Below are 144,179 nucleotides of genomic sequence, written 5' to 3'. Positions count from 1 at the left end.
GATAAATTTTTCATCGGCAACGTCTCTTAGCCCTGCTGACAATCTCACCAGCGCAGTGTACTCTCTGATTTTGTTTTGCCATTCTGATTTAGATGGAATATCCTCTCCCTTCCAGCCTTTTGCGATTAGAATTCTGGCAGCAACTGTAACATACATAAAGAGTCTCCTGGAGTTTTGGGGGGATTTCATTACCCATAATTCCTAGCAGGAAAGCTTCAGGGGTTTTTTTAGGGAAGGAGCATTTGAACATTTTCTTAAGCTCGTTATAAATCATTCCCCAATGCATTTCTGCAGCTTTCCGGCACCTGTTCCAAGACTTTGAGACGGGGCAGGGTGCAAACCAACATTTGCAAAGTGTCCTCATTGCTGCAAACCTGCCTGCAAACATGAATTTGTTGTTGTTTAGTCGTTTAGTCGTGTCCAACTCTTCGTGACCCCCTGGACCAGAGCACGCCAGGCACTCCTGTCTTCCGCTGCCTCCCGCATTTTGGTCAAACTCATGCTGGTAGCTTCGAGAACACTGTCCAACCATCTCGTCCTCTGCCGTCCCCTTCTCCTTGTGCCCTCCATCTTTCCCAACATTAGGGTCTTTTCCAGGGAGTCTTCTCTTCTCATGAGGTGGCCAAAGTATTGGAGCCTCAGCTTCAGGATCTGTCCTTCCAGTGAGCACTTTGTTGTTGTTTAGTCATCTCCAACTCTTTGTGACCCCCTGGACCAGAGCACGCCAGGCACTCCTGTCTTCCACTTCCTCCCACAGTTTGGTCAAACTTATGTTAGTAGCTTCGAGAACATGGTCCAACCATCTCGTCCTCTGTCGTCCCCTTCTCCTTGTGCCCTCCATCTTTCCCAACATCAGGGTCTTTTCCAGGGAGTCTTCTCTTCTCATGAGATGGCCAGAGTATTGGAGCCTCAGCTTCAGGATCTGTCCTTCCAGTGAGCACGCAGGGCTGATTTCCTTCAGAATGGAGAGGTTTGATCTTCTTGCAGTCCATGGGACTCTCAAGAGTCTCCTCCAACACCAGAATTCAAAAGCATCAATTCTTCGGCGATCAGCCTTCTTTATGGTCCAGCTCTCACTTCCATACATACTACCCCTTCATGGATCACTGCCTTGCCATGGCGAAGGGGCTTGAATAACTCAGAGAAGCTACGAACTATGCCGTGCAGGGCCACCCAAGATGAACAGGTCATAGTGGAGAGTTTTGACCAAACATGATCCACCTGGAGGAGGAACCGGCAAGCCACTCCAGTATCCCTGCCAAGAAAACTCCATGGACAAAGGCAACAGGCAAACGTGAATATACCTGTCTTATTTTTAAAGTAGGCTTCCTGGACCTGCTGTTAACTCTGCTCCACTAGCCGGGTTGCACACCTCGGCAGGTGTGAAATGCAGGAATTCATTTCGCTCCGGGCCTCTGATCCTCTTCTTTGCTCTCATCCATGCATGAAACCACTCAAATTAACACCCTTCGCTTGGCTGAGCCGTGCGGCTTTGCTGATAACGCTGCCCCGCTTTCGTGGCTGTGCGCCTCACCTTGGCTTCTCACCAAGGCATGCACAGCTGGAAGGCAAAAGGATGTTTGGCACACACTCGATTAGCAGCAATGCGCCCTCCTCCCCACATCAAGGCCCCCGAATGACCTTCACTCTCAGGACGCTGAGCTCGCCTTGCCAGCAAACGCAGCTGCAGCCGTTTAGTGTGAGCTGTCGATCAGGCCCAGATTTACATCACAGAATCGTCGAATCGTCAAGTTGGAAGGGAGCCAAGGGGTCATCTAGCCAAACCTCCGGCAATGCAGGAATCACAGGCTCAGTCCACTGAGTTTTTCCCTTTGATAAACAGCCTGGGGTTCCCCAAAACAACTCATGCCAGACAAATCTCATTTTTGTAATGATGGCGTTTCAAGCTTGGTGGATCAGGGGGAGGCTGTGGACGTACCGTATCTTCATTTCAGTAAGGCTTTTGACAAAGTCCACCGTGATATTCTTGTGAACAAGCAGGCAAAATGTGGGTGATTTGTAGCTGTAGCTGGTTGACCGACCGAACCCAAAGAGCACTCATTCAGGGAAGTTTTTAATGTGTGACATTTTAGTGTATTTTTGGTCTCTGTGGAAGCTGCCCAGAGTGGCTGGGGAAACCCAGCCAGATGGGCGGGGTACAAATAATAAATTATTATTATTATTATTATCATTGATGGTTCTTCATCATCCTGTCTTATGGGCAGTGCTGCGTACCGTACTTTTCCGTGTACAGTCATACCTCGGGTTACAGACGCTTGAGGTTGCGTTTTTTTGGGTTACGGACCCGCTGAAACCCGGAAGTACTGGAACGGGTTACTTCTGGGTTTCAGGGGTCGTGCATGCGCAGAAGCGCTAAATTGCGCTTTGTGCATGCGCAGAAGCACCAAATCACAACCCACGAGTGCACAGACGTGCCGCTGCGGGTTGCGATTGCTGTGGGTTGCGAACGTGCATCCCGTACGGATCACATTCGCAACCTGCGCGTCCACTGTATAAGACTAGGTTTTCCCCCTTTAAAATCATGCTAAAATGTGGGGGTCATCTTATACATGCATAGGGTGGACGTTTGATTAGTTGCTGCCGCGGCTGCCAGCAGCCATTGTGCGTGTTATTGGTTGCTGCGTCAATGGGTGGTGTTGATTGGCCGAGGCTGCGGCAATTGGGCGGGCGATTGGCGAGGGGACAGACGAGAGGCGGAATTCGCAATACATGCAGGTGAACGATTTTTGGCATTCCCACCTAATAAAAGCTCAACAACCCTTCGTAACCCCCCTCCCCCCAAAAAAGCTCAACAACTTTTTACCATCTCCCCCCATTTTCTGAAATTTCAGTCCCCCAAAATAGGGGGCATTTTATACATGGGGGCATCTTATAGACGGAAAAGTATGGTATATCTTGCTCTAAAACAACCCCCGAAAAGAATTTGGCACACAAGCTCCCTAAGCTCTCGAGCCAGGAAAAGCTGAATTAGGTCAGCCTCTTTAATAAAATCATGCAAACTGAACAAGTCTGCAGAACTAATGCTGTAACTTTTTTTTCGGGTGCCATGGTTTTCCGCCTCTTGCTTTTGGTGCGTGGAGGGGAGGACACTGGAAATCTGCAAATAGATTTCCCGTTCTCTGTAAAACTTCTTTTCGAAGGAGCTGAGGGACCAGATGGGGATGGAATCAAGGGCCTGTTTGGCTGTAGCACCAGCCTTGTGGAATATCCTCTCCAAAGAGAGATTCTGTAAACTCCACCTACTGGATATCTCAAGCATCTCATAAAAACCTCGGCTGTTTACCCAGGCCTTTGAGGGGATTATTCTGTCCAGTCGCTGCTTTGTGGCTTTAAAACGGCACTTTTTAAAACAGCATGTTCGGTGGCTTCTTCTGTTTCTTATGTTGGATTTTATTGTGTTGCATTTTGAATTCTATGCACCACAGAGTTTGGGAATCGCTGCTGCAGTGTGTGTGCGATAATGCAGTTTAGTTACAGGATAAAATCGAAACCGTTCTTTACGGACAGTCTCTACAGTACATAGCCGTGGAATGAACCAGTTATCTCCCTGGAACATCAAGCACATGGTCTGTCCTGCGTTTAAGGCCGTGTAAAATAAGCAGCTCTGTCCCTGAAGGAAAAACTCTCACAAAATTATGCAGGTTTTGACACCACCACACTATGACTCCTGTCTCCACCCACTCTCTCTCTCTTACATACAAATTAAAAAATTATTTTTATTATTTTTTATTATTTACTACAGTTATTTTATTTATTATTATTATTATTATTATTATTATTATTATTATTATTACCTGCCTTTTTCCCTAACAGGGAAAGATAAAAACAAAAACAGGTAAAAACAGGTAAAAAAACCCCACAATAATTAAAAAGCAATTAAATTAAAATACACACACCTGTACACACACACACCATACAAATAATCACAATCAAAACAGTGCAGCACCCATCACCAGCCCTGTCATTAAAAGCAGTCCATTCGCAACTGTCTCAGAAAAAAACAGGGCATCCCATTTTCCCACACGTGATCACGGAGGCCATTTTGGGTGTTGCGATCCCACTCTGAAGAAAAGCACATTTTTCAGGGCGAGATCGTGGAGCGGGTCACGTGACTCGCTTGGGAGCGCGTCACGGAAAACACGTGTCCCAGTTTTTGGTGTGGAAATGTTGGAGGACGTGTGCAAGACGGTCTTCACCTGCTAGTAGAAGGACAACAAGGACGGAACCAGTCTGGCTTCTCCAGGGAGAGAGTTCCAAAGTTACCTGGGAGGAGCCAACACCGAGAAGGCCCTGCCTTGCATACCTAACCAGCATGCCTTTGAGGGTGGTGGGACTGAGAGAAGGGCCTCCCCATGAGATCTCAAAACCTGGGCCGGTTCGTATGAGTGAATACGGTCTCTCCCCTCCCTATACAACTACACATGCCTTGATAAGCAAGAAGCGTGGCCAAAACTGTTAACCTTTTTAAAGTTAATCTTCCTGGGACAGTTGTGCAACGCGAGGTCTCCCAGCGAAAAGGACGTGAGCTGCTTTCAGCAGTTCCCAGAAACTGCCCCTCCTTCCCATATTGGTGGAAAAATTGCAAGATGACAAATGCGTTTGGCCTTTCCCTGCAGGGCGAAAGCAGACTTTGGTCCTTCGGTTTGTATCAGCCGAGGTTCCGAGAAATGTGAAGGCTCCATGTTCTCAGGTATGTTGAAAATCCTGTTAGACCTGCAGCTGAAGGAGTGGGCAGAATTAACTGACCCTTGTGGGAGCTACGTGCCCAACAGGTCATCCTTATCCATTTCTGGACATCGTCAGGTTTCGTTTGTTTTGGCAACTTTCTCCTTCGTTATTTCAACACCAGTATGGGCAACACTGCACGGTCAGAGGATTTGTCGACCTAGACCAGTCTAGTCCTTCAAAAGGGGGAATGAGGTCTACCTCACCCTTGGCCAGCTTATTTCCTCCTGCTCTGGAGGGCAGGACTCGAACCCATGGCTTCAAGTTACAAGAAAGGAGATTCTGCCTAAACATCAGAAAGAACTTTCTGACAGTAAGAGCTGTTTGACTGTGGAACAGACGCCCACAAGAAGTTGTGGACCTTTCCTTCCTTGGAGGTTTTTGAGCAGATGCTTTAGTTGAGATTCCTGCATTGCAGGGGGTTGGACTAGATGACCCTCGGGGTCCCTTCCAACTCTACAATCCTATGAATTCACCTTAAGTGCTTGATCGTTCCTTCATAGCCACAATAGTGTGTGCCCCAAACCTGACCCTCACATCAAATTTCAGGTGTGGAGCAGGTGGGCTTCAGGATTTGAACCTGGGATCGTCAGCGTGTAAAACACGAGCGCTGCTTGAAGGTGCAGTCTGCAACCGCTGGAGGTCACTAGGTAAGCTGAGCTAACAGACAACCTCCACATACCCATGCCACCCCGATCTCTGAGCTGCCCCCCTCCTGCCCCCAAGAGAGGCGCTTTCCAAAGGCACCATTTGCCTAGGGAGCTTATAGCCAGGGCTGCTGCAACCAACAGCTGTTTACGATTACGATATCTTTATTGTCAATGTCCCATGCAGAACAATGAAATTGAAAAACTACATAAAAACTACATAAAACATTCTAAAACCCCTAAAAACTCTGAAACCCCATTTTAAAATACACTATACTATAGAGACCCCTTATGCTGCGTTTAGAACCAGAATTGCATTTGCGTAGAAACTGTTTCTCAGGCGGCTAGTCCTGGCCTTTATAACCCTGTACCTTCTTCCAGAAGGCAGAAGCTGAAAGAGATCATTTCCGGGGTGCGCACTATCCTACGCTATCTCTGCCGCTTTCTTATGGCACCTGGAAGCATAGATTTGATCCAAGGTGGGAAGAGTGAACCCAATTATTCTCCCCGCAGTCTTTACAACCCTGGACAGCGTTGTTTTTTCCCTGGCTGTGCAGCTCCCAAACCACACACACAGACCATGTTAGTACACTCTCCACAGTGCAATGGTAAAATGCCATCAACAGGTCCTTTGAGAGATTGTTTTTCCGGAGGAGTCTCAGAAAATATAACCTCTGCTGTGTTTGGGAGACAGAGACATGAGAGGACATCAAGGAGGGCAGGAAAGAGCAAAGGACAGAGGCTAGAATTTCCTATGGCACCCCTGAACACCATTCAAGGCACCCCAGGGTTGAAAACCACTGGGCTAGACCAACTCTGTGTTAAAAAGATGCCTGAAAACGTGACACAAAGGCTGGAAACATCAGTGCTTCCTTGTGGAAATCAGTTGCAGATGACCACAGCAGTGACCAGAGGAGGAACGGCCACTGGGAGAAAGCGTAGGGAGAAGAAATGGCTTGGTGCATCTGCGGCAGCAAAAGCAGACGCCTTCCTCTGCCCCAGCTGCAACAAAACATGTCTCTCCTGTGTCGGTCTCTGCAGCCACAGCAGGCACTGCAACTCTCCAACGGTTTGACTTCACCAGTAACCGCACACTCCACTGTCGCCCGAGGCAGACGGACGCCAACCAACTAGTGATGATATAAGGACGACGAAAGCAACCAAAACACACTGTTGTTGTTTAGTCGTGTCCGACTCTTTGTGACCCCATGGACCAGAGCACGCCAGGCACTCCTGTCTTCCACTGCCTCCCGCAGTTTGGTCAAACTCATGCTGGTAGCTTCAAGAACACTGTCCAACCATCTCGTCCTCTATTGTCCCCTTCTCCTTGCGCCCTCCATCTTTCCCAACATCAGGGTCTTTTCCAGGGAGTCTTCTCTTCTCATGAGGTGGCCAAAGTCTTGGAGCCTCAGCTTCAGGACCTGTCCTTCCAGTGAGCACTCAGGGCTGATTTCCTTCAGAATGGATAGGTTGGATCTTCTTGCAGTCCATGGGACTCTCAAGAGTCTCCTCCAGCCCCAAAACACACATATGGCCAGAAATAAGGATTTTCTGGTGGGAATGTGGCATGTAGCTCCCACAAGGGCCAGTTGATTCTGCCCACTCCTTCTGCTGCAGGTCAAACGGGATTTCCAACATACCTGAGAACGTGGAGCCTACACAATTCTCAGAACCTCGGCTGACCAAAACAACAACAACAAAAAACAACGCTTGCTTTCGCCCTGCGGGGAAGAGCTAAGGACATTTGTCATTGTGCAAGCTTTTCAAAGCTATGGGAGGTGCGGGGAGGGGGGAGAGATTTCCTAGGAACGACTAAAAGCAGTTCATGTCCTTTCGTTGAGAGACCTCGCGCTGCACAACTGACCCTGGAAGATTAATTAAAGAGGTTAAGAGAGAAAGGCGCTTGCCACTGTTATCAATGCCAGTGTTATCAATGCTGGAGCGGAAAACGCGCTACTTTAACGATACGTTCAGAACTATCGCTGGAACCAGCTTTCCTTTATCAAAGTGCTGGTATGAGCTCGAAAAATTCAGCGATCCCGTCGAAGATACTGCACGAAGAGGGCTTCTGCTAATGGTCTTTCTGCCGCGAAACCTCGTGATTCTGTTCATCTTTATCCCCCCCCCCCTTTTTTGCATTTTAAGAACAGTCTGTGGTGGCTAATCTACTCCAGAGGCCTGTTCTCACAGCGGCCTCTGTTTCTCATCTTTCTCAATACCAGTCACGGGGGAACCTCAGCAGGAGTGCGCTGCCTTCCCAGTCTCAACACATGCCCAGAGGCACTCTGCTCCTGCGTGCCAGTTTCTGAAAGCAAAACATCCATAGCCCCAGAAATGCCACAAATTATCCTAGCCCTTACAGTGCAGTGAGTAGCCCAGAGACTCGGAAAACCGGGTTCAAAAATCACCTTGCCGTTGGTCACTGTCTCTTGGCGTGATCTACCTCACAGAGTCGTGAGGGAGTTAAAGCGCCACACGTTCCTAAGCTTCTTCAACATGTTGCGAAAAAGACAGGGGACCACGTTGTCCTAAGAAATTTGGCTTCATTTTGCCCTCCTGCCTTCCCAGATATCCTTAATATTTCAGAACTGTCGTCATTTTTAATCTTGCCCCACCTCCAATAATAATCGTCTTTTCTTTGGCCTAAACAGTGGTTCTCAACCTGTGGGTCCCCAGATGTTGTTGGACTACAACTCCCATCATCCCTGAGCTCTGGCCTTGCTAGCTAGGGGTGATGGGAGTTGTAGTTCAACAACATCTGGGGACCCACAGGTTGAAAAAGGCCCTAACACGTAGCGCTTTTTATCTCCTCGTTTATTTTTCTCTTCTTGGCCAGCAGCTCCCCACATCAACACTGGGGAACAGGTTTCTGTACTACAACTCCCATCGGTCAGTTCTGCCAGCTGTGGATGATGGGAGATGTAGTCCAGAATACCAGGAGGCAGTCCTTGGCCTCTCTTTTGCTATGGCTCTCTCTCTGAACCCTTTCCAAGACTCTGGCAACGTCCACAGTGGCACGGGGAGCCCCAACGGCGGGGGGAAACTCCGAAACGAAAACCATCCTTGAGAGAAGAAAAAGGGTTTCTTCACAGCCATGGGAAACGCTCTGACGCACCAGTCAACAATGAGGCAAAAGTGACTCCATCTGCTCCAGCTTCCACTTCCCTCCGTGCTCCCTCTCCCACCCTTGACCAAAGCAGACAATTATTGCCTTGTCCTTCTTGAGATTCAAGTGCTTTGTTCGTCTGGGTGAATTTTGCAGCTGAGGCAACAGGAGGGGGAGGAGGAAGGAAAGAGCGTCTCTCCTGAGAAATGCACGTTTATGCAGTTTGCCGGAAAGCACATCAATTCAGAAATCAAATTAACGCACTAAGCTCATTTAGAGACACCCAATTGGTGCCAAAATGACCCATCCTAGGAAAACGTAATGTGAGCAATTGTTTTGTACTGTTTCGCTATTAGGCCTAAGAGACTGCCTGGAGAAGCAATCTTTTCCCGCTTGGTACCCTGGAGATATTAAGGGACGCGGGTGGCGCTGTGGGTTAAACCACAGAGCCTAGGACTTGCCGATCAGAAGGTCGGCGGTTCAAATCCCCGTGATGGGGTGAGCTCCTGTTGCTCGGTTCCAGCTCCTGCCAACCTAGCAGTTCGAAAGCATGCTAAAAGTGCAAGTAGATAAATAGATACTGCTCCGGCGGGAAGGTAAACGGCATTTCCGTGCGCTGCTCTGGTTCGCCAGAAGCGGCTTAGTCATGCTGGCCACATGACCAGGAAGCTGTACGCTGGCTCCCTCGGCCAATAAAGCGAGATGAGCGCCACAACCCCAGAGTCGGCCACGACTGGACCTAATGGTCAAGGGTCCCTTTACCTTTACCCTGCAGATATTAGGGACTACAATTCCCATCAGCCACAGCCAGCATGGGCAATGGTCAGGGATGAAGGAAGCTGTATTCCAAAATACCTAGCCAGGTTAAGGGAAGCTGCCCTATGGTCAGGATCCATCATCATATCCATGTGGTGGAGAGGCAAGATGGCTGAAGAACCCTATAGCACACAGCAAAATGCCAGAAGACATTCATATGTGTTGTCAGTAATACGTCCAACCAGCCGTCCATGCTAGGTCAGTGCTGCCACCCCATACTGCAGGTGGCAAGACTGAGGTCAAAAGAACGACGGCTTGTCTAAAGCTACTGTAGGGGTCTGAACTAGGAAGTTTTTAATGTTTGATGTTTTATCATGTTTTTAATATTCTGTTGGGAGCTGCCCAGAGTGGCTGGAGAAACCCAGCCAGATGGGTGGGGTATAAATAATATATTTATATTTATACAATGGTAGCTCCGGTTGTGGGATCCATTCCGGAGCTCCGGACAGATCCCGAGGAATTTGCAACTGGAGGTGCCTGTTCTGCGCATGCACGTGTGGCGAAACCCGAAAAAATATTTCCGGGTTTGCTGCGTTCGCATCCTGAAGTTTATATAACCAGAGGGTTCCGTAACGTGAGGTACTATATTTATATTATTATTATATCATTATTTATATTAAGCAGTATAGAAATGGAATTATGTAATAATAATAATAATAATAATAATAATAATAATAATAATAATAAATAAAATTAAAAAATTCCATTGGGGGCTGCCACCCTCTAGACATTGTGGTGACCGCAGCCTAGTTTTAAGGAGCCATTTGGCGATTAGATTATACACTTGAGTTTCTAACACTGACTGCAGAGCCCACTGTACCTTTCTGACAAATTATCTGCCATGTTGGCCTTTATGGCTTTGCACCAGCTTTGAAGGCGGCAGCTTGGAAGTCCCCACCGTCATCACCTAATGTTGCTGCGATGCCAGGGGACCAACATGCCAAACCTCTCCCACAAGGAGTAAGGGAGGTAAGGATCAGGCCCACTAAGCAGGAGCGCCCAGAGTATTACCGTATCTCTTGCACACAGACTTTCTTTTTTATATATATGTATAATTTTTATTATTTTCAACATACCAATTATTATACATTCCACAGAACTTCACATCTTATACAGTCTTTTTGGACTTCCATCAGCCCCTCTGATGATCCACCATTTTTATCATTTCTTCTGCATTTCTTAAATTCCTATTGCCTTTAATTATCTTAACTCACAATCCACCTCTTTAACCATTTTTGCAATAATTCAAATAATTTACCTCACAAAACTTCTTGCAAACCTACAAACGTAATCTGGTCATCACAATTACTTTTCAAATAGTCTGTAAATTTACACCAGTCTTCTGTGAATCTCTGGTCCCGCAGGTTTCGAATTCTTCCGGTTAGTTTATCCAATTCTGCATAGTCCATCAATTTCATCCTCCATTCTTCTTTTGTGGGTAATTTTTCCATTTTCTCACATGTCCACCACATGTGGTAGAAATCTCCATCCTTCACTTTACACTCATTCTGTACATTTTTGCTAGCTTGACAGGTGTTAAATACCAGCGGTACATCATTTTCAAAGTAGTACACGCCATAAATTTTAAGCCTTCATCCCACAATTTCACCCAAGCATCATATTCAATGTTATACCCATTTCCTTTTAAAAGCATCCCCGCAAAGCTTCGCCTTACCTTTGGCCGTTTCCATTGCACACCTTGAATTCGCGACTTGTAGAAGAGGGAGTCATCGTTGGCCGGGAACAAGGGGTCCTCAAAGAGGATTTTCCTCCTTTGGCAGTCTTTCTTCAAGGCAGCATAGCGCTGGTTCTCATATGGCTTTACGGACGAGAACATTGTTCCCGGCAGCCTCTGCAGGACAGAAGGAAGAGGGGTACCACGTGAGAGACGGGCAGGGCCAGATTTAGGTTTGATGAGGCCCTAAGCTATTGCTATTGAAGGGACGCGGGTGGTGCTGTGGGTTAAACCACAGAGCCTAGGGCTTGCCAATCAGAAGGTTGGCGGTTCGAATCCCCGCGACGGGGTGAGCTCCCGTTGCTCGGTCCCTGCTCCTGCCAACCTAGCAGTTTGAAAGCACGTCAAAGTGCAAGTAGATAAATAGGTACCACTCCGGTGGGAAGGTAAACGGCGTTTCTCTGCGCTGCTCTGGTTCGCCAGAAGCGGCTTAGTCACGCTGGCCACGTGACCCGGAAGTGTCTCCGGACAGCGCTGGCCCCCGGCCTCTTAAGTGAGATGGGCGCACAACCCTAGAGTCGGACACGACTGGCCCGTTAGGGGAAGGAGTACCTTTACCTTTACTATATTAATAGTGAAATTATTATTAAGCTCTAACTTAAAGTGACTGGGGGCCCATGACTTACATCATAGGAACCTACACAACGAAAAGCACTGTTGCTGGATGTAGGTTTCATTTTATTTGTATTTTGGAAATGTACACCCAGTTGTTGTTTTTCCCTTTAAATTTTTTGGGGGGCCTCCAAGAGAAGGCATGCCTTCCTCTTAGCACGTTTCGCCCTTGCATCCTGAGTTCGAGTGTCTTCAAAGCCCATGACACCTTTGGGAAAGGCTGTTCTCCAACTGGAGCGCTCGGAGGCCAGTGTTTCCCAGTTGTCAGTGTTTATACAGTGGTACCTCGGGTTAAGAACTTAATTCATTCTGGAGGTCCGTTCTTAACCTGAAACTGTTCTTAACCTGAAGCACCACTTTAGCTAATGGGGCCTCCTCCTGCTGCCGCGCCACCGGAGCACGATTTCTGTTCTCATCCTGAAGCAAAGTTCTTAACCCAAGGTACTATTTCTGGGTTAGCAGAGTCTGTAACCTGAAGCGTCTGTAACCCGAGGTACCACTGTACAGTCATACCTTGCATTTTCAGGTTACGCTCCGCGGCAACCCAGAAGTAACGGAACGTGTTACTTCCGGGTTTCACCGCTCACTCATGCACAGACGCTCAAAATGACGTCACGCGCATGCGCAGACACAGCGAATCGTGACCCACGCAGTTGTGGGTTGCATTCTACTCAGGATGCGAACGGGCCTCCGGAACGGATCCTGTCCGCATCCAGAGGTACCACCGTACTACATTTTTTAAGATTTGCCTTGAGACAGTCTTTAAACCTCTGCCAACAAACTGAGTTCTTGATCCTCAAACTGGGGGCCATGGGTATCCCTCCAAAACCCGACATTGCCCGATTCACTCCAAACCAGTGCCAAACATGTAAATGAATTTTCCCGGAGGCACAGCAATATTGACTCTGCCTCTGTGTAAGTGCAGAGGGTTGTTTCATCCCATTTCCCCCACTGACAGGCACTGCAAACGGTTTCTTAGACACCCCGATGACTCACTAACACTAAAGCAGGGATGGAGAAAGCCTGCGTTCCTCTCTGAATAATATTTGGAGGGCCACATGCCTCTGGTGAGTGAGACCAGAGTCAAAATCGGGAGGAGGCTTGTTTTTACACAGATACAAGAGCCTTCGGTGCAAAGAGGCAAAAATGCCAGATGTTGGCAAGTCCCGCTGAAAGAGCAAAATGCCCCTCTGTGCCCCACAGATGTAGATATTCTGCTCTGCAAGGATGACACTAAGATTTAGCAGCGCTTCTTGAACAAGCTGCTCTCCCCCCCCCCCTTTTAATTAAAAAGGCCTCCTGGATCCGAGCCAAGGACTTCCTGATTAATTACTTTCTCTCAAGAGCAGCTGGAATTTGCAGACACAGAAATGGCTTTACCCAGCCCAGAGGAAATCGGAAGACCTGTGATTTCTCCATCAGTAGGACCAAAAGTCCAGGCTCTGTTTGACCTCCTGTTGCTGCTGCTGCTGCTGCTGCTGCTTTTTGCATGCACAATGCAAAGACATCACTTCCAGTTCAAATGCTTGGACTGACCCTGAAATTTTGCTGCCCGAGGCAATGGGGAAGATGGTCCCCTCCCCTCATTCTAATAACAATAACAATAACAATAATAATAATAATAATAATAATAATAATAATTTATTTATGCCCCACCCATCTGGTTGGGTTTCCCCAGGCACTCTGAGAGGCTCCCAACATAATAAGAATAAGAATAAAGCGATAAAACATCAAACATTAAAAACTTCCCTAAACAGAGCTGCCTTCAGGTGTCTTCTAAAAGTCAGATACAGTGGTGCCTCAGGTTAAGAACTTAATTCGTTCTGGAGGTCTGTTCTTAACCTGAAGCACCACTTTAGCTAATGGGGCCTCCTGCTGCCACTGCGCCGCCACTGCACGATTTCTGTTCTCATCCTGAAGCAAAGTTCTTAACCCGAGGTAATATTTCTGGGTTGGTGGAGTCTGTAACCTGAAGCGTATGTAACCTGAAGCGTATGTAACCTGAAGCGTATGTAACCCAAGGTACCACTGTAGTTGCTTATTTCCTTGACATCTGATGGGAGGGTGTTCCACAGGGCGGGCGCCACCACCGAGAAGGCCCTCTGCCTGGTTCCCTGTAACCTCACTTTTCACAGCGAGACCACCAGAAGGCCCTCAGAGCTGGATTTCAGTGTCTGGGCTGAACGATGGGGATGGAGACGTTCCTTCAGGTCTACTGGGCCGAGGCCGTTTAGGGCTTTCAAGGTCAGCACCAACACTTTGAATTGTGCTCGGAAACGTACTGGGAGCCAATGAAGGTCTTTCAGGACCAGTGTTATGTGGTCTCGGCGGCCACTCCCAGTCACCAGTCTAGCTGCCACATTCTGGATTAGTTGTAGTTTCCGGGTCACCTTCAAAGGTAAACCCACGTAGAGCATGTTGAAGTAGTCCAAGCGGGAGATAACTAAAGCATGCACCACTCTGGAGAGACACTCTGCGGGCAGGTAGGGTCTCGGCCTGCAGACCAGATGGAGTTGGTAGACAGCCGCCCTGGACACAGAAGGTGACCAATCTGATCTTGTTCCCAAACTGGTGATGGGGAAGCATCCTTCCCCTTGCGAGGGGCAGAAAAATGGCTTTGGGAGCACAGAGGGTGTCACGGACCGGTTTGGACACAGAGGGATGGTGGGAGGCACCAGCTGGGGAGCCCCCAAGGGAGAAAGGCCCAGGGCCTGGGGAGTGGTGGTGGGACCACGCTGAGTGGTCAGAGGGAGAAGATTGAGAGGAGGAGGTGCCGGAAGGAACAGGGTTTAGTGAGCGGGGTAAGTCTGTGGCAGAGAGAAGTCTAGAAGCAGAGACAGAAGCAGAGGCTGAAGAGGAGGAGGACCAAGAGGCAGAGATAAGTCAGGCCGGTGAAGACGCCAGGAAGTCTCCCCCTCCTGCTGCAACAAGCTCCCTTCACCCTTGGTCTCCCGGGACCAGGAGAGGTATGAAGAGGGGGGAGAAGAGGTTGGCTGCAAGCAGGCGCAGTCTCAAAAGGACCTGGGGGAGGAGGAGACTTAGGGAGCTGTGGGAAGTTTGGGACCTTCAGCCTCTGCAGCTGTCTCATAGGGACAAGATCTACCAGGAAAAGGTGATGTGCTCACTAGGCCTAGCACTCCTGAGCAGATCCTGTAGCTGTTAATAAAGAACCAGCTTCACTTTGCGTGATTTATTGCTAGCTCATCCTCACAGAGGGCAAAACCATGGGGTACCCACATCTAGGGATATAAGAAGGCATCATTTTCCATTTCATCCCACAGTAATCTCAAGCAGCACTGTTTCTGTTCTGCTGCAGTCCATCTTCCACCCAAAACAATATTATTCCTCTTGCGCAAGGTTTCCACTGATGGATTCTGCCCAAACATACAGCTTTCCAAACTATATAGTTAATATTGTCCCCCCCCCCCACCATGGTGCATTTTCTGCTTTTCTTTCTTGTTAATGTTAATTTGGCCAACAAATTTGGACTGTGCAATCTGCCCAGCACCTTAAAAATCACACAGACTGGAATGACATTGACAGTCCACCTGCAATTTGCAAGGCTCTGGTGCAAGAATAAAAAATTGTGCCCTGTTTTGAAGCACAAAGCATAGCTGTCAGCCGTCCCTTATTTGGCGGGAAAGTCCCTTATCCCAGCGCTGTGTCCTGCTGTTGTCCCTTATTGATGATGTCCCTTAAATTTCCCGGGTTTCAAAGGAAGCAGCTCCTCTCCCTCCCTCCCTGCCGGCCAGGGAGGAGGGAGGCTCCAACTGTGTTGCTTGGCTGCGTTGCTCACCCAATAAGGAATCTAAGAACGATTGGGGGGTGGAGCTTGCATGCCTTGTGCCAATCAAATCGGCTGCATTGCCTGGGGACTCGCCTTTGCTCAGCGCTTCCCAGCGGAGAGGTGACGGTGGTTTTCCTTGCTGCATCCCCTTTGCCGGGTTGCTGCACTGTGGGAACCACCGCTTGAGGCTTCGTTTGGCTGCTGGCTGGGCTTTCTGCCTTTGGCTTGGAGGGGCTCAGAAGTTGAACAAAGCTGTGCTTGGAAAATCCCTTATTTTGGCTGCTGATCCCTTATTTTCGAGGCTGCTGGTCCCTTATTTTCAAATCTGTAAGTTGACAGCTATGGTACAAAGTGGTAACAAGCAGTCAAGATGCAGGCATGAGCTTAGATGGAGAAAAGTAAGAATTGATACCTGAAGAGGTTTGGGGGTTGACTCAGGACAAGAAAGCGAGGGGTTTTGCAAGGAATCTCGTATTAATTTGAAGCAAACCAGCCTACTGTCTTCTGTGAATATCCTGCCTTAAGAATTAGATGTCCTCTAAATATAAAAGAATTGGTTATATGGAGGACTATGAAAGTTATTCATTTTTCTATTCATTTCCATAGAAATAAGCTGCAGTTTTCATCAGCCTTCCATTTGCAGACATGAAAAGTCCTCATTGTATGTCTTTCTGCTTCACAAAGCAGGGGTGGGAGGGGGGCATGAATTGCAAATTCGAGAGACCGTGCAAGCCCCAGCCAGCTAATCCAAAAAGGTTCATAACAGGCCCAAGAGAACAGCATAAATGTTTGCGCCAAAGCCTCGGATAAAACCGCTGGCTGCTGCTGAAGCCCAGTGCAACAGTTTAAGTGAATGCAGATTGTTACAACTGGAAAGTTTGAAACCTTGGCCGGATATTTTATTCAGGCTCCCGGTCATGTGAATACTGCAACTGCCAGAGCAGAATCCCCAATTTGCAAAAATAAAAGAGTATACATTTTTGCACTTGCACTCATCACAGCAGTACAAGCTCACGGCGGAAGAAAAATAAATGAACACATTCCCCAAAGAGGAACCTCGATGGCCACACTGCCTGCCTACCACAGAATATTGAGCAAGAAGGAGTCTTGATCCAATCAAGCAATGAGGCCTCCAGCGTCTTCTCCATTTCTCAAGGTTTCAGGGCTTGGGAAACTTTTGCTTCTATGAAAGGCCATTGACCTACAATGGTGGCCGCAGAAAACGGCAGCTGGAATTTGCAGGTGAATAAGCCCAAGCACTGGGACGCGGGTGGCGCTGTGGGTTAAACCACAGAGCCTAGGACTTGCCGATCAGAAGGTCGGCGGTTCGAATCCCTGCAACGGGGTGAGCTCCCGTTGCTCGGTCCCTGCTCCTGCCAACCTAGCAGTTCGAAGTTCAAGTAGATCAATAGGTACCATTCCAGTGGGAAGGTAAACGGCGTTTCCGTGTGCTGCTCTGGTTCGCCAGAAGTGGCTTGGTCATGCTGGCCACATGACCCGGAAGCTGTACGCCGGCTCCCTCGGCCAGTAAAGCGAGATGAGCGCCGCAACCCCAGAGTATGTTCAGGTCACGAGGACATTAGGGGAGCTGGCTGTACTGGATCCGGCCAATGGCCTCCCCAGCCCAGCACCCTGTTCTCACACTGGTCCTCCAGATCCCTGTGCAAAACCCCAAAAGCAGGAGCTGAACAAAGCAGCCGTCTCCCCAACCACAATTCCCAGGCAACTGGTATTCAGAGGCAGACTTTGTCCAACAGTGAAGGGTAGAGAATAGCCATATGCCCAACTCGCAGGCTTAACATATAGAATAAGAGAACAAGAACACCGTATGGTTAAAGAAGATTGGAAACCGTTTATTGAGTACATGGGAAATAATTGTGTACGGCTGAAAACGCTGGCAGCATTAAGGTAAATTCAACAGTGTGAACAAGTTTTGATGGATGCAGTGATGGAATACTGAATGGTATGGTTTTTGTAAAATATGCAGGGATTTGTGATATGTAAAATGAACCATGGAAATACAGTGGTACCTCGCGTTACAGACGCTTCAGGTTACAGATGCTTCAGGTTACAGACTCCGCTAACCCAGAAATAGTACTGTTAAATAGTGGGTAGACATAGCATACTCAGAGATGCTGGAGCTGCTCATTAATGATCACTCATGTCGAAGCAATGATTCTTCAACATCAACTTCGTTGGACTGGTCATGTTGTGCGGATGCCTGATGATCGTCTTCCAAAGCAACTACATCGGGTTATAGATGCTTCAGGTTACAGACTCTGCTAACCCAGAAATAGTACCTCAGGTTAAGAACTTTGCTTCAGGATGAGAACAGAAATCGCGTGGTGGCGGCGCGGCAGCAGCGGAAGGCCCCACTAGCTAAAGTGGTACCTCAGGTTAAGAACAGTTTCAGGTTAAGAACGGACCTCCGGAACGAATTAGGTTCTTAAGCAGAGGTACCACTGTAGAAGAAGGGACATCACTGATATCTTAAGGATGTAAAAAGCAGAAAATTTTACAAAAATTATGTAGAAAAAAAGAGAGAATATCCATCCATCATGGCTAGAATATGACTCTAGACTGGATCCAAATTGAGCATATAAACATGAAAAAAGATTATTGGTATTAGTATTAGTATTTGCTGGCTGAATTTAGCTCGTAGCTAACAAGCCCCACATCTAGCCCTTTCTCTCCACAGTAGGCTTGTATTTCTTTACGCCATAAGAAAGTGTTGGGAGGGAGATTTCAATCATTTATTTGTTCATTCGCTCAGCCCCGGCTGCAAATATTGCCGTTCCGATCTACAGAAAAGCAGAGACTGCCTGGAGGCTCCCCATTCCCTCCTCCTAGTCAAACACAGGTCAACAAAGATGGAAACCTACAGTGTACACAAGAGGGACAGGTTCTCTGTGTGCCCTCTTCCCTCCCACGCTGTAAAACACAGGACCGCACTGAGTCACTGCATTCTTCCACTTGTTCATGGGAAATGCTATCTTTTTTAAGAGCACACCCCGAACTCAGGGTGTTTCCAGATCAATAAGAACAGCACTGAACAAACTCACAGCGCCCTGTTTCCAAACAGAGCAAAGCACACATATACACACAGAAGCTAATAGCCAAAGCCTCTCGGTTGCTAAAAACATGTCGTAATTCGTAGTGATGGGAGAAAGATAAACTTCATCAGATAAGTCTCAGGAAAGACTGATGGAAAGCTGAAAAATTCTCCCCCAACTTCTAAAGTAGCGCTTTAGGTTAGTTTGGTTTTTGAGCAGAGTTTGGGAAACAATGGCTAACTTCCACCAACAGACTCGCTAGATTAAGGTTACCAGATTTTGTTCAATGAATCCGGGGACACTATACCAGGTGGACGGGGTATAAATGATAAATTATTATTATTATTATTATTTTCAACTTCAATGGATTTTGTATGGGGACTAATTTGGAAATCCGGGGACTGTCTGGTAACCTAAGGCTAGATGCAAAACAGAGGTTTGTTGCAATATTTTGAGGCACTCACAATTGCAGTTCCCACACATGCCGGAGCAAATTGGTGTGCCCAGAGAAAAAAACCGAGAAGTTTCAGCCCGGCAGAAACTCCCAAAAAATAAACTTGACACACAGAGGATAGATAAAGTGGAAAGAGCAACGTTTTTCAGCGCGGGTGTCGCTGAGGGTTAAACCACAGAGCCTAGGACTTGCCGATCAGAAGGTCGGCGGTTCGAATCCCCGCAACGGGGTGAGCTCCCGTTGCTCGGTCCCTGCTCCTGCCAACCTAGCAGTTCGAAAGCACGTCAAAGTGCAAGTAGATAAATAGGTACCACTGCGGCGGGAAGGTAAACAGCGTTTCCATGCGCTGCTCTGCTTCACCAGAAGCAGCTTAGTCATGCTGGCCACATGACTTGGAAGCTGTACGCCGGCTCCCTCGGCCAGTAAAGCGAGATGAGCGCCGCAACCCCAGAGTCGGTCACGACTGGACCTAATGGTCAGGGGTCCCTTTACCTTGTAACAGAAGAACTCGTGGACATCCAAGCAAGCTAAAGGTTGGAAGATTTCAAAGAAGGCTGATTGCTGAAGAATTGATGCTTTTGAATTATGGTGCTGGAGGAGACTCTTGAGAGTCCCATGGACTGCAAGATCAAACCGATCCATTCTGAAGGAAATCAGCCCTGAGTGCTCACTGGAAGGACAGATCCTGAAGCTGAGGCTCCAAGACTTTGGTCACCTCATGAGAAGAGATGACTCCCTGGAAAAGACCCTGATGTTGGGAAAGATGGAGGGCACAAGGAGAAGGGGACGACGGAGGACGAGATGGTTGGACAGTGTTCTCAAAGCTACCAGCATGAGTTTGACCAAACTGCGGGAGGCAGTGGAAGACAGGAGTGCCTGGCGTGCTCTGGTCCATGGAGTCACAAAGAGTCGGACACGACTAAACGACTAAACAACAACAACAACAACAAAAGCAAGTACTTCTTTCTGCAGTGTGTATTTAAACTACGGAACTTGCTTCCATGAGAGACAGCGGTGGCTTGATGGCGATGCTCTGCCTCCATGGTCAGTCATGCTTTTGGGTACCAGTTTCTAGAAGCCACAGGGGGACAGAATGCTCTTGTGCTCAGGTCATGCTTTCCAGACTTCCCAGAGGAATCATCAGTCCCTCTGAGGAGAGGATGCTGAACTAGATGGGCCATTGGCCTGATCCAGCAGCCTCTTCTTGCATGTCGAGACCCCGAAGCCACCCCCTCGTTGAGAATTAACACACACAAGGAAACGGGTATTAGGTTAATGGTTTGGGGCAAATTTGGCCACAACTTTATTGATTACAGAATGCGAGCGGTATTGGCTTAGGCACTGAATGGACCCGACTATATCTGACTCCTGCCCGATGCGCAGGAAGTCCGGTAAGGGTAAACCACCGGAAGGGGGAGCCCTGTCGGTGCAGACCAACTCGAGCTCCCCCTGGTGTTCCCGTCAGGGTCGTGTCATGGCCCTAGCCCCCCCCGACCCGGGCTTCGGACAAGATCAGCACTCCTGGATTCCTTTAACGGAATATCCTTAAGCTTGGAGGGACAGGTGATAGCCACACCTCCCCTCCCCCATCACAAGGTCAAACAATGCCTAACCGCAACCCTAACAAAGTTGTGATGATTGCTATGAGGTAGGCGAAAACCACATGGCCACGCCAATTTGCCAAGTGGAAAAATTCCTACCAGGCCAACCGAGGTCCATAGCAAGGCCAGTGCCTAAAACCTGCAAATTAGGGAGGGAGGCCGGGTGATTGAGGAAGCGAGCCAAAGAAGAAGCCCTCCGGCTCGCGCCTCTGATTAAATGGTCCCAGCCACGCCCCCCCCCCGGCCAGCGGATTGGCTGGCCGGGCTCTGATTTGGCCAGGATCCCCCGGGCAACAGGGGACTAAGTCCCCCGCCCCCGGAGGGGAGTGGGTGGCCATGCGGTCCACCGCAACTCCTTCCCACTGGGAAGTGGAGCAGATTCACCGTATTTTTCGCTCTATAAGACGCACCTAGTTTTTAGAGGAGGAAGAAAAGAAAAAAAATATTCTGAATCAAATGTTGTTGAGGAGACTTTGTGCGGCTATTGCTGAAGGCAGAACAGCAAGAGGGATTGCTGCGCAGCAATCCCTCTTGCTGTTCTGGCTTCAGCGATAGCTGTGCAGCCTGCATTCGCTCCATAAGACGCACACACATTTCCCCTTACATTTTAGGAGGGGAAAGTGCGTCTTATAGAGTGAAAAATATGGTATGTTCTGAATTAGACCTCATGCTCAAGATCTGAGCCCTGGAGCTAGGAGAGGAGACTGAGACACGATCGCCATCTTCAAATACCTCCAGGGTTGCCATATGGAAAATGGAGCAAGCTTGTTTTCTCCTGCTCTAGAGTCTATGACTTGAACCGACGGGTTCAAGTTATAAGGAAGGAGATCTTGACTCAACTTTCTGACAGCGAGAGGAAAAGACTCCCTCAGCAAGTGGTGGACTCTCCTTCCTTGGAGGTTTCCAAGCAGAGGTTGGATGGCCATCTGTCCTGGATGCTTGACCTGAGATTCCAGCATTGCAGGGGGTTGGACTAGATGACCCTCGGGGTCCCTTGCAACTCTAAGATTCTAGGATCAAGACAGAAAACTTTCACAATGTAAAGTGGGAAGGGCTGGCTGGAGCTGGTGGAAATCGTAGTCCAAAACACCTTGAGGACACCAGATTGGCAAGGGCTGGCACGGATTTTCCCTCACCCAGCAAGAACGAAACTTGAAAAGGAGCAAGTACAGTTGTACCTTGGTTCTCGAATGCCTTAGTACTCGCATGTTTTGGCTCCCAAATGCCGCAAACCCAGAAGTAAGTTTCCCCGTTTGCAAACATTTTTCAGAAGCCGAACATCCGACGCGGCTTCCGCTTGACTGGAGGAAGTTCCTACAGCCAATCGGAAGCTGCACCTTGGTTTTCGAACCGTTTCGGGAGACGAATGGACTCCCAGAACGGATTAAGTTTGAGAACCAAGTGTTACGTAAATTACAGGAGGGGGCACATCTTTAAAGTTGTTAAATGTTACAAATATTATGCATAAATGTATCCTTTCGACTTGATAGCTCAGGGAAGTTACCTAGCTTTAACAATCATCCTTTGCCAGTTTCCTCCATGTATACACACCACCTACCCCAGGAAGTGCCCAGAGGTGACAACTGCTGAGCTGATTGTTGGCAGAGGAAAGTCTAATCCCACCCCCCAGACTTGCCAAGGGGTCCAGACATGCAAAGGAAGTTCTATTGTACTTTGGGTGGTGCGACTTCAGAGGTGTTTGCCTATGCTAATCTGATACCTGGGTCTTGCCCTGCCTGTCTGCTTATGCTAATCTTGTACCAAGGACTTGTCTGGACATGTTTGCCAAGGTTAAACTGGTGTAACCCCTGTCTACCCCTCCCCTTTTGTGACACGTCAGTGATGTATCAATGATGCTGTACGAACTGTATTCTGGGATATGGTGGGAAACTTTTAAAAGTCCTTGTCACCCCATCCTCGGGGTTCAAAATTCCTCTTTGAACCTGTTGCACATTAAACTTTGGTCTACAGCTATTTGCTCTGGTTGGTGGCTGGACTCCTTCCTTTGTTCTGCAGGGATCCGCGGGTTCTGCCCGATGAGCTGGGTGACTGAGCAGCCTCACACCTAGATTTTTCCATAACACAAGGTACCACTGTACAAAATCAGCAACCCCATGGACTCCCCAGCCTATATCAGAGCCCTAAAATAGCATGAAAAAACACACGTTTTCAAGAAGGGAGAGGATTTCGTGCCCCATCCAAACTGGATCATTGCGTTTGGGCCAGTGATACAGGAAAGCTAGGCTGATTCTCAATATCCTCACCCTCATCTGACTTTTCCCTCTTTTAAACAATGGCTGTCTAGACCGCGGGCTTTAAAATTGGCACCTATTCCACAGGACAGAAGTGCCGTGTTCATATTTTCTGCATAACTGGTTGAAATTGCCCACTGAACCTCTCCATGCCACCCCCAGCCACTGAATCGCTGTGCTGGGAACAAGCTCGCCTGGGGATTTAAGCCTGTTACATTTCTGTGTTCAGCCATAAAAAAACATAGCAAACCATCATTTACTGGTCCGGTGAAAGTATCACTAGCCAGCTCAGGAGCGAAGCTAAGCCTGCCACACCCAAGAGGTGATGTTTTCAGAGAGTGGCAACGTGAGAAACTTGTTTGGCAAAGGTGTCGGGCATCCCAGAGGTGTTTGCTCCTCTGAATAGTTCAATAATGTATTGACATTGGACAATTCTTTTTTTTTTTTTTTAAACATGTTCACTTTAAAGGAACTTTCTGCCATAGAGGTCAGTCACTTTGGTTGCAGCAGAACAAACCACAACCTGGGAACACTGGGGTAACTCTTGTAAATACAAGGGTACACTTTCATGAACCTCATGATTATCTAGACTTCCTGATGAGCTATATTCAGTATTAGAAATTCAACTTCATTGGACTAGGTCATGGTCGTTCGGATGTCTGATTATTGTCTTCCAAAGCAACTACTCTATCATCTTCCAAAGCAACTACAGTGGAACCTCGGGTTAAGTACTTAATTCGTTCCAGAGGTCCGTTCTTAACCTGAAACTGTTCTTAACCTGAAGCACCACTTTAGCTAATGGGGCCGCCTGCTGCTGCTGCTGCGCGCAATTTCTGTTCTCATCCTGAAGCAAAGTTCTTAACCCGAGGTACTATTTCTGGGTTAGCGGAGTCTGTAACCTGAAGCGTATGTAACCTGAAGCGTCTGTAACCCGAGGTACCACTGTACTCAAAGAAACTTAAAAATAGAAAGTGTGATCCTGGTGGTCAACAAAAGAGATTTAAAGACTCTCTCAAAGCAAATCTAAAAAAATGTAGTATGAACACTGACAACTGGGAAACACTGGCCTGCGAGTGCTCCAGTTGGAGAACAGCCTTTACCAAAGGTGTCATGGGCTTTGAAGACACTCGAGCTCAGGACAAAAGGGAGAAATGTGCCAAGAGGAAGGCAAGCTTGGCAAATCCACACCGGGATCAACTCCCGCCCAGAAACCTGTGTCCCCACTGTGGAAGGACATGTGGGTCCAGAATTGGCCTCCACAGTCACTTATGGACTCATTGTTAAAACCGTGTATATGGAAGACAGTCTTACTCAGCTACAAGGGATCACCAAAGAAGAAGACAAGCTAAACAGCTCCTTAAGCCAGGGTTACAGTCGCCAAAACAGTATGCCTAGTTGCCATTTTGGGGCCAGATAAGCTCAAAAGTTGCCTTTTTCAATATGAATTTGGTTCCTGAAATTCGTTCTGACTATGCAGTTAAAAAACAAGGATAGAATGCTACAGGGTGTGTTTTTAGTGCGTGAAAACAGTCCTGATCCAAGGATCTCCAGGCATGCACCTCCAATGGTGGAGACATCAGGCGCCATACTAGTGCCCGGGCGTCTTCACTTGGTCGCAAGTTGCTGATAGGTAAAGGTAAAGGGACCCCTGACCACTAAGTCCAACCGACTCTGGCCGACTCTGGGGTTGCTTTCAAACTGCTAGGTTGGCAGGAGCAGGGACCGAGCAACAGGAGCTCACCCCATCGCGGGGATTCGAACCGCCGACCTTCTGATCAGCAAGTCCTAGGCTCTGTGGTTTAACCCTCAGCGACACCCGCGTCCCAAGTGGCCGATAGCCAGGTGCAAAACGTGCCTTGCAAATTTCAAATGCTGGCTATACCTGTTGGTGCATACTACTTTTCCATAATTTTTTTTTTTTTTAGATATATAGTGAAGAGTTGTTGTTGCTTAAATGAATGTGATTTTTAAAACATCAGTTAATTATATTAAGTGGCCATCTACAACACACACACAGGTTCATGTTTGTCCATACTGCGGGGTTATTTTAGAGTACACACACAGGATCTCTTCAAACTGACTCAAGAAGCCTTCTCTCTAGTTAAGGCTTCCTTCCTGCATAAAAGATTGAACTACTGGGGACGGGTGGGGGAGAATATCTGTCTTGAAGTCAAGCGTTTTAAAAAACAGCACTATGGGTCACATACTGTATTTTATTATTGTGGAAGGAGATGAATATTTATGACTCTGGCAACCGCAAAGCACAGACATTTATTTCCAACCTTGCAAGAGCACAGTAACTGCCAGCCCTCGCTTCTAGAAAGTTCTTGCCACTTGGATTAGGAGCTAAAGCAGGGGTAGGCAACCTAAGGCCCGGGGGCCAAGTGCGGCCCAATCGCCTTCTCACTCCAGCCCGCGGACGGTCCGGAAATCAGCGTGTTTTTCCATGAGTAGAATGTGTCCTTTTATTTAAAATGCATCTCTGGGTGATTTGTGGGGCCTGCCTGGTGTTTTGACATGAGTAGAATGTGTACTTTTATTTAAATTATTTCTCTGGGTAATTTGTGGGGCATAGGAATTTGTTCTTTTCCCCAAGAAAATATAGTCCGGCCCCCCACAAGGTCTGAGGGACGGTGGACCGGCCCACAGCTGAAAAAGGTTGCTGAACCCTGATCTAAAGCTACTCTGCTTTGTGCAAGGGGTCCCAGGAGGTCACTGGTTTGGCACGCATGGGTGCCAGTGTTTCCACCAACCGCACATAGTGCCCATGAAATGTCTCAGGAAGTTATCACCTCAAGAATCACAGGATTGTGGAGTTGGAAGGGATCCCTACAGCCATCTAGTCTGTTGTTGTTGTTTAGTCTTGTCCGACTCTTCGTGACCCCCTGGACCAGAGCACGCCAGGCACTCCTGTCTTCCACTGCCTCCCGCAGTTTGGTCAAACTCATGCTGGTAGCTTCGAGAACACTGTCCAACCATCTCGTCCTCTGTCGTCCCCTTCTCCTTGTGCCCTCCATCTTTCCCAACATCAGGGTCTTTTCCAGGGAGTCTTCTCTTCTCATGAGGTGGCCAAAGTTTTGGAGCCCAGCTTCATGATCTGTCCTTCCAGTGAGCACTCAGGGCTGATTTCCTTCAGAATGGATAGGTTGGATCTTCTTGCAGTCCATGGGACTCTCAAGAGTCTCCTCCAGCACCGTAATTCATAAGCATCCATTCTTCGGCGACCAGCCTTCTTTATGGTCCAGCTCTCACTTCCATACATCACTACTAGGAAAACCATAGCTTTAACTATACAGACCTTTGTTGACAAGGTGATGTCTCTGCTTTTTAAGATGCTGTCTCGGTTTGTCATTGCTTTTCTCCCAAGATCCAGGCATCTTTTAATTTCGTGACTGCTGTCACCATCTGCAGTGATCATGGAGCCCAAGAAAGTAAAATCTCTCATGCATCTAGTCTAGCCCCCTGCGATGAAGGCATCCCAACTAGACCATGAATGACAGGTGGCAATGTGACCTCTGCGTTTAAAAACCTCCAAGGATGGGACAGTTTGCGATCAGAGATTCTTAGAAGTAAATATATGAACTATCTGAAAAGTAATTGTGATGAACAGATTACGCTAGTAGGTCTGCAAGAAGTTTTGTAAGGTGCATTATTTGAAATACTGCAAGAAAGACTATGAAGAGAATTATTAGTTAAGGATAATTAAATGTAATATAGAAATTAAGAAATGCAGAATAAGTGATAAAGAACGGAAAATCATCAGAGGTATTGACGGAAGTCTAAAATATTGTATAAGATGGGAAGATATGTTGTATGACTGTTGGAACTGATATGTTAAAAAATCAATAAAAATATATATTTTTTTAAAAAAGGAAGGGACTGTTTGCATTTGCTGCTTGCATTGCCTTGGCTTCTCCTACATTCAACACAATCCCGTTCCATCGGATGCCAGAATCAGACACCCACCGTCTCTTCCAGTCTGAACAGAGGTAAAATAAGAATAATAACAAAAACAATTCAGAAAGCTTGAACGTTAGAGGCAGAATAGTTTTTCTAATAACCACTTCCGGCATAGCAGAGCTGCTAAGCGCATAGTAATCCATGAAATTGCCAGCTTTTCTACCTTGGCACAGGCAGGAAACGACTTTAGCAGTGAGGTTGCCCACTTTTGGGGGCCAAGAAGCACATCCGCAAAGGGGCGAAACTGTCGTGGACACCCCACACAGAGAGCCCGCGATGCATTGGCTACAAACAAATGCTTCTTTTGCACGCAAATTCAGCAAAGGAGGAGAGGACTCAGAGGCCACCGCCCTAAAAAGTGCTCCCCGCCACCATGTCACCAAGATAACTATACGGCATGCCAATGTTTTGTGAATTAAAATCAGAAGCTGAAAGACTTCTGGGAGAAGATTTATAATGAACTGAAAAAAAATGTTGAAATGTACATTTATTAAGAAACCAGAGGCCTTTCTTCTTGGAATAATAGGTTTGGAATTGCCCAAGAAAGATGTTAAATTATTTTTGTATGCCACAACGGCAGCCCGAATATTACTTGCCAAAAATTGGAAAACGCAAGAACTACCAACAGTGGAAGATTGGCAGATGAAGATGATGGACTTTTCGGAGCTAGCTGACCTGACTGGAAGAATCCGCGACCAGAAAGAAGAGGAGTTTCAAGAGGACTGGAGGAAATTCAAGGACTATTTGAATAAATACTGTAATAGAAAAAAATAGAAATAACTTGAAAGAAACCAGTAGGCCTAGGATTAAACTAAGTTATAATTAAATAAATGGGATTTAGAATGTTAAGAAAAGTGAATAAGGTGGACTATAATTGGAAATTGTTTTAGTTTAATAATGATATTGGAAAGCTGTTACTTTTAATTACAAGGAAACTCAGAAGGGAGGGATTTGAGGAAGTCAACCAAGATGTTTCAAAGGTTGGATTTGTGAAGAATTAAGTTTGTTGTTATTGTTTCTTGTTCCCTCCCCCCCCCCCCATTTTCTTTTTCTTTTTCTGTTTTCGTGTATCATTTTGCTTTGTGGTTTGTGTTATCATTGTGGAAAATCTAATAAAAAGTTATTTTTAAAAAAATAAATCAGGAGGTGCACTCAAGGGAAGATGGGAGGAAGCGTGCGCAGAACAGCAACTCATACAGAGATCCAGCTCCGAGAGGCGGAATTCCACAGTCACTCCCAACACAGAGTGAGACATCAGCACAATTGCCTGAACTCATAAGCGACTAAGTGGAAGCAGGATTGCAAGAGATCTCCCAGGAGCCTATAATTAAATTCCCGTCTCACGACACCCTAGCGGCTCTGTCTAAGTGACATATGTGCAGCAGGGTACAGGAATAAGTCTCATCTCTATTCTCAGACCCCCATAACTATGCACACAAGACACACACACATACCAGAGATGGGAACCTCAGGTTTGGGTGATTACGATGCTGTCTACTGGCCCCAAGCCAAGAGTCGCATCAATTGCTTTGCCCAGTTTCGCCTTCTGACTTGTGCCCTCCCCACTCGAAAATTCCGTACTAGCAGTGTTAGAAATTAGCCAGGCGCCAGGCGCGTTTTGCTACTGGCACGGGTTCAGTGCCGGATTTACGTATAAGCTAAACAAGCTATAGCTTAGGGCCCCACTCTCTTGGGGGCCCCCAAAAAAATTAAAGGAAAAAACCCACTGGATGTACATTTCCATAATGTAAGATAAAAAACAAATAAAATAAAACCTACATCCAGCAACAGTGTTTTGTGTTGCGTAGGCTCCTAGGATGTAAGTCATGGGCCCCGCCTGCTAGCCTGCTCCCTAAAATATCACTGGTTTGCTCTTTTCTATATATAGGGTGCCTCCATTCTGCATGGACTGGTTGCACAGCAACATGTGCAAATGGCTTGAGATACCTATTAAATTGAGATACCGTAAATTACCATACAGTGGTGCCTCGGGTTACATACGCTTCAGGTTACACACTCCACTAAGCCAGAAATACTGCTTCAGGATAAGAACAGAAATCGTGCTCCGGCGGCGCGGCAGCAGCAGGAGGCCCCATTAGCTAAAGTGGTTCTTCAGGTTAAGAACAGTTTCAGGTTAAGTACGGACCTCCAGAATGAATTAAGTACTTAACCCGAGGTACCACTGTATAGCATATATTCAATGCAAAAAAACAGTGACAATTTGTTGTTGACAAAGGACAGCTGGACATATTAAGGGCCCCATTACCTTCAGTAGCTTAGGGCCTCATCAAAGCTAAATCTGGCCCTGCACGGGTTCAATTGCGATGATGTGGAGATTTCTGAGCACCAGGTTGGTTATAAACCCCAGTTTATAAACCTCTACCTTAATCCATATACAGTCATACCTCGGGTTGAAGTAGCTTCGGGTTGAGCATTTTCGGGTTGCGCTCCGTGGCGAACCGGAAGTAACAGAGCGTGTTACTTCCGGGTTTCGCCGCTCACGCATGCACCGACGCTCAAAATGACGTCACGCGCATGTGCAGAAGCGGCGAATCGTGACCCGCGCATGCGCAGACACGGGTTGCGTTCGCTTCAGGATGAGAACAGGGCTCCGGAACGGATCCTGTTCACATCCAGAGGTACCACTGTAGTTAACAACATTTCCATTTCCACTGTGTGTATCTTTCCTTCTTGCACACTGGGACAAGGGAGCTGTTGTAAGAGCAAGCTGCAGTCAAGCAATGCAGTTGGGACCATGGAATCGTAGGATTGTAGAATCTAGTAAAGGCATCCCCAAACTCAGCCCTCCAGCTGTTTGGGGACTACAATTCCCATCATGCCTGACCCCTGGTCCTGTTAGCTAGGGATGATGGGAGTTGTAGTCCTAAAACAGCTGGAGTGTTGAGTTTGATCTAGTCCAAGCCCTGACAAATAGACATTCCGTTAGGGCGGTTGCAACCTAGATTTCAGGTGCTTTTTGGTACCTAGCTTATATATCTGAGTTTCTAACACTGTCTACAAGGGGGTGCAGCCTTGGGAGCAGGGGATTGGTTCCCCACTCTGCTCTAGGGGTTATACAATGAGGTCTCCGCTCCTCACTTCCTGTCTGATCCCTTTAACCAGGGGTCTGCAACCTTTGAGACAAAAAGAGCCACTTGGACCCGTTTCTGAAGGAAAAAAAAATGGGAGCCGCAAAAATTGTCATTATAAAAATAACTTTTTTGTCACTTTTTTATTATTTCTTTGTTTGGCCCCTCAGAATTACTCCTCCTCATAGAAATAAACGTTAAATTAACAAGTTACCTTTTTGTGTGTGTGTGTGTTCTTCACTCCCCTTCAAAACAGTGACCAGCGTACATGCCCCCTTTCAATGCAGTGACCAGCGTACATGCCCCTTACAATGTAGCAGGTGGGCGGGAAGGTGACGTCGGGACGGTGCGTGACTAACGCACGCACCGCCCCCATGCGACGTCACAGCCAGTACAGCGCCCGCCACAGTGGGGAGTGTCGGGGTGCACAATGCACCTCCTCCCCTCGCTAGTATCCGCCCCGGAGCCGCGGCAAAGGTGTAAAAGAGCCATATGCGGCTCCGGAGCCGCGGGTTGCAGACCCCTGCCTTTAACCAAAGATGCCACTGGAGACTGGAGTCTCTCTGTTATCGAAACAATTTGGGCTGAATAATATTTTGCCCACCGCAGACTTTCTCCCTTTTTGGTTTCCACACTGGGTCCTTTCCTTCCGGAAAAAAAAAAACCAGACGAGGAAACCTTTTATGAACTGAAAGTTGTTACCCTCTGACTGCTGACCATGAAGGCTCCTTGCAATTACTCTGCGGTGATCAGGGTGGATAAAAATCAATGGTTAAAAAAATAATGATCAGATTTTTATTTATTTAAATCGGATTTTTTAAAAATTAAATCGGATTTTAAAAATTAAATGCTTTTGGAGGGAAAATCTTTCTAAAGATAGTTTTCTATTTAAGTTACATTATAGTCCAAAGGCTATTCATCAGGAAATAAGGATTTGTTTTAAGTTTTTCATGTGTGCTAAAACTCAGTCTAAGTTTTGTGGGTTTTTTAAATTGTTTAACCACATCAGTTAACAAACATGGATACATATGCTATAATGTTATTGTTTCAGTTAAATAAATTGTTTAAATTGCTATTAAGGAAATGATTGTTTTTCTCCTTCCAGCAGAAAAGTTGTCCAAATATAAACAGTTAACTTCTTAAACCTCACAACAATTTCATAATTAACTGTCCCTATGTATTTCTAACAGTATAACCAAATCAGTAATTTTTGATACAACTGTAAAAGCTACTCTGAAAATTTATGATTCCAAAAATGAAACCTTCATCTGGCTGTAAATATTCAGATTATACCAGCAAGAATGAGTCTTTCTGTAAAAAGAAATCATTTAAATCAAGTCTTACTGATTTAAATCGATTTTATTTAAATCAAATCCACCCTGGCGGCGAGGAATGCACTCTGCCAATGCTCAGAGGCACTTTCATCTTTTCTAACTTCATGTCCTCCAGCAATAAAATTGCATGTCAGGGCTGACCCACAGACACACCCATCAGCCAACATATTGAATATACCTCAACTGGGGTGGGGCATCAGATCAGAAGCGAAGTGAAACCCATTTAATTTGCAATGGATTTTGCGCATGTTTCCTCCGTGGATGCATCATCAAGCAATGACTTGCATGTGCCAACAGGGCCAGAGACCCCGTCTTAAAAGCATCCCGTCTGCATTTAATGGGAAGATTGGAGAATGCCAAGCTAGCAGAATAGAAAGCGTGGCTCAGGGATGCATACACACCTTATATTTAAAGCACATGACACTCCCCGCCCCCGGCCCAAGAATCTTGGGAGCTGTAGTTGGCACCCACACAGCGCTACAGTTCCCAGCACCCTCAAGGAACGACTGTTCCCAGCATTTTCTGGGGGGAAGCCATGAAAGGCAAATGTGTTTCAAAACTGCTTTAAATGTATACAGAGTGCACACAACCCAGGAATGCAGATTGCCTGCTTGCCTCGGAAAGAAAAAAAAATTCTGGATCGTCTCAAGTCATGTGAAAGGACAGGAAGTGGTTTGGTGGTTTTTCAGAGGAAAACCCCCGAGGAAAGCTTTGAGATGGGCAAAAAGAGAACGAAAGCAGAGAGTTGATAATGCTTGGAACAGAGAAACTGCAAAACCCCTGTTAAGTAGGATAAGGTAAAGGTAAAGGAACCCCTGACCATTAGGTCCAGTTGTGGCTGACTCTGGGGTTGCGGCGCTCATCTCGCTTTACTGGCCGAGGGAGCCGGCGTACAGCTTCCGGGTCATGTGGCCAGCATGACTAAGCCGCTTCTGGCGAACCAGAGCAGTGCACGGAAACGCCGTTTACCTTCCCGCTGGAGCGGTACCTATTTATCTACTTGCACTTGATGTGCTTTCAAACTGCTAGGTTGGCAGGAGCAGGGACCGAGCAACGGGAGCTCACCCCGTGGTGGGGATTCGAACCGCCGACCTTCTGATCGGCAAGCCCTAGGCTCTGTGGTTTAACCCACAGTGCCACCCGCGTAGGATGCCATATATGGGGATGCTTAATTTCTTGAGAGTCACACCCTTTGCTCAGGAGGAGATTCTTCCACAAGCCAGACATCATCTAGTCTAAAATCACCAGTTAGGGGTGGAGGGGGAGAGAATAACTCTATATATGCCTTTTATTATTTAGGAGAGAACCCTGCTTTTGTTTTTTTAACTCCCAGGGCTCTCTTTTGAGACACAATCCCTCTATCACAAGGACTAGAAACTCGACTTCCAGGACCTGCACAGAGTACAGTAGGAAACCCTGGGATAGATATAAGAGACCGTATTTTTCGCTCTGTAAGACGCACCAGACCATAAGACGCATCTAGTTTTTGGAGGAGGAAAACAAGGCAAAAAAATATTCTGAATCTCAGAAGCCAGAACAACAAGAGGGATCGCTGCACAGCGAAAGCAGCGATCCCTTTTGCTGTTCTGGCTTCTGGGATAGCTGCGCAGCCTGCATTCGCTCCATAAGACGGACACACATTTCCCCTTACTTTTTAGGAGGGAAAAAGTGAGTCTTATAGAGCAAAAAATACGGTATATGTTCAAAAATACAGTAAAGGTTCTCTATCTATGCTGGCATTTGATTGACGTTGGAGAGAAATCGAATTGAGAAACAAGATGAAGGGTGCTATTTGATAGACGAATGTAGTAGATAAAATGCAAAGAAATATATAACAATAAGAGTACATTCATCTGTAAAAAAAAGGATTCTACAACGTGATTGACAGGAAGTCTGCAGTGTTGGTATATATATGATCTGGGAATAGTTTTGTGTTTTTCTTTATAGATATATAAATTTTGTATATAAACTTTGTATACATGTTGGAAGTTATGCTATAAATAAGATATGCGATGTAATAAGAGAATGTATACAGATGCAAAATAAGATGGTTAATAAACTGTTTTTTTTTAAAAAAGGAAACACTGGTCTGTGGATTAAACGCATGGGAGGTATTTATTAAATAGGGAGGGCTGTGACTTAATGCTGCAGCCATTGATTCAATCTTTTCTGTTGCCTTGCAGTTATTTTACTATCAAAACACACTCTTTAGAGACACATATGCCCTGTAGCTTCTAACAAAAGTAGGCTCATAATCGCCTAAGACAACAATTCGGTTCACATATCCATATGCTGCTTCCTGCCCCCCCCAACAAAAAAAACACCCCAATTTTATTTTGCATGCAGATGCAAGGGGGTTGCACTAGATGACCACTGGTGTCCCTTCCAACTCTACAATTCTAAGACAAGCAAACAAGCTAGACCTTTTCTGACTTTCTTTTTCCTTTCTCCTCCTGTGAGGAGGCTGCACCCTAATGTTGTGTTTTAATCTTGTTTTTAAATTGTATTTTAATCAACTTGTTTTGATTATTGGTTGTTAGCCGCCCTGAGCCCGGTCTTGGCTGGGGAGAGCGGGGTATAAATAAAATTTATTTGTATTTTTATTATTTTACTATTACTATTATTATTATTATTATTATTATTATTATTATTAGCAGAAACAGCTTCCAGGATAGGGGTTTATCATTTAGGATACGTCTTCATCCGGAAAAGCACCATGTTAGCTACTCTGTATAAAAGGTGATTTTAAAAAATGCTTTTGAACGAAAGGAACGTGATGTTGATTGGGGGACAGAGGACAGTGGCAGGTGGGCTCAATCTGAACACCTGGAGACAATTGTTACATAACGCGCCTTCTCCAGACGATACAGGACTTTCTCTGCCCAGGAGGAAGCAAAATCGACCCCCTGGAAACTCACTGCAATTCAGGGAAGCAAAGAGCGTGTCGAAGACCTCAGAGTTTTGAGGGACCGGGAGGGAAAACGAAGGAGGTTCCCAAAATCGCAGGTGTGTGTGTGGTTTTTGCGCGTGCACAAACCAACAGCAGCGCAAAGAGATCTCAGGATCCCAGTTGCAAGCCTTCTGCTCTTCCTCCTGCAAGGAGAGCTTGCTCGAGAGTAAAGCCCCACTGGACCCAGCAGAACTTCCTTCCAGGTAGATGGATTCCTCTTACCGATCGCTTTCCTCTCAATCAATCATCAATCAATCAATCACAAAGCAAGCATGCACCGATATCCTAGTCACAAGACTTTCAAGAAAAAAGGGAAGGATGTTTTGGTTTTTGTGGGCAAAGAAGTCTCTCCATCCTCTCCCCTCATCAGCCCAACATCTGCATCCTCCCCGCTTTCCAAAGAACAGAAAACGAACGGCGAATGCGTCTCCGCAAACCCCGCGCTTTTCCCATTCGTTTTGTCTGCGTGTGCGCGCATGCACACATGCAAGATGCGTGCAGATGCAGGAGATTTTCTGCGGGTCCAGAGGGGGAAGAGAGAGCAGCTTTCTCTCCCTCCCTTGAGTCCCATGGCATTGACACGGGGGAGTGGGGAGCTTCTGCAAAGCTCACACACACCGCAAGCACAAGAGGGAAACCGGATTCACTCCGGATCCACCCTGCCCTGCCCGCTTTGCCTTACCTTCCTCCCAGGAAAGGCAGCTCCTGCAGAATCTGGTCTCTTTTCTCCTGAGCTCCCCTCTCTCCAGGACTTTGCTTGCCCGGGGCGGGGCTTCGGGAGGCAATGGGCGGGGCATGGGGAGGGGGAGGGGCTGCAGTCGGCGCATGCGCCTGGCGCGCGGCAGCGGCGGTGCGTGGGAGTGTTTCCATTCACAGAATTCGTTCATTCACTCCTTTGCTCGGGGGAAAGTAACTCCGTGGGGTTTTGAACTTAGGCACGTGCAAGATCGGGTCGCCCAGGGACACTTAAGGGTACGCTCCTTCCACGAGCTGCTTTTACTCGCGAGTAAGCCCTGCTTAGATCCCGAGCATGTCATGTAGCAATATTTCCACCTTCCACAGAATGGATTGCATTGAATTCTTCCGCGGAGTTTATGAATTGCGTGAAGAACTTTCGTTTGCCTTTCCCGATTGAATGCCCTGGCTCCCAACAGTGGAATCGTAGAATTGTAGAGTTGAAAGGGACCTCGAGGGTCATTTAGTCCAACCCCCTGCAGTGCAGGAATACAGGAATAATAGTTAAAGCCATGGAGTTTTCTTGGCAGGGATACTGGAGTGGCTTGCCGGCTCCTGCTCCAGGTGGATCAGGTTTGGTCAAAACTCTCCACTACGACCTGTCCATCTTGGGTGGCCCTGCACGGCATAGCTCATAGCTTCTCTGAGTTATTCAAGCCCCTTCGCCACAACAAGGCAGTGATCCATGAAGCTACCAGCATGAGTTTGACCAAACTGCGGGAGGAAGTGGAAGACAGGAGTGCCTGGCGTGCTCTGGGGGTCCAGGGGGTCACGAAGAGTCGGACACAACTAAACGACTAAACAACAACAACAAGTTAAAACCAGGCATAGGCAAACTTAGCCATCCAAATGTTTTTGGTACTACAACTCCCATCATCCCTGATCACTGGTCCTGTTAGCTAGGGATGATGGGAGTTGTGGTCCCAAAACATCTGGAGGGCCGAGTTTGCCCTATGCCTTGTTAAAGCTATAGTTTTCCCAGTAGTGATGTATGGAAGTGAGAGCTGGACCATAAAGAAGGCTGATCGCCGAAGAATGGATGCTTTTGAATTATGGTGCTGGAGGAGACTCTTGAGAGTCCCATGGACTGCAAGAAGATCAAACTTCTCCATTCTGAAGGAAATCAGCCCTGAGTGCTCACTGGAAGGACATATCCTGAAGCTGAGGCTCCAATCCTTTGGCCACCTCATGAGAAGAGAAGACTCCCTGGAAAAGATCCTGATGTTGGGAAAGATGGAGGGCACAAGGAGAAGGGGACGACGAGGATGAGATGGTTGGACAGTGTTCTCGAAGCTACCAGCGTGAGTCTGACCAAACTGCGGGAGGCAGTGAAAGACAGGAGTGCCTGGCGTGCTCTGGTCCAGGGGGTCACGAAGAGTCGGACACGACTAAACGACAATGTTCAGCAAGAGTCAGAGTCAGGCCTCCATCCCTTCACTGTGCATTGCCGCAGAGGTTTCTCCACCCATACCAGTTACTTTAAAAAGAAAAGAAAAAAAAGCAAAACCAGCAACACTGTACCATGGAATTTGTTGCATTCATCTATTAGAAATATGCCCTGTGTAAACACACAAACCCCTTTTGCAATGACGACATCCTTTATTATTGTACAGCTCGATGTTATCTTTGTACGGCTTGACCAGAGAATGCTGTTATGTTGCTGCTACATGCAATAAAAGAAGTTTAAAAATAGATGGAAGAAGATGACGCAACAGTTTCGGCTGAGATACATCCTGCAACTCTTACGGTCCGGTCAGTGATTGTGGAACAGGATAAGACCACAGAAGTCAGATCATGAGCACTGCGTGTTCGATGCATTTTCTACCTTTCTTGTTTTAATTTTTATTAACATATAAAACACATACATATACATTTACATAATACACATACGTAACACACTACCTTATTTTCATAACATAAAACTTACCTACATCACTCTATATAATACCTACCTATACTGTACATATCAACATACCTACACACCTACCCCACACAGACATTTTTTGTGCATTTTCATTTACGTGCCTGGGCCTGAGGTTGCAGTCATAGCGTGCTGGGGTTGCAAAGGGATCCTGGAGGTCCTCTAGCCTGACCCCCATCCTCAATGCCAAATCTTCAATGCAGGATGCAATTACGGCATCCCTGGTGCCAATACAAATTGCCCCCTCCCTGGTCAGCTGACAAGTAATTTGGTGAATGGGGATCAGCTGATCTCTTTAGCTGATCCACACAGATCAGACATGGTGTGTGTTTCTTCACATGTAAGCGTGCGCATAGGCTGAGGGTGAATGTGGCCCTCTCAAGCTTTTAAAAAAAGGGTTAAGAAACCCTGATTTAGGCATATCATTGAACGGACCCTGAATAAATTGTATTCTTTCACCTGCTTGACACTACACCAGCATAATGCCACGATTTGCTGTTTCTTGAAACCTGAGCAATTGGTATGGGTTTGGAGAACATTAAATGTTTCAGGATTTAAGAGTGTAATTTTGGCCGTGACCCACAAACCACTTAAGCCAGAGTATCTCTGCTTCGCCAACTTTGGCAGTGAGAAACTAGCTGAGGTTGAACTTCAGTCTACGTATATCTCTGCTGCGGTTTGCAAATTGATATTTTCAAACGCTGCGGGAACACCTGATTCAAGACAGCCTGAAAAATAGGTTGCTATAAAGAAGGAGAATGACAGATTTCAAAAGAACTCGTCAGGATGATTGAGGAACCTAGAAAGCTGCCTTCTGCAGAGTCAGACTGTTGATCCATCAGTACTGTCTGCACAAACTGGCAGCCGCTCTTCAGGATGAGTCCCACTATGAGAACAGGGTCCTGGACTAGATGGCCTATTGGCCTGATCCTGCTGTACTCGTCTCATGTTCTTCTCCCCCAGGCAGTCTCGGGTTAATAGTATGAGTGTGTGTCTTCAGTTTGTAGTACACCAGGAAGTAAGTTTGTATTTTTTCCAGTTGCATTCAACCAGATGAGCATTAGCTTACGATCACTTCCTGAAGCAAACGACCAGGTTTAAATATAGATCTATAGCAGAAGTCAGCAAACTTTTTCAGCAGGGGGCCGGTCCTCTGTCCCTCAGACCTTGTGGGGGGCCGGACTATATTTTGAAAAAAATACCGTATTTTTTGCTCTATAAGACTCACTTTTTCCCTCCTAAAAAGTAAGGGGAAATGTGTGTGCGTCTTATGGAGCAAATGCAGGCTGCGCAGCTATCCCAGAAGCCAGAACAGCAAGAGGGATTGCTACTTTCACTGCGCAGCGATCCCTCTTGCTGTTCTGGCTTCTGAAATTCAGAATATTTTTTTTCTTGTTTTCCTCCTCCAAAAACTAGGTGCGTCTTGTGGTCTGGTGCGTCTTATAGAGCGAAAAATATGGTATATGAATCAATTCCTATGCTCCACAAATAACCCAGAGATGTATTTTAAATAAAAGGACACATTCTACTCATGTAAAAACACACTGATTCCCGGACTGTCCACGGGCCGGATTTAGAAGGCAATTGGGCCGGATCCGGCCCCCGGGCCTTAGTTTGCCTACCTGTGATCTATAGCTTTTTGGAGAGCTTCTTCCCCTCTGCTTGTAACTACAGCCCAACACATACACAACAGAACACAACACAACAACAGGTCAAAGAATAATAGAATTGTAGAGTTGGAAGGGACCCTAGGGTCATCTAGTCCAACCCCAGAATCCATGACAGATGGCCATCCAAGCTCTGCTTTAAAACTTCCCAGGGAGGAAAGTCCACCACTTCCCAAGGGAGTCCGTTCCACTGTCGAACAGCTCTTACTGTTGGAAAGTTCTTCCTGGTGTTAAGCCGGAATCTCCTTCCTTGTAACTCGAAGCCATGGGTTCGAGTCCCGCCTCCGGAGCAGGAGAAAACAAGCTCGTTCCCTCTTCCGTGTGACAGCCCTTGACATATCTGAAGATAGCTATCCCATCTCCTCCCAGTCTCCCCCTTTCCAGGCTCAACACACTCAGCTCCCTCAACTGTTATTTATTATAATTATTTATTAAATTTATATACCGCCCTAGACCAGTTGGTCTCAAGGCGGTTCACGAGCCCAAACCACAATATGAAAACACAAAATACATAATCAAAATATAAACAGAACCAGATGAATAACACCCCCCAACACATAAAAACAGTTTAAAACAATTTTAAAAAACACAATTAAAAAGCACTTTAAAAGAATGTGGACAGTACTTTCTGCTGGGCAGCAGCAGCCCTTTTGGAATCTGTCCGGCCCAACCCTGGTTCCTTGTAAAGCTTTGTTTTCAGATCATCTTGGTTGCCCTCCTCTGCACATGTCCCAGCTTGTCCATATCCTAATTATTTTGTGGCGCCCAGAACTGGACGATACGATAATCTTTATTGTCATTGTCCCATACAGAACAACAAAATTGAAAATCTACATCAGACATTCAGAAACCAACAAGCCTGCTATCCCAGCTATCCCAGCCTGGTTAGCCCCCTAAAAACTTTGATACCCCATAATTAAATACAATATACTCCCATAGAGACTACTTTACACTGCGTTTAAAACCAAAATCGCATTTGAATAGAAACTGTTTCTCAGGCGGCTAGTCCTAGTCTTTATAACCCGGGACCTTCTTCCAGAAGGCAGAAGCTGAAAGAGTTCATTTCCAGGGTGCGCGCTATCCTGCGCTATCTCTGCAGCTTTCTTATGGAACCGGGAAGCATAGATTTGATCCAAGGTAGGGAGAGTGCAGGGACGCGGGTGAGCTCCTGTTGCTCGGTCCCTGCTCCTGCCAACTTAGCAGTTCAAAAGCACGTCAAAGTGCAAGTAGATAAATAGGTACCACTCCAGCAGGAAGGTAAACGGCCTTTCTGTGCACTGTTCTGGTTCGCCAGAAGCGGCTTAGTCATGCTGGCCACATGACCCGGAAGCTGTATGCCGGCTCCCTCGGCCAATAAAGCGAGATGTGCGCCGCAACCCCAGAGTCGGCCACGACTGGACCTAATGGTCAGGGGTCCTTTACCTTTTTACTGAGAGTGCACCCAATTATTCTCTCCACAGTCTTTACAACCCTGGACACCATGGTTTTTTTCCCTGACACAGGACACAGGACCCTGACACAGGACTCCAGGTGGGATCACCCTCTGGCAAGCTGGCCTCTCTCCCGGTGTTTCTAGATTAAAACTCCCATCAGTGGAGCTGGCTGGGACTGATGGGTTTTAAAGGTCAGCACTGACACTTTGAAACGTACTGGGAGACAAAGTGGGTTTATGTGTGTAATAAAAAATTTAAGGTCTTATAGATATAATAAATGTTCATAAATGTACCAACCAAGCACTTGCATAGATATGTGGATCACATGTCTGGAGCAGCACAGGAAGACCGACCTGAAACCATTTTGACTCCCAAACTGACCAAATGTTTTCTCTGCAAGGAGGGAGGGGGTGAGGGAACCTTCCCATTGTCTCAGGAATTGGGTAATCACCATCTCAAAGGAATGGCCAGACTACCAGGAAAGGCAATCAGATAAGGCATTATCAGATAACCTGGCAGGCAGGAAAAACAACAACATTCGAATTTCTGCTGTAGACCGCCTTTTCTGTGATGTAGGTATGATGTTTGTGGGGGGTGGTCTTGGGTTACGCCCTTCTGTGATGTATGTATGACGTATGGAGGGGTGGTCTTGAGCTCCAGGGCAGGGAATTAAAAATGTCTATATAAGGACGGGCACACCTTTGTTCGGTGTCCTCCTCCTTTCTCCTGCGTGTGAGGGGAGCACCCTGTTGCAACAGCTTTAATATAGATCAGGCTTACTAGCTGCTTTGCTTCTCAATATTCTCTGGTTGGCCTTTGTTATTTTCTCCTACTGATAGGGAACCCACTTAAGGACTCTATACGGGCTCTTGGATACCCCATAAGGGAAGAAGGGAAGATTTTGTTTACAACGTGTGTGTGTGTATGTGTTATGTACTGAGTTGAATAGGATCCAAACTGTAGCAGTCTGATTGGTCCTAGAACAATAGGATTCAGAATGCAGCAGTCTGATTGGTCCTAGAACAATGCAGCAGTATGATTGGTTGGCAGGAACCACCCAATCCTGCTCCAGATAGAAGTGAATCCACAACCTGATTGGCTTACAGTAGAATTCCAGAATTAGCCAATCATGTGCAGCCCATTGTGTAAATAATGTATATAAAGCAGATACTGTGAGGGGACATTTATTCATTCCTCCTCACCACTATGAGCTGAATAAAGAGCATGAAATCACTTTGCGACTCTGAGTATATTTCACTGGCGACGAAGGTGGGATCCCGCTGAGCTGACTGCCACACACAGCACCGCAGCACCGCCAACTGCCGCACCGCTGCCTCGCACCGTGTATCCAGGCTTCAGCTCCGGGGCACAAGGAACTCAGAATGGCAGCCAACAGCAGCTTCTCGCCATTCAACCCAGCATCTGGAGACTGGGAAGCGTACGCCTCCCGTTTCACCTTCCTCCTAGAAGCCAAAGGGGTCACCGACGAAGAAGACGCCAAGAAGAGGGCGATATTCTTCAGCGTCTGCGGAGAGGAGACGTTTGAAATCGCCCGGGCTCTCCTTGCGCCTGAAGACGTCGCTACTGTTCCATACAAAACAATAATGGAACAGCTGAAGGGGCACTTTTCGCCGCAGCCCTCAGTGGTGGCTCGTCGAAATGCCTTCTACGCAAAGCGGCAAGCCCCTGGGGAAACCATAACTGGGTTTGTGACCTCTCTCCGCCAAGCCGCCCGGTTCTGCAACTTCTCAGAGCTGGAGAACATGCTTCGTGACCGCCTCGTCGGTGGCCTGAAGGATGAGAAGCTGCAACGGCGCCTCTACGCTAAGAAGGACCTAACGTTCCAGGTCGCTCTGGAGGAGGCCCTGGCAACAGAAGCTGCCGAGAGGTCGACCCAAGAGGCACGGCCGAGCCTGCCATCCCAACCGAGGGTCCACCATGAAGACCTCACCGACGACTCAGGATCCGACAGGGAGGAGGTGCACCGAGTACAGCAGCGCACTCAAGCAGCGCACAGACCACAGCTGCCTCGACGAGAAGGAGGGAACTGCGCAAGCTGCGGGGAGAGTCACGAGAGGAGGACCTGCCGTTTCCGCAACGCAGAGTGCAGGCAGTGCAGAAAATCGGGACACATCGCCCGGGTGTGTCGGGCTCGGCCCACCCGACACCAGGCATCAGATGACCAATCCAAGAGCCCCAGGTCCCGGGGCCCAACGCACCAAGGCAACTCGACGGAGCTCACGGACTTCCAGGTATACCAGTTGCCCCACCCCAACGTAGAGAAAATTTATGTAGAGGTACAGATAGAGGGGGCCCCATGCCGCATGGAGCTTGACACGGGTTCAACTCTATCCATAATCTCGGCAAGGACCTTAAGGAAACTGTGTCCCACTGGGGGTCCCAAACTCAGGCCGGCCCCATTCACCCTCCGGGACTTCCAGAAACGTAAGGTCCCCACAATGGGGGTGGGGACCTTCAGGGTGCAATACCGAGGGCGGACGCGGCAACTGGACTTGCTTGTGGTCAAGGGCCCCTACATTAGCTTACTGGGATTGGCATGGTTTGGACCACTGGGGCTAGCTGTCACCGGGGTGAACCACACTAGCTTACAAGTGGACGTGGACGCCATATGCAAGGAATTTCCAGGGGTTTTCGATGGGAAATTGGGACAGTATACGGGCCCCCCCATTGCGCTACAGCTTGACCCCGCAGTACGACCGGTCAGGCTCAAGGCCCGCCGGGTCCCGTTCGCCTTGAAACCCCGTATAGACGAGGAATTGGACCGACTCGTAGAGCAAGGAGTGCTGGAGCCGGTGCCTAATGCTCCCTGGGAAACCCCAATCGTCACACCCGTCAAGCCTAATGGTTCGGTCCGCATCTGCGCAGACTACAAATGTACCATAAACAAGGCCCTCACGGCCCACGCATACCCAGTGCCAGTGGTCAGCCATGTCCTTGCCACCCTGGCTGGGTCGAAAATTTTTGGCAAGCTGGACTTGGCCCAAGCATATCAACAGCTGCCAGTAGATGAGGCCACAGCAGAGGCACAGACGATTGTGACGCACAGAGGAGCGTTCAGGGTAAAGCGGCTGCAATTCGGTGTCAGCGTGGCACCAGGCATATTCCAGAATATAATGGACTCTCTCCTTAAAGGGATTCCTGGCGTCACCCCCTTCTTCGATGATGTGTTGATTGCCGGCCCCACACCAGAGGAGTTTGAGGACCGCCTCCGCACCGTTCTGCACCGTTTCCAGACGGCGGGTCTCAAGGTGAAGCGGGAAAAATGTCTACTAGGAGTGCCTCAGGTGGACTTTCTGGGATTTATGGTGGACGCAGAAGGGGTCCACCCGACTGGGGACAAGGTACGGGCCATTTGTGATGCCCCAGCGCCCAAGAGCAAGACTGAACTTCAGGCCTTCTTGGGACTATTGAACTTTTACCATTCCTTCCTTCCCCACAAGGCGGCGGTAGCGGAGCCCCTACACAGACTCCTGGACAAGCGGGCCCCTTGGGTGTGGGGCCAGCGCCAGGAGGCCGCATTCCAGGCAGTCAAGGACTTGCTTGTCTCAAACTCGGTCTTGGCACACTTCGACGAGAGGCTGCCGGTGGTGCTAGCATGCGACGCCTCACCCTATGGCATTGGAGCTGTCCTGGGGCACCAACTCCCGGATGGAAGAGAGGTACCGGTGGCGTACTTTTCCCAGACACTCAACACAACCGAGCGGAACTACTCGCAAATCGACAAGGAGGGTCTGGCAATCGTAAAGGGAGTAAAAAAATTCCATGATTTCTTGTACGGGCGGCCCTTCACCGTGGTGACTGACCACAAGCCGTTGCTTGGCTTGTTTGCCCCCGAAAAGCAGACCCCCCAAGTGCTGTCTCCTCGCGTCCTCAGGTGGTCAATTTTCCTTGCCAGCTACCAGTATGCACTGATTCACCGACCTGGGAAGGCGATGGGCCATGCGGACGCCCTCAGCAGGCTACCACTACCGGAAACAGGCCCTGACCCAGCACCTGCACAAGAGGTTATGAGCCTGGAGCTGCTTCCCGACCGCCCCATTCAGGCACAAGAAGTTGCACACCATTCCAAGAAAGATAGGGTCATCTCCCGGGTCCTGGACTGGGTGTGGAGGGGATGGCCCAGCAGCAGCCCCGGGCCAGAATTCGCCGGCTACACAACCCGCAAACATGAACTGTCGGCCCACAAGGGGTGCCTGTTATGGGGAAGCAGAGTCGTTGTTCCCCAGCCCCTCTGCAAAAGGGTCCTCACAGCCCTACACGAGACACATCCAGGGGTAGTAAGAATGAAGGCCCTTGCCAGGAGTTATGTGTGGTGGCCGGGGATCGATGGAGAGATAGAGGCCTGGGTCAAACACTGCCAGGCCTGCCAAGAATCCCGCCCAGATCCCCCAAGGGCCCCAGTCCAGTCCTGGGAGTCCGCCCGAGCACCATGGTCACGCCTGCATGTGGATTTCGCTGGCCCCTTTCAGGGGAAAACATTCTTCATAGTGGTGGACTCCTACACCAAATGGCTGGAAGTCGCATTGGTACCGTCCACTTCCACGTCCGCAGCCATCCGGGTACTACGCAGGCTGTTTGCAACCCACGGGCTCCCTGACACTCTCGTCTCAGACAACGGGACTGCATTTACGTCAGGAGAATTCCAAACCTTCACAGCGCAGAACGCCATCCGCCACATCCGTTCGGCGCCGTTCCACCCTGCCACCAATGGCCAAGCAGAACGCATGGTGCGGACCACCAAGGACACCCTTCGCCGCATGACGCAAGGGGACTGGGAGTACCGCCTTGCCACATTCCTTCTAGCACAGCACAGCACCCCCAGCTCAACGACTGGCCGGAGCCCCGCTGAACTACTAATGGGTCGGCGCCTTGCAATCAGATTGGACCGCCTTCACCCCGATAGAGCTCAGGATGAGGTAGTGGTGGGGGAAGGCAGGAACCCCCGGACCTTCGAGGCCCAGGACCCAGTGTACGCAAAGAATTTTGGGGCAGGCCCAGCATGGGTACCCGCCACAATCACCAGGGTCACTGGCCCCGTGTCGTACGAGGTGCTAACGGATGGGGGGCAATGCTGGCGCCGCCACTGCGACCAGATACGGCGACGATTCCCGGGAGAAAACCAGGAGGAGGACAGGTCAGAGGAGTCCCAAGGGAACAGCGGGGCAGTGAGGCCCATAGAGCAGGAGGGGCCAGCAGGAGAGGCAGAATCAGTAAATACAGAGAGGACCCGTGAGGCCGAAAGGACACCGGAACCAGAACCACGACTGAGCGAGCCGGTTGCACCAGACCAAACAGCCGCATCACAGCCAGCATCCTTGGAACACGAGCCAGAACCCGGAGCCCGGACCAGGGAACACCCCAGGCCACAACGCACACGTAGGCCGCCGGCATACCTTGAGGACTATGAATGCGACCTCCCGGGCAGGACTGGAACTTAGAGGGGAGGGGTGTTATGTACTGAGTTGAATAGGATCCAAACTGTAGCAGTCTGATTGGTCCTAGAACAATAGGATCCAAAAGGCAGCAGTCTGATTGGTCCTAGAACAATAGGATTCAGAATGCAGCAGTCTGATTGGTCCTAGAACAATGCAGCAGTATGATTGGTTGGCAGGAACCACCCAATCCTGCTCCAGATAGAAGTGAATCCACAACCTGATTGGCTTACAGTAGAATTCCAGAATTAGCCAATCATGTGCAGCCCATTGTGTAAATAATGTATATAAAGCAGATACTGTGAGGGGACATTTATTCATTCCTCCTCACCACTATGAGCTGAATAAAGAGCATGAAATCACTTTGCGACTCTGAGTATATTTCAGTATGTGTGCATTTTGATTCATAACTGGGAGTTGAACTTTTGCTATGCCTGTGTGGTCCATTATCTGTCTGGAGTGCCATGCAGATGTCCTTGGGCTGAGATTGTGGCTTCTAACACAAGACACAACAAGACACACAACACACAGAGGGAAATTAAGGCAGGAGCCGCTGTGTGTTTGTGGGCTCGCAGCAATCTGTTATGTACTGAGTTGAATAGGATCCAAAAGGCGGCAGTCTGATTGGTCCTAGAACAATAGGATTCAGAATGCAGAGGTCTGATTGGTCTGCAGAAGCCACCCAATCCAGCTCCAGGGGGAAGTGAATCTGCAACCTGATTGGCCTACAGGTGAATCCTGGAATTAGCCAATCACGTGGGGCCCATTGTGTAAATAATGTATATAAAGCAGACATTTTGGGGGAACTGGCATTCCTCACTACTATGAGCTGAATAAAGAGCATGAAATCCACACTCGACTCCGAATATATTTCACATTCCTCCAGCAAGGGCAAAACACTTTCCCTACCCTCTCCGCTATAATAGTAGGGAATCTGATAATAATACTTTCCTTCTTTGTCTGAGTAAGGTTCACCTAAAAGGGGAGATCCCAGCCAAGGGGGAAAGGGAGGGGAAGCAGGAAGTAAAGGTTAATATTCAACCTGTTTCGGGCCTCAAAGGGAGTTTCGAACTGGTTGGGTATTAAACTTTCTCCTACCCCTTTGTTAAAGGCTGACAATTGACCAGAAAAAAAGAGACAACCTGATCTCTACATTTAAGAACACCTTGATCTGGAGAAGTCAACAAGGGAAGTATTTGCAGGGAAAGGAAAGAAGCACTGCTGCCTGATTAAAATGAGGAAACAAAGCTGCTGTTAAAGGCAGAGGAGCAGGATCTGGTAAATAAGTTGGCAACCTTGTGAATAACTCTTTGGAAGCGCTGGATAGCAGGGGCTTGTGCTACCATTTCAACCCCAGCCATGCCCATGTCTAGTCAGGTGTGTTATTATTGCAGTCAGTAAAAGAAGGAAGTTCTAGACAAGTAATTTTGAGCAAAACAACGGTCAGGAGACCATGATCTTTATTGTTGCGCAACAGGTCCCCACAGGAGCAAGAAACCAGAGCATGGGGCGACATCCTCTTTTAAAACTTCCTGCAGTCACCCAAAATACAGTTTGTGCAGCATCTTCGATACATCATCTTTACATCAATGACATGTCACAAAAGGGGAGGGATAGACAGGGTTTAACAAGATCAGCATAGGCAAACATGTCCAGACATATCCTTGGTACAAGATTAGCATAGGCAAAACATGTCCAGACACCTCTCAAGTACCCAACATCAAAGGAAAGTAGAGATCCCTTTGCACATCTGTAAAGGTAAAGGGACCCCTGACCATTAGATCCAGTCGTGGCCGACTCTGGGGTTGTGAGTCGAGGACCCTCAACCCGCACAGGATTAAAATAAGACACACAGACACATTATTTTAAGTTAATGGGCAAAATTAGGCCACAACTTTTATTGGTTACAGCATGTGAGTAGTATTGACTTAGGCATTGGGCACCTCATGAGAAGAGAAGACTCCCTGGAAAAGACCCTGATGTTGGGCACAAGGAGAAGGGGACGACAGAGGACGAGATGGTTGGACAGTGTTCTCGAAGCTACCAGCATGAGTTTGACCAAACTGCGGGAGGCAGTGGAAGACAGGAGTGCCTGGCATGCTCTGGTCCAGGGGGTCACGAAGAGTCGGACATGACTAAACAACTAAACAACAACAAATCCCATATGAAGTTCTAGTGTTATGTGAGAGGAAGGAAAAGCTTTTCTCTGTGGACTTCCTGCCATGCATAATTTTATAAACACCTATCTTGTTGCTTCTTACTCACCTTTTCCCTACCCTAAAAAATCCCAAATGTTGAAACCTTCCTTCATAAGTGAGCTGCTTGAACTTTTTGGTGAACCTTTTCTGAACTTTTCCCTATCCAAATCTCTGCAGTGATAGAAGGGAGAAACCAGATCCAAGAGGGGTTTCTTGGCAGATGAAAATGATGGATTTTTCGGAGGGGGCCGATCTGACCGGAAGAGTCCAGAAGGAGGAGGAGTGTCAGGAAGAATGGACAAAATTTAAAGACTAGTTAGTTATATATGTTAAGTTAAATTAACTGGAGAAGCTTGCAAAAAAACGGATAGGCTTAGGACTGAAATAGGTAATATGATGAATTAATATGTTTAATGCGGAATTTGAAAGAAAGAAAGATGTTAAGTGATTAAGTTAATTTTATAAGAATATTTTTTTATATGCCTGTTGTCTTTGTCCATGGAGTTTTCTTGGCAGGGATACTGGAGGGGCTTGCCGGTTCCTGCTCCAGGTTCCTCACTGCAGATGGTGACAGCAGCCACAAAATTAAAAGACGCCTGCTTCTTGGGAGAAAAGCAATGACAAACCTAGACAGCATCTTAAAAAGCAGAGACATCACCTTGCCGACAAAGGTCCATATAGTACAAGCTATGGTTTTCCCAGTAGGGATGTATGGAAGTGAGAGCTGGACCATAAAGAAGGCTGATCGCCGAAGAATTGATGCTTTTTAATTCTGGTGCTGGAGGAGACTCTTGAGAGTCCCATGGACTGCAAGAAGATCAAACCTCTCCATTCTGAAGGGAATCAGCCCTGAGTGCTCACTGGAAGGACAGATCCTGAAGCTGAGGCTCCAATACTTTGGCCACCTTATGAGAAGAGAAGACTCCCTGGAAAAGACCCTGATGTTGGGAAAGATGGAGGGCACAAGGAGAAGGGGACGACAGAGGACGAGATGGTTGGACAGTGTTCTCGAAGCTACCAGCATGAGTTTGACCAACTGCGGGAGGCAGTAGAAGACAGGAGTGCCTGGCGTGCTCTGGTCCATGGGGTCACGAAGAGGCGGACACGACTAAACAACAACATAAGAATATTGGTTTTGGAAAACCGTTAGAATGATACCCACTGAAATTCAACCAGGGGGATATGAGGAAGTCACTTAACAATGTTACTAAGTTTGGGTTAATTACGGTTGAGATTTACAGTATGTTTGTTTGTTTGTTTCAATTTTTTTTGGAAAATCAATAAAAAAAATTGGAAAAAAGAAGGATTTCTCCCTCCCTCCCTCCTGCAACCCTTAAAGGAACAGACACTACCTGGCCCCATGCCCACCCCTGGGGGACCCAGCCTTGGCAGCAAGCCTTCCTCACATTTCAGCTCTCCACAAGAAATGACCAGCTTCTTCCAGTATTTAAAGCATGCAATTCTCAGCAAACAGTCCATTGTGAGCCAGAAGGTAGCTCAGAAACTTGGCTTCTGGTTGCTGTTTTGGCACAACAGCTTTGCAGGCTGGATTGCTCACTGGGCAACTTTTTTTTGGTAATTCTCCGAAGGCCAGAAGCTGTGGGCATCACAGCAGCTGATTCCGGGCAGCAAAACTTAACAAGCTGGGTTATCGATGTAAAGTCACTAGGTATACTGGAAAATCTCACCTCTGCGCTACCACAAGCAGATAAGCATCAGACTGTGGCAAAACAAAACGAGTTCCGTTTGATAGCTCAGTCGGTAGAGCATGGGAAACTCAGGGTCACGGGTTTGAGCCCCATGTAATAATAATAATAATTATTATTATTATTATTATTATTATTATTATTATTTATACCCCACCCATCTGGCTGGGTTTCCCCAGCTACTCTAGGTGGCTCCCAACAGAATATTAAAAACACAATAAAACATCAAACATAAAAACTTCCCTCAACAGGGCTGCCTTCAGACGTCTTCTAAAAGCCAGATATTTGTTTATTTCCTTGACATCAGATGGGAGGGCGTTCCACAGGGCAGGTGCCACTACCGAGAAGGTCCTCTGTCTGGTTCCCTGTAACCTCACTTCTCGCAATGAGGGAACCGCCAGAAGGCCCTTGGAACTGGACCTCAGTGTCTGGGCTGAACAATGGGGTAGAGACGCTCCTTCAGGTATACTGGGCCTAATGCCGGTCTTTCAGGACCGGTGTTATATGGTCTTGGTGGCTGCTGCCAGTCACTAGTCTAGATGCAAATCCCTCCAAGATAATAGAATCATAGAATCGTAGAGTTGGAAGGGACCCTGTGGATCATCTGTTTCAATCGCTTTCGATGCAAGAATGTACAGCCGTCCCGTCTGGGGATCGAACCTGCAACCTTGGCATTATCAGCACCACATTCTAGTGTGGATGTGTTGTAAACAAAATCTGCCCTTTTTCCCTTGTGGGGTATCCAAGAGCCCATATAGAGTCCTTACATAGGTTCCCTATTGGTAGGAGAAAATAGCAGAGGCCAACCAGAGAATATTGAGAAGCAAAGCAGCTAGTAAGCCTGATCTTTATTGATCTGTTGCAACAGGGTGCTCCCCTCACCCACAGGAAAGGAGGAGGAACCCAGAACAATGGCGCGCAAGGCCTTATATAGACTTTTGAAATTGCCACTCTGTAGATCAAGACCACCCCCAGAAACATCATACCTACATCACAGAAAGGGCGGTCTACAGCAGAAATCTGAGTGATTTGTTTACCTTCTGTCTGCCAGGTTACCTGTTTAATGGTCACTTGACTGGATTGCCTGGGGAGCCTGGCCAGTCTTTTGTAATGATAAATACTTAGTTCCTGAGCCAGGTCACAGCCTCACACCCATGCATATCTTACATGTGCCCTTAAGACAGGATTTGTGAAGGAAAAGACAATGGGGAGGCTTTTCCATTTTGACCTTGCAGAGAAAACATTTGCTCAGTTTAGGAATCAAAATGGTTCCAGGTTGGTCTTCCTGTTCTGATCTATGTACGTGCGGTTATGAACATTACCATATATCTAAGACCACAAAATTCCTATCACAGACGATTGTATTAAGTTGCTACCTGTTCTACCCAGCCTCAGCATGCACAGTTGGACCGCACAGCAGACAGAAATTCAACAGGTAAAGCAGCGACAGGCCCTGCCTCTGAACAGCACCCCACGTGGTGATGCTAGGCTGTTTGGTGGCGCAGGGAGAAGGTTACCGATCGGGAGGCGATGCAAGCCTAGCAGCTTGCAGGCGAAAACCCCACTTCGATTGCAAATGCGACGCAGCTGCCTTCTGCTTTGCAAAGCAGAAAAGGCAATTAATTCAACCCTTCCTGCCTCGTCAGCTGCCCCAGCGCCAACTGTGGGGACATTAAGATCAAATTAGCCGAGCGCTGTCAGGTCTGAAGCATCCTTGTGGAGAAGGGGGGTGTCACAGACGTGGGGGGAGGAAGGGGAGGGGAGTGGTAAAGCTGACTCAGCACTTGGGGCCCTTTCAGCTGAGTCGGCATCACCAGATGTAAATAAGGAGGACCCTCATTCGACTTTTCTTAGGAAGATCTGGCAGGTCGAGCTTCTCATTGTTATTTGGTTTGGGGTGGTGGTTGTTGTTTTTTTTTTTTTTTTTGGCCTAACAATATATGAGGGACGCGGGTGGCAGTGTGGGTTAAACCACAGAGTCTAGGACTTGCCGATCAGAAGGTCGGCGGTTCGAATCCCCGCGCTGGGGTGAGCTCCTGTTGCTCGGTCCCTGCTCCTGCCAACCTAGCAGTTTGAAAGCACGTCAAAGTGCAAGTAGATAAATAGGTACCTGGCAGGAAGGTAAATGGCGTTTCCGTGAGCTGCTCTGGTTCGCCAGAAGTGGCTTAGTCATGCTGGCCACATGACCCGGAAGCTGTATGCCCGCTCCCTCGGCCAATAAAGCGAGATGAGCGCCGCAACCCCAGAGTCATCCACGACTGGACCTAATGGTCAGGGGTCCCTTTACCTTTAACAATATATGAATACAAAATAGCATATGCAAAAGGAGAAAAGAAGAAAGGCTGTTATAGGCAGTTTCCTGGGAATAATCTCTCCTTTGCACTTGATGGTGGCTTACTGCTGACGGCATAGGTTCAAGGTGTAAAACACGATGAGAAATAAAACCAACCTTGCAAAGAAGATTTCCTTTGATTCCATCAAAGGAAAGAAGTATCCACTCTGCTGGATTAATTTCATTGTTTCCAAATTCTTGGGTGCAGATGACCTTTCCCCTCAAAGTCTTAAGAACCCTCTTCTTGGTTCAGTTGTTGTTTAGTCGTTAAGTCGTGTCTGACTCTTTGTGACCCCATGGACCAGAGTACGCCAGGCACTCCTGTCTTCCGCTGCCTCCCGCAGTTTAGTCAAACTCATGCTGGTAGCTTCGAGAACACTGTCCAACCATCTCGTCCTCTGTCGTCCCCTTCTCCTTGTGCCCTCCATCTTTCCCAACATCAGGGTCTTTTCCAGGGAGTCTTCTCTTCTCATGAGGTGGCCAAAGTACTGGAGCCTCAGCTTCAGGATCTGTCCTTCCAGTGAGCACTCAGGGCTGATTTCCTTAGGAATGGATCGGTTTGATCTTCTTGCAGTCCATGGGACTCTCAAGAGTCTCCTCCAGCACCAGAATTGAAAAGCATCAATTCTTCGGCGATCAGCCTTCTTTGTGGTCCAGCTCTCACTTCCATACATCACTACTGGGGAAACCATAGCTTTAATTATACGGGCCTTTGTTGGCAAGGTGATGTCTCTGCTTTTCTCGGTTCAGTATTCTCCTTCAAATGCACACAAATCAAATAGCTTAGTTCATTGTTCTTATAATCTTACAGGGTTACAAAGGGGGGCAGGAACGCTGTATCCAAGTAACTGCTGAAGATCTGGTGCCCCCTACTGGCCACTGGAAAATATGAGCTGGTGGCCTGTATACCGTATGCTATTATCTGTCTACTTCGAGAGGCAATCGAGTGTGCCTATGGGGGTGAAGTCAAACCACCGCATTAGCAGCACTGAAGTGAGTTCTCTGGGGCGCAAGCCTGGGCAGTGTATATAGACGTCCTGGGCTGTCCAGACGACAAGACCCCCTTCTCGGCCTCGCTGATGTGGTCCAAAGGAAAGCAGAGCAAGACGTTTGGCACCAGCTTGGCTCTCACTTCCCTCTACAGCATGTGCAGAAACCACCGTCTTGATGATGATAATGATGCTGATGATAATAATAATAATAATAATAATAATAATAATAATAATAATATTTGTACCCTGCTGATCTGGCTGGGTAATAATAATAATAATAATAATAATATTTGTACCCTGCTGATCTGGCTGGGTTTCCCCAGCCACTCTGGCTGGCTTCCAACAAAGATTAAAAATACATTAAAATGTCACACATTAAAAACTTCCCTGAACAGGGCTGCCTTCAGATGTCTTCTAAATGTCAAGTAGTTGTTTATCTCTTTGACATCTGATGGGAGGGCGTTCCACAGGGCAGGTGCCACTACCGAAAAGGCCCTCTGCCTGGTTCCCTGTAGCTTTGCTTCTCGCAGTGAGGGAACCGCCAGAAGGCCTTCGGCACTGGACCTCACTGTCTGGGCAGAAGAGTGTGTCCAAAATCTTGACTGTTGGACACACTCTTGGTCTCGTCCGCTCCATCCATCAGAGCCTGTCTTTGAATGCAGGGATAGTCCTTAACTCACTGAGGGTTTGAGACCCATCGGCTACCCTCACCTGGTTTAGCTGGCCAGTCGAAGCCATTCCTGGGACGTGGCTGCTTCTATGAGCCGCAGGTGAGAGCTGAGTGCAGGGTGGGCACAAAAGCTGGACAATCTATCCCAGAAGAAAGATGACGTGTCCCCCAGCAGAGGTACTACCCCTCCCCTAACAGTACCCACCACCACCACATGCAAGCTACCATGTGCATGGTATTATTATTGTTTATCAGCAGGTGGCAGCATTGACCTAACAGTTAAGTGACTTGAAATCCCAACTCTCCAGCTTAACATTTTTAAAGCACATGCTCCTTGTCTTCTTATTCTTCGGCGATCCCTCGTAGCCAAGTAAGATTGTCTTCCATGAACACGGTCTTAACAGTGAGTCCGTAAGTGACTGTGGAGGCCATTTCTGGATCCACACATCTTTCCACAGTGAGGACACAGGTTTCTAGGCAGGAGTTGATCACGGTGAGGGTTTGCCAGACGTGCCTTCCTCTTAGCTCATTTCTCCATTTCGTCCTGAGTTCGAGTGTCTTCAAAACCCACAATGCCTTTGGTAAAGGCTGTTCTCCAACTGGAACACTCGCAGGCCAGTGTTTCCCAGCTGTCGGTGTTTATACTACATTTTTAAAGATTTGCCTTGAGAGAGTCTCTAAACCTCTTTTGTTGATCACCAGGATTACGCTTTCTGCTTTTAAGTTCATAATAGAATAGTTGTCCAGGGTTGTAAAGACTGGAGAGAATAATTGGGTGCACTCTTCCCACCTTAGATCAAATCTATGCTTCCAGGTAACATAAGAAAGCTGCAGAGGTAGCGCAGGATAGTGCTCACCCTGGAAATGATCTCTGTCAGCTTCTGCCTTCTGGAATAAGGTATAGGGTTATAAAGACCAGGGCTAGCTGCTTGAGAAACAGTTTCTACCCAAATGCAATTCTGGTTCTAAACGCAGTATAAGGAGTCTCTATAGTATATTGTATTTTAAAATGGGGTTTCAGAGTTTTTAGGGTTTTTTGAATGTCTTATGTAGATTTTTCAATTTCATTGTTCTGTGTGGGACAATGACAATAAAGATATTGTATCGTATCGTTGCTTTGGAAGACGATAATCAGGCATCCGAACAACATGACCAGTCCAACAAAGTTGGTGTTGAAGAATCATTGCTTCAACACTGGTGATCTTTACTTCTTCCAGTACACTGGCATTCGTTCGCCTGTCTTCCCAAATGATGTGTAAAATTTTTCGGAGGCACCGTTGACGAAATCTTTTGAGAAGTTGGAGATGGCATTTATAAGTGGTCCATGTTTCACAAGCATACAGTAAGGTTGGTAGTACAACAGCTTTGTAAACAAGCACTTTGGTTTCCCTGTGAATGTCCTGCTAAGGCTGAGGTTCAAAGAAGAACCAGAGAACTAAAGAACACCTGGTGGATAAAAAAAAGCTCAAGAGATCCAGCACTTAGCTGACACTCATGACGCACAGAAGAAGAAGAAGAAGAGTTTGGATTTGATATCCCGCCTTTCACTCCCCTTAAGGAGTCTCAAAGCGGCTAACATTCTCCTTTCCCTTCCTCCCCCACAACAAACACTCTGTGAGGTGAGTGGGGCTGAGAGACTTCAAAGAAGTGTGACTGGCCCAAGGTCACCCAGCAGCTGCATGTGGAGGAGCGGAGACGCGAACCCGGTTCCCCAGATTACGAGTCCACCGCTCTTAACCACTACACCACACTGGCTCTCCTCTCTTTTTTTTTAATTAAATTTCTATTAACAATTTCAACATAACAAATTATCAAAACAAATCATATTCATTATTTCCCCCCTTTCCCCTCCCCAAAGAACCCTCCCTTCCTCCCTCCCCCCAAGACTTCCCTCAGCTCCTCTCTCTGATTTCTCAACTCGTTATTCTCCGCATACTGTAAAATTGTACATATACTTTTATTATCTGTCGACTATATTAACCCTCAATAAACTTGTGTATGTTAATTCAAAACCTGCCAAGGAGTCCAGTTCATTTTGCTGTCTTTTAAAATAATTTGTAAAAAGTTCCCATTCTTCTTTAAAGTCACAGTTGTCCTTATGGAGAGCCAGTGCGGTGTAGTGGTTAAGAGCGGTGGACTCGTAATCTGGTGAACCGGGTTCGCTTCCCCGCTCCTCCACATGCAGTTGCTGGGTGACCTTGGGCCAGTCACACTTCTCTGAAGTCTCTCAGCCCCACTCACCTGTTTGTTGTGGGGGAGCAAGGGAAAGGAGATTGTTAGCCGCTTTGAGACTCCTTAGGGTAGTGATAAAGCGGGATTTCAAATCCAAACTCTTCTTCTTCTATCTCGCAATTTTGCCAGTTCTGCATAGTTCATCAATTTCTCTTGCCACTGCTCTTTTGTCGGGGTTTCCTCATTCTTCCATCCTTGTGCTATCAAGACTCTTGCCGCTGTTGTAGCATACACAAGTTCTTTATTTTCCTTGGCAGGTCTTGTCCTACAATCCCTAATTCAGAGCCGTCTTTCCCATTGGGTTTACTGGCATGTTGCGCCAGGGCACCGGCCTCTCAGGGGCACCCCAGTGAGTGGGAGAGCTGCGCGGCTTTGCCGGTAGCCTTCCCTTTCCCTTCATGCCCGCCAGCTGTGCCCTGTCAACCATATGGCTGGCATGCATGCAGCTTGCCTCCCAAGCCTCTGTGGCAGGAGAGCGATCCCCGCAGAGGCTTGGGAAAAGGTCGACAACTCTGGGAAACAGGGTGTGTGTGTGTGTGTGTGTGCCTGAGGGATCTTTGCACCACAGTGCCGGATATGTTTAAGACGGCCCTGTGCACAGAGTTTCTTTAAAGCCACAAAAACCCTCAATGGGCCAATAAATCAGGGCATATGCCCCCTACGCTCAACAGACATGCTACTTTTGTTTTTTAAATATTTTTTATTAGTAATTTCAACATAACATTTTATTTTAAAAAAAACATATCATCCTTGAAATCCCCCCCATTTTCCCCTCCCCAAAAACACCACAGCACCACCCGTGTCCCAATAATCAACATACTGTACTATAAAATAAATAACACAGTATTGTAGATGATAAAAAAATGAACATTTTATTTTTTTTCTTCCCTGCACTGAGGATAGTCATTGTTTGGATGGGGGGCTTTTATCCATTTCCACAGTCACACAGTCAATCAATCAATCAATCAATCAGTAGCTGAACTGGGTTCCACACAGTCACAAAAACAAATGAACCAAAAAAGCCACAAAAACGCAAAATAAATAGCAAAAACAAAAGCGCCAAACTTAATCCGTTGCGGAAGTCCGTTTGACTTCCAAAAAGTTCGAAAACCAAGGTGCGGCTTCTGATTGGTGCAGGCACCCCAGAAACAATAGCCGACAGCCGCATCGGATGTTTGGCTTCCCAAAAACATTCGAAAACCAGAACGCTTATGTTATGTACTGAGTTGAATAGGATCCAAAATGCAGCAGTCTGATTGGTCCTAGAACAATGCAGCAGTATGATTGGTCTGCAGGAGCCACCCAATCCGGCTCCAGATGGAAGTGAATCCACAACCTGATTGGCCTACAGGAGAATTCTGGAATTAGCCAATCACGTGCAGCCCATTGTGTAAATAATGTACCGTATTTTTCGCTCTATAACACGCACCCGACCATAACACGCACGTAATTTTTAGAGGAGGAAAATCCGTAGGCATGCCACCCGTAGGCATTTCCTCCATAACACGCACAGACATTTCCCCTTACTTTCTAGGAGGAAAAAAGTGAGTGTTATGGTGCAAAAAATACGGTATATAAAGCAGATACTTTGAGGGGACTTCCATTCCTCCTCACCACTATGAGCTGAATAAAGAGCATGAAATCCACTCTCGACTCGGAGTATATTTCAACTTACTTCTGGGTTTTCGGTGTTTGAGAACCAAGGCGTTTGAGAACCAAGGCGTTTGAGAACCAAGGCGTTTGAGAACCAAGGTACCATTGTAGAAATGCCTACGGCAGGACTATTCTTTAACTTATTAGTTGCCAAGTTAAACCTGTGATCCGTGTTGTTCCAGCTTTTCGGAGTTTTGAGAACCAAGGCATTTGAGAACCAAGGTACCACTGTACTCATAGCGTGACGGGGATCAATGCACAGGAATCAGAGCAGCAGAACCCCTCACCAGAGCCACAGGGGCTCTTGTCCCCACAAACACGGCAGGCTTCGAGGTGCAGGGAGCAGGATGAGGGGCAAGCTAGGAAGCTGAGGCAGGCAAGCTCCCTAGCTGGCCTCCCACCACTGGGAAAAGGTGCGTGATTCCTCAGTTGGAGTAGGTTCAGGACAGGTGAGGGTCACACCTGCCTCATCAAGCCCAGATGCTGCAATCACCACTCAAAATACAGTGGTGCCCCACAAGACGAATGCCTCGCAAGACGGAAAACTCGCTAGACGAAAGGGTTTTATGTTTTTTGAGGTGCTTCGCAAGACGAATTTCCCTATGGGCTTGCTTCGCAAGACGAAAACGTCTTGCAAGTTTGTTTCCTTTTTCTTAACACCGTTAATACAGTTGCGACTTGACTTCGAGGAGCAACTCATAGAACGCAGTGTACATAGTAGCCTTTTTTGAGGTTTTTAAAGACTTTGGTGATTTTTGAAGCTTTTCCAAAACTTCTTTTGCAGCCATTTGGTAAGTTAAGCTTTTAAAACTTTTTTTTGGGGGGGTTGGATTTTGGGTTGGGGTGTTTGGAATTCAAGGACTTGGTGTTGGGGAGGGGTTTGCAAGAATCTGGAAGCTTGTGTGTTTTTCTCTGCATTTTTATGATTTTCTGGGACCATTGGGCCACTCTGCTGTTTTTTAAAAAAAATTCTGGATTTGAATTTCTGTGTGCTGGGTGGCTGGGGGAACAGTTGGGGAGGGGTTTGCAAGAATCTGGAAGCTTGTGGTTTTTTTTTCTGCATTTTTATGATTTTCTGTGACCATTGGGCAACTCTGCTGTTTTTTTAAAAAAATTCTGGGTTTGAATTTTGAAATGCTCTTTACAGTATGTGTGACTTTAAAGAGCACTTAATAAACTCTTGTTGTACCAAATTTGGCTTTGTTTGGACTTTTTTTGACCATAGGAACGCATTAATTGATTTTCAATGCATTCCTATGGGATTTCGTGCTTCGCAAGACGAAAAATTCGCTAGACGAAAAAATTCGCGGAACGAATTAATTTCGTCTTGCGAGGCACCACTGTATTGTTACAAAAGTGGGGTGCTCTGCCAAGTGGTGGCAAGATCCCATGGGGTCCCAAGCAATCACACAGGGTCCAGGGCCGGATTTAGGTTTGATGAGGCCCTAAGCTACTGAAGGTAATGGGGCCCTTTATATGTCCAGCTGTGCTTTGTCAACAACACATTGCCGCTGTGTTTTGTGTTGAATATATGCCCTATGGTAATTTATGGATCTCATAGGTATCTCAAGCCATTTGCACATAACAAAGAATGTATTTTATCAAAGTAATTGTTGAATTGAAATACAATTAAGAAGTATATTAATAGTGAAATACAATTAAGAAGCATATTAACAGTAAAATAATTATTAAGCTCTAACTTAAAATGATTTTTATTTATAACAAACTTAATAATGCAAACACATTGGCATTTGGCAGTAACAAAAGTTCCTTTAGAAACGCAGTTTGCAAAGATTCATAATCTAGTCTCTAGAAACAGGCCATAACATGAAATAACGTGTGTAAATATACGATGCAAACTACAGTGGTACCTCAGGTCAAGTACTTAATTCGTTCCGGAGGTCCGTACTTAACCTGAAACTGTTCTTACCCGGAGGAACCACTTTAGCTAATGGGGCCTCCTGCTGCTGCCGCGCCTCTGGAGCATGATTTCTGTTCTCATCCTGAAGCAAAGTTCTTAACCTGAAGCACTATTTCTGTGTTAGCGGAGTCTGTAACCTGAAGCGTATGTAACCTGAGGTACCACTGTACTAATAATTATAAATAGCAGAATGTAGGCACCCTATATATAGAAATGAGCAAACCAGTGATATTTTAGGGAGCAGGCTAGCAGGCGGGGCCCATGACTTACATCATAGGAGCCAACATAACAAAAAATGTAGGTTTTCTTCTATTTGTTTTTTAACTTATATTTTGGAAATGTACACCCAGTTTTTTCCCTTTTAATTTTTTTGGGGGCCCCCTAGAGAGTGGGGCCCCAAGCTATAGCTCGTTTAGCTTACATGTACTGTAAATCCGGCACGGACAGTATCCTGCTCCTTTGGACGACTGAGGGCATGGCGGAGACGGTCACCGCTTTAAGAAAGATGGTTCATTCACCTTTTTCCCCGCCTTCAGTCTGCATGGAGGGAGTCCAGATCTTATGCCATGGTGATTTCGAGAGGGGCTTGTACCCCACAGCAGTGCAGGCAGCCTTCAGCCAACCTGCCCAAGATGGCTCTCCACTCTTTTGAATGCTTCTTCTTCCAAACAACCCTTGCTTCTGTCACCTCAAACAGACACACCCTCACCGCTTTGGTTAAGATCTCATTCCCCAGGCCAAAAGATTATTCCCTGATGGCCCATCCACACTTTTTGTCATGCTAACAGATTTGCTCTTTGCCAAGCCAACCAGGCTGGTTGGCATAAACCAGCTCAGGAATTCTGTCTGGGGCAGCTCTGCAGCTTGTACTAGCATTTATTCATTTCTTTAATAATAATAATTTATTATTTATACCCCGCCCATCTGGCTGAGTTTCCCCAGCCATTCTGGGCGGCTTCCAATCGAGTGTTAAAAACAATACAGCATTAAATATTAAAAACTTCCCTGAACAGGGCTGCCTTCAGATGTCTTTTAAAGATAAAATAGCTACTTATTTCCTTGACATCTGGTGGGAGGGTGTTCCACAGGGTGGACGCCACCACCGAGAAGGTCCTCTGTCTGGTTCCCTGTAACCTCACTTCTCGCAATGAGGGAACCGCCAGAAGGCCCTCGGCGCTGGATCTCAGTGTCCGGGCTGACCGATGGGGGTGGAGACGCTCCTTCAGGTATACAGGACCGAGGCCATTTAGGGCTTTCAAGGTCAGCACCAGAGTTTAGGGGAGTCCCCCCCCCCAATCTATAACAATATAAAAGGGAAGCAGAGCTGTCTGCTCAACTGCCCATGTTGGCAACTCTTTCTATGGGTGTACATACACCAGGCATAGGCAAACTCAGGCCTCCAGAAGCTCTGAGACTACAATTCCCATCATCCCTGACCACTGGTCCTGTTAGCTAGGGATGATGGGAGTTGTAGTCCCAAAACATCTGGAGGGCCGAGTTTGCCCATGCCTGACATATACACACAGAAGCTACATAGAACAGGTGACTGACCATTTTTTGAAAACTTATGCCAAGTGGAGATGTTAGCTTTTGACCTTGACACAAGCCAAGGAGCTATTTGGATGTGATTTGGTAGGCAAATTGAGTTTAAGCAGCTGGAGAGCATTAGTCAATTGGTTTTTTCATTACACATACATTTTGATTTTTTTTTAGACACTGCGTAACAAAATAGGCCACTGAAGAAGGCAGAGCAGCTGAAACGTGTTTGGTTTTTAAGCGATCTAGAAAATTGGATTGATGGATGTTAAGAACATATGAAGCAGGCATTTTAGCTGTCTAAGGAATATGACTAAATATAGGTACATTTCATGCACCATACAGAGGTTTTCTTTTTATACAGTTTATTGCATAGTTCCTCACATGTTGTGGATATATTATTTTGATGTATGTCGAGTTTATTGATTTATGTTGATGTATCAATGTTTTATATTTAGAGTTTCGTTTCCTGGATTTTTGTATATTCCTGTCTTTTCTGCTATAAAGGTTCAACCCAATTTTTATTTAATAAATTTTCTTAAGATTTCTATGGGCATCACAAACATTAGATTTTGTGTATATTTGTATATAGACCTCTACTTTTACTTACCCAGAATTTGTTCAACAGGTGCAAGAAAAGGAACCTTAAAACACATTAAGGCACACCTCAAAAAAACGAGCGAGGGGGGAAAGAACGAACAACGGAGTCCTTAATTAAATCAAAAATCCTTTAATAATTATTAGCTAGAAAGTCATAATTAATGCTGAAAGGGTAAATTGATTAAATACGTCATTTAAATCTGAAAAAGCCACTTTTATTGCAAAATAGCATTATATATTTTAAGCTTATTTGTTGAGAAATGAGTCCCATAGAAAGATTTCAATATAGTATATCAAAATGCTTGAAGAGTATTCATCACAATGGCTTTTATATACAGTTTTCTGCTGTTTCGTGATACGACCACAGTTAAGTTCGTCTGTAAAGGAAAACGTTTCTTTACAAAATAATCCCACAGGTCCGGAACAACAGCAAAAACAAAACAAAAAAGTGTGAAAAAACCAAGTTTGGTCACTTGACATAAGATATCCACCACATCCCTTTCGACAGCCCGGTTCCATTTCCATTTTAAACAAAACAATAATAATAAGCGACATCTTAAAATCAGTGCATTAAAAAGTGTGTCCAATAATCAAACATTCATTTGACACGACAAGAAGGAAGCAATACTCGCTTTAGAGGGTTTCCGAAACAGGGAGGTCCGAGGAATACGCCAAAGAGATGCCAATCTGATGGGCAAGATCCGCTGCTGCAGTAGGAAACTGAGAGGGGGCTTCTGGGTAAAGGAGTAAAACCAGAAAAAAATGGACCGCCCCACTCACCACGCCCTGGGAAATCTGGATGCTGGTTCTTTAACGTGGCAGCAAAGCAGTACTTTGCACATGGGAAAGCGTTAATGGCACAGAGGGATAAGCAGCAATAAATACAGAAAGCGTAATAGAGAGGTAGGGTGGGGGGCGTTTTCCATTCTGAGGATCACCTTCCTTTCCAGACCTTCTGGGGTCAAAATTGGGCAGAGCACTGTACAAACAGGCTAGTTTCTACACGTGGCTCACCCAACTCTCTCTTCGGCAAGAGGCATCAGTCTCAAGAGTTCAAGGACATATTTCAGCCAGGCAAAAGCACCCAAGGGTGGGGAAGCAGGGCAGGATTAAGACTACAGTGGATGCTCGGGTTGCGAACGTGATCCGTGCGAGATGCACGTCCGCAACCCACAGCGTCGCGTCTGCGCAAGTTGCGATTCGTCGCGTCTGCGCATGCGCAAAGCGCGATTTAGCACTTCTGCGCATGCGCGACCACCGAACCCCGGAAGTAACCCGTTCTGGTACTTCCGGGTTTTGGCATTCCGCAACCCAAGAAAACGCAACCTGAAGCGTCTGTAATCCGAGGTATGACTGTACGGCCTGGGGAAAATTCAGAGAGCCAGGTACAGAGGACCGGCTCCCCAAAACCCAAGGTTCCCCATGCCTGGCGCAACGGGACAGATAAAACAGGCAGAGATCCCAAGGAGCAGAGTCGGAGGTGTGGAAAGGAAAGTTGAGCCGAGGAAGCGAAAACTGGCAAAAGCTTAGGAACCAGGGATTTGCTCAGCAAAATTGGGAGAGAAGGCAGTTTAGGTGAGCCTGCACTGAACCCCTTCAGCCTTCAAGTGAGAAGGTTGCATAGCTGAAATGGTTCTCTGCAGATAAGTTAATTCTCCACGCAGAAGCCTGAAGTGGTGCAGAGCAGAAGGTGGTTTGCTACCTCACCTAAAGATCATTTGCGGAAGGTTTCTGCATTTCATGCGCGTCTGATATGTGCACCACCACCGCCCTGCTGTGAACGTCCATGGCACCCTTTGAACCCAAACTGCCTCCCCCTGCTCTCTTCCACCGCCCCACTTTCAGCTTCCGCTAGGAAAAGTCACTGGCAAATATTTTACCGCCGTTGCCATAATAAATTGCAGGCCAAACCGCCCGGTTTGTGAAGACGGGCCGGCTGCATTCCTGGTTCTCCCCCAGGCAGAATAGGAAGACGGTTAGCTAAGGAGCACACACAGTTGTGCAAACTTCTCAGAAGTTAAGGAGGGCTTTTATTTAATACTGTTGGGTATTCAAGTACCAACATTGTCCCAATCTTCAATTGCTTAGCTGTACGTTCAGCCGCTCATCAGATCAGATGCTCAGATTCAGTATGTGGCGGTATCCCATGTTCCTTCCTCAACCCGTCAGATGATCCACATTGTCATTATGACGGAGAAAAGGCAATTTATTTATTTTTTTTAAAAAGAGCAGAATACAATCTGTGTGCCTCACAGGGATGCCGTCAGATATTGTGACACAACGCCTGGTCTTTGGAAACAGGGGGTCACCCAAAAAATATCCCTGCAGCAACATCTACTGTCATTGCCAAATCAAACATTACACCACAAACAAGTCTTGAGATATGGGGAATGTTCCTCTTGATTTTTTTAAAATGACTAGACTGGGCAGCTAATCCAGGTTGGCAAATAAATGGGCAACCTTCACCGTCCCACTTTCCTCCACGCAAAACTATTTCAACAGTTTGTGGCACTGAAAGAAGTTCCGCAAGTTCCCGCTGTTGGGTTCACAGGTGAGACCGTAACAGCTAGAGAGAGCAGAACTAGATTGTTTCAAGGCAGGCACCCCCAAACTTGGCCCTCTAGCTGTTTTGGAACTACAGTTCCCATCATCCCTGACCAATGGGATGATGGGAGTTGCAGTCCCAAAACTGCTGGAGGGCCGAGTTTGGGGATGGCCGAGTTAGGGGCAAAGACCTTGCTCCTTGTGGATGTGAGTTGTTTCCCCCTCGTTATGGGTCCAGCCCCAGCCTTTGGCTCCATATTGGATATAGTCTTAAGATACATTCCAGCTGGGGTGGAGATTGCAGCTCATCACCTCCTGGCTGCAGGTCACAGGGAGTGATTTCTTTTTTTAAAAACGGGTTGGGGAGATACAATCATAGTAAATACAACCTTTAAATTCCGAGCTCCACGTTTTAGCTGGCGGCATCTCAGGGGCAAAGTGCACACGGCGTTTATAGGCTTCCTAATGTTGTGCGTCTCTTTCTTGTTGCAGCAAACAGTGTGTGGCAGGGAAGAGCATCAACAAGACTCAGAATAAGGCTTTAACTCCCCACCCCAAAAAAGCAGAGTTTCAACACACAAAGAGCAGGAGGGGCGGATTTTCTAGGGACACCACACATAATTCCACTTTTATTTTATCCATGCCATTTATCTTCCTTCTGGGAGAAGGCAGTCTGGGTTTCCCCCTGATAAGAGACAAGCTCCCAAGCATTCACACACAACTTTCAGTATTGCACAGGTTCAGTAAAGCCAAGAAGGGATTTCAGAGGCACACAGTCTTTAGCAGGGGTAGCCAACGTGGAGCCCACGTAGACACAGATCCCCGACCGTTGCGGCTGTGTTAGGAGTCAAACGTCCATGCTCCATGTTGGCTACCCCCGGTCTGAAAATATTACATTCTTTTCTTCCGGCGGCTGTTTTTAGAATACATTTGGACCAAGCATTGCTCTTTTCGACTACATAAAGTGAAGAAGATGCCCTAGCCGCGCCAGATTTTGCTACAGGAGATGCAAACAGGTGGGCTAAGACGACTCACTTTAAACAGGCCCCTTTCCTTAGCTAGCAGAGCTCTACTGCGGCCCCTGCAAATTTTACACCCCTAAAAGGCTTACTTTAAGAGGCATTTGCCCCCAGCCAGAAGTTAAAAGTTCTTTGCCAAGTCCGTACTTCTACTGAAGGGAGACTTGCCTCCAGTCTCAATGATGCGTTCGGGACGCATGACAGTACAGAAAAAAATCTGCCTTAGGAACTTTGATTGAACAGCTTCCAAAGTGCTAAGGTGGTTACCAGTCCAAATCGGAGCCCCGTATAGTAGCTGTGCTAGGGGTTTGGCTCGGAAGACTTCTAGGGCTGATGGTATATGTTTGCCACCCTTTGTATGGAAAAAAATCAGAATAAGAGCCACTAACTGACTGCTGATTCAGGACTTTAAATTGTGCTTTTATATCAAATTTCCTTTTCTGCGTATACTGTAATGTTTTACTGTTGCTATGGCCATTGGGCTAATGCGAATAAAGTTTTATTTTATTTATTTGCCCCCAGCCACTCTGGTGGGCTCTGAGCACATCTCCTGAAAGAGGATTGGCCCTAACAGCGACTCCCATAAAACCAGGAATATTTCTTTGATGGGCTTTTAAAAAAATAAAATTGGGAGCAGCTGAATCCAGTCACTCCAATCACATCCCAGTGGGGAGATGGGGCAGAGCCCCACTTCCTGCCCTCCAATGAAGGTTGTCTGGGAAGGAGGCAGGGCCATGCAATAGCTCTGGGTGTTTTTATTTCTTGATGCCGCAAGTTTGCCCACGAGACCCAGCTTTTCAGCTGTGAAACATAGCAGGTGCTGCTGAGTTGTATTGATTAAGCTGTGTCAGCAATTGGGTGTAGTATATAAGGAGCAGCACCTAGCTCTCCCATTACCCTGGGGGATGGGTTGGTGGTTGGGTCATGTTTGTTTGTTGATGTATTTAGTGTATAAGGAGTTTTTGTAATTAAAACCTTGTTTAAGTGATTTTTGAGTCCCTTTTTAATGCATGGTCTCCCTAGCAAGCTCTCTGCAGCGTTACTATACTGCAAATAGCCAACATCTTTGGTTATGGGCCCAGCTGCTGAGTGGATGACTGCAAATTTTTTGGACTCTGAGAAAGGTTTGAAAACTCCTTCTCCTGTTGGCGTAGTTCTGTGGGTCTGGAAGAGTTCCAGAATGGTTGACTGGGTTCCTGAAGCTGAGAAGGCTCTGGTCTTCCCACAGCTGACAGATGAGAACTATAGCTTATGGTCTTTTTGGGTGGAGGCGCTCTTGACCTCTAGAGAAGGATGGACCTATGTAACTGATGACCCTCCTAACCCTGTAACTAATGCTTGGTCGAAAGGAGATGCAAAAGCCAGGGCGATAATTAGTTTGGCAGTCAGCGACCAGCAAATAGTCTATATAAGGAATAAGAAAACTGCCAAAGAAATGTGGGACAGTCTTGCAGCAGTGCATATTAGAAAAGAGTCAGCGTCTGCATTGACGTTTTTCAAGCAGCTGTACCAGACCAAGCTGCAGCCTGGTGGTGATTTGGCAGCACACTTGAGACGTCTGGAGGCAATATGCGGCGAATTAATTCGAAGGGACATGGAGATACCTGATATTCAGTATGTTTTTATCATTCTTTGTTCCCTTAACGAGGACTTTGATGGTATAGCTAGCCAGATATCTGCCGTTCCACCAGCACAATTAACTGTGGAAGGGGTAACGGCAAGATTAATGGGCGAGTTGGACAGAAGGGAGGCTTGTGCGATAAGCACTCCTATTTCCAAAAAGAATGAGGAACACCATACACAAACTTGTGGTGATACAACTGCATTTAAAGCTGCCAAGTGTTGTTGGTTCTGCAATAAGTAAGGATATTTTGCAAAGGACTGCAGATCCAAAAGAAAGCAAAGTACTCCCAAGTCTGTTTCTGTTCGTCAGTCACGGTCGTCAGCCCAGCAGCTGACATCGTATAGTAGAGAAAGAAACGAGTCGTGAGCTTTTCACGCTCTGACTACAGATCGTAAAAGAATTAAAGGTGCCAAGTGGAATTCTTTTATTGTGGACTCAGGAGCATCCCAGCACATTTGCAACGATCGAAGCTTGTTTATTTCTTTCGAAGAGGAAATTGGTAATGTACATTTAGCCAATTCACAAGTCTTGCAGTCGCTTGGCAGGGGTATTGTTAAACTTGACTCTTAAAACATTACAATAGCAAACTGCATTTACTGCCCGTCAGTGGACAATTTATTATCAGTAAGGTGCTTTGCTCGTCAAGGCATAACTGTGCGTTTCTTAAAGTCAATGTGTGAGTTTTTCAAGGGGAACAAACGTCTATTGTATGCCCAGGAATCTGATGGTTTATATAGACTGTACTTTTGCACCTACTCACAATCGCCTATAAATTGCAGAGCAGCACAGTCAGCCCAGGGGTTGAGGAATGTAAGGCCACATTCCGGGTGTGTCCATGAGGCGCACAGAGTTCTAGGACATTTGAATTTTGCTGATGTAATTAAGACAAAGAATATTGCTATTGGCCTCAACTTAAAACCATGTAAAATCTTTATGCAATGTCTATCCTGTTGCAAGAATAAGATTAAGGTTGCACGCAAGGGTAGGTGCTCAGATAGGAAAGTAACTGAGCCATTTGAGCGTGTACATTGTGATTTAGTTGGGCCACTCCCACCATCATTAGGAGGTTCTAAGTACTGGCTTACCCTGATAGACCAGTATAGCAGATATTGTTGGACTTATGCAATAGCTGAGAAGTCCCAAGCATTTGAGAAGTACAAGGTTTTTTGCAACTGGGTAAAAACGAACTTTAACAAACCTATTAAGAACCTGTTTTCTGACCGGGGCGGGGAATTTGTTTCTGAGGATTTTGAGAAATTCCTGGAAGCGCAGGGGACTACTCATGAGTTATCTTGCCCCCGAAGTCCCTGGCAAAATGGGCTTGTTGAAGTTGTGCAGCGTGACTTGCAGGCAGGGGTTAAAACTTATCTGCATGATGCTAATCTGCCCAAAGACTTTTGGGCTGAAGCGCTCCATGCCTTTTGTTATGTTAGAAATCGCAGTTATTCTGGTTTAGATGTCACCCCCTATGAGAAGTTGTTTAAAAAATGCCCTAATTTGAAATACCTACGCATTTGGGGTTCGGATGTAATTATGCATTATCCCGCTAAGCAGAAATTGGGTGAGCATAGTGTTCAGGGAAAATTAATGGGCTACTAGCAGGGGGCGTACAGAATTTACATACCAGCAACTGGCAAATTTCATATTACCAGAAGCATGATACAAACTGTAAATTGGAATGGGGTTGCTGTTTTCCAAGATGCTAACGGTATAGATGATACTGAGGAAGAAGAGGTAGAAGCAGCAGCAGCAGCAGCAGCAGCAGCAGGAAATGGTGCTTCTGAATTAATGGAAGAAGACAAAAAGCCTGTTGAATCTGATAATTTGTTTGATTTAAAGTCACAGGCACCCGAGGAGAGGTTAGATTCTCTTGAGTTTTCTGACCGTGAGCTTAGCCCACAGGCATCTCTTCAGTTTGACAATGATGATTTACAACCTGAAACTAGTAGTTTACATAGTCCCATTAAGTCTGAGGAGTCTGACTCTCCTTCCGGACTAAGACGTTCAGATAGAAAGAGGCAGAAGCCACAACGTTTTGCAGATGAACATTTTAATACTGTGTATGCCAATAAGGCGGTTTTTGAGCCAAAAAGCTACAATGATGTTCGGAATTTACCTAAGCACCAAGCTGCAAATTGGTATAAAGCTATGAACTCTGAAATAGCTTCTTTAAAAGAGAATAACACTTGGTCTCTTGTACCACAAACCCCAGATATGAGACTTATTGATTCAAAATGGGTTTATAGAGTTAAAATGAATGACAAAAATGAAGTTGTAAGGTACAAGGCAAGATTAGTTACTAGGGGTTTTCAACAAATTCCAGGTGAAGATTATGATTTGTGCTATTCACCAAGTGTAAAATATGAAACAGGTAAGCTTTTGTTAAAAGATGCATCACAACGTGGACATTCTGTTTATCACCTAGATATAAAAACTGCATATTTGTTTGCAGATTTAAAAGAACAAATTTTTATGCGTGTTCCTGAAGGCATAGACGCCGCTGAAGGTTTGGTATGCAAATTAAATAAATCCCTTTATGGTCTGCACCAAAGTGGAAGGAACTGGCACCAAACTTTAGCAAAAGAATTGCTGGATATTGGTTTTTCACAGGGAAAGGCAGACAATTGTGTGTTTATAAAGGAAAGTGCAAACTCTGTAGCAAAAATATGTGTGTATGTAGATGACGTGTTAATTTCTAAAAAAACTAAACAGGAATATGAACAGGTAGTAACACAGTTACAGAAGAAATTTGATGTGGTGGAATTAGGCATAGCTAAAAATTACTTATCCATGCAAATTGAGAAAGGCAAAAATGGATCTTTTCTAGTTCATCAAACTGCAAAAATTGATGATCTTGTTGAAATGCTATGTTTAGAAAATGCAAATAGGAAGCAAACGCCTATGGTGTGTGGTTTCACCTTTACAGGTGAAGATAAGCCATTTCCTAACAAAACTTTGTATCGTTCTGCTATAGGCAAGCTAAATTTTATTCAAAGAATCTCAAGACCAGATATAACTTATGCTTTTCACTTTTTGGCAAAATTTGTGGAAAAGCCCACTACGCAATGTTTCTCTGCTCTTAAGAGAGTGGTGATGTACCTTAAACATACCAAACATTATAGGTTGCAGTTTACAACATGTATTGACAAAGGTTTTGAAATTTTCTGCGATGCATCTCAGTGAAACAAAATAATTGCAGGGGTGTGTCTGGTATGGTGTTTTGTTATAACGGTTGTCCATTTGAATGGAAGTCCCAGACACAAAACATTATTTGTCTCTCCACAACAGAGAGTGAATTATGTGCATGCGTTCAGGCCACTGGTGATGTAGAATGGTATCTGCAAATATTCGCAGACCTACAGATGCAAGTAACACTACCAGTCAAAGTTTACCTTGATTCCCAGAGTGGACTCGCTATCCTATGTTCAGAAACCAATACGCAGCGCACTAGAGTCTTAGGATTATGTTTAGAATTTGTAAAGAAACTAATTGCTGATGAAATGATTGTATTTCAATATGTTCCAGGTGACAATCAAATTGCAGACATTTTTACTAAAGCTCTTCCAAAGGTTACACATGAAAGACATGTACAAAATATGCTTTATGTTTCTGTTCCACAATGATGAACCGCAGGGGAAATGTTGAATGGTTTCTTTAAATGTAAAGGTTCATCATTGTTCCACCCGATGTGTATGTCTTTAAGGGGCCAGAGCAAAATAACGAGACCCAGCTTTTCAGCTGTGAAACATAGCAGGTGCTGCTGAGTTGTATTGATTAAGCTGTGTTGGCAATTGGGTGTAGTATATAAGGAGCAGCACCTAGCTCTCCCATTACCCTGGGGGATGGGTTGGTGGTTGGGTCATGTTTGTTTGTTGATGTATTTAGTGTATAAGGAGTTTTTGTAATTAAAACCTTGTTTAAGTTATTTTTGAGTCCCTTTTTAATGCATGGTCTCCCCAGCAAGCTCTCTGCAGCGTTACTATACTGCAAATAGCCAACACTGCCCGCTCCTGGGCATCTCCACGGAAACAGCGCCTGGAATGCCTCACTCTGGTATTAAAAGCGTTAACAGCTACGACATGTGGTGGGCGGTAGGCAAGTTATGGAATTTCTCTGCAGAGAGCTCTGAATGGCACCCATGAGCCTCTCCCTCTGTGCTGGGCTTTGCCCTCCCTGCGTGGGCAAAACATTGGCCAGCCTTGCTTCTCTGCACAGCAAAGAGCGAGAGACACGCTGGGTTTTCTTATTGTTTACCGCGTAACTGCTTATCACGCTGCTACAAAAGAGCTCCGAATCAGGAGCCCGCGATTTCGCCTTGCTCTCAGAAACATGCCAAACACACGTAAGGTTGAGAGGGAAACCGTAGGACGAAGAAGTCCGGATGGGAAGGCAAAACAGCCCCTTGGGTCTTCCCATCCCATATGGAAAAGCAAGAGGAGGCGCACGGCAGAAAAATGCGACTTGGCAGACTTTTCACTTTCTTTCTTCATTCACCCACTATTTGGTGTGGAATCGGTACTCCTAAAGTAAGCTGCAAGCCTTCATGATATTGGCTATAATTATTACTACTATTTGTGATTTCCAAGATACTTAGAAATGCGGGGAAACAGCATAGGCTGGGCATGGGCAAACTCGGCCTGCCAGATGATTTGGGACTACAATTCCCATCATCCCTGACCGCTGGTCCTGTTAGCTAGGGATGATGGGAGTTGTAGTCTCAAAACATCTGGAGGGCCGAGTTTGCCCATGCCTGGCATAGGCAGTGTTTGCAACATGTGTTTTTTGGGGTGGGAGTAGCATGGTCAATTGGGTGGATTTGTAGAGGACAAATGCAAAAGGGTTCAATCCCTAGCATCTCCAGGTAGGACTGGGGGAAAAGATCTTGCCTGAATCCTGGAAAGCAGCTACCAGTCAGTGTAGACAATACTGAACTAGATAGGGATCCTGCAAACTAGGCTCAGCACAAGGCAGGTTCCTATGCCCCTACAAGCAATGTGCTGGGACAGGGTGGGAGAGGGGTTTGTGGGCCGATGGGGTTTGGGCTCGAGAGAGGCAAATGCCACTGGCTACCGACAGCCTGGAGACTTGAGGCTATCGAGGCCACATTGCACATCACTGATCGGTAACCGAATACAGGCAGGAGATACCAAACATGAATCGCAGGCTGGCCAATTCACGTAAGAGCCAAAAGAAAACCAAAGGGAAGTCAACCATGAGCAGTGTTGGAAACTCAGGTGCGTAAGCTAGGTGCCAAATGGCTGCTTAAACCAGTCGCCAAAACGGAATGCCTAGATGCCATTTGGGGGACCAGGCGGCTCAAAAAAAAATAATTCATATTTTTCAATGCGACTTTTTGTTTCCTGAAATTCGTTCTGATTCTGCAGATATAAAATAGTGGGTAGGATTCTACAGGGTGTGTTGCTAGTGTGTGAAAACAGATCCAAGGATCCCTAGGCACGCGCCTCCAGATGGGGGAGACGTTAGGCACTATCCTGGCACGCGGGCATCTGAACTTGGTCACTAGAGGCCGATAAAGGTAAAGGGACCCCTGACCGTTAGGTCCAGTCGTGGCCGACTCTGGGGTTGTGGCGCTCATCTCGCTTTATTGGCCGAGGGAGCCGGCGTACAGCTTCCGGGTCATGTGGCCAGCATGACTAAGCCGCTTCTGGCGAACCAGAGCAGCGCACGGAAACACCGTTTACCTTCCCGCTGGAGCGGTACCTACTTATCTACTTGCACTTTGCTGTGCTTTCGCACTGCTAGGTTGGCAGGAGCTGGGACCGAGCAACGGGAGCTCACCCTGCTGCGGGGATTTGAACTGCCGACCTTCTGATCGGCAAGTCCTAGGCTCTGTGGTTTAACCCACAGCGCCACCCGCGTCCCAATAGCCAGGTGTAAAGTGTGCCTGGCAAATTTCAAACACGAAGCAATGCCCTTCCTCAGACTTCACGCAGGGAAAATGATCATGTGAATGCAGGGGTGGGCAAGCTTTTTGGCCCTTCCCCCACACCTCAACGCTGTCAGTCAGCTGGGACCATGCACCTGTCAATCATCTGATGTCATAACAGCATCCGGTGTTTGACAGGTGTTTGTAGCGTCTGCCTGTCAGCCAGCTTGCAGGGTTGAGGGGGAGATAGCAATGAACGGCTTATGCATGGGGAGTTCAATCTAAGAAGCAGTGACCCCTAATCTCAACCGTGTGGGAACTCTTATTGCATGAGCACAAGGTGTGGGTGGAAAAATGCACTTTTGCGATTCTTCCCCTTTTAAGCGGCTGGAAAACTCAGGAAGGCAGCAAATATTCCAAATGAAGAGAAGCAAAAGCAGAGCAAAAAAATAGCATGAGCGTTTGTTCTGGGCGTCTTGGTTATGAATAGCCTGTGCCTTTTTGCTTAAGGGATGTGGAGGTTTCGGGTACCAGTGCCATTCAGGAGCTTCTTAAACAAACTGAGCTGCCTCGTTAGCTCAAGAGAGGCTGCTGACTTTAGCCAAAGCACACAGGAGCTCAAAGCATGCAGGGAAGAAAAGCAATGCAACAAAACCACATTTCCTTCACCATCCGGCAGAATCCGAACAGCTCAATTCTTAGCTCCTCACAGTGTAAGAAGCACCCAAGGCAAAAATCCTGCTCAACGTTCAGGGATGTCTACCAAATTGGCAAAACACATGCACACCCCCATCAGCTTTCAGGTAGCATAACTGTAGAATTAGGTATACGTCTCTTTTTAACAACCTCTGAAGCAACAGTCAAGAAAAGCGCAGATGGCCAATTGACACTTTTCTTCGTTTTAGGAAGGCACAACCCTAACTTTCTTATTACGTTTTTATTCTGTCCATCCTCCAAGGAGATCAGGGTGGCATACCGAGTATTCTCAAAACAACCCTGTGAGGTAGGTTCGGCTGAGAGATAAGAGACTCAAAAGATGTCACGTGTGCATCTGAACAGCTGTGCATGGATTTTGTACTCCGGAAGGCAGGCAGGTATGAATTAAATTTGTTTGGGAACGAGAAGTGGCGATTGGTTACCTCCAGGTAACTATTTAGGACTGCAATGAAAGTCCGGCTTCACAGTTCACATCTCCAATTGGTCGGAGGGTGAGAGCTAAGGCAGGTTTGTTCCTTTGGCCTACAATTATCCCATGGAGAGGGAGTGGTTTTCGAAGGGGTGGTTCTCCTACTCTGGTTCAAAACATTTTGCAGCTGCACAGTGATCAGAGAAATGTGTCCCAGCATCCTCTACTGTTCCACAAGGGATCCTGGGTCACACCTCTCTAGCTAATACTGTTTCATTGGTTCCACAAGTAACCACTGGGGTGGACAACTGGACTTCTGTTTATGGGCTTCTGTTACTTCTGTTTATCACTGACTTAACAGCAAATTTCACAAACTTTTTGCATGTGGAAAGACACTCCCCCTATCAAATTAAAATCCCACTATCTGTAAAGGAAACAGGACATTTCACTCAGTTAAGAGAATAACACTCCTACCCCAGCTCCCCTTATCGTGTGCACATTGCTAAAGAAACCAGTTTTTGGAAAACCAGAGTAAAGCCCCGGACTGTTAGGATGTAGCAGCAGACATACAGAGTGTGCCCGAGAACACAGAGACCCCTATAAAGATCAAATAGATGGTCTGTCCGTTCCTGACTGGCTCAAATGACGCTCAGACATGTTTTCACCCACAAATGAAAATTCTGGCCAGCCAAACAAAAACCTCTGTAACCCACCATCAAGAACAGAAAACACACTTGCTTTCTGTGAGCAGCACAATCTGCCAGCCCAGCAGCTCCAAAAGTATTGTATACAGAAATCCCACGCCCTCGTTTTGATACCTCAAGCACAGAAAAACCTCTAATCGTGGCTTCTGTAGATAGGCTGGCTCTTGTTTCTACAGATTCTCTGCAGCTCCAGAGGGAAGGGAAGGGGGATATTCCTTTGCAAGAACGTTCAACACGCCAGTCCAAGTGGTTTATTGTAGACTCTCCTGATGCATCTGGGGTAAGTTGTCTCTTCAGCGTTGGTCAAATGTCCTCGTCATTGCTTCTTTGCAGATTCTTGCTTATTGGTCGATTCTACTAAGAGAACAGGCCAAATCCCAAAGAGAAACTATTGAAAGGAAGGGAGAAAAGGGGTTCTTAAGACTGCTGGGCCGAAACATAGAAACACAACACACATACCTCCCTGGAGATTGCCAAGTGATCAGACAAAACGTTCCGGTTTTGGCTCCTGTTCATTTAAAAGCAGCTTGATCTGTAGAGGCCAGTGGGTTTTCATAGCACGCAAGCAAGAAGATTGTCACTTGCTAATGTCCACGGACCAAGCTGCTGTTAAAGACACAGGAGCCAGGGGAATGAATGTGATTAATAAGTAGTAATTCCAGTTTACGCAGTGTTTATACACAAGAGCATCTGGGTGACTCTCTCTTCTGAGAAACGTTTATTGGTTTAATAGGCAAAAAAAGATGAAGAGCTGTCATACTGTACATGTCTGATACTGAGTTGAAACCTTGGTCCATTTAGCTCAGTACAGTCAACATTGACAGCAGCTCTCCAGGGTCCCAGGCTTCAGGAAGTCTCTCCCAAGCCTACCTAGAGATGCTCGCAAGACTGAAACTGGGACCTTCTGAATGTATACACACAAGGCAGATACTCTCCCACTGAGCTGTGGCATCTCCTGGACTCAGTGAGACATGTGCAAGCAACCAGGAATTTTAGCCGGCTTGGGAAAGACGACGTTAACCTTCACGTTAGAAGAAGCAATTCACATGGCCTGGAGATACAGTGGTGCCTCGCAAGACGAAATTAATTCGTTCTGCGAGTTTTGTCGTCTTGCGATTTTTTTCGTCTTGCGAAGCACGGTGTCGGGAAAGTTTTGGAAAAGCTTCAAAAATCACCAGAGTCTTTAAAAACCTCAAAAAAGGCTACCACACCTCGAAGTCAAGTCGCAACTGTATTAACGGTGTTAAGAAAAAGGAAACAAACTTGCAAGACGTTTCCGTCTTGCGAAGCAAGCCCATAGGGAAAATCGTCTTGCGAAGCAGCTCAAAAAACAAAAAACCCTTTCATCTAGCGAGTTTTTTGTCTTGCGAGGCATTCGTCTTGCGAGGTACCACTGTAGGCGCAAGAGCAGCCGTTATGTGCAGAGAAGCGTTCTCACTGCTGCAATCCTGGGATCCCGAACCCTAGCACTGAGGCACTGGGAGAAAGCCATTTGGGGACCTCTTGTCATCAGAACAAAGGCACCTTTGTTAAGGCAAGGGGAAAGTGGACTGGCCCCAGCCTTCAGAGGAGTACAGTTGCTGAAGGAAATTTGCCTCCCTGCCAGAAACTGAACGCTCTGCTCCAACTGCCCCAGGGACTGTGGAGGGCGGCGACCCGTGGCCCCATTTGCCAGCTGGGGGTGCATGGGCTCCTGGGTTTTTAATATTAGTGCAGGCACCTCCATGGCACTGCTTTCAATGCCTACAAAGAACGGTTTCGTTTAGGCAACCATACCCAGACACGTAATTTTAATTTGTACGTCTGCTTTTCACACTGTTGATTTTCTCTGCATTTTGATGATGTTATTCCTGCATTGCAGGGGGTTGGACTAGATGACTGTTGGGGTCCCCTCCAACTCTATAACTCTACGCTTCTTTGTCTGCTGCTTTTAAAGTCTGTTTTAATTCCTATGTTTGCTTAGTGTTTTATACCGCCTTATGCTTTCTTTAAGAGTACCTGCTATACAAATCTTGTTAAGAAAATTAATATACACATGAAAGGTAGTGCAGTTATTCGATCAAAAGGCACCTTCAAAAATGACATTTACTTTATTATATTTTCATTTTTACGCATTTCACAAGGCCAGAGCGGGTTACAAAATCAAGGGTAATACAAGGAAAGAGCAACAACCGTCATCACCCATCTAAATGCAAACCAGTTAAATCACTCAACAGAAAATTCCTTAACAGCCTAAGCAAAACAGCAAAGCGAGAAAGCAAGACAATCCTTTATCTCCACCCAGTGACACGAAGCTTTAAAATGCTGTAGGCTGCATGCTGGAGACGCAGCCCTGCTCCCCTTGACCCCTCCGTCTGTCCAAGCAAATGACTTGGCAAGGACTTCCAAAGCTTAGCTCTTCCTCCTTCTGTCTGCTCTAGAAAGCACTGAGCGTTCTGCGAAAGTGAAGCAAGTTCTTAGCAGCTGGGCTGTCTCTTGGAAGCTTTTCCAACTGTGGCACTGGGCAAACCTATTTTAAAGTACCGTATTTTTCGCTCTATAAGAAGCACCAGACCACAAGACGCAGCTAGTTTTTGGAGGAGGAAAGCAAGAAAAAAAATATTCTGAATCCCAGAAGCCAGAATAGCAAGAGGGATTGCTGCGCAGTGAAAGCAGCAATCCCTCTTGCTGTTCTGCCTTCTGGGATAGCTGTGCAGCCTGCATTTGCTCCATAAGACGCACACACATTTCCCCTTACTTTTTACCCAGCTCTACCTCTCTTTTAAATCAGAACCAGTGAAGGCGGTGAAGGTCCTGTGTGAGTGTCTGGAGGCGGTTGGAGGATGGATGGCGGCTAACAGATTGAGGTTGAATCCTGACAAGACAAAAGTACTGTTTTTGGGGGACAGGAGGCGGGCAGGTGTGGAGGATTCCCTGGTCCTGAATGGGGTAACTGTGCCCCTGAAGGACCAGGTGCGCAGCCCAGGAGTCCTTTTGGACTCACAGCTGTCCTTGGAGGCGCAGGTCAATTCTGTGTCCAGGGCAGCTGTTTACCAGCTCCATCTGGTACGTAGGCTGAGACCCTATCTGCCTGCGGACTGTCTCGCCAGAGTGGTGCATGCTCTGGTTATCTCCCGCTTGGACTACTGCAATGCACTCTACATGGGGCTACCTTTGAAGGTGACTCGGAAACTACAACTAATCCAGAATGCAGCAGCTAGACTGGTGACTGGGGGCGGCCGCCGAGACCATATAACACCGGTCTTGAAAGACCTACATTGGCTCCCAGTACGTTTCCGAGCACAATTCAAAGTGTTGGTGCTGACCTTTAAAGCCCTAAACGGCCTCGGCCCAGTATACCTGAAGGAGCGTCTCCACCCCCATCGCTCTGCCCGGACGCTGAGGTCCAGCGCCGAGGGCCTTCTGGCGGTTCCCTCATTGCGAGAAGCAAAGCTACAGGGAACCAGGCAGAGGGCCTTCTCGGTAGTGGCGCCTGCCCTGTGGAACGCCCTTCCAGCAGATGTCAAAGCGATAAACAACTACCTGACATTCAGAAGACATCTTAAGGCAGCCCTGTTCAGGGAAGTTTTTAACGTGTGATATTTTACTGTATTTTTGGTTTCTACGGAAGCCGCCCAGAGTGGCTGGGGAGGCCCAGCCAGATGGGCGGGGTATAAATAATAAATTATTATTATTATTATTATTATTATTATTATTATTTTAGGAGGGAAAAAGTGAGTCTTACAGAGGAAAAAATACGGTATTTGGAAAGGTTCCCGCTTGGATGCCTGCCTTGTGTGTGAGTTCAGTGCTGCATTTTCAAGTGGAAGATTTTCAAGACAATTAGGCATGTCCCAACAATAGGGACGGGAGAAAGCGACAACCACCCTATTGAAACTTAGCAATATTATCGCCCGGAGTGTGTCCTTGTTGCCTCCCCACACGAAGAAAGGGTGCAAGCTGTTTCATTACGGTTGTGGGACACGTCGTTCTGGTGATTCAGAACAATGTTTCAGAACAATGTTCAAAACAACCATGTTCTGATGGGTTTTTTTAAAGAGGCTTGTGCCTTAGGCCCCAAGAGAAACCCTCAAGGCAAGCGAGGCGTCCAATCTTGTATACAAGTTTGGATCCAAAAGCTGACAGAATATGCCGAATTAGACGGTCTATCGGAAAAAATAAAGAATAAATCAAGACAGGAATTTGTCTCAAAATGGGAGGTTTTCAAAGAATATTCGAAACATAAATATAGTAGTTTAAATTCTGTTGCAGCATTCGAGGAACTTCAGGCATAGTTGCAAGGTAGATGTAAGAAATTAGATAAGATATTAAGAAAAAGTTTAATTATGGCAAAAGTGTTTATTGGCAATAAGTAATATGAAATCGAAATATGGAATAGACGGGAGGTTGGGTATTTAGTGTTAAGACCAATTTATGTTTTATTGTTCGTTAAGAAAATTATGTGTCTATGGTTATTCCTGTGTGTAATTTGGTATTTGTGTTTTTTCTTTTTTTTTCTTGCTGTATCAATAAAATAAAAACAAGGCAAGCGAGGTGTCAAGTTAATCATGTGAAGGCAAGCAACATGCTTGGGTTTTGTTTTTGTATGTAAATAGGAAGCAAGAGCAGTGTAGGGGTTGGTGTTTAACATTCTCTCCCCCCCATCGAGGTTCCAACAAAATTAAATCTCTGAAACTGGAACTTTTGTTTCAAGGGAAGCCAATGTGCTGCTGCCCAGTAGAGGCACTGAAATGCAAGCAGCAGCTTCTGAGAGACCTCAGAATCACTTGCACCATGGTAAATTTGAGATGCTCTTGGACTCTCGTCGCTAATGGCTCCGGCGAACAGAACCAAGGGAGCTGGGAGTCCCACATCTAGAGAGCCTACATCTGGTTTAGAGTTTGGGATAAATGCACACATGCAAAAACAGGTGCTATTCAAGTGATTGTGCATTGATTAGTTACGCTTACTAAGAAAACGAATCGTTCTGAAGTCAAAGATTGCCCCTTGTTCTATGCTGACACACGCACCTAACACCTTGGAAGAGGCAGGGCCCCTTGTGAAGGGGGAGCAGGGAGGGTACTCTCTGCAAAACAGCCAGCTGCCACGAAGGATTTGCAAGACGTTAAGGTGAATTTTAAAAGCAGTTCAAATCCATGAGGGATACATGTTTTTCAACTGATCAAGAAGTTTTGAACCTACTGTTCTTATTGATTTGTCAACTTTGCTTCGTTTACTCAGAGGGGAAAAAATGAGCGCCGTATCAAAAACCCAGGGATGTAATAAAAGCTGCGGGAACTAAGGAGGCAGTTGGAAAACAGATCATTTATCCATCCAGCCCAGTATTGTTTACCCTGGTGGTTCTGAAAATCCCCCTCTATGGACCACTGGAAAATTGCTGGTCTTGGCAGATCATTTAATTATTATTTTTTTGCACCTGTTGTGACACGCTGCATTTTTTATTGATTCTTTTATCTCCTATATTGTATTTTACTGTATGGCAATCTGAATTCCATGGAACTCCAACTGTATGCATTCTTTACTGACTCGCTTTGGTCTGCCTGAACGAAGCCTGTGGTCCACAGACCACAGTTTGGGAAGTCCAGTGGCTGGCAAAAGAATTCCAGGGCTATCAAAAAATTTCCAGGTTCAGAGAAAAATAGGGAGGGAGAGAGGACTCCTTGCCTGATCCTGCAACCTTCTGCATGTCACGCATGCGCCCCACCGCTGAGCTATGGGTCCTTGTCTACACATGTGAAGACGGGGAAACTTAAGAGCCTTGCTGGAGCAATTCAAAAGAACATTTTGGTCCTGAATGCCACCTCTGAGCCAAAAGAAGGAGCATCACAATCTTACTTCAAAGACAGCACACCGTCGCAACCTGCCAGGCTGCAAGATCAATTGTGCCTCAACACCTGCACCTTCCTTCTATGCAATTTGGTTGCGTCCATTAATCCAAAATTCCTGCAGAACTGCTTCAGCTTAAAACGCCTGGCTGCTTAATGCCTTGAGACCCCGAAGTGGTTTTGCTGGCGCTACCTCGATCGCCTGGTCGATGAATCGCATTTAGAAGATGCAATAAATCTCCTTAAAGCCGCAGGTGGGCACAAGGAGCTAACTGGAAAACGCTTATGGATCCCTTCGTTTCTCAAGAGGTCCCTTCCAGATGTGGACCATTGTGCTGGTGACAAAATTAACTCACTACAAAAGGACTCAAGCAGGTTTTAAAACTCAATAAAATTTATTGGTGGGGGCGGAATGACAGTGGTTCATTATGTTTTTTGAATAATATAGCTCAGGATGCGTGTGCCCTTTTCTCTTCTTTCTCAATGTTAAATTGACACTGCAGATTTTATGTATGCCGTATCTTTTGTTTTTCCCTACAGTGAAAAGCAAATCAAAAAAGGAAAAAAAATAATAATCCATCACTACCAGTCTTATATGCTTCTGTCCTAACAAGCCCCGTCACCTGCACAAGCCGTAAATTACTGTAGAGTTCCTTACCTTGACCTTTGGCCTGTACTTCAGGTAAAGTGTCCTTGAATATAAGCTAAAGAGGAGAGGTGAGTGGAGAGAAGGAAATGAAGATTAAAACAAGCGATTGGGTACATCCGCTTAGGTGAGACGACAGAAAACGGCCCCAACTCAAATGAACACCGGAGCTGCTGGGCAGCTCAGTCGGCAGAGCACAAGACTCTTAAATCTCAGGGTTGGGAGTTCGAGCCCCACACTGGGCAAAAGATTCCTGCATTGCAGAGGGTTGGACTAGATGACCCTCGGGGTAACCTTCCAACTCTACAAAGGCAAAAGCAGCCAGCTTCCTGTTTTGAGTACCTGGGACTGTGAGAGAACCTGGCAGGGAACCATGGAGGTCAACTGGGCCAGCATCTGATGGGATAGGGAAGCCCACCGCTGAGCGGAGCTTCTGATTTAAGGTGCTGGTTTTGATCTTTAAAGCCCTTCACGGCCTAGGACTCTCGTACCTATGGGACTGCCTCTCCTGGTATGCCCTGTGGAGGACCTTAAGGTCTATAAATAACAACACCCTAGTGGTCCCGGGCCCTAAGGAAGTCCGATTAGCCTCAACCAGAGCCAGGGCCTCTTCAACGCTGGCTCCGGCCTGGTGGAACGCTCTGTCTCATGAGACCAGGGCCCTGTGAGATCTGATTTCTTACCGCAGGGCCTGTAAGACAGAGTTGTTCCACCTGGCCTTTGGCTTAGAACCAGTTTGATTCCCTCCCCCTCTTTCTTTCTTTTTTCCTTTCTCCTTCAGTGATGGAACTCCTAATTTGGGGACTTCCCTGGCTTTTTTCTGGCCCATGTAGGACCAGTCTATATAGTTGGCCTTGGTGAAGACTTGATGTTTTTATCCCCCCAAAAAGTTTTTGATTTGAGTTTCCACTGAAATGAGAGCATTTTAATGTTTTCATGTTGTATTTTAATCTTAAGCTGTATTTCAATCAATTGTTTTTATATTTGGTGTTAGCTGCCCTGAGCCCGGTCTTGGCTGGGGAGGGCGGGGTATAAATAAAATTTATTATTATTATTATTATTATTATTATTATTATTATTATTATTGCTGAAGCTGGGACTCTTGTGCAGCGATACTGAGGTGGAGGATCATAAGAGGAGCTTGGCTCTGCTAGATCAGGCCTGTCTACCATGCTGCTCTTCCAGTTGGCCAACCACATGTCTATGAGAAGCCAATATGCAGGGTGCAAATACTTTCTCCCAGCTTGCAATTCCCAGCAGCTGGTATTCAGAGCTAAGGTGGAGAGGGCAGGTGGGCAAAGCTATAGCCAGAGCCAGCGACAGGCATTTTGCCTCCCAAGGCATTGACTCCTCTGCCCCCCGAGTCCAGCTGTATAGTCAAATTATTGCGGCACCTGGATGAGTTAACCCCACAAGTAGGGCTGGGCGATATATTGTCCAAAACCAGTTTGAAGTCCATAATGCGTCATCGGTTTCATTTTTTGACCTGGCAACGTACCACAAATCACGATGTGCGTGCATGTGGGCTAAGCAAAAATCACAATGCGGGAAAAACCACGAAGCCAGCGAATGCCTCTACAGTCATACCTTATGTTACAATCGCTTCATGTTACGTTCTTTCAGGTAACGTCCCGTGGCAACCCGGAAGTAGCAGAAAGGGTTATTTCCGGGTTTCGCCGCTCGCGCATGCGCATAAGCACAAAATGACGTGCACAGATGCGCCGCTGCGGGTTCATGTTGCTCTTTTCATGTTGCGAATGGGCCTCCAGAACGGATCCCATTTGCAACCAGAGGTACCACTATACATAGCTCCACCCTTATTGCGGACATTGTGATATATCAGTATATCGTGATGTTTAGCTAATGATTTATCAAGAAGTTGAAAACCAGATATTGCCCGGCCCTGCCCTACCCACAAGTGCCTTCTCTTCCCCTTCCTGGCAGTGAAAAATAAAATAAGAATAAATTGCTATTTATTCTGTTGCGCTTTCAGAAGAGTCCCATGTCAGCTGCCTGAGGCGGCTGCCCCACTCTGCCTAATGACAGGGCCGGCGCTGAACCAGTAGCCGCCATTCCTCCCTGCCAACCCCCTTGCCACCTGTCACCCACTGCTGCTCCTCTTCAATGCATACAGCCCCGGACGCAGCTCCGAATCTTATTAACAGAACTTTTTTCCAAGAAAGCAGTCACGCTTCTTAATCTTCTGGAAGGAAGGGGAATGGTTTACAGCTATGAAGTTGGCAGCACATGGGGTGGGAGTTCCCCCCCCCCAGAGCCCACGAGAAGGGGAGGCCGTCACACCTGAACAAGATATGAAGGTAGGAGCCGAGGCCTGTAAGAATGTGCCACCAGGCATGAAACTGCGTCATGACGCTCACAAGCGGAGGTAGCCTCTCCCGCAAACCCCTGTGGAGAGAGAAAAAAACAGGAGAGAGTCACAACCTGGGCCTCTAAGCCGCTCCATTTATATACCTGTCAGACCAGAAATGTCCGGTTTCCTGGGTGTCTGCTTCCTAGGAAGATCTGGCGATACTAACTGAACATTTTCTTTGTCTGGCAGCTTGCTGAAACAGTGCTTTCTGTTCTCTTGCAGAATATATATTGGAGGCCAAGTTTAAAAGGCGACCTTCGTCAAAGCTGCACACTCGAGGAAAACGTGGGCTTGCCTGGCACAGGAACCAGCGTCAAAGGTGTCGGTAGTTTTTTTGGTGCACCCGGTTTACCTTTCCGTGTGCAATGAGGCTTCCTTGCGTCAGCGGAGACAAGCACGGCTTTTTGTAACCGCATGTTCAATTTGACATTTGTGTGGGTTACAGTTTGTTCCACCCCCGGTGGCTGTGAAAGAGACCGTGGAAAAAGACTTATCTGACAAAAGCACGTCTCACAGCCCATTTGCAGCCCAATGAGGTGGACGTAACGTCACTAAAGCAATCTCTCTGGCTGAAGCTCACTCAGATTAGATCTTCCGTGTAGCTCAGGACTGTCTGATAAAAAGCTGCTCACGTTCAGTCCAACACAGTCTCTAGAGTGCATGCAATCGCTGGAGCAGCGGGATCAAAGACATGCAGTTGTCGCACCAGTTGTTTAGGTAACTTTCAAGTCTCTGTAATTCTCTACCATGGAAGCTAAATGCCACAGCTGCAAGGGGACCTTGGCCACCACAGTTGCCCTCCTAAACCCAGCTTTCCCCCCCAAGCTTAGAACTGGGGTTGGGGAGCAAACCATGTTCTCACCACAACCTCCTTACCCAGAATCTTCCAATACTGTTTGTCAACGCTGACTACAGTCTGAAAGATGGCACCACACCCTGTTGTTCCCCCAACTGTGTGGTCTACCTTCAAACGCTACGGTTGCAAGAGTACAGTTCTGGACACGAGTGGCGCTGTGGTCTAAACCACTGAGCCTCTTGGGCTTGCTGATCAGAAGGTTGGCGGTTCGAATCCCCTCAACGGGGTGAGCTCCCATTGCTCAGTCCCAGCTCCTGCCAACCTAGCAGTTCGAAAGCACGTCAAAGTGCAAGCAGATAAATAGGTACTGCTGTGGTGGGAGGGTAAACGGCATTTCTGTGCACTCTGGTTTCCATCACGGTGTCCCGTCGTGCCAGAAGCGGTTTAGTCCTGCTGGACACATGACCCGGAAAGCTGTCTGCGGACAAACGCCGGCTCCCTTGGCCTCAAAGCAAGATGAGCACCGCAACCCCATAGTCACCTTTGACTGGACTTAACCATCCTTTGCCTTTTACAGTTCTGGACAGACTGAGACAGTGAAGCTACGATTTAGGAGCTACAATTTAGAACAGAATGTACAAGGGTGATGCAACGCCAAGGGGCCCAGTGGGCGATTTAGTACCGCATGTTGTATATGTTGGGTGTAGTGAAGGGTTAACCTTCTATGCCTCGTGCTTGAGGGGACAGGCTTACAAGGGAGGTAAGCCAGGACGTGACGCAAACAGCTTGTTATGCTGTGAGCAGAGTGCTTTCGATTTCTGCAGATCAGTCGCTGCACTGAGAGAGGACGCAGAGAAAATGCAGCTACACTCTGATGGCTGTTATGGATTGTAAATACGCTATTTGTTTCCAATAAAGAGATAATAAGATAGAAGTAACGTCTGGACTTATTTACTGCCCTTTCTACACAAAGACGCTGTGCAATTCTGCTAATTGCTTTACGACGCTACGAAGCTACACTGCGTAAACAGAAGCTGCAGAGGTCCGCAAGGGAAGCGTGGCTGGGTGCCAAGCAATAAATCTTCCAAGAGTATAGGCAACTCCCCACTTATGCAGGGGTTACATTCTGGGGGAACGAGAGGCAAGTCTCAGCTGAACAGCCCAGGACCCCCAGACACACTGCCCAGGCTTGCGCCCCAGGGAGGTCACTTTGGTGCTGCTAACACAGCGCTTTGACTTCACCCCCGGAGGCACACTCCATTGTATACCTGAAGGAGCGTCTCCACCCCCATCGTTCTGCCCGGACGCTGAGGTCCAGCTCCGAGGGCCTTCTGGCAGTTCCCTCATTGCGAGAAGCAAAGCTACAGTGAACCAGGCACAGGGCCTTCTTGGTGGTGGTGCCCGCCCTGTGGAACGCCCTCCCACCAGATGTCAAAGAGATAAACAACTACCTGACATTCAGAAGACATCTGAAGGCAGCCCTGTTCAGGGAAGTTTTTAATGTGTGACACTTTAGTGCATTTTTGGTCTTTGTTGGAAGCCGCCCGGAGTGGCTGGGGAAACCCAGCCAGATGGGCGGGGTACAAATAAATTATTATTATTATTATTATTATTATTATTATATCTCAAGACAGACGGTTGCCAACTACAACCATTATTATCGTCGATGATTTGTTACCAGCCCTTCACCCCAAGGTCTCAGGGCAGGTTAAAGGTAAAGGGACCCCTACCCGTACGGGCCAGTCGTGGCCGACTCTGGGGTTGCAGCGCTCATTTCGCTTTACTGGCTGAGGGAGCCGGCGTACAGCTTCCGGGTCATCTGGCCAGCATGACTAAGCCACTTCTGGCGAACCAGAGCAGCGCACAGAAAAGCCGTTTACCTTCCTGCTGGAGCGGTACCTATTGATCTACTTGCACTTTGATGTGCTTTCGAACTGCTAGGTTGGCAGGAACAGGGACCGAGCAACGGGAGCTCACCCCATCGCGGGGATTCGAACCGCCGACCTTCTGATCGGCAAGTCCTAGGCTCTGTAGTTTAACCCACAGCGCCACCCGCGACAGTATTTCAAAAACAGTATTAAAAACGATGGGGTTTTGGAGTTAAATCCCCCCCAAACCTCAAAGTCAGTGATCGAGAAGAATTGCATGCTGCGGTTCACTTACCTCAGTTTATCGCAGAAAATATTGTCTACGTTCCAAAGGAAAAACCCCAGCAAAAATACTGTCAGGGACGTATAGCCTAGGCCCCTCAGCCACGGGTATACCCTAGAGAGAAGAAAATGAGATTTTTTCTCAATGCGTTAAAGCAGATTTAACAACAGGAGAAGAGCCCTGCTGGATCAAGACCAAAGGCCCATCTAATTCCCATTTTCAATCCCCGGACTCTCCAGGCATGGCAGAAATCTTGGAGAGCCACTGCCAGTCGTGTTGGCAATGCTGAAAAGGAAGACCAGTGGTCTGACTCAGGCGAAGGGAGCTTCCTGCGCTCTCGGAAGACCACGAGCAGGACCTGAGAGCAACAGCCCTCTCCCCAATTGCCGCTCTCCCCAACTGGTATTTAGAAAATCCACCGCCTCCAGCAGTGGAGGTGAAACACAGCTATTGCGGCTAGAAGACACCGATGCTCTTATCCTCCATGGACTGGCCTAATTTTCTTTTAAATCGATCCAAATTGGTAGCCATCACAGCCTCTTGTGGGATCAAACTCCGCGGTTCAACTATGTGAAGAAGCCCTTCCTTTTCGTCTGTCCTGAAACTACCAACGTTTGGCTCGGTTGGATGTCCCTAGGTTCGAGGTACTAGGACAGAGGGGTTTTTTTTGGGGGGGGCGGAATATCTCGCTACCCACCTTCTCCAAACTCTGGGTGATTCTGCACACCTCCATCATGTCCCCTCATCCACTCGCTTTGTCTTGAAACTAAAAACCCACAAATGATGAACCCTTTCCTCATAGAGCTGCTCCACCCCCCCCCCCCCGTTTACTCTGACTGTCCATTTCAGTTTTAGTTAACAATAATAAAAATAATAATAAATTTTATTTATACCCCACCCTCCCCGGCCAGAGCCAGGCTCAGGGCGACTAACAACCAGTAAAATTACAGTAAAAACATAATGGGGGGGGGGGGAATTTAAAATACAGGTTAAAATGCAATTTAAAATGCAGCCTCATTTTAAAAGTAGCCCATAGATCAAAACCATAAGGGGAGGGAAACGTAAGGGTGAGTCCAAACCAAAGGCCAGGCGGAAGAGCTCTGTCTTGCAGGCCCTGTGGAAAGATGTCAAGTCCCGCAGGGCCCTGGTCTCTTGTGACAGAGCGTTCCACCAAGTCGGGGCCAGTGCTGAAAAGGCCCTGGGCCCTAGTTGAGACCAATCTAACCACCTTGTGACCTGGGACCTCCAAAGTGTTGTCATTTGTGGACCTTAAGGTCCTCCGCGGGGCATACCAGGAGAGGCGGTCCCGTAGGTACGTGGGTACTAGGCCGTTAGAGGTCAATATGTAGCCAGGTGGACGCCAGCCAGAGTGGGGGCCCTCTCTGCATTGCAGAGGGACTAGATGATCCCTGGGACACTTTCCAACTTCACAATTCTATGATTCCATGAATTAGCCTGCAGTTCTGGACCCCTCCGCAACTCTCCCATGTCCTCGCTGAACAAGCCTAGCCTGAAGGCTGCATGCTATTTTTGACTCAGGCTTGTTTGTAGGCTAAAAATGAAAAAATGAGAACACTAAAACATAATAGACAAAAAAGGAAAAAACCCCAATAACTCCCCTCCCACAAATGATCAAGTGCAAGTTTTAAAGTTAACCCGTTCCTTACCATAAGACTATATATACAGATCGCAGTACTAGAACAGCCACCAGCGTTCCATACATAACCTGTTCGACAAAGCAGAAGGAAAGAAGGTTTAATTTTCTCTGGGTCTCTCCCCTCTGCAGGTAAATTAATAGAATGATATGCTTCCCTGCATGAAAGGTGTTGCGCTTCGGCAAACATATGGAAGGCTAGCTAAAATTTAGCCTTCCATTGCTTTAAGAAAACACATGCCCGGGAGGGAAGGACAAGTCAGATTTACAAGAGGGAAAAAGAAAAACAGAAATAAACTGACTTGGATTCCCCCCCCCCCACTGCCTCCCCAGACCATGTTATTCCAGTTCACGCACCTGACAATTTTTGCATTTAAAAGCTCATGTAATATGTTAGTTGGTAGTGTGACCCAATGATTCCTGCGAAATCAATCTCGTTTTCCCCCTTAACACCCCATTTGCCGCTAAAGCCGAAGCTTGGAATGTCATTCCGCATCTTTGCTTTTGTTAAAATCGGTTTCTGTGCCTCCCACTCTGCGCTGAACAAAAGGGGAACTGTTCCGGGAGGCCTGCAAGCACCGTCTTGGTAGCCAAGATAACCCCACAATTACCGTATTTTTCGCTCTATTGGACGCACCGGATCATAGGACGCACATTTTTTTTCTTGTTCCCCCCCTCTAAAACAAGGTGCGTTCACCCGAAGCCTCCGGAGCCCAGCAGGAGTTCCCGCTGAGCTCCGGAGGCTTTGGGTTCCTTTCGACCTGCTCTTTGGGGCTGGCAGGGTGGGGGGGCCCTGCTTTCCCCCACCACCAGCCCCAAAAACCAGGTCAGGGAACAGCTGGAAGGCGGCGCTCCACCTCCCCGCTGTCCCCCAAGCTTGTGGGGCTGGCGGTGGGGAGAAGCGCTGCTTTCCCCACCACCAGCCTCCAAACCAGGTTGGGTTTGGAGGCTGCTATCCGCAAGCCTTGGGAGCCTGACAGGAACTCTCGCCCGGCTCCCAAGGCTTGTGGATATCTGCCCGAAGCCTGGGGCGTGCTGCGCAGCGTGCCCCGGGCTTCAGGCTGCTATCCGCAAGCCTTCGGAGCGTGGCGGGCACTCCCGCTGCGCTCCGAAGGCTTGCGGATAGCTTCCTGAAGCCTGGAGAGCGAGAGAGGTCAGTGCGCACCGACCCCTCTCGCTCTCCAGGCTTCAGCGAAAGCCTGCATTCGCTCCATAGGACGCACACACATTTCCCCTTCATTTTTGGAAGGGGAAAAGTGCGTCCTATAGAGTGAAAAATACAGAAATTGGTAGTTGTTGCAATGATGAGCTCATACATATTTGCACTGACTTGCTCTGATCTATGCTAACTGGCTTGCTTTGATGTTGCGTTTATCTGTGCTGGGCTCTTGGGATGCTGGGTTCTTGGCCCAGAGAGGTGAGCTGTCTATAAACCTTGGACAGTTGCCACCTACGCCTTCGTGGGTCAGGTGGGTTGATGGGAGGTTCTGGCCAGACTGCCGTACACTGTCTTGCCTATTAGTATACAGATTTGCCTGGGTGCGGACAAGCCCTGACAACATCCCGCTGCCGCCGTGTCCTCCCTGCGTCTGCAAAGGCATCAGGTCTCTCCACCTTTCTTTACTAAAGCTCTAGAAGGCAGCCCTGTTTAGGGAAGCTTTCAATATTTGATGAATGATTGCATTTTAATATTTTGATGGAAGCTGCCCAGAGTGGCTGGGGAAACCCAGCCAGCTGGGTGGGGTATAAATTTGTTGTTGTTGTTTAGTCGTGTCCGACTCTTCGTGACCCCATGGACCAGAGCACGCCAGGCACTCCTGTCTTCCACTGCCACCTGCAGTTTGGTCAAACTCATGCTGGTAGCTTCGAGAACACTATCCAACCATCTCGTCCTCTGTCTTCCCCTTCTCCTTGTGCCCTCCATTTTTCCCAACATCAGGGTCTTTTCCAGGGAGTCTTCTCTTCTCATGAGGTGGCCAAAGTATTGGAGCCTCAGCTTCAGGATCTGTCCTTCCAGTGAGCACTCAGGGCTGATTTCCTTCAGAATGGATAGGATTGATCTTCTTGCAGTCCATGGGACTCTCCAGAGTCTCCTCCAGCGCCAGAATTCAAAAGCATCAATTCTTCGGCGATCAGCCTTCTTTAGGGTCCAGCTCTCACTTCCATACATCACTACTGGGAAAACCATAGCTTTAACTATACTGACCTTTGTCGGCAAAGTGATGTCTCTGCTTTTTAAGATGCTGTCTAGGTTTGTCATTGCTTTTCTCCCAAAAAGCAGGCATCTTTTAATTTCGTGACTGCTGTCTCCATAATAAATTATTATTATTATTATTATTTGATATTATTGACATTTATTATTGGATAGCTCAGTTGGTAGAGCATGAGACACTTAATCTCAGGGTCGTGGGTTTGAACCCCATGTTGGGCAAGATTCCTGCATTGCAGGGGGTTGGACTAGATGACCGTCAAGGTCCCCTTCCAACTCTACAATTCTTTGATTCTGGCATTTTTGACACCCTTCTTTGGTATTCCTGCATCAAACCACTTGCTCAGGCCCTCCTTTGGACCTGAACACCATCACAAATATGCCCAGGATTTCTTCCCCAAGCTTCTATCCTCTCCCTCCTTCCACGCCACTTGGTCTCCAGCCAGAGGAAAGTAGGCTTGCAATGGTCACCTGACCTGAAATGCCCTCTCTCCCATTTATTGATCCAAGTAGCATTGTGATTGACATGTCAAGAGACCCTGACCCTCAACAATTCACAGGTATACTGCCAATATCTGTAGCTCCTCTCTACAACTGTCCTTTCAACGTTTGCGGTGTCAACTTCACTCTTTGCTAGATTTCTTTGCTTCCACTATCTTCCACAGCTGAAAAAACTCTTCCCCTAAAAAATACACTGTGTTCCAGAACACTAAACCAACGTGCAAATTAGCCCATGCATATCAATTACCAATAGGGAAGTATCTTGCTGGTTGGTTCTCTAATATAGTCAGAACGTATAATCTGCCAGCGTGCTCGCTGTGACATTTATCACATGAAAAGGGATTGTCAAACTAGAAAGAGGAGGGAGAAGAACCAGCAGGAGCTGGTGAGGCAGCAGCAAGAGAGCAGATTCTTTCAAAAGACAGGTAGCAGATTATATTGGATACTGATCCATTTGGAAGACATGCTGTGGCGACGTACGTTCATATATCTAGTTGCTGCAATTCTAAAATGCAGAAATTATGCATCTAAATACGGGAAATCAAAAATAGCACGGCATAATGAGAGACTCCAGACACACTTGGAACGCAGTCATGTCTGCATGTCTTCTGACAATTAATTGCAGTAAACGAGGAGTGCTTTCTGCTCTCTTACCAAGGTACGTTATTTATATCATGCTTACAAAGCTTCTGCTATTAAAATCACATTGCCAGAGGGCAGGGTTGAATGTTGCTCACAATTAAGCAAATTTCTCAGCCCGACCTGCAGTCTCTAATTCGGCACATCTGAATTATCAGCAGCTTGTCTACACAGGTGTGATTTTACCCAACACAAGTATGTTAACTCCAAAAAGTAGCTCTTAATCCCCCCCCCAAAAAAAAAACCCAACCCATATCCATTCAGAAATGTTAGACATTTGCTGGGGAAGAGGAGAATAGATGGCTGAGTTCTTTGTCTCTTGCAGCAGAGATAGTAAAGTGTCCCACCTAACTGGCTGCCCGGGCATTTAGAAATTTGATGCAGCAGCCTAGGAAATCTAAATATTTTTCTCTATGCATGTTTACCCAGAAGTAAACTGAACTGTATTAAGTGCAGCCCTCTCCCTAGTCAGGATTGCACCTTCAGTCTGGTACCAAAACCATTCTTCATAGACATCTGTCTACAGGCCTTAAAATGTTGGGAGCTATGTATCTTTCTTGGACCATAAAGAAGGCTGATGCCGAAGAATGGATGCTTTTGAATTATGGTGCTGGAGGAGACTCTTGAGAGTCCCATGGACTGCAAGAAGATCAAACCGATCCATTCTGAAGGAAATCAGCCCTGAGTGCTCACTGGAAGGACAGATCCTGAAGCTGAGGCTCCAAGACTTTGGCCACCTCATGAGAAGAGAAGACTCCCTGGAAAAGACCCTGATGTTGGGAAAGATGGAGGGCACAAGGAGAAGGGGACGACAGAGGACGAGGTGGTTGGACAGTGTTCTCGAAGCTACGAACATGAGTTTGACGAAACTGCGGGAGGCCGTGGAAGACAGGAGTGCCTGGCGTGCTCTGGTCCATGGGGTCACGAAAAGTCGGACACGACTAAACAACAACAATGTATCTTCCTCCTTCCCCTCTGCAAAACTACCCAAACCAGGTTGCAACACCAGGTGCAACAAAGTTGGCATGAACACATGCCTGTGGTGGTACTACACATCAGTGGAAGCTGGCGGGGGGTGCAAGGGAGAGGCTCCAAGCGGTTTGGAGGATGTAAAAGGAAGAGAAGCAACAGAGTGGGATATTTTCTTGATGGGGGTGACTTTCTCCCACAGATTTAGCCACATAACAGGTCTGCTTTCTGTATGGCAATCACCAAATGTTAGCCACCCACAGATACGACTAAGTTGGCAGTTGCACACTACAGAACTTGATTTCTTTGCAAAGGGATGATCAACTAGTGGTCCCTGGGCTGTGATGGATCTGGGAAGTCACGGCAGCCCTCTTAAGTTCTACTCAGGATGCGGTAAGACGCATGACTACAGTTTCAAGCGCAAGGAAAAGAAAAGGATGCTCCACGCTTGAATATTACATCTCTAGTTCTGATCTTGCGCCCAACAGATATTGGTTTGCAATGCAGTGACTGAGCATCACTTTAAGCATGACATCTGAGAGAACGGGTTGTGCGGCAAATGATTCGGTGCCAAGAAACACTGATTTCCCACCAGTCGTGCCCGAGAAACGATGACCAATTGCATCCCCTCTGTTTAAACCGACAAATGAGCAACTGTTTACCTGATGAAACACCGGCTGTTTCCAATTTAGGTATACCTGCAGAAAGGAAATACAAAGAAATATATGCATAAAACAGCTGTTGCTAGAGTGTACCGCAGGTGACCAACCTGTGGCATGAGAACAGGAGGATGCCCAGGTGTGGGTGTGGTGGCACTCCTAGGTCAAGACTGTGGCTTCGGCTGGCATTTTAGTCCAATGCGCTCATTCTAAGTGACTACTGGGGAAGGGCAAGGAGGTCCCAGGCTACAAATGACTGCAGGGATACCTGAGGCAGCTTGCGGCATGCAAAGGGCGCAGGGAGGGTTGCAGGGCACAGCAAATGCTGTGTATATGGTCCCTGGCACCTCCAGCTAGAATGCTCTCAGGGACAAGGAAAGGCTTCTGTTTGAGCTGCTGCCCTTCAGCACTGGCCAGATAGGCTAGCAGCCTGACTCAGAATAAAGTAGCTCTGTAGGTTCTACAGCTCTGAATGCATCTATAGCTGCTCTGTGGGAATTCTCTGTTTGCCATGTATACAGTGGTACCTTGGTTCTCAAACGCCTTGGTTCCCAAACCCCGAAAACGGGAAGTAAGTGTTCTGGTTTTCGAATGATTTTCGGAAGCTGAATGGCCCATGCGGCTGTTGGTTATTGTTTCCAGGACACCTGCACCAATCAGAAGCTGCGCCTTGGTTTTCGAACATTTGGGAAGTCAAACGGACTTCCGGAATAGATTAAGTTTGAGACCACGGTATTTGGCGCTTTTGTTTTTGGTATTTATTTTGCGTTTTTGTTTTTGAGGCTTTTTGGGTTAATTTATTTTTGTTTGACTATGTGGAACCCAGTTCAGCTACTGATTCATTGATTGTGTGACTGTGGAAATGGATAAAAGCCCCCCATCCAAACAATGATGATCATCAGTGCAGATTAATAAAAACATTAATTTTTATCATCTACAATATGGTCTTATTTATTTTATAGTACAGTACATTGATTATTGCTTTCATTTTATGGATCAATAGTCTCGTTAGATAGTAAAATTCATGTTAAATTGCTGTTTCAGGGGTTTTTAAAAGTCTGGAACGGATTTATCCATTTTGCATTACTTTCTATGGGAAAGTGTGCCTTGGCTTTGGAACGCTTTGGTTTTGGAACAGACTTCCGGAATGGATTAAGTTTGAGAACCAAGGCACCACTGTATTCACCATTGCCCTGTATACCTGAAGGAGCGTCTCCACTACCATTGTTCAGTCCGGACGCTGAGGTCCAGCTCCGAGGGCCTTCTGGCGGTTCCTTCACTGCGAGAATTGAAGGTACAGGGAACCAGGCAGAGGGCCTTCTGGGTAGTGGCACCCATCCTGTGGGACGCCCTTCCACCAGATGTCAATGAGATGAGTAACTATATAACCTTTAGAAACATCTGAAGGCAGCCCTTTTTAGGGAGGCTTTCTAATGTTTCGTTATGTTTTTATAGGTGTTGAAAGCTGCCCAGAGTGGCTGGGGCAACCCAGTCAGATGGGCAGGTTACAAATAATAAAATTATTATTATGAATGCAAGCGCTCTGACGCTGAACTACAAAAGGGTGCAGCAAATCACTCAAAAATCAGATTGGCAGCACCTTGTCCTGCCTTTCCCCCCACTGCTATTTTTCCCAGTGCCAGGAGGAGTGCCCTGTGCCACTCATGGCTGCAGAGTCATCTGCAACTGGGCGCAGGAGAGGGTTATTGTAGTATATTCACAGATGCTATTTGCAAAGGGCAGGGGCAGAGGAGGAGGAAAAGTCTTCTAAAAAAGAAACCACAAAACTGTGCTGCTTACTATGCTGACGCCAATGCTGTAGCCTATTAGTATAAACAGGAGGGGATAATTGATTGTTTTCTTGTACTTGAAACATTCATACCTGAAACAGACACAAAGATGAACAGTGATGAGAGGCAGCAGTGACAAAGGCATTTATTACAAGGTCTTTTAAGGCTGGTGAACAGGTTGAGATTCTTTTGCTGGTGACTGGAAAGGGGGAGAAGCTCACCACACTTGCTTGGTGGAACATGCAAGAACTGGCCAACACCCCAACTTTGGAGTATGTCCCTCCCTCCCTCACCACTAATTTTTAAATACTAACACAAGGCAGGAGGAAAAATATAGTCCTTTAAAGAAAATGTTTTTCCACGCTGAAGATGATTTGAAAGATTGTGCAATATGCACTCAGTGCATAATCTGTTCTGGGAAGCAGGGATGGGTTTCTGCGTTTTCAAAAACCTCCCAGACCTGTTTCAGGGAACAATGGGGCAAAATAAATGCATGGACAACCATAGGAACAATGCCTTGTTGGGCAACTGTAAAAAAAGCATTTGTGGCTCTTCCAGACAGCCTGTTTCTTAAGCATTCATTACAATTTCTTTGCACTGAAGTTAGACGTCAGTGCCTTTATTCCACACTTTCTAGGGCATTTCCCTGCCAAATCTGGTCATCACAAAAGTTCTGTTTGTTCGTTCTGTAAGCAGGTTTGTTGCAAAAGAGCGCCAAGTCCACTTTCACAGTGCAACCTTCACCTGCCAGTGCACAACTAAAACCTGCTTGCCAAACAGTGGCAGTCTGGAAGTGGACTGCCTGCCCTCATCCCAAGTTAACTATTTCACGGTGCCATTTTCCTCTCTAAAAAAACAATACATCACCATAAACGTAATTCATCATGGGGTGAAGGAAAAACATTATCGTTTGGAGGAAGACACTGAGGCAGGTTCAGGTGTTCTGAACTTACCTGTGAGAGGAGGCGGGGGGAAAGAACAGCGAGTACAAAATGAAGTGAAGAAAGACATGGGTATTAAGCTGGGCAGGAGTGTTCAGCTGCCTACTGCCGTGAAAATTACGTAGCCCGGCCAGGTTAGAATTGCTCTTTGTGCAGGGTGTGCAGCCAAGCAGAAGCTTTGCGTAGGTTCTGCAGGCAGCAGGTTTTGCTCCAAGATGGGGATTTTGTTATTCTGTTCTAAGTGACGCTCAGACTCTGCAGGTCTACAGGGCTATCATGAAAGCACAAACTACAGTGGTGCCCCGCAAGACGAATGCCTCGCAAGACGGAAAACCCGCTAGACGAAAGGGTTTTCCGTTTTGGAGGTGCTTCGCAAAACGAATTTCCTATGGGCTTGCTTCAAAAGACAAAAATGTCTTGCGAGTTCCTGCGGGGTTTTTTTCCTTTTTCCCCCTTTTCCCAAGCCGCTAAGCCGCTTAGCAGCTGATCCGCTAAGCCGCTAAACAGCTGATCGCTAAGCCGCTTATCAGCTGATCCGCTAAGCCGCTTAACAGCTGATCGCTAAGCCGCTTATCAGCTGATCCGCTAAGCCGCTTAACAGCTGATCCGTTAAGCCACTAAGCCACTTATCAGCTGATCCGCTAAGCCGCTTATCAGCTGATCCGCTAAGCCGCTAATAGCGCTAATCCGCTAAACGGCTTGCTTCGCAAGACGAAAAAACCGCAAGACGAAGAGACTCGCGGAACGGATTCTTTTCGTCTTGCGAGGCACCACTGTATAATGCGTTGCAAGATTCAGCACCTGAGAGTCCCAGGGAGAGTGACCAAGATGATCAAGGGTCTGTAAACCAAGCCTTATGAGGAATGGTGGAGGGATGTTTTCCCTGATAAAGAAATGACTGGGAGATTTGATAGCCATCTTCAGATACCTAATGGAACCTGCGATCTTGGCATTCTCAGCACCACGCTCTAAACAGCTGTTCAACCATTATGGCTTCCAGGATTTCATCAGCCGGTGCCTAGTCACTTTCAAGTGCACCGCTGTGAACACAAAGGTTAGAAATTTGTTGCTTTACGAAAAGGGGAAGCAGAGATTTTGGGGGGAAACTGAACTCTGAACCAATGGCGCAGTCTGTAAAACTGCACAACACCCACACGCAGTTCAGACTATAATCAGGCTGCATTTCATCCATAATTGGGCCTCTTGCCAAACTCCTGGAAAATGGCTGCTTTCTTTTCCTTCATACAACTTCCTAGGTCCTGCTGAAAACAAGACTGAAATATCCTCAGAGGTCCTGTGGCTGGGACGGGATGATATGGGATTGGGGGGGCAACTCCCATCTCTTGCGGGGGCACAATTAGTGCCAGCACCGTCCGTTAAGAGTTTGGGTGTAATCTTCGACACCTCCCTTTCCATGGAGGCGCAGATTGCAGCTACAACAAAGGCGGCATTTTTCCATCTCCGCCAAGCTAAGCAGTTGGCTCCTTACCTCTCTCGCCCTGACCTAGCCACTGTGATCCATGCGACGGTCACCTCGCGTTTTACTGTAACTCACTCTATGTGGGGCTGCCCTTGAGACTGACCCAGAAACTCCAGCAGGTGCAGAATGCTGCGGCGAGACTCCTTACGGGGTCCTCGCTGCGACATCACATTCACCCGGTGCTATACCAGCTGCACTGGCTCCCAGTGGAGTACAGGATCAGGTTTAAGGTGCTGGTTTTAACCTTTAAAGCCCTACACGGCCTAGGACCCTCGTACCTACGGGACCGCCTCTCCTGGTATGCCCCACAGAGAAACTTACGGTCTTCAAATAAAAACATCTTGAAGGTCCCAGGCCACAGAGAAGTTAGGCTGGCCTCAACTAGAGCCAGGGCCTTTTCGGCCGTGGCTCCGATCTGGTGGAACACTCTGTCACAAGAGACCAGGGCCCTGCGGGACTTGACATCTTTCCGCAGGGCCTGCAAGACAGAGCTGTTCCACCAGGCCTTTGGCCAGGGCACAGCCTGACTCCCTTCCTCAGCAATCTTCGCGGAGCTCTGGCCCAATGGTTGCCAGTGGCTTGAATTAATTCATTTTATAATGAATGATTTTAGAGTGTTGTTTGTGCTGTACTTTTGTACTGTTTTATTGTTGTTAGCTGCCCTGAGCCCGGCTTCGGCTGGGGAGGGCGGGATATAAATAAAATTTATTATTATTATTATTATTATTATTATTATTATTATTATCATTATTATTATCTTAGCTGAGATTATATCCAACTGCTGTGCATTTTCAAGCCTGCATTTACCTCCGCAATGCGGACAGCAAGAGTGCAGTAAAATCAGATCAAAGGCCCATCTAGCCAAGCGAGCTGTTTAGCACAATGGCCTCTTGGAACCACTGCCTCTTGGAAGCCCACAACCAGCTGATGAAAAGAAACATCCCTCCCGTGTCAATGGTTCCCTGGCAGTAGGGACTCAAGAGACAGACAACCACATAACCAAGAGGTTTTATGTAACCGTTAGGACTAGTAGACGCTATCCTCCATGGGAAGAATCAGCAGCAAAGGAGGGATGCTTGGAACTTGTGCATCCCCAAATATTCTCCCCCTTTCACCTTTGCCAGGTGTGCTTCCAGAAACGTTTTAAAAGGAGGAGGGACACACACAGTGAATCAGTGAATAGGAAAAGGGCTGCATGCCCCCTGCTCCATGTCCATCAGTTTTCCTGCAAATGTTGCGGGGGGGGGATCCTAAAATTTCCCAGCAAGTATAAAAATGGGTGGTAAGAGGAAATGGCTTGCAGTCTGGCGTGAGCACTGCAGGTTCAGTGCTCTGTGGCCCAGTGGTCATTTTAACACCTCCCCCCCCCCCATGTTAGCAAGATAAAGAATACACCTACAAAGTAGAGGCAATTGGCATTAGGTTTTAGCGAGACAAATACTTACAGGCAGTAGACAAACATGCAACAACTGTAGATCATGGGCAGCTCATCCAACAGCTACAAAAAAAATGCAGAAAAGCATTTACAATTTAATCCACAGAAGATTCAGGGGAGGAGGAGGTGATCTAGGGTTGCATTTTTTAATGGCAGCGCTGAATCAAGAGCGACACACAACGTTTTGTGAAGTGATCAAGGAGGTCAGAGACAGTCTGGAACGGGATTCTCTCCCTGCATGGGATTGTAAAGGAACCACCAGGTCTAGTAAGAGGCCATGCTCCACGATGGCAGACAACAGCGGTCAATTAACCAGCAGTTAAGAGGACAGCAAGCGCCAACAGGAAGAAACTGCTATATTCAAAGAGATAAATTAATGTACATGCTACAGCCAAGCTGGCTGGCTGGATAAACTCTGACCATCACATAATAATAATAAAAAATACAAGAGCCATTATCAGAGGAGATACTAAGCTGTGCAGTGATATAGACTCCCCAGTATAGCAGCTGGGCATTCTGTTATCAACGGCATTTGGGCAATGCTTACTGGCTTGCCTAAGAGCACCTAGAGATATTTCTCTTAGTCACTATGCTACACAGGACCTGAAACATATTCGCAGCCAAGCTAGTCTCAATTTCTACAGACCACTCCTCTTCCCCAAGTAACATGTTCACAGACGGGCTCTTCATATTTATTTATTCTAGGTCAGTGATGTTCAGTTTTTAAAAAGGCTTCTGTCTTATTTTAAGATTTCTGAATGTACTTTGCAGAAAGTACATTTTAACCATTTGGTACTGTTATTATTTTGCAGACAGGGTATTTGCTTATTTAGATTTGTCTGTAGTAAAAACTTACAACTGCTCCAACCACCCCATAAAGAGTTCTAGGAAGAAAAAACACACATCCATAAAAGGCGTGTGGACATTTTAAAGCAGTACTAACCTGCATTTCATACTTTAGGGTCATGTGAAAGCACCACGAGCCCAAACCTACGGCTGAAATCCAAGGAAGAAAGTGTTAGGGAAGGAAGGCATGCTTTGGCAAAATACTTGGATACTGTAACATTGACCTTCAGCAAGAATTGATCACAGTTGGAACCTATGCTAAGAAATCTACCAGAGTTCATTCCAGGGCCTTTCCACGGAAGTCAAATGAATTTATGAATGGGATACACACAACTCCAAACACTCCCTTCTTCCTGCAGCCTAATGTGGACCTGCAAGCTCCTAAAGTGAGAGGAGGAAACTGGGCAGCAAGACTGGAGCCAATCAAAATAGAAAATATTGGGACAGACCAAGGTTTCCCAAACTTTGGTCTCCAGCTGTTTTTGGACTACAAATCCCATCACCCTTAGCTAGCAGGACCAGTGGTCAGGGATGATGGGAACTGTGGTCCAAAAACAGCTGGAAACCCAAGTTTGGGAAACACTGGGCTAGACAAACCAAGGTCTTCCTTGTACCCAAACCAACTTTGTATTCATGAGTGAGAAAAGGCAGCAAACCTAAAATTGCTGTTCAGGAGGCGGGGCTGTTTCACCCGACAAGTTAATTGAGACTTCATTATTAAACACTTGCGGAAATTTTGGCTTTTCCCTTGGTTTCTTTGCTCTCCCAGCAGGTCCTATGAAATTATTCGCCCAAGGAGTTTTCAGAAACTAAATAACTACAGTGGTGCCCCGCAAGACGAATGCCTCGCAAGACGAAAAACTCGCTAGACGAAAGAGTTTTCCGTTTTTTGAGTCGTTCCGCAAGACGAATTTCCCTATGGGCTTGCTTCGCAAGATGAAACGTCTTGCGAGTTCTTGCGAGTTTGTTTCCTTTTTCTTAAAGCCACTAAGCCGTTAATAGCCGCTAAGCCGCTAATAGCTGCTAAGCCGCTAATAGCCGTGCTTCGCAAGACGAAAAAACCGCAAGACGAAGAGACTCGCGGAACGGATTAATTTCGTCTTGCGAGGCACCACTGTAAATGGCCAACCGATAAATGGGCTGAAGAAGTCCACCAGGCGGGGAGCACACTGGCTCTCTGTGTAGTCCAGGATGTTAAGTTCTTGTTGAGAGCAGCATATGCAGGGAGGGTAACAGGAGGAGGATACACGGCGCAGCTCTGCTATTGAGGCAATGCCTGCCTGGTCTTGCAAGCTGCCTGGCAAGAAAACCTATTTCTAGCCACGAGATACCCCAAGCACTTTGGAGGAAGAATGAGGTGTAAAGGCACCAAAGGGGTGGGGAATGAACAAAAAGAGACTCCAACAATTATGCTTGTCAAAGCGGTCGGACCAAGCCTAAAGTTTTCAATACTAACTTAAGCAAGTTGGGACTTGGTGAGCCAGGGGAGCGCCTTCTCCCATATGGACCGACCCAGTCAGCAAGATCAACTAAAGAGGATCTCCAGCTTATTAAGCAAGCTGCAGAGACCTAGTTCAAGGTGACCAGGGCAAGGGCATTTTTTGCTGCGGCACCTACTCTGTGCAACTCCCCCCAAAAAATTAAGTCTAGGGCCAACACAGGTGTGCTCCCAACACTTGGGGGAAAAAAGTGTTAATTTCCCCAGGTCTTTGCTGGCAGTTACCGTATTTTTTGCTCTGTAAGACGCACTTTTCCCCTCCTAAAAAGTGAGGGGAAATGTGTGTGCGTCTTATGGAGCGAATGCAGGCAGGAGGCTCTGCTTAGCACTCCCTTTAAACAGCTGCGTGGAGTGTGTGTGCGGCTCTTGGGGGCTTTTCCTCGAGGAGGGAGAAGGGCTGCCTTAGCCACGCGCAGCCTCTCCCGGGCAGGGGATGAAGGCTCCCCTTGCCCGGGAGAGGCTGCGCATGGCCAAGCAAGAAGCCAGGACAGCCAGCGAGATCGCAGCGCAGCGATCCTGCTGGCTGTCCTGGCTTCTGGGATTCAGAATTTTTTTCTTCTTGTTTTCCTCTTCCAAAAACTAGGTGCATCTTATGGTCTCGTGCGTCTTATACAGCGAAAAATATGGTAATACCAGTTGGTTTTAAATGGAATTCTCAATTTGCCCTGGCTAGTATGCTGCTGCTTACTACTTTATTTGTTGCATGTGAGGTTTTAGGAAAGGCGGTACAGTGGTACCTCGCAAGACGAATGACTCGGAAGACGGAAAACTCGCTAGACGAAAGGGTTTTTTGTTTTTTGAGCTGCTTCGCAAGACGATTTTCCCTATGGGCTTGCTTCGCAAGACGGAAACGTCTTGCAAGTTTGTTTCCTTTTTCTTAACACCGTTAATACAGTTGCGACTTGACTTCAAGGAGCAACTCATAGCACGCGGTGTGGTAGCCTTTTTTGAGGTTTTTAAAGACTTTGGTGATTTTTGAAGCTTTTCCAAAACTTTTCCGACACCGTGCTTCGCAAGACGAAAAAAATCGCAAGACGACAAAACTCGCGGAATGAATTAATTTCGTCTTGCGAGGCACTACTGTACCAAAAAATATTATAGGTAAATAACAGCAAATGAAGCGCTGCTGCCCTCTGTTGCGTGACCATCCTTCCTCCCAGCTCTGAAGCTACAAAGGTGGTTAGGGATCACCCAGGAAATTGCATGGCAGTCCCCTCCCCATCTCAAGCTCCAAAGTTGGAAGGAAGGCCCTAGGGCAGGCATAGGCAAACTCGGCCCTCCAGATGTTTTGGGGCTACAATTCCCATCATCCCTGACCACTGGTCCTGTTAGCTAAGGATGATGGGAGTTGTAGTCCCCAAACAGCTGGAGGGCAGGGTTTGCCTATGCCTGCCCTAGGGTGTACCCAAGGCTGCCGTTCCACTGGTGTAACAGACCTTCCATCTTTTCTCCTACGCAGTCCACACCCCGCCGTGCATCTTCTAAATCTGCGAGTGAACCCTCTGGAGCAGATTTAGGGTCAAGGCAGCCCTCATAACCTCTCCTGCTCCAGTGCAGGAAAGGTTGGCAACTCTAATTTTTCACTTGGTTATAAAGTCCAGCCAAAAACTGTTGACCCCTTTGTGTGATGGCTGTACTTTAAGCATACTTCTCCAAACAGCAGGGTAGGCTCATTTTAATCCTCTTTTTTGGGGGGCAAACGTTGGCACATACTAGCTACCTTTGCAATTCAACAATTTACTCCCCCACCTCTTGCGCTCTAAAAAATAAAGTCACATTCGTGCGAAAGAATAATTAGACCTGACCTGGAGAATACTTATAGCCATCTCTTATGGATTTTTTTAAAAAAGCTCTGTTCCTTGAAACAAACTTCAAGTCCTGGCTTGTTTGAATGCCACTAACCATAGTTCCGGTTCCTCTAGAATGGGAAGCTACGGTTAATTGCAGTTTTCTAGTTTGTTTCTCTACTCAAGCAAAGAGAGGAGTGAATGTACAACACTTAGGCATCTCCTCACTAGGACTTAATTGTGCGAACGCTCTCAGGGACTCTCCTTCGGGAGCAACAACTATTCAAGGTGTGGTTTTCTATCCACTTGCATTTCTTAACAAGTGGTGCAATGCCAAAGACTCTTTTTAAGCTGTTCCCAGCAGAAGAGTACTTAACAATGCCTCATAGTTACAGGGATTCTTGCTTGAGGAAAGTTAGGGACATGGTCACACCAGGCCATTTTAAAAACAGCAAACAGGCTCCAAGGAAAGCATCTTGGTTTCCCTTTGCCATAGGGACATAATCTGGGGAAAGCAAGGATAAAACTTGTCACCGCTTGTCACTCGAAAAGTCACCTGACTCCCCACACCATCAGGATATAAAGTACAAGCTGCCCCACTTACCTGCGACACACAAATAAGCTATTATATATCGTGTTTCGAGGCCATCTCTGTAACTCTGAATTGCACCATAGATTGGAGGTAGAATGAAAATCAAATTACTAACGGTGTTCCCTGCATGAGAAAAACAAAAAGCAAAGCGAAAAGGGATTAGCAGTGACTAAGGAGCAAACTTTAGACGATTTAAAATCTATTCAGCAAAAAAGAAGAGAAAAAGACTTCCAACAATACAGAGAATAAAACAACTGAGGTTATCCCAAGCTTCTCTGCTCTTTTTAAGAAGAAAAAGGTTTATTTTTCATACAAGCTGGTATTGATGAAACATTCAAAATGGCTATTAAGAGCTTTTTTGAGTTTCTACGGTCTAGGACAGGAGATGATATGCAAGAATAACTCGTCTTAGTAGTGTAACATTTCCCCTTTAAAATAAGCGAAGGGATTGCTGCTCCTCACAATCATGCCTGTGGCATTTGAAAAAAGATAACACAGTTTTATTGATAAAGATCTCTCAGCGGCTTCAAGGAATGATTTCTAAAAACCATGTTCAGTGGCAGCAGACAGGTTACCTGATGTCAGGGTCAGGTAACAGAGGTCCAGCATCGCCACCTTGCTATGCTCGAAATTAAGGAGGATCTCTAAAGAGATTTTGCAATCTCTTTCCGCAGGGCCTGAAAGACAGAGCTGTTCCGCCTGGCCTTTGGTTTGGACTCAGTCTGACCCTTATATTTCCCTCCCCTTACGGTTTTGATCCACTTTTAAAATGAGGCTGCATTTTAAATTGCATTTTAACCTGTATTTTAAATTGGTCCCCCCCCCATTATGTTTTTATTGTAATTTTACTGGTGTTAGCCGCCCTGAGCCCAGCTCTGGCCAGGGAGGGTGGGGTATAAATAAAATTTATCATTATTATGCTAGACTGGTGACTGGGGGTCGCCGCCGAGACCACATAACACCGGTCTTGAAAGACCTACATTGGCTCCCAGTACGTTTCCGAGCACAATTCAAAGTGTTGGCGTTGACCTTTAAAGCCCTAAACAGCCTCGGCCCAGTAGACCTGAAGGAGCGTCTCCACCCCCATCGTTGTGCCCGGACGCTGAGGTCCAGCAGCGAGGGCCTTCTGGCGGTTCCCTCATTGCAAGAAGCAAAGCTACAGGGAACCAGGCAGAGGGCCTTCTTGGTAGTGGCACCCGCCCTGTGGAACGCCCTCCCATCAGATGTCAAAGCGATAAACAACTACCTGACATTCAGAAGACATCTTAAGGCAGCCCTGTTCAGGGAAGTTTTTAATGTGTGCCATTTTTGGTCTCTGTGGAAGCCGTCCAGAGTGGCTGGGGAAACCCAGCCAGATGGGCGGGGTACAAATAAATTATTATTATTATTATTATTAAGCCACATCCAACCAGCAACTCACATCTTTTAAAGTGTTCTTAACCACAGTATCATAGAACTGTAGAGTTGAAAGGGACCTCAAGGGTCCTCTAGTCCAGCCCCTTGAAATGCAGGAATCGCAGCTAAAGAATCCCTGATAGATGGAGACCCGAGGAGAATTATCACCAAGGCTAAAGTGCTGGAAAAAATGTCCAATTCCAAAGCATACTTTCAGGTGGCTTACTAAGTGTTTGCTTGCCCACTCTCAGTAGTAATAAACATTTTTCATGTATAATCTGGGCAGTAAACATTTCCTCGCCCATTCTTTCAAGGTAGAGGGGAGAAAGGCACTATGAAACTGTTTGGAGGTAGTAGAATCAAGGTAAAGGTATTTTAGTAGCTTAGAAGACATTCTTCAAGTAAGCCCTAAAGTGTGAGGGTGGCTGGCTGGGTGAAAAAAACTCTCTTTCTCCATGTGCTACTAAATGCCATCAACACAGGCATGTATCAAAGGAAAATGCCTTGCTCCATCGTCTTGGGTACTTTTACACCACACAACTAACCGCCCTAAAGAAAAGAAGTTCAAAAGGAAGCTATAGTTCACCTTGCAAGCAGGCATGGGTAAATAAGGGGCAGCAGGGTAACTTGCCCACGACAAAGGGTGGGAGGGGAGAACACCTGCATTTCAACCCATATACAATTATTCCTCAGGAGCACCTGAGCACTGAAGGCACAGCCACACCAGAGTTTTCGAATTGTTTTGTAGAAATAAGCTCACTCTCTCCGATTAAAGCTCGGAGGTGTTATTCAGGGAGGGTATCTCAAATAAAAATCTCATCGCCATCACAAACTACAATTTCCTGGCTCCTTTGGGGGAAACCAATACACTTATCCCAATAGAAAATACACCTAAGTTTTCTGCAGGTATATGCCCTATGGTGACTGAAGTTAAGTTGGGCCCTTGTAATTAATTATTATTATTAATAATAATTATTAATATTTATATGCCACCCATTTGACTGGGCTTCCCCAGTCACTCTGGGCAGCTTCCAACAGAATATTAAAACTATGACAAAACATAAAACATTAAAAACTTTACTATACAGCGCTGCTTTCAGTTGTCTTCTAAAAGTCAAATAGTTGCTTATTTCCTTGGAAGTAAGAAAGTCAAAAGCACAAATTTGTACTTCCTTTTTTTTACAGGTGAGTTACTTGAGTTACACTGCTATATAACATATTTTAAAATGTTCTGAAAGATGCACTGCTTTCTTGTGAGGCAGGGAGGCCATTTAACTGGACTCTACCCAAGAGCAGGATTTACGGAGAAGTTCCACCCTCCGCGCAAGGGAATCTGCAAAGTGCTCCTGGGCACCAGTCAGACTTTCCTGCTCAAAAGGAGATGGAGAATGGTTTCAAAGGGTTACCTAAATGTCCAACAGAACTGAACTAGACACTTTCAGAGGCATTCTAAGGCTTTACCTTTTTTTTTCTTCCTAAGCAGAGAACTATCCCTACATGGTCTGCATCATTTCAAGTGACACAGAGCTTTCCACACCTGGGAACCACCTTTACATAATGGAACACCCTTCTCCCGTTTTCTCCCTGAGTCCAAATTCCAGTGCTACGGTTGGTGCAAACCCCCAACACGAGTCGAAGGCCAATGGTTTAAAGCAGATCTTGTGGGGAGCACGATCCAGCTGCCAACATGAAACCCATGCCTGGTTTAAAGCATGGCTTGAGAATGTTTTCTGCCTGAATGGGAAATACCTGTACGTTGGGGTCCCTTTCAACTCTACAATTCTATGACTTTTGGTGAAAAGGACCCTGCCACACACATAGGTAAAGGTAAAGGTACCCCTGCCCGTACGGCCCACTCATGTCCAACTCTGGGGTTGTGTGCCCATCTCACTTAAGAGGCCAGGGGCCAGCGCTGTCCGGAGACACTTCCGGGTCACGTGGCCAGCGTGACTAAGCGGCATCTGGCGAGCCAGCGCAGCACACGGAAACGCCGTTTACCTTCCCGCTAGTAAGCGGTCCCTATTTATCTACTTGCACCCAGGGGTGCTTTCGAACTGCTAGGTTGGCAGGCGCTGGGACCGAACGACGGGAGCGCACCCCGCTGCGGGGATTCGAACCGCCCACCTGACGATCGGCAAGTCCTAGGCGCTGAGGTTTTACCCACAGTGCCACCCGCGTCCCTGCCACACATATATCTTTGTTGGAAGCCGCCCAGAGTGGCTGGGGAAACCCAGCCAGATGGGCGGGGTACAAATAATAAATTATTTATTATTATTATTATTATTATTATTACACATAGAAATCTGCAAATGACACATTTCCTACGTGGAAACTGACCATTGAATCATCTGAAGTTGCCTTTGACTGCTTTCATGAGATACATTAACTCTACCCCCCCTCCCAATTTCCTGCACCTGTAAGATGCTGTTACGCAGACACACACTGTACATGGTGAAATGTTAACGCTTTTGAGGGTACCAGTTTTCCATTCCCAGCCTAGCTGCATCCATTATTTGTTGAAGACTGCCATGGCTCACACTGCCATAAAAACTCTGAACGCTCAACAGGAACCTTTCGGACCCAAGAACACAACCTGACAATAGCCCACAGGTGGCTTCTCGTCATAAAAATGCCATTCCCCCATAACCCCCAGGGAAAAAGAGTCAAGGCATGGCCACATTGTTCCTGGAAGAAAGCTCATTCTTGAAAACAATGTTATCAGGCGTGTGCTATTAAGGGCAGAGAAGTATCGCAAACCAATTCCGCACAGCTTAATGGAAGCCGACGGATTAGGCAAGGAGAGTTTCAGCAACTAAACCAGAGACTGAAGAAATCCTGGCCACAAACAAATGAACTTTTACCTTTGCTGGTCTAGCTTCGCTTTAAGGCAGCATACCTCTGCTTCAGCTACTACAGTGGTACCTCGGGTTACATACGCTTCAGGTTACAGACTCCGCTAACCCAGAAATAGTACCTCGGGTTAAGAACTTTGCTTCAGGATGAGAACAGAAATCGTGCTCTGGCAGCGCGGCAGCAGCAGACGGCCCCATTAGCTAAAGTGGTCTTCAGGTTAAGAACGGACCTCCGGAACGAATTAAGTACTTAACCCGAGATACCACTGTAATGATAACTGATATTTAAAATACAATGCTGATATTTTTATATTTCTAAATATGGATAAAAATACTGGTTGAGATCCAACACTTCACAAGCTGCAGTCTAGTCATGCAAAGGGGTCGTCTCCTTGCTAAAGTGCCATGGATATGCACAAAAGCTGCACCAGAGGGTTCGGGGAATCGGTTGCATGGGGGTCTAGAAGGAATTCAGAATCAGCCACCAGGTCGCTCACTGGAGCAAGACAGTTTGAGCATACAGTCAAACCTCAGCTGCCGAAAGTCTCTGTTTCAGAACACTTCACCTCCCAAACACTGAAAAACCCAGAAGCAAATGTTCCGGTTTTCAAACATTTTTCGGAAGCCAAATGTCCGACACGGCTTCCGCTGAGTGCAGGAAGCTCCTGCAACCAATCGGAAGCTGTGATTTGGTTGTCGAACGTTTTGGAAGCTGAATGGGCTTCCGGAACTGATTACGTACGACAACCGAGGTATGACTGCATTACACCGAACCAGACCTGACTGTCCATTAGTTTCCGGGCCCAATTCAAAGTACAGTGATACCTCGGGTTAAGAACTTAATTCGTTCTGGAGGTCTGTTCTTAACCTGAAGCACCACTTTAGCTAATGGGGCCTCCCGCTGCCGCGCGCCCATTTCTATTCTCATCCTGAAGCAAAGTTCTTAACCTGAAGCACTATTTCTGGGTTAGCAGAGTCTGTAACCTGAAGCGTCTGTAACCAGAGGTACCACTGTACTGGTTTCCCCCTATAAAGCCTTAACAGCTCAGAACAGCAATGCACCAAGGACCGCCACTCTTGGACTCTATGCTAATCATCTCTCTTGGATTCTATGATAATCCTCGTTTACCCCCTCCATGAGAATACAGAGGGTGGCAAAACAAGAACAGGCCTTTTCTGCGGTGGCTCTGAGTCTCCACAGCCTGGTTTGACAAGAGGTGATGACAGCAGCAAGGAGGTCTTGCTGGAGACCTTCCTTCATGGTGCCTGCCAACGGCTACAACTCAGGAAAGATTTCTAGGCACCTGGAATCCCTACAAAGGACTCCGGGATGGTAACTTCTGGAGGTGAACTGCTCAGCCACCACTATGGTTCAGCGATCCAGGCATCACACCAAACCACCGTTAAGCTTCCTTAACCATGATTTTTAAATGGTGCATGGGAAGAACAACTGGTTGTGGCGCTGTATCATTTGTCACATATTTGCACAAGATGCACCAAGTTCTAAATAAAGCACCCGTCATGCAAACATTCTATTACAAGAAAAATAATAATCAGGATTTCCATAGCCATTTGAATAACCAGCTTTCTTCCTAAGCTGCTCACTTGTCCTGCATGGTACATAATAAAAACACATTCTAAAACTGCCTGCCCGCAGTGGATGCTGTTACGCAAGAGGGGATAAGCACCGTCACACGTCACATGATATGTTGCAGCAACACAACATCTATGCGTCAGGGAATCAGCAGCCAGGCAAAGAGTCATCCAAAGATTTTGGCGGAGCAACCAGAGAAGTTCAGAAGGAAGCTTTTGCTATGTTCGAAAGCGTGCCAGCTTTTATACAGCTTTATGCAATTTCATTTTGCTCACTAAGTGGCAGTTGCTGCTTCCAGGTCTCTGGACTTTTCCCATCCAAACAGCTGGGGGCAGGAATCTCACACTGCAGGTGCTGCCAATTCGCCACCCAGGATTTCTAAGGTGGATAGAGAGAGAAGGCAAGCAGTTCTTTACTCCAAGCCACCCACGTGTGCCACTATTCCTTGGGTTAGCACCTCTTTTGAACATGCTTTCGCCCTTCCATATCCATAGCTGGCACCGTCTCACCTTCTCCTTTTCCTCCTCCCCTTTCCTTATTCTAATTTTAAGATTTCCACTCTCTGACCTTAGTGAAATACAGTGGTACCTAGGGTTAAGTACTTAATTCGTTCCGGAGGTCTGTTCTTAACCTGAAACTGTTCTTAACCTGAGGCACCACTTTAGCTAATGGGGCCTCCTGCTGCTGCTGCGCTGCTGGAGCACGATTTCTGTTCTTATCCTGAAGCAAAGTTCTTAACCTGAAGCACTATTTCTGAGTTAGAGGAGTCTGTAACCTGAGCGTATGTAACCTGAAGTGTATGTAACCCGAGGTACCACTGTAGTGCAGAGAACCATTTTAAAACCTGGCACACCCACATGAATTTATGAATGGTGGCGGTGGTTCCTGGATTGTTTAAATGGCACTGAGAAAAAATGCTCACTGCCTTAGGAAATCGGCGCTACATTCTGTGAATGAGGAATGGGGGTGCACGTATTCCTGTATGGTAACTGGTAGTGGCGACACTGAGAGGAGGAGGAGCTCATTCTGGAATATTAACAATACACTGGTACCTCTGGTTGCGAACGCGATCCGTTCCAGAGGCCCGTTCGCAACATGAAAAGAGCACAACCCGCAGCGGCACATCTGTGCGCGGGCAGGTTGCGATTCGCCGCTTCTGCGCATGACATCATTTTGTGCTTCTGCGCATTCAGCGAAACCCAGAAGTAACCCTTTCTAGTACTTACGGGTCGCCGCGGAACATAACCTGAAAGAACGTAACATGAAGCGGACGTAACATGAGGTATGACTGTACCACTTTGGCGACTGACATCTCCATCTGGCTGACCCCTCCAGCTTTCTTTAGCAGGTCAGAAGTTGAGCTTATTTACTGCATTCATATCTCACCTTTTTCTCCAAGGAGTACATGGTTCACCCCCGGCCCCAGTAAATTCCTACAATGACCCTGTGATGGAGGTTAAGAGGCTGCGACTGACTCCAAGGTGAGCTTCATGACCGAGTGGGGACTTGAACCCAGACCTCCCAGGTCCTAGTCCGACACTCTAACCACTACACCACACGAGCTTCCCAGAGTCCTTCTGCCATGAGGCAGCTCTATAAAGTAAGTCGGTAAATAAATATGGGGAAAGCAAATGGTCGTGTGGAGAAGGATCTGAAGTATTTTCCTAGACACTTGAATTTGTGCTACTCTGAATCGCCTGCTTTGCTGTTTTAATGTGCTGTAAACCGCTTTGAGATTTTAAAATATAAAATATAAAGTGGTATAAAGATGAAATTAACAGCAACTCATCCCCTCACTGGGGGGAGGGGGGTGGTGCCTAGACATATCATGGCGGTACTGGGTTTAAGGTACCGTTTGGCAATTAGCATACAGTGGTGCCTCGGGTTACAGACGCTTCAGGTTACAGACTCCGCTAACTCAGAAATAGTACCTCAGGTTAAGAACTTTGCTTCAGGATGAGAACAGAAATTGTGCTGCAGCGGCGCAATGGCAGCGGGAGGCCCCATTAGCTAAAGTGGTGCTTCAGGTTAAGAACAGTTTCAGGTTAAGAACGGACCTCCAGAACAAATTAAGTTCTTAACCTGAGGTACCACTGTATATCTGAGGATGGCTGGCAGAGCTGAGGTGGCCTGATCGCAACCGACACAAGCAGCAGCAGCAGGAGAAACAGAAAGTGCTGCTTCATCTTAATTAAAAAAAGACAACATTGCAATAATGCCCCCAGAATAAGCCAACAGCTGATTTCCCTTCTTGTGGTTTGGGTGGGGTGGAGAGGAGCCGGCAATCTCCCTCATATTCTTGCCGTCGTTCTCTTTCCCCTGCATGCGCGTTACTGAGAATGCAGAAGAACGCAGTTGTTTCCCAAATCCAAGATCCTTCTGGAGACGCCAGCTATTGAACCCGGGACCTTCAGGATACCACTCCGCTAAAGGCTCCCTGTCTCAGAAGACAAGAGGCAAAAGGATCCCAAGGCACGGACGCTTGCAAGCGTGAGCGGCAGACACTCCTACGTTGCCTGTGCAACTGCAAAAAGGTTGGCCATAGCTGTGTCATATCGCCTTCAGAATCAGGATATGGCAACCATGCTTTTAGCTGCAGACAGAATATTCAAAGGCGGATTGGTTGAAACTACAGCAGTACCTCAGGTTAAGTACTTAATTCATTCCAGAGGTCCGTACTTAACCTGAAACTGTTCTTAACCTGAAGCACTATTTCTGGGTTAGCGGAGTCTGTAACCTGAAGCGTATGTAACCCGAGGTACCACTGTAACGGCATGCCTCACCTAAGTGTTTAAACTACTAAAATATGAATGGAAATGGCATTGGACACCAAATAAGTCAATATTTTAGCAGGAAATGCTATGGAATGACTAGATTCCACACATGTGCACATAATATGTACAGTGGTACCTCGGGTTAAGTACTTAATTCGTTCCGGAGGTCCGTTCTTAACCCGAAACTGTTCTTAACCTGAAGGACCACTTTAGCTAATGGGGCCTTCCGCTGCTGCTGCACCGCCGCAGCACGATTTCTATTCTCATTCTGAAGCAAAGTTATTAACCCGAGGTACTATTTCTGGGTTAGCGGAGTCTGTAACCTGAAGCGTCTGTAACCTGAAGCGTCTGTAACCCGAGGTACCACTGTATTTAATTTACTGGATTTGCTGCCAGACGATGATCTCTACTCTGCATCAGATGCTACTGTATTATTCATTTCGCTGTTGTTTAGTTTCACTTGTTTGTTTTTAACGTGTAAGCCTCCCTTCAGAACTGCTGGTTATAAAGATCTGAAATAAATATAAAAGCACACAAAGGTTCAGAAGGTGTATGCCACCAAATGCCAGTTGCTGGGAGGCAAACAGGAGGAGAGAGTGTCTGCCCTCATGGCATGTCAAAGGTCTTCGAAGCTGACTAGCTGGACCTTTGATATGATACAAGGGCTTTCTTGCCTTTAAACAAGGAATGGAAGAAAAATCAAAGCAAAATAGTAATTAATAAAGCAACAGGTGAATGAGTGTATGAAACAAAAATAATAGATTTAGCAAAATTTAAAACCACCTTGCCGACAAAGGTCCGTATAGTTAAAGTTATGGTTTTCCCAGTAGTGATGTATGGAAGTGAGAGCTGGACCTTAAAGAAGGCTGATCGCCAAAGAATTGATGCTTTTGAATTCTGGTGCTGGAGGAGACTCTTGAGAGTCCCATGGACTGCAAGAAGATCAAACCGATCCATTCTGAAGGAAATCAGCCCCGAGTGCTCACTGGAAGGACAGATCCTGAAGCTGAGGCTCCAAGACTTTGGCCACCTCGTGAGAAGAGAAGACTCCCTGGAAAAGACCCTGATGTTGGGAAAGATGGAGGGCACAAGGAGAAGGGGACGACAGAGGATGAGATGGTTGGACAGTGTTCTCGAAGCTACGAACATGGGTTTGACCAAACTGCGGGAGGCAGTGGAAGACAGGAGTGCCTGGCGTGCTCTGGTCCAGGGGGTCACGAAGAGTCGGACGCGACTAAATGACTAAACAACAACAAAAAATTAATTTAATGAAGCTGGAAAGGAAAAAAGGAGGGGGAGGAAAGCAAAAAGGCAGCTGAGACCTTGAAGTTAGTACTCTGGAATCTGAAGTACTGATATCCAAACATATGATGTTACTTCTCAAGAATTAGGAACATTCTTGCAATGCTAGAGTTTTTAACACTGGACCGTAAACTATGTTTACATGGTGCTGGAGATCCCATAAGCTAGAACTATTTTTAGGGATTATTCTGAATGATATTTGTGCATCTTTCCTGATACCGAACAACAACTAACTGAACAGTACTTCTTCCTTCTGACAGCACCCAGAGTTCTAACCTTGGCTTTAGAAAATGCCGCAGGCTGAAAACCACAAGGGCACGATCTTAACCGCGGATGATTCCCGCGTTGTACCTTGGACAGATTCCAGCACGGGTGACGGAGTTTTTGCCCATTCAAGGTTCTCCCACTATATCAGTCGGACACAGAACATAATGCTTCCTGACTAACCCTTCGTAGGGTGGATTGCTGAAAGCAAGAGGAATTAAAACAAAGAACTGCAGTCCAGCTGATAATAGTGTGGGGGAAGAAATGCCTTCTAGGATGAAGAGGAACCAAAGGTACAGTGGCCAGAGAGAGAGAGAGAGAGGACTGCTTAATGGCCAAGGGAACATCTAGTTCAGAATCCTGCTTCCAGCACTGCCTAGCCAGCTGTTTCCGGGAAGCCCCAAACCAGGGCATGAATGCAAAATTCTCCACCCTCCCAGAACAATAGCCAGAGGTTAATTAAATGCCATAGCTAATGGCAAATGATGGATCAATTCTCTATGAATCCCCTTTTCTAAAGCTGGCGAACCTAACATCCAGCACAACATCCTACAGCAGCAATTCCGTAAGTTAATTATGCACTGTGTGAAGAATCTTCTTTTGTTCAACCTACACCATGCAGTCTGTCACGTCCCCGTATCTGTCATTTCCCCCCTCTAAACTAAAAGCCCCAAATGCTAAGTTTAGCCTTTCCTCTTGAAGACACAGTTCAAAATCCTTTGGTTATCCCTTTTCTACATCTTTTCCAGCTCTGATACACCATAAGTGAGACAAGGCAACCATAACTACATACAGTGGTGCCCCGCAAGACGAATGCCTCACAAGACGGAAAACCTGCTAGATGAAAGGGTTTTCCGTTTTGGAGGTGCTTCGCAAAACGAATTTCCTATGTGCTTGCTTCGCAAGACGAAAATGTCTTGCGAGTTCCTGCGGGGTTTTTTTTCCTTCCCCCCCCCTTTTTCCCAAGCCGCTAAACCGCTTATCAGCTGATCGGCTAAGCCGCTTATCAGCTGATCGTTAAGCCGTTTATCAGCTGATCGTTAAGCCGCTTAACAGCTGATCGCTAAGCCGCTTATCAGCTGATCCGCTAAGCCCGCTAAGCCACTAATACTGTCGCGCTAATCCGCTAAACCGCTAATGGGCTTGCTTCGCAAGACAAAAAAACCCGCAAGACGAAGAGACTCGCGGAACGGATTCTTTTCGTCTTGCGAGGCACCACTGTAAAACATTCCAAATGCAGCTAATTTACAGAGGCAGAATTATACCGGCAGTTCATTTTCAGTCCCTTTCTTGGCAATTCCTTTTGCTGAAGTTGCTGTTTGTGGAGCAGTGAGCTATCAATGAGAAGCCCAAAAGATTATTTCCTGGGTAATCACAACCAGTTCACACCATATATGTGTGTGTGTGTGTGTAATTAGCTTTTTTTGCTGCTATGCACATCACTTATGAACTCTCTTACATTGAACCCTGTTTGTTATCATGTTGCCCATTCACCCAGTTTGGAGAGATGCTTTTGGAGATGGTCCAGTCAGCTTGAGTTTCCCCATCCTGAAACCAAACCTTTCTACCTTGCCACTCATTCCCAACTTGATACCAAATGAATGGTCTCAATGTAATCCTTGGGAGACCTTGCGCTCTACTTCCTTCCATTGTAAAAACTGCCTGTTTATCCATACCCTCTGCTTCCTGTTGGTTAACCCATTACTTACAAGAAAAGACCCGTCCTTTTATCCCATGATTTACAAGCTTACTTAGAAGGCTTTGGTGGCAGACTCTGTCAGAATCCTCTGAAATTCCATGTCTAATGAATTGCTCCATCTACACTCAGGAGTAGGCAACCTAAGGCCCAGGGGCCGGATGCTGCCCAATCGCCTTCTAAATCTGGCCCACGGATGGTCCGGGAATCAGCGTGTTTTTACATGAGTAGAATGTGTCCTTTTATTTAAAATGCATCTCTGGGTTATTTGCAGGGCATAGGAATTCGTTCTTTTTTCCCCCTCCAAAATATAGTCTGGCCCCCCACATGGTCTGAGGGACGGTGGACTGGCCCAAGGCTGAAAAAGGTTGCTGACCCCTGACTACACACTTGCTGACATGCGGAATTAATTCTAAAAGCTTGGAAAGGAAAGGCTTCCCTCTGCAGAAGCCATGCTCATCCTTCCTCAGCAACGCTTCTTCTTCTCTACCAGGGGCTGGGAATATTTTGCAGGGTCATGTATACCAGCGGTGCATGGGGCCAGCCAAAGGGGGGGGGGATGGGTAGAGCAATGGGCTTTGTACAGTGGGCTACATTCCAGCCACACAAAAGTCAAAAATTTCAACACACACCTCCCTTCACTCACGCAAGCAAGAGACATTATCACAGTATTTACTGTTGTATTTAAACCCACTTTTCCTCTAAGGAATTCAAAGCAGCATACAGTGGTACCTCGGGTTAAGTACTTAATTCGTTCCAGAGGTCCGTTCTTAACTTGAAACTGTTCTTAACCTGAAGCACCACTTTAGCTAATGGGGCCTCCTGCTGCCGCCACGCCACCGGAGCACGATTTCTGTTCTCATCCTGAAGCAAAGTTCTTAACCCGAGGTAATATTTCTGGGTTAGCAGAGTCTGTAACCTGAAGCGTATGTAACCTGAAGCGTATGTAACCCGAGGTACCACTGTACGTGGCTCTCCTCCTCCCCATTTTATCCTCACAACAAACCTGTGAGGTGGGTTAGGCTGGGAGACTGTGACTGGTCCAGGGTCACCCACTGAGTTTACTGGTGGATGAGTGGGGGATTTGAACCCTGGTCTCACAGGTCCTAGTCTGACCGTCTAACCACTCCACAAACTGCTTAAGAAAGCGCTTCAGTCAGGCAAAACACTTGAGGAAAATGTGAAGCCGGGCGAGTGAAGGATGTGGCTCAGAAACCCTGTTCTATATGTTGAATATCTCAAGTTTAAATAATGCCTTCCCAAGACAGATGTTAACAGATGTGTCATGTTCATCAATTTGGCCCCCCTGAGTATCTTTTTAGGGACTGCTGTTACACTGGCCAATTTCAAGGCCTCTAACAAGGAGGCTGATTTTAATGACAAGTTGCGTATTTATATTAGATAAACCATTTCACGTTTGAGTCCTTGTAAGAATTATTTGGTGTAATTGTTCTTCTTGCACCTGATAGCATCTCTAACACACCTAACTCTTCGGACTTGGGATGCTTGAATTGCTCAACGTTTACTCTCCATGTACCTGCTCAGATCTCTGTAAATGCCAAGTGACATCAGCCCAGATTACTCTAGGACAGACTTGTGCGGCTGATTCACAAAGACCCAACGCTGTCATTTTACCAGCAGAATGGCATGTCGGCTTAGAATCACCAGGACAATAACACTCTGTTGAGTGGAGCAGCCTTCAGAGAATAGGGCAGGGGTCAAAATTTCCCCAGCCACAAAGGGTCTGAATTCAGGCACGTGCCAGCATGCAACAGCTGCGGTTACAGCAACCATATTCCTACTCTTTTTACTAGCAAACCATATCAAATGCCGCCTCTGCAGTATGTCGTGTGGGTTCTAGCTAAAGCTATGATGATGTGGCCTCACTAAAGGTTTCTTGGATTTTCCAAGCATCTGTTCTGCAAATCTCCTCCTCCAGCCTTGCTCGCTCTCTCCCACATAACCCAGTGGTTTCATTGCTTCACGGTGTGGGTTCGTAGTTGAAGATGGCACATTCATATGGATTTTTTAAACTGTATTTTACTAATTTTATTACATTGCATTCTACTGTATTGCAATTTGAATTTGATGAATTCAACAATAAAATACAATATTTAAGAAACAAAAAAAGCAACAAAAACGATCTAGCACTGCAAATTGCAATTGCCACAAGAGGCAAGTGGTCTGCCAGGACCCTCACCAATTTTCAAGCGGTCCATGGGGAAAAGAAGTCTGGGAACCACTGACCTAGTCTGAGGGAATGCAAGAATCCTTACGGTTTATGAAGAGCGACTGCTTGTTCAGGCTACGCTTTCCCTTGGCTGTTGGCCATAGTTGGGTAAAAAGGGGAATGGTAGAAATAATGATCTGACAATTCGGACCAAAACTTGTGATGTGGTTTCCAGGACTGTGGGAGAAGCCGCTAACCTGCAAGAGTCTAGCAACACAGATCCTGTACAGCTACTGTACTTTCCACAATGGCGAAACTGCACAAAAGCTTCCCTAGGGATTTGCACCAATATTCAGCTGTTCTAAACTTCAATCAACGCCACCTGGTATTCATTTACATGTCTCAATTCTGTATTAGAACTGCAAGTAAAATCTGGATACAGGAAATCATAAAATAATTCAATCTGGACAGGGTGGCATTCAATCTGAATTTTAAGTCCCTTTTTAGGAACGGGCTTGAAAATTGTGCATGGACACAGCTTTAACTGCTAAACGAATTAAGGTGAGCCACTAAGAAGTCCAAAATGGCAATTTAGGTCCTCTGGGCCTAAATTCCCTGACCCTAAATGTTTTCAAAAGATGGTGTAAATACAACTTATTAAATAGTCCAAGTATTTCTTATATAAAGGCTGGCAACTAACACCATTGCTACGTTATACTAATTTACTTATTAGACTGCAACCAATCAGAAACGGCAGGCAATATTTTTACATAATTTATAGTTATATATTGCACACACTGGATTTCAGTCTTTGTGTCTGGTAACGAAGGTGGCTGTTTTTTACGGGGTAGCTGTGACTTCCACTTTAGCAATTAAAGGGTTTGAGCCTTTACCGGCATTAACTAGGCTACAGGTCTTGATGAGACTACAGCTAGTAACCTATTATAAGAAGAGTACATAATTCTTATAAATGTTGACTGCTTGTTTGACCAGAACAAATAGTGTGTTTTTGTCCATGGACTCCTTTGGGGTCAAAGTGGTGAAGCACAGAGTGCATGGCAGCAATCCTGTACAAACGTACCCGGGAATAAGTCTTACTGAACCCAATGGGGCTTACTTCCAAGTAGACAAACAGGATTGTACAGTAAGTAATTTAAAGACTATTTACAGAAATATTGCAAAATTAATGAATGTTAGAATGATGTTGGATTGAAGTTAAGTGGTTTCTAGCTGTAATGGTATAAAGGAATATGGAAAAATTGGATTTTAAATACGTAAAAACCTAATGCTATAATATATTAAGATTAAAGATTAGGATTAAAAAGGAGGGAAAGGAATTGCTGAACTAATAAATTGAACTGGAATACAAAAAAGGGAGGTATGAGGAGGTCTGGGAAACAAGTAAATGAAAGAGAAGTGATGAAAAGATGGAATTGTTTTTAATTGGTTTTTTTTGTATTTTGTATTTTTCTTTTTCTTATTTATGTATCCTTCTTTTGAAACTTTAATAAATATCATTTAAAAAAAAAAAGGATTGTACAGTAAGGGTGTGAGGCCTCAGCCACACCAAAAACTCAGAAGTTGACCACAGGCATGCCACCCTCCACACTATGGGAATTATAAGGCTGCTCTACCTTGGAAGGTTGCTGTAAGGATTAATGAGACTATGTTAAGTGTTTTAAGCAATTCCATCTGTGCCGTAAATTGCAATAAGAAAAGCACTTATTGCATTATGACTTGTTGGACATGTGTGAAGGTAGGGCTTGTATGGCGAAACGGCTCTAACGTAGGAGAGGCAGTGAATCTCTACTCCCTCTTGGAAGATCGCTAACCAATCCATTATTATGGTATAGTATGCCACCCTGCAAACTGAAAGGGCAGGTTACATATTTTAAAATAAACCAGTAATAAAGAGGCAGAGGGCAAACAGAACTTTGCTGGTCACCTACCACCAAGACACACACAGCAGTAAATGGCAACCATGAGAGAAAGTAAAAAAAAAAAAAGTTTACTGCGTGACCCCAAACTTGTATTGCCCCAGGTAACTTATAGGTGAAGGTTGTGCTTATAAGGTAGGGCTGGGGAACAGGATCTCGATCCCAATCTGGCCAATGTTCCAGATTCTTATCTCCCCCATGGGGCAAGTTTAATTAAGATGGCCACCTACTCCTCAATCATCTGGTGTCACAGTGTCAGGTAATCCAACTCCACCCTGAGCACGGCAGGGTGGGGCTCCCACAATCAGCTGCCATACATCCGATCCTATCTTCCACAATAAAGAAATTTCCACATGTGGCCCTGAATACAATTCTTAAAACGCAAGTCGCTAGGAGTTACAGAATGTACAGTACTTAAATATGAAATCAGAGTTGCATCATATTTTCAACAAAGCCCTTTCTCCTTGAAAAAGCTGTGGTATCCCAGCAGGGTGTGATTCAGTATGCCAGTGGCTTTCAACCATGGCACCCTGGAGTGCCATGAATTATGGTCGGGGTGTTGCGGGCAACTCTGGCCTCCGTCCCTCTTTCCTTACCTCCCTCCTCTGATGCCCTCTCGCCTCTCAAAGGCTTGTGCGGTCGTTTCTTGCAGAAGCTGGCCAGGGGGTGCTGGTTGCCAGGAGCTGAAGCGGCTTCAGGGTAAGCAAGCAAGTGGGTGAGGGAGCCCAGCTTTTGCTGTTGGGAATGGATGGGCAAGGGGGACGCCAGGCAGGCAGGCAGGCAGGCAGGCAGGCGGGCGTCACACTGAGCTTTCTTGTGCTTGCTGTGTGCAATGCCTGCCTGGGAGCTGAGTGTCTGGCACCAAAGGGGAGCCTTTCCACCATGCAAGCCCATGGCACCTGCTGCCGCCACTGCTGCCTCATGTTCATCTTTGGCCAGTCTCTGTCGGGTCCCTGAGGCTGGGGGCATCTTCTCAGGCCCCTGTGGGGCAACGTGAAGAGGCACCTCTTTTTGGGGTTGGGGGCCCCCTCAGAGACCAGGGGCGGGGGCTGCTCAGAGGACTCCCAAGGAAAGGGGATAGAAGAGGCTGAGGGAACACTCCACAGGGGAGGTTGCTTGAAAAGGGGTGAGGGGCTGCCGGCTCTGCAGGCAAGGGGTGGCATAGCTGGGTTTTTGAGGCTCGGAGGACATTTCTCCACAGGGGAGCTGCAGAAAGAATGTAGTTGGTCAAGGGAGCCTTGGACTCAAGAAGGTTGAAAACCTCCAATAGTGTTAAGGGAATCTGTGCAGAGGCCCCTCAATGACTCCTAATAGTTGCGACTGTTGGCTGCCCTGGCCTCTGGATGGATCCATTTAGTTTTTGAAGAGAATTTATGCAAAGAGTGGGATGGGGAAAAGCAAAATTAAGAAGGGAACCATACAGGCAGGACGTGTTCATCAGGTTAAAGACTTGCACCCTGGGATTAAGTAGGATTAAGGAAATGCACAAACAAAGGCAGGGCTCTGGTATCGTTTACTTGATCGCTTGCTCAAATTATAAACTGTCCTATCGCCCAAATCAGGTGAACTGCAATCAGCATATTGGGAATTGCATCTGCAGCAGAAACTGTGTTTCACATCGCTGTTTGGAGGCAATTCCTGGTTAGTGTGGACCAAAGCTTCCCCCAATTGGAGCAGAACAGCAAACTTTGACTAGGACAAACCAGGCATGAGATGAGGGAATCCGCACACATGGGGAGAGGAGGGAGTGTGAGAGCCTGAAGGGAATTCCAGACCATTATTTGACAACTAGCTGCCATGACATCCTTTTCTTGGGGAATGCGAAGGGATGCACATGAAGTTGACAAACACTTAAAACGAAGATGCTAATTTCCATCTGCTCCAGCACTCTGTTCGAAAGAGTCATAGGCTCTTGAGCATCTCTGTATGTAGGGACAGCATTGCTTTGCCCTTTGGAAAATACCCCCGAGACATCCTTCCGATAAATGAAACTGAAATGAATTTTGCCTCCGCTGCAGAATATCATCTGGGACTTATGAAAGGCTGACTCATCTACCACACAACAGCACGAGAGAGTGTCACAAAGTGTTGTGCCCCATGGGGATCCTTGGGGTCTCTAACGGTTAGATCACAACTAAGTGGCAACAAGTGACCTTGAGCGCACAGACTTATTTAAGAACTAAGGTGCCTGGCAGGATCAGACCAATGTCCCCAAAATTCAGCATTCTTGAGTTTCAAGAATCTCAAATCTCAGTTATGCAAATGCATAAACTAAGATATGAAACCAGCATTGAGTCACGGGGAAACTAAGAAAGCTGAACAAGCCCTGTACCAGGGGTCATTAATGTGGTGCCCTCCACATATTGGACTACACCTCTCAACAGCTCCAGCCAGCATGGCCAATGGCCAAGGATGATGGGACTTGTAATCCAACATTATGAGGACACCGTGCCGACGACCCTTGCCATTCACTTTCAAGTTTGTAATAAACCATTATGCATTTGGTGGTCCAGCAGTGGTCCACCTCAGACTGTGCTCCCCTTTCTAACCTATCCTGATCTCTGCTGGAGGCAGCATCCTATTCTCTGGGTGTTGCCAGCGCATCAGATTCTTCTGTACGTTGTTCAGAATGGTTTTGGGAATCTGGTTTTTTTTGTTGTTGCTGTGGTTCTGGGTGGTTTTAAGCAGGTATTAGTTTTGATTAGGCGTCTAGAAGCTGTCAGCAGGCGAAAGCAGTCACACCCTGGGAATGGCTTCCAATGGCAGGTTAAACCAGGTGATGATATTGGATGGGTCTCAAACCCTCAGTGCATCGAGGGCTTCCTTTGCATGCAAAAACGGGCTCTGGCACATTGAGCAGGCAAGACTAACAGTGGGTCCAACCGTCAAGAGGGCAGTTTCTGCATGTGCTGTAGATTAGAGGGAATTGAGGGGCAGATGGGGCTCGTCCACCTGGGAAGTTGGCCACCTAGGAGAAATAAAACTCTGATCCTAAACCTCTGCTGCCTTGCGGGATATCCTAGGGGGGAAGAAAAGGCTAAGGAATAAACCCTACACAAATCCAGAGTCCCTAAGACAGTTGGATGGCGCCTTGTACACCTTCCGGCAACTCCTGCAGCCAAGCTGGTGCCAAATGTCTTGCTCTGCTTTCCTTTGGACCACATCAGCAAGGTCTGGGCAGCCCAGGACCTCCAGACACACTGCCCAGACTTGTGCCTCAGGGAAATCATTTTGGTGCTGTTAACACAGCTGTTTGACTTCACCCCTGGACATGCACTCCACTGTCTCTTGAGACAGACAGATGCCAAAAACAACAAGTCTGATAGTGTTTTAGCTTAGGCTTTAGATGGTGACTTGTCACCCAGAGTATTTTTGTTATTTTTATTAAAAAAGGCAAGCTATTGATACCCAAAACAGATAAACAAGATGTGTCACCCTTTAAAACATTCCCTTCCTGAAATATTATCTGTGAAGTGGCACTCGATATTCAGGGTATTAAAACAAAAGCAATCAGCGGAGAATATACACTGCAAGATGTTTCTCTCACCACTATCTGGCAGGACACCCCAGCCAAATTCTATAGGGTGGGGTGGCTGATTTAGAATGTTTCCAAAACGTCCCCTTGGCCATCTGCATAGGATACCACTAAGTCTGAGGTGGGGAACTCCCAAAACCCCACCAGTCCCAGTGGCCAACCATAGTTCAGCAACACCTGGAGAGCCACAGGTTCCTCACACCTGCAAAAAGGCATCCCTATTCCACCCCCTACAAGCTCCATCCAGGTGTGGTGAGCTAAGTGGAAGGTTAAAACCGTGTTTATGGAAGACAATCTTACTCGGCTACAAGTGATCGCCAAAGAAGAAGTTCCTCTTATTCCAACAGGCTTTTGGGAACTGACTGCTTTTAATGAAAGTGCTGGCGCTGTGCTGTTTTTATCGTAATGATCTGTAGGTTTTTAATATATTTGCTATCCATCAATGTTTAATTGTTTCTTAATGTCGCCTCCTATTGTTTTAGCTGTTCTTAGTTTATCTGTAAGCCACCTTGAGCCCTGAGGGAGGCAATTCCTGTGACCCTTCATCCAAGGATCACAGGACAGTTTGCAATTTTTCAATTAGGAATAATCGCGTCTCGGATTAACCTCCCTGGGATAAGTATATAATTATGATACCCACAGTGGGGTAGCCATCAGGCACCAAGGTGTTTTGTGCGGTCTCTCTCCAACCTAATAATCTAACATAACCCTAACTGGAAGGGGAAGAATGATTTGCAAAGGGTCCTTTTTGCTACTTCCCCATGCAAAATGCATGCATGGCACAAGTATCTGACACGGAGTGACTCTATTAAATCAATCAGAGCCAATGTGGTGCGGAAGTCAGAGGGTCGGAAAGATGGGACTTCAAACCAGCCGCCTTCTCTCAGCCTAACCTACCTTGCAGGGATGTTGTGGGGATTCATTTATTTATAATTGCTTTTCCCAAGGCAAATTTGCAATGAAGAGGAGGAGAAACATTTTGAGCTCCCTGGAGGGTGGCAGGAAGGGCAGGATGCAAATGCAGCAAATACATACAAATTATTATAATAGGCTGGTGCCCGTGCCGGTTTATTGCAATTATCGGTACGGTTTTAACTGATTTTTATATATGCGCGTATATATATATATATATATATATATACATGCACAGTTTGAATTCTACTTCCCTCTTTTCCCTCGTTACCTATTTCATGTTTGCATTCTTACATTGCAAACCGCCCTGCGTGACCTTCAGATGAGGGGCGGCGTGCGAATTTAATAAAATAAAACAAAATCCCCGCGTATGGTGGTTTTTTGCAGCCATGGTTTTCCCACTCCCGCCCCATCTACGCATTTAGAGGTTGTTGGGTTTTTAAAAAATAATCTGGAAGCCGCCTCTAATCCCTAAGGACCCGGGGGCCAAAATTACGGGTAACGGAATGATAATAATCCTAATTATTTTCCGGGGGGGGCGGTGCTCACGACCTTCCCAAATCACGCCTCCCACCCCTCCGACCCCCAACCCATGAGGGGATGTCGGGGAAGAAGCGGACCCGTCAACCCCCCCCCCCCCCGCCGCGCGTTAAGGAGGCCGCGTCGGAGCGTCTCCGCCGCGCACGTCTGAACGCGCCGACCCGCGTCGACTCACAGAACTCGGCGATGTAGTGGGAGACGACGTAGTTCTCCTCGCACCAGTCCAGGGTGGAGGTGGGCTTCCCCCAGTAGCCCTCGCGGTCGCCGGCGGGAGCCATGGCGCTGCGTGACGCCGGGCGGGCGGGCGAGGCGGGATGAGGGGGGGAGAGAGAGAGAGAGAGAGGCGGCCGGCAGGCTCGAGGGAAGGAGGGCGGCGGGGTTAAAAAGAAAAAGGAGGGCGGCCGCCGCTCCCCGGATGGGCCGTCCGCCCAGCTGGCCCCGCCCTCGGCGGCGGCGGCGGCGGCGAGAGAGGCCCGCCTCGCAAGGAGGAGAAGGAGGCCTGCTCCTCCTCCTCCTCTGAAGCCGGGCCCGGCCTCCGCGTCGCCATGGAGACGGGCTGAGGCCTACGCACTCCGCCGCGCCTACGCGGCCGCCGACCTCACTGCTAATGGCCGCGGAGGCCTCACTACGCCGACCTCCTGACTGGGGAGAGGCCCTGAAAGAACTCATAATGAGGATAATAGTGATGAAGATAATAATAATAATAATAATAATAATAATAATAATAATAATATTAATTAATAATAGGGGGAAGGGGGGCTGAGAAAGGGCCTGCTTATTGACAGGGGGCTCTGGAGGCAGAGAAGGAACTAATAATGATAATGATAATAATAATAGTGAGGGTGATAATAATAATATTAATTAATAATAGGGGGAAGGGGGGCTGAGAAAGGGCCTGCTTATTGACAGGGGGCTCTGGAGGCAGAGAAGGAACTAATAATGATAATAATAATAATAATAATAATAAGGGTGATAATAATAATATTAATTAATAATAGGGGGAAGGGGGGCTGAGAAAGGGCCTGCTTATTGACAGAGGGCTCTGGAGGCAGAGAAGGAACTAATAATGATGATAATAATAATAATAATAATAGTGAGGGTGATAATAATAATATTAATTAATAATAGGGGGAAGGGGGGCTGAGAAAGGGCCTGCTTATTGACAGGGGGCTCTGGAGGCAGAGAAGGAACTAATAATGATAATAATAATAATAATAATAGTGAGGGTGATAATAATAATATTAATTAATAATAGGGGGAAGGGGGGCTGAGAAAGGGCCTGCTTATTGACAGGGGGCTCTGGAGGCAGAGAAGGAACTAATAATAATAATAATAATAATAATAATAGTGAGGGTGATAATAATAATATTAATTAATAATAAGGGGAAAGGGGGGTGAGAAAGGGTCTGCTTATTGACAGGGGGCTCTGGAGGCAGAGAAGGAACTAATAATGATAATAATAATAATAATAATAATAATAGGGTGATAATAATAATATTAATTAATAATAGGGGGAAGGGGGGCTGAGAAAGGGCCTGCTTATTGACAGGGGGCTCTGGAGGCAGAGAAGGAACTAATAATAATAATAATAATGAGGGTGATAATAATAATATTAATTAATAATAGGGGGAAGGGGGGCTGAGAAAGGGCCTGCTTATTGACAGGGGGCTCTGGAGGCAGAGAAGGAACTAATAATAATAATAATAATGAGGGTGATAATAATAATATTAATTAATAATAGGGGGAAGGGGGGCTGAGAAAGGGCCTGCTTATTGACAGGGGGCTCTGGAGGCAGAGAAGGAACTAATAATGATGATAATAATAATAATAATAATAATAGTGAGGGTGATAATAATAATATTAATTAATAATAGGCCGAGCAGGGGGAAGGGGGGCTGCGAGAGGGCCTGCTTATTGACAGGGGGCTCTGGAGGCAGAGAAGGAACTAATAATGATAATAATAATAATAATAGTGAGGGTGATAATAATATTAATTAATAATAGGCCGAGCAGGGGGAAGGGGGGCTGGGAGAGGGCCTGCTTATTGACAGGGGGCTCTGGAGGCAGAGAAGGAACTAATAATGATAATAATAATAATAATAGTGAGGGTGATAATAATAATATTAATTAATAATAGGGGGAAGGGGGGCTGAGAAAGGGCCTGCTTATTGACAGGGGGCTCTGGAGGCAGAGAAGGAACTAATAATAATAATAATAATAGTGAGGGTGATAATAATAATATTAATTAATAATAGGCCGAGCAGGGGGAAGCGGGGGCTGGGCTAGGGCCTGCTTATTGACAGGGGGCTCTGGAGGCAGAGAAAGAACTAATAATGATAATAATACTAATGGTGATAATAATAATATTAATTAATAATAGGCCAAGCAGGGGGGCTGGGAGAGGGCCTGCTTATTGACAGGGTGCTCTGGAGGCACAGAAAGAAATAATAATAATGATAATAGTGGTGATGATGATGATGATTAATAATAGGCCGAGCAGGGCTGAACTGCTCTGGAGGCAGAGAAAGAACTAATAATGATGATAATATTAGTGATGATAATATTAATAATTAATAATAGGCCGAGCAGAGGGAAGGGGGTGCTGGGCAAGGGCCTGCTTAGTAACAGGGGGCTCTGGAGGCAGAGAAAGAACTAATGATGATGATGATGATAATATGAGTTAATAATAGGCTGAGCAGGGGGAAGGAGTGGCTAGGCGAGGGCCTGCTTATTGACAGGGAGCTCTAGAGGCAGAGAAAGAAATAATCGCAATAACAATAATAATACACTGGATCAAGCTAAAAAACATCCATTATTGCAGCCTGTGAACAAACTATTGGATACCAAAGCAAGAAACACCAGGACTGGTTTGATGAGAATGACGGTGAGATTGAACGCATGATTGACAAGAAAAGGAAGGCCTTTCAGATCTGGCAAAGAGATAGATACTGTGTCACTAAGAAAAAAACCTATGCCAATGCAAAGGCTGAGGTTCAAAGAAGAACCAGAGAACTAAAAAACACCTGGTGGATAAAAAAAAGCTTAAGAGATCCAGCACTTAGCCAACACTCATTATGCACAGAGTTTCTTTAAAGCCACAAAGAAAACCTATGGGCCAATAAATCATGGCATACGCTCAACAGATGGTATCACACTTCTCAAAGATAAATACCGTATTTTTCGGACTATAGGACGCACCGGCCCATAGGACGCACCTAGTTTTCAGGGGGGGAAATCAAGGGGAAAAAATATTATTTCCCCCCCCCCCCCGCAGCTCTGGGAGCAGCGGACAGGCTGCACGCAGCCTGTCCGCTACTCCAAGACCTTCTCCCTGCTTTTGCGGGAGGTGGCGGAATTCCCCCACCTCCCGCAAAAGCCCACAGGAGCCCCGCGCGACTCCTGCGGGTTTTCGACCAGGAGGGAGAAGGGACTGAAACGGCCAGTCAGTCCCTTCTCCCTCCTCGGGGAAAAGCCCCCAAGAGCGGCGCGCTCTTTAAAGGGTGTGCGGCTCCTGCAGGCTTTTCTAGGAGGTGGGGGAATTCCCCCCCTCGTAGAAAAGCCAGCAGAAGCCGCGGAGCCCCTTTAAAGAGCACGAGGCTTTTGTGGGCTTTTGCGGGAGGTGGGGGAATTCCCCCATCTCCCGCAAAAGCCCAAAGGAGGGAGAAGGGACTGACTCGGCCAGTCAGTCCCTTCTCCCTCCTTGGGGAAAAGCCCTCAAGAGCCGCTTGCTCTTTAAAGGGTGTGCGGCTCCTGCGGGCTTTTCTAGGAGGTGGGGGAATTCCCCCACCTCCTAGAAAAGCCGCGGAGCCCCTTTAAAGAGCGCGCGGCTTTTGCCTGCTTTTGCGCGAGGTGGGGGAATTCCCCCATCTCCCGCAAAAGCCCAAAGGAGGGAGAAGGGACTGACTCGGCCAGTCAGTCCCTTCTCCCTCCTTGGGGAAAAGCCCCCAAGAGCCGCTTGCTCTTTAAAGGGTGTGCGGCTCCTGCGGGCTTTTCTAGGAGGTGGGGGAATTCCCCCACCTCCTAGAAAAGCCGCGGAGCCCCTTTAAAGAGCGCGCGGCTTTTGCCTGCTTTTGCGCGAGGTGGGGGAATTCCCCCATCTCCCGCAAAAGCCCAAAGGAGGGAGAAGGGACTGACTCGGCCAGTCAGTCCCTTCTCCCTCCTTGGGGAAAAGCCCCCAAGAGCCGCTTGCTCTTTAAAGGGTGTGCGGCTCCTGCGGGCTTTTCTAGGAGGTGGGGGAATTCCCCCACCTCCTAGAAAAGCCGCGGAGCCCCTTTAAAGAGCGCGCGGCTTTTGCCTGCTTTTGCGGGAGGTGGGGGAATTCCCCCATCTCCCGCAAAAGCCCAAAGGAGGGTTGGAGAGTAGCAGGAGGGCGTCGCGCGCCTTCCCGCTGCCCCCCATCCTCTGGGGCTGGCGATGGGGGAAGCGCTGCTTTCCCCACCGCCAGCCTCGAAGCCGGGTTGGAGGGTAGCGGCAAGGCGTCGCACGCCTTCCCGCTGCCCCCCATCCTCTGGGGCTGGCGATGGGGGAAGCGCTGCTTTCCCCACCGCCAGCCTCGAAGCCGGGTTGGAGGGTAGCGGCAAGGCGTCGCGCGCCTTCCCGCTGCCCCCCATCCTCTGGGGCTGGCGATGGGGGAAGCGCTGCTTTCCCCACCGCCAGCCTCGAAGCCGGGTTGGAGGGTAGCGGCAAGGCGTCGCGCGCCTTCCCGCTGCCCCCCATCCTCTGGGGCTGGCGATGGGGGAAGCGCTGCTTTCCCCACCGCCAGCCTCGAAGCCGGGTTGGAGGGTAGCGGCAAGGCGTCGCGCGCCTTCCCGCTGCCCCCCATCCTCTGGGGCTGGCGATGGGGGAAGCGCTGCTTTCCCCACCGCCAGCCTCGAAGCCGGGTTGGAGGGTAGCGGCAAGGCGTCGCGCGCCTTCCCGCTGCCCCCCATCCTCTGGGGCTGGCGATGGGGGAAGCGCTGCTTTCCCCACCGCCAGCCTCGAAGCCGGGTTGGAGGGTAGCGGCAAGGCGTCGCGCCCCTTCCCGCTGCCCCCCATCCTCTGGGGCTGGCGATGGGGGAAGCGCTGCTTTCCCCACCGCCAGCCTCGAAGCCGGGTTGGAGGGTAGCGGCAAGGCGTCGCGCCCCTTCCCGCTGCCCCCCATCCTCTGGGGCTGGCGATGGGGGAAGCGCTGCTTTCCCCACCGCCAGCCTCGAAGCCGGGTTGGAGGGTAGCGGCAAGGCGTCGCGCGCCTTCTCGCTGCCCCCCATCCTCTGGGGCTGGCGATGGGGGAAGCGCTGCTTTCCCCCACCGCCAGCCTCAAAGAGCAGACTCTCCTGGCTTCAGCGGAAGCAACGCGAAGCCTCCGGAGCGCAGGCTTCGGAGGCTTCGCATTGCTATCGCTGAAGCCGAGGAGTCTGCATTCGCTCCATAGGACGCACACACATTTCCCCTTCATTTTTGGAGGGGAAAAAGTGCGTCCTATGGTCCGAAAAATACGGTAAGTTATTGCATTGCGCTGGAAAGAACATTACCAACATCTCCTTAATCGCAACTACCCCATACCTGCTTAAGTCCTCTCACAAATCCCGCAAAAACAAATTAGAGATGAGCTTGCAGTATGTCCAAATCTGGGAGAGTTGTTTACAGCTACTAACCAAATGAAAAACAACAAAGCCAGTGGATCTGATGGGATACCTGCCCAAATCTTCAAAGCGGGCGGAATTGGAATTACACAACAACTTCACATAGAAACAGAAATCGTGAGGCGGCGGCGCAGCAACAGCGGAAAGCCCCATTAGCTAAAGTGGTGCTTCAGGTTAAGTACAGTTTCAGGTTAAGAACGGACCTCCAGAAAGAATTAAGTTCTTAACCCGAGGTGCCACTGTATAAGCACTGACAACTTGGAAACACTGGCCTGCGAGTGCTCCAGTCGGAGAACAGCCTTTACAAAAAGTGTCATGGTCTTTGAAGACACTCGAACTCTGGACGCAAGGGAGAAATGTGCTAGGAGAAAGGCAAACTTGGCAAATCCACACCATGATCAGCTCCTGCCCGGAAACCAATGTCCCCACTGTGGACGGACATGTGGATCCAGAATTGGCCTCCACAGTCTCTTAAGGACTCCTTGTTAAAACTGTGTTTATGGAAGACAATCTTACTCGGCTGCGAGGGATCGCCGAAGAAGAAGAAGAAGGGGGTGGGGCTAGGCCTGCTTATTGACAGGGGGCTCTGGAGGCAGAGAAATTAATAATAATGATGATGATAGTAATAATAATAATAATAAAAGGTCGGGAAGGGGGGCTGGGTGGGGGCCTGTGTGGCCACCTACCTGCTTATGTCAAGGTGGAGACTGCAGCCTTTAGGGGATCATGAGGAGAACTTTTGAAAGCGGTGCTGCTGGAACATGTAGTGCCTTTTTTCTATAAGCATACAGTAGTTTTATTGATTTCCAATACGTAACAACAATTACAATCTACAGAATAGATTTCTTCTATGGCATGCTGTTAGTAGTTCTTGAACTACCCTGAGATCTGTGGGTATAGAACAGTATACCCATTGTAGTAATAATAATAATAATAGACCGAGCAGGGGGAAGGGGGCCTGAGAGAGGGCCTGCTTATTGACAGGGTCTCTGGAGGCAGAGAAATAACAAATAATGATAATAATAGTGGTGGTGATAATAATATGAATTAATAATAGGCCGAGCTGGGGGAAGGGGGCCTGAGAGAAGGCCTGCTTATTGTCGACAGGGGGCTCTGGAGGCACAGAAATAAATAATAATAATGATAATAGTGGTGGTGATGATGATGATGATGATAGGCTAAGCAGGGCCAAGCTGCTCTGGAGGCAGAGAAAGAACTAATAATGATGATCATATTAGTGATGATAATATTAATAATTAATAATAGGCCGAGCAGAGGGAAGGGGGTGCTGGGCAAGGGCCTGCTTAGTAACAGGGGGCTCTGGAGGCAGAGAAAGAACTAATGTTGATGATGATGATGATGATGATATGAATTAATAATAGGCCGAGTAGGGGGAAGGAGTGGCTAGGCGAGGGCCTGCTTATTGACAGGGAGCTCTAGAGGCAGAGAAAGAAATAATCGCAATAACAATAATAATACACTGGATCAAGCTAAAAACATCCATTATTGCAGCCTGTGAGCAAACTATTGGATACCAAAGCAAGAAACACCAGGACTGGTTTGATGAGAATGACGGTGAGATTGAACGCATGATTGACAAGAAAAGGAAGGCCTTTCAGATCTGGCAAAGAGATAGATACTGTGTCACTAAGAAAAAACCTATGCCAACGCTAAGGCTGAGGTTCAAAGAAGAATCAGAGAACTAAAAAACACCTGGTGGATAAAAAAAAGCTCAAGAGATCCAGCACTTAGCCGACACTCATGATGTACAGAGTTTCTTTAAAGCCACAAAGACGCATCTATGGGCCAAATGAAAAACAACAAAGCCAGTGGACCTGATGGGATACCTGCCAAAATCTTCAAAGTGGGCGGAATTGAACTTATACAACAATTTCACAAGCTCACTGAAAAAATCTGGGAAAGAAGAAATCCCAGCAGACTTTAGAGATGCCAAAATTATCAATGTCTTTTAAAAAGGTGACAGAACTGATTGCCTTTACCAAAAGTGTCATGGTCCTTGAAGACACCGAACTCAGGACGCAAGGGAGAAATGTGCTAGGAGGAAGGCACGCTTGGCAAATCCACACCGTGATCAGCTCCTGCCCGGAAACCAATGTCCCCACTGTGGATGGACATGTGGATCCAGAATTGGCCTCCACAGTCACTTACGGACTCATTGTTAAAACCATGTTTATGGAAGACAATCTTACTCGGCTACGAGTGATCACCAAAGAAGAAGAAGAAGGGGGTGGGGCTAGGCCTGCTTATTGCCAGGGGGCTCTGGAGGCAGAGAAATTAATAATAATGATGATGATAGTAATAATAATAATAAAAGGTCGGGAAGGGGGGCTGGGTGGGGGCCTGTGTGGCCACCTACCTGCTTATGTCAAGGTGGAGACTGCAGCCTTTAGGGGATCATGAGGAGAACTTTTGAAAGCGGTGCTGCTGGAACTTGTAGTGCTTTTTTCTATAAGCATATGGTAGTTTTATTGATTTCCAATACATAACAACAATTACAATCTACAGAATAGATTTCTTCTATGGCATGTTGTTAGTAGTTCTTGAACTACCCTGAGATCTGTGGGTATAGGGCGGTTATACCCATTGTAGTAGTAGTAATAATAATAATAATTAAAAAATAATAATTACACGGAAAAGAAAAATGAAAGGACAACATCCCAATGTTCCCTGCTCCAGGCTAGATCAGTCTATTTAAGTGTGCCTAAGCCCAGTCTGTGACTTCAGTAGCAGCTGTCCTTAAGGTTTATCAGTAAAGTCCTTTGTAAAAGGACGCCATGTTTCAACAAAATCGTCTACATCATTTGCATTATTCAATATATGTAATCGCTTGGTTAATATTTCAGATACGGCGATGGACCATACATTCCATTTCCAAGGAGAAACGCACAGATGTTGCAATCTGTGCCACTAGTAGGCGTCCTGCTACTAAAATAAAAGTAATTTGTTATTTGCAGTAAAGTTCAGATTGCCCTTCTTTTAAAATAGTTACCTACCCCAAACGTGGGGTAGGTTATTTCTTGTCATGCCTTTAACGTCAAATCTGTTTCCACTTTATTTACTTCCTTTCATATCCTTTCATTTGTTCCTTCCCTCTGCACCACTTGTTGTAAAACAGCAACAAGTGGCCTGCAAAAGAGATGCAGGCATTGGAAAGAATGGAGCAGGCACCACCTGCTTAATAATAATAATAATAATAATAATAATAATAATAATAATAATATTTATACCCTGCCCATCTGACTGGATTGCCTCAGTCACTCTGGAGGGCTTGATCTCAATAGGCAGGTAGTTCCCACACTAAATGGTTGAGTTCTTACGAATGCAGAAAAGGTATATAGAATCGTAGAATAGTAAAGTTGGAAGGGACCACAAGGGTCATCTAGCCCAACCTTCAGCAATGTAAGAATCTTTTGTCCAACATGGGGCTGGTGGGATCTAAAGTCCAGCGACACCCAGAGAGCCACACCTTCACCTGCTCTAAAACAATATGTAGAACAATCAATCAATATAAAGCAGATTAGCGTCCCGTCCTCTCCCGCTGAGCAGAACAAGTTTGTGGGTTGAAGTTAAGAAGCCAGTACTACCGTTCCCACAAACAGATGTTAAGTGGCTTCTCAATTCAGCTGAGAATGGCCTCTTCCCACACATGGAATCTGGGCACCAAAGAGCATCCACCACTTTTGGAGCAGCACAATTTTGGATTATGAGTACGATTACAATATCTTTATTGTCATTGTCCCTTGCAGAACAATGAAATTGAAAAACTAAATAAAACTACCATAAAACTACATAAAGCTACTTCCATCCTGCAAACACGCATCCAAACTAACTTGAGCATTTCCCAGAAATGTTGAGCGATACTTTTAGGCTGGCTAGTTGCACCCTTCACCGAAAGTGAAACTTTCAGAAATGTTTGCGTAGGGTGCTACTTGAGAGAAACATCTGAGGAATTTGAGGGAAAGCCAAGGACAGTTCCGATAACGCTAGCAAATACTTCTATGGGAGTTTCACACTTCCCTCCCCTCTGGTTTTTGCCTACCCCAGCATTTGAAGTAATGCAAATGGTGACGCTTGAATGTCATTTCTCTGGAGTTTTTGCACATTTCTGCTTGTGGGATGCTAGCTTGTATGATTTTGGATGGGTTTTAATGGAAATGGTTACATCTCTTAAGCCCTAGGGATGCAGTTGCTAGTTATAAACTGTTAAGATGGTGCCACCTAGAGGAACCAAAACAGCTTTGCTGGGTATTTACTGTATTGCAAAGATTGAGGGCACAAGGAGAAGGGGACAACAGAGGATGAGATAGTTAAACAGTGTTCTCGAAGCTACCAGCATGAGTTTGACCAAACTGCGGGAGGCAATGGAAGACAGGAGTGCCTGGTGTGCTCTGGTCCATGGGGTCACGAAGAGTCGGACACGACTCAATGACTAAACAACAATTCTTCAGGACTTTCCCTCCCAGACAGGAGATGGCAGAAGAAGAGAGAAAGAGACCATACCATAGAAAGCCGCCTTATTTCTGGTCAAACTATGTGGAGCAGCGATGTTGCTCATCCTGGACCTGTGTTCTTGAGGTGGTGCCACTTCCCCCAACAGCTCCAGAACTTCTCCAGTGGGTCCCAACTTTGGAACTGCCTTAAAGGAACCTTCATGCCCTCGTGCCTTCAGGCAGTGGGTGCGAGAGCCACTACCAGTCCATGCTGGCAACGTTGAGCTAAATGTACTAACGCTCTGAATTAATAGAAAGCAGCTCCTTATGCTCCTAGGTACCAGCTGATTCTGAAGGCTGATCGCTGAAGAATTGATGCTTTTGAATTATGGTGCTGGAGGAGACTCTTGAGAGTCCCATGGACTGCAAGAAGATCAAACCTCTCCATTCTGAAGGAAATCAGCCCTGAGTGCTCACTGGAAGGACAGATCGTGAAGCTGAGGCTCCAGTACTTTGGCCACCTCATGAGAAGAGAAGACTCCCTGGAAAAGACCCTGATGCTGGGAAAGATGGAGGGCACAAGGAGAAGGGGACGACAGAGGACGAGATGGTTGGACAGTGTTCTCGAAGCTACCAGCATGAGTCTGACCAATCTGGGAAGCAGTGGAAGACAGGAGTGCCTGGCGTGCTCTGGTCCATGGGGTCACGAAGAGTCGGACACGACTAAACGACTAAACAACAACAACCAGCTGATTCTGTTTTTTTTGTTGTTGTTGTATTGTTATTCTTCAAGGACAGGCCAGTAGAGGGCAGTGGGCCAATGCAGATCAGACCCTCAAGGAAAGGCAGCGCTTGTCCGGAGATGAGTAAACAGGCTGCTTTCACTTCCCAACAGGAGACTTGGCAGGAGAAATGGAGACAGACGCACAAAACCGCCCCAACATCTCCTTGCGCTGTGAGAAGAAAAGGGGGAAATGGAACTATTGAACGGTTCACCGGCATGGAATTCAATAGAGTGCACAGTTCTTAAGTGAAATCTCTCATACGGCACCATAAAAGACCTCATTATCCTTCACTTTTGCAGAAATGGAAAGGGCTATTTGGATAAAGGAAGAGGTAGGGCTGTGATTTTTTTAGTTTGAAAAAGGGCAGTCTTTCAAAGAGGAAACAGAGATGTTTCTCGATGAAATACAAAGTGGGCAGTACCGTAGCTTTTAGTCAAGCAACTTAGGGCTGGTCTCCATTGCCAGCAGCCGGGATTTTATTAAGGCCATAGATGAACTGTAGAGCTCATGCAAAGCAGAGGATCCCAGGTTGGTCCCTTGGTAAAAAGGGTCAGGTGGCAAGGGATGAAAAAGATCTTTTTTCTGCCTGAGACCCTCGAGATCTGCTGACAGTCAAAACCAGGGGTAGGCAACCTAAGGCCCGGGGGCCGGATGCGTCCCAATTGCCTTCTCAATCCGGTCCACGGACGGTCCAGGAATCTGTGTGTTTTTACATGAGTAGAATGTGTCCTTTTATTTAAAATGCATCTCTGGGTTATTTGTGGGGCATGCCTGGTGTTTTTACATGAGTAGAATGTGTGCTTTTATTTAAAATGCATCTCTGGGTTATTTGTGGGGCATAGGAATTCGTTCATTCCCCCCCGCCAAAAAAAATATAGTCCGGCCCACCACATGGTCTGAGGGATGGTGGACCGGCCCACGGCTGAAAAAGGTTACTGATCCCTGGTCAAAACAGACAAGACTGGGCTGGATGGATCAGTGGTCAGCCTTGGAATCGGATTTCATATGTGTGCCTCCGAGGGCAAAACCAAACCGCTGGAGAATCATAGCGCCTGCTGTGGCTGCAGAGACCGGTAACTCGTAACTACTGCCTCTCGCATTATTTTTGCTGCATTAGCAGCACCAACGTGACCTCCCCAGGGCACAAGCCTGGGCTGTGTGCATGGAGGTCCTGGGCTGCCCAGATGACAAGACCCCTCCTCTCAGTCTTGCTGATGTTGTCCGAAGGAAAGCAGAGCAATACGTTTGGCACCCGCTTGGCTGCAGGAGTTGCCAAAAGGAGGCATATAAGGCGCCGTCCATCCACCTTAGGGACTCTGCTCCACATTTTCTTCTCACAAAGATATCCTACATAGATTTACAATAACAACACCTGATCCTGATTTGACATATATCTCACTTCTTCCCTCTCCTTCTCCCCATCTCAACCTTGGAAAAGCAAGGGATGGTAACGGGAATAATTCCACATACCTTACTGTATTTTTTGCTCTATAAGACACACCAGACCATAAGACGCACCTAGTTTTTGGAGGAGGAAAACAAGAAAAAAAGTATTCTGAATCCTAGAAGCCAGAACAGCAAGAGGGATCTGGCTTCTGGGATAGCCTCTTGCTGTTCTGGCTTATGGGATAGCCGCACACAGCCTCTCCCGGGCAGCGGGAGGAAGGCTCCCACTGCCCGGGAGAGGCTGTGCTCGGCTAAGCCAGGACAGCAAGCGGGATCACTGCGCACACACATTTCCCCTTACTTTTTAGGAGGGGGAAAGTGCGTCTTATAGAGCGAAAAATATGGTACATCTTGATTGTTACGGCAAACCAATGGCTTTCCAGATGGTGTGGGACTCTCCATTCCCATCTGCCCCAGTCAGCGTAACCAAAGACCTGGGGTAGCTCAGTCGGTAGAGCACAAGACTCTTAATCTCAGGCATTGCAGGGGGTTGGAATAAATTGTCGCCGTGGTGCCTTCCAGCTCTACAGTTCTTTAATTGATGGGACTTGGGACTTGCAATCTTGCAACATCTGAAAGACCACAAGTTTACCACCCCTGCTCTAGATGAATAACACAGGTGTGGTGCAGGGCACAGGAGGACAGACCTCAGGATCTACTTGCCAGATCTGCTTTTGCTCCTTTATTAGAACACCAAGATCTACCAACCAGAGCCAGGTGCAAAAGACAGACAGCCTGTTCTTTAATTAAAACTAAGAACAGGCCGTCTTCGAGCACACACTAAGCCTAGCTACATTCACACGGCTGTTTCCTCTACCTGTTAGTTTCTGCCTTTTATCTGATATTTCACAAGGTGTAAAAGCCATCACTGCAGATGGTGACAGCAGCCACAAAATTAAAAGACGCCTGCTTCTTGGGAGAAAAGCAATGACAAACCTAGACAGAATCTTAAAAAGTAGAGACATCACCTTGCCAACAAAGGTCCGTATAGTAAAAGCTGTGGTTTTCCCAGTAGTGATGTATGGAAGTGAGAGCTGGACCATAAAGAAGGCTGATTGCCAAAGAATTGATGCTTTTGAATTATGGTGGTGAAGGAGACTCTTGAGAGTCCCATGGGCTGCAAGAAGAACAAACCTATCCATTCTGAAGGAAATCAGCCCTGAGTGCTCACTGGAAGGACAGATCCTGAAGCTGAGGCTCCAGTACTTTGGCCACCTCATGAGAAGAGAAGACTCCCTGGAAAAGACCCTGATGTTGGGAAAGCACAAGGAGAAGGGGACGACAGAGGACGAGATGGTTGGATAGTGTTCTCGAAGCTACCAGCATGAGTTTGACCAAACTGTGGGAGGCAGTGGAAGACAGAAGTGCCTGGCGTGCTCTGGTCCATGGGGTCACGAAGAGTCGGACACGACTAAACAACAACAAAAGCCATTTCTGGAAGTCTGGCGGAACAGAGCGTCGCTCCCAGAAGAAAACTGTTTGCTGCCTCTCTTAGCCCTGAAAATACCGTAGTGGGAGTTTCTCACAGCAATTTCCTCGCCGTTTCATGGATCACACCATGTGGCAAAAATTGGCGCATTCCAGCACGCAGTTCTTGCTGATTCGTGGGGGAACAGAAGCACACATGTGCCCAAGGGGCGGCAGCACGTCTGACGATGTCCTCTGCTGCGTCACACCAAGTCAACTGGCATGGATGAAATTTAGCGTGACATGGCAGCATATTGATCAAAAAGCCACAGCTCTGTAAGCCATCGAGGGCTGCAGGGCGAAAGGAACATCGCAAAATGGGACAGAAGCACGAGGATCATAATCATCAAAGCTAATGCGATGGTGCAACCTAGGGATTTATCGTTCCAGAACTGAGCTGAACTCCTGGTCCTTTCATTAGAAGCTCAGAACTGGCTCATTAGTCCAATCCCTGTACTTTCTCACAGTATAATCCACAGCCCAATGTAGGTGGGGCACCCTTGCTAATCTACTGCAAACCACTCCTACTGGTAGATCTTCATCAACCTTCTGTCCACCCCTGGCTTAGGACGGTCACAGCTACATTGCTGGGAGCACAGCAACTCCTCTAATATCATTTCAGGAATCAAATGAGCAGGCACCTCTGTAGAAGCCCTGTCATAATTAAGCCAGGATAGCTGCAGGGATTATTGAGATTGGCAAAAGGCTCGGGATGTAATCAGCTCGCTGAGTTGATTGGCCAGAGCTGTCATTTCCAATCCATCATCTCCCATCTCAGTAAATAGGTGGTGTGACAGTTTCGTTTCTTTCCCGCCACCCAGCACGATGCATTTGCTTTCAGGGATTTAGAACAGGAAGCAACTGCACCTCTCCGTCTGCAAATGGATTTGCTTATTAAATGAATTTATCCTTTTACATTGGAATGGGACGTTTCCAGGGAGGAGGAGTTTCCCTGTCCCTTAATGCTGCTGTTTGTTTGTTTGTTTGTTTGAAGTATTTATGTGCTGCTGTTGGGGTTAGCTCTCATTAAGTGGCATATGACTGGGAAGAGATCTGATTTAGACGTGAGTGGCGCTATGGGTTAAACCACAGAGCCTAGGACTTTCCGATCAGAAGGTCGGCGGTTCGAATCCCTGCAATGGGGTGAGCTCCCGCTGCTCGGTTCCTGCTCCTGCCAACCTAGCAGTTCGAAAGCACCTCAAAGTGCAAGTAGGTAAAAAGGTACCACTCCAGTGGGAAGGTAAACGGCGTTTCCGTGCGCTGTTCTGGTTCGCCAGAAGCGGCTTAGTCATGCTGGCCACATGACCCGGAAACTGTACACCAGCTCCCTCGGCCAATAAAGCGAGATGAGCGCCGCAACCCCAGAGTCGGCCACGACTGGACCTAATGGTCAGGGGTCCCTTTACCTTTAAGGAGTAAGCACACACACAAGTCTCAGGAATCATCAGCATAAAAAGGGGTGTTAGAGAAAGGCAGACTGGAAGAAATGAGTGAGTTTAAACGGCACATTTGAAGGTCTGTATTGAATGGACTATTTGTAGTTCCATAGGAGGGAGTTCCACAAACAGAGTGCCACCACTGAAAAGACCCTGTCACTTGGGTCTGCCGTGACTGACTGTATTTGTGGGTACTCGAGGAAGGGCTCTTGGTGTATACAGTGGTACCTCAGGTTAAGAACTTAATTTGTTCTGGAGGTCTGTTCTTAATCTGAAACTGTTCTTAACCTGAAGCACCACTTTAGCTAATGGGGCCTGCTGCTGCCGCTGCGCTACCGCTGCACGATTTCTGTTCTCATCCTGAAGCAAAGTTCTTAACCTGAGGTAATATTTCTGGGTTAGCGGGGTCTGTAACCTGAAGCGTCTGTAACCTGAAGCATCTGTAACCCGAGGTACCACTGTATTCGATTCTGACCAAACTAAGCTTCTCCTCTCGGAGGCTTAGTTTGGTCAGAACTAATAATAATAATAATAATAATAATAATAATAATAATAATAATAATACATTTTATTTATACCCCACCCTCCCCAGCCAAGACCAAGCTCAGGGCAGCTAACAACCAATAATAAAAATAATTTGATTAAAATACAATTTAAAAAACAAGATTAAAATACAACATTAAAACATTAGGATGCAGCCTCTTCACAGGAGGAGAAAGGAAAAAGAAAGGGGGGGGGGAGGGAATCAAACTGATTCTAAGCCAAAGGCCAGGTGGAACAACTCTGTCTTACAGGCTCTGCAGAAAGAAATCAGATCCCGCAGGGCCCTGGTCTCATGAGACAGAGCGTTCCACCAGGCCGGAGCCATTGTTGAAAAGGCCCTGGCTCTGGTTGAGGCTAATCGGACTTCCTTAGGGCCCGGGACCTCTAGGGTGTTGCTATTTATGGACCTTAAGGTCCTCCGTGAACTGAGTATATACTTCCAGAGTTAACACTAAATACTTTACTTCTGGTAAATGAGCCACCATAGCGGCTAGTGGGCCGTGAAAATGTGTGTTACAGGCATTTTAGACTCGTCTACCCAGGTACTATCTGCAACTAAAGGGGCACATTGGTTGCCAGATGTGAATTCTTTTCAGCTTTCCTACCCAGTACGTTTCCGAGCACAATTCAAAGTGTTGGTGCTGACCTTTAAAGCCCTAAACGGCTTCGGTCCAGTATATCTGAAGGAGCGTCTCCACCCCCATCGTTCTACCTGGACACTGAGGTCCAGCACTTGAGGGCCTTCTGGCGGTTCCCTCACTGCAAGAAGCCAAGTTACAGGGAACCAGGCAGAGGGCCTTCTCGGTAGTGGCACCCACCCTGTGGAACGCCCTCCCACCAGATGTCAAAGAGAACAACAACTACCAGACTTTTAGAAGACATCTGAAGGTAGCCCTGTTTAGGGAAGCTTTTAATGTCTGATGTATTACAATATTTTAATATTTTTTTGGAAACCGCCTAGATGGGTGGGGTATAAATAAATTATTATTATTATTATTATTATTATTATTATTATTATTACCCCACTAACCAGCCCAAGCCATTTTGCTGCCCGAAGCAGAGAAGCATATGACATTCTCTCGTTCCCAGAGTCAAGGTATGTAGTACTCAAACCTAGCCAAGGTATTTTTAACATCCCACAAGCACCTCTCCCTCTCCCTGGCAGTTAAAATACAATAGTAGCATTTTAAATAATCAACGACTTGCTGTCTTTTCAGCTGCCTCTGGTGGCCTCCTCACTCCACCTAATGGTTGGGCCGGCTGTGGGTCCCTCCAGTGAGCTGTACCCCTTAAACATTCCAAAAGCCTGTTCTTTCATCTCTGACTTCCTAATTTGCTTGTTACAATTTTTTTTGTCATCCTGTTTCAGCGCGGAATGATTCTGATTACCCTCAGAAAATATTCTCTAATTAATTTGATGAATTCCTGCAAGTTCCGCATGACAGACCTCCCGCCCCTTTCCAAACAACAGCTTGGCCCCGTGAAATCTGTTCCTGCCGCGCTTTGCAAGCACATTAAAACGTTTCAGATGCTTCCCTTTTGGAGAATTTTAATGGGCTGAGTGAACAGAACCCTTTGGAGAAATCAAAGGGACAGAAATAATCAACGCGGCTATTTTCACATGGAAGAGAGGAAGCTAAAGAAAAGACGCAAACCTGCTCATTTAACAACTGTGGATAAATGCAACATCAAACCAGGGTGTAAATAAATCTAGGTAATTAATTCTTTTTTTAAAAAAATCCCAGTGTTTTATTCTTCCCTTCAAAAACAGGAGCTGGGAAAACTTTCTGCATTTTCTTGGGAGATAAAACAGATTCCCACTCAAGTCCTCTTGAGCAACGAGAAGCACATTTATCGCTAGCTATGATGTTGCAGTTATTAACTAACTGGTACCTGGGCTGGTTCAAAACATTTTGCCGCCTGAGGCCAAGGACTTAGATGGCGTCTCCTGCCTGCTCAGAAGCCCGCTGGAATAAAAGTTGCCTCTTATTTCAATAGCTGTGAAGAGATACTGTCTTCCACCACATCGGAAGCCAACTGGACAGGAGATTAACTCTTATTTCAACACTCATGATCAGGTAAGTCGTCTTCTGCAGCAGCAAAGCTAGTTTAGGATGGCCAGGACATATAGTGTAGTGTACACCACTCTGTCCCCCAACAGTAGGACTGGTCTGGGGGTGGAGGGTGCTTAGGAGGAGCAGTCAGACGACTGGCACTGCTTCACCCTCAACCCAATATCTGCCACCTTGGTCTCATGGTAGGGCCAGCCTCACCTAGTTTGCCTAGCTCTGAATGCTCAGCTCTATTGCACGTCAAATGCCATTTCCCCCAATACATGGGGCTACCTTTGAAGGTGACCCGGAAACTGCAATTAATCCAGAATGCGGCAGCTAGACTGGTGACTGGGAGCGGCCGCCAGGACCACATAACACCGGTCCTGAGAGATCTGCATTGACTCCCAGTATGTTTCCAAGCACAATTCAAAGTGTTGGTGCTGACCTTTAAAGCCCTAAACAGCCTCGGTCCTGTATACCTGAAGGAGCGTCTCCACCGCTATCGTTCTGCCTGGACACGGAGATCCAGCACCGAGGGCCTTCTGGCGCTTCCCTCATTGCGAGAAGTAAGGGAACCAGGCAGAGGGCCTTCTCAGTGGTGGCACCCGCCCTGTGGAACACCCTCCCTTCAGATGTGAAGGAAATAAGCAGCTATCCTATCTTTAAAAGACATCTGAAGGCAGCCCTGTTTAGGGAAGTTTTTAATATTTAATGCTGTATTGTTTTTAACACTAGATTGGGAGCTGCCCAGAGTGGCTGGGGAAACTCAGCTAGATGGGCAGGGCATAAATAATAAATTATTATTATAAATTATTATTATTATTATTAGTCCTTGGTTGGTTTAGAATGTTAAAATGAAATTCTGCGCCTGCACTGTCAGTGTTTTGCAAACCAGAGACCCCACACCAGTTGCTCTGTAGAGAGGGCTGCGCCTGATTCAGCACATCTCTGATCTATGCACCATGCTCTTCTCTGCTTTGAACCGGTCCTTGTCCTGAGCCAAAAACCTGTGGCAGCATTCTACCTTGTTGCAGGCAAAATCCAGAAATCAGTCGCAAAAGGGCAGGGCCTGCCCAAGGCATTTTGAAGCCTGAATCGGACAAGAATTCACTGTTCTGAGATGGTGTAGAAGCTGACCAGGCTGGTGCAATGGGGCGAAACGAAGAACAATTATGGGAGGAAGAGGTTAAAATGGCCTTTCTCTCTGCGAGGCTTCCCTGGCCTTCAGAGCAGCTACTTGGGGCTCTTAATTGGTAAAACAAAACCTAGGGTTGATCCAAATTGCAGCTGTCCCATGCAGAATCCAGCGTGCGTGGGGAGTTTGTGCATCAGCCCCACAAGTACCATTCAGGAGCAACCCCAAGTCACTGACTCAGCGAAGAAGTACTGAGCAATATGATCAAATTAAACAAAATTAATAAAGGAAGCTGGCAACCCGCCCGCATTTTGTACGAAGCTAATGGACTCCTTTTGAACCCTGTTTGCTGCGGATTCAACTACAAGCATCACATGAGCGGTACAGACAAAAATCAATGTGGCCAATAATTATGTAAGCTTCATATTTCCATGGGAGAAGTATAGTGGGAGACCAAGGCCATAGGTTAGGACATGGAACTGGCACAGGAGTGTGCAAGCATCTTCCCCAAAGGATTGCCTGGAATGAATGGGCTTTCAGAGCGCCAGTTTCGAGACAAAGTAGGAAGGGCTCAACTCATTCCCTCGCTAAGAACTTAACACAGCCACCCTGTGGATTTATACTTCTTTTTTTAAAAAAGTATGTGTGGATCTTTGCAAAAATCATCACTCCCGGAGGTTGTAAGTTGCCCATGACTCACTTCCATAAAGATAGTTCATACTGGGGCCAACTGTACCGATGCTATGAGCTACACAGCAATAAACCCCAGAAAAAAAATCAGAGTGGCAACTGTCATTACACTATTTACTCTGAATGTTTAGGGCATAGTGTTCAACTGATGTCAAGAGCTGCTTCTGCTGCTATTTTCCTGGAACTGTATACCGTATTTTTCGCTCCATAAGATGCACCTAGTTTTCAGAGGAGGAAAACAAGAAAAAAAATATTCTGAACAAAACAGTGGATATATGATTTTTGTGGTTCATGCTTTGGCCACAGACATGATATGTGATTTGACAGTGAATTTGGGGTAGCCCAATACAAAAATCCTGAAGATCCTTGTGGAGCCGTGCTTTGTAACCATGTTTTTGCACCATTGCAGCCCCATGAAACAGTGGATGTGTGATTTTTGTGTGTGCAGGCTGTAGCCATGGACATGCTATGGGATCTGATGGTGAATTTGGGGTGACCCAATGCAAAAATCCTGAGGATCCATGGGCTTTTACCTCCCCCCTCCCAGGCAGCCTCCTTTATCGTTATCTCCCTCCTTATCTCCCTCCAATCGCTTGCCAATCAGCTGTTCAGCGGCTTTGTTTCAACACCCCCTTCCCTCTTTCTAAAAAACACAATCTGCTTTTCACCCCTGGGCAATTCAGCTCCAAGGATCAC

General features: G+C 46.9%; 2 protein-coding genes and 2 long non-coding RNA genes across 5 annotated transcripts in view; 2 read left to right on the top strand and 2 right to left on the bottom strand.

The window, feature by feature from the left end:
- The window catches only part of CAPN5 (calpain 5), a 97,003-nt gene extending 62,075 nt beyond the window's left edge, over window positions 1-34,928 (bottom strand). The window contains exons 1-2 of the mRNA XM_081002125.1: window positions 34,825-34,928; window positions 10,991-11,167 (exon numbers count right to left, since the gene is read on the bottom strand). Coding sequence (XP_080858251.1) covers window positions 10,991-11,152 — 162 coding nt within the window. The 5' untranslated portion in view covers window positions 11,153-11,167; window positions 34,825-34,928. The remainder of the gene's footprint in view (window positions 1-10,990; window positions 11,168-34,824) is intronic.
- A 35,345-nt stretch (window positions 34,929-70,273) lies between these two features.
- Window positions 70,274-124,389, bottom strand: ACER3 (alkaline ceramidase 3). Of its 2 annotated transcripts, none has more exons than XM_081002409.1 (11): window positions 124,031-124,385; window positions 102,897-103,007; window positions 99,105-99,157; window positions 98,172-98,224; window positions 94,316-94,397; window positions 92,519-92,554; window positions 87,552-87,610; window positions 85,897-85,998; window positions 82,868-82,972; window positions 80,579-80,624; window positions 70,274-74,483 (listed from the first exon to the last, which is right to left on the bottom strand). In XM_081002409.1, exons 1-11 carry the CDS (start codon window positions 124,131-124,133, stop codon window positions 74,412-74,414), a joined length of 822 nt encoding a protein of 273 aa, XP_080858535.1. In that variant the 5' UTR covers window positions 124,134-124,385; the 3' UTR covers window positions 70,274-74,411. The 2 variants fall into 2 exon arrangements, with proteins under 2 accessions (XP_080858535.1, XP_080858534.1); XM_081002408.1 differs by lacking the exon at window positions 70,274-74,483 and adding an exon at window positions 80,293-80,454 and having other exon boundaries at window positions 124,031-124,389.
- LOC308475417 lies at window positions 118,500-142,471 on the top strand. The gene is made up of 2 exons (XR_013985170.1): window positions 118,500-119,567; window positions 141,376-142,471. It is a non-coding gene; the product is annotated as an uncharacterized lncRNA (long non-coding RNA).
- Window positions 126,258-129,427, top strand: LOC308475477. The gene is made up of 3 exons (XR_013985242.1): window positions 126,258-126,373; window positions 126,496-127,028; window positions 129,337-129,427. It is a non-coding gene; the product is annotated as an uncharacterized lncRNA (long non-coding RNA).
- Window positions 142,472-144,179: the final 1,708 nt, after the last annotated feature.

The sequence above is a fragment of the Podarcis pityusensis genome (assembly GCF_964106645.2).
Source record: "Podarcis pityusensis genome assembly, chromosome: 4".
NCBI lineage: Eukaryota > Metazoa > Chordata > Lepidosauria > Squamata > Lacertidae > Podarcis > Podarcis pityusensis.
This window is presented reverse-complemented; position numbering and strand designations above follow the sequence as displayed.

Bases quoted from the DNA above. Each gene is read 5' to 3' on its own strand.
- ACER3 (XM_081002409.1), bottom strand. From the start codon at position 124,133: ATGGCTCCCGCCGGCGACCGCGAGGGCTACTGGGGGAAGCCCACCTCC. The intron at 98,225-99,104 runs GTTAGTACTGCT...TTTTTTTTGTAG, and splicing joins CCCTAAAGTATGAAATGCAG to CTGTTGGATGAGCTGCCCAT. The intron at 80,625-82,867 runs GTGTGACGGCCT...TCTCCTCTTTAG, and splicing joins TACCTTCATATCTTGTTCAG to CTTATATTCAAGGACACTTT.